General features: G+C 41.8%; 5 protein-coding genes across 13 annotated transcripts; 2 read left to right on the top strand and 3 right to left on the bottom strand.

Annotated features, from left to right (window-relative positions):
- Nucleotides 1-2,000: 2,000 nt before the first annotated feature.
- On the top strand, nucleotides 2,001-11,575 carry NOCT (nocturnin). The gene is made up of 3 exons (XM_072863481.1): nucleotides 2,001-2,320; nucleotides 8,071-8,340; nucleotides 9,431-11,575. The coding sequence occupies exons 1-3, from the start codon at nucleotides 2,137-2,139 to the stop codon at nucleotides 10,264-10,266; spliced, it is 1,290 nt and encodes a 429-aa protein (XP_072719582.1). The 5' UTR covers nucleotides 2,001-2,136; the 3' UTR covers nucleotides 10,267-11,575.
- A 6,163-nt stretch (nucleotides 11,576-17,738) lies between these two features.
- Nucleotides 17,739-57,526, bottom strand: ELF2 (E74 like ETS transcription factor 2). 6 transcript variants are annotated; one of them, XM_072863475.1, is made up of 9 exons: nucleotides 57,342-57,526; nucleotides 49,270-49,465; nucleotides 48,121-48,286; nucleotides 28,338-28,451; nucleotides 27,143-27,280; nucleotides 25,009-25,095; nucleotides 20,643-20,835; nucleotides 19,897-20,250; nucleotides 17,739-19,454 (listed from the first exon to the last, which is right to left on the bottom strand). In XM_072863475.1, the coding sequence occupies exons 2-9, from the start codon at nucleotides 49,339-49,341 to the stop codon at nucleotides 18,827-18,829; spliced, it is 1,752 nt and encodes a 583-aa protein (XP_072719576.1). In that variant the 5' UTR covers nucleotides 49,342-49,465; nucleotides 57,342-57,526; the 3' UTR covers nucleotides 17,739-18,826. The 6 variants fall into 6 exon arrangements, with proteins under 6 accessions (XP_072719576.1, XP_072719575.1, XP_072719580.1 ...); XM_072863474.1 differs by having other exon boundaries at nucleotides 27,143-27,316; nucleotides 57,342-57,525; XM_072863479.1 differs by lacking the exons at nucleotides 48,121-48,286; nucleotides 49,270-49,465 and having other exon boundaries at nucleotides 27,143-27,316; nucleotides 57,342-57,524.
- A 10,669-nt stretch (nucleotides 57,527-68,195) lies between these two features.
- MGARP (mitochondria localized glutamic acid rich protein) lies at nucleotides 68,196-96,471 on the bottom strand. Its single transcript, XM_072861803.1, has 7 exons — nucleotides 96,320-96,471; nucleotides 94,461-94,564; nucleotides 93,279-93,381; nucleotides 88,430-88,663; nucleotides 73,110-73,268; nucleotides 72,344-72,392; nucleotides 68,196-69,750 (listed from the first exon to the last, which is right to left on the bottom strand). The coding sequence occupies exons 1-6, from the start codon at nucleotides 96,402-96,404 to the stop codon at nucleotides 72,346-72,348; spliced, it is 732 nt and encodes a 243-aa protein (XP_072717904.1). The 5' UTR covers nucleotides 96,405-96,471; the 3' UTR covers nucleotides 68,196-69,750; nucleotides 72,344-72,345.
- A 1,475-nt stretch (nucleotides 96,472-97,946) lies between these two features.
- On the bottom strand, nucleotides 97,947-101,745 carry NDUFC1 (NADH:ubiquinone oxidoreductase subunit C1). Of its 3 annotated transcripts, XM_072861304.1 has the most exons (5): nucleotides 101,474-101,745; nucleotides 100,683-100,768; nucleotides 100,237-100,340; nucleotides 99,280-99,366; nucleotides 97,947-98,518 (listed from the first exon to the last, which is right to left on the bottom strand). In XM_072861304.1, the coding sequence occupies exons 1-4, from the start codon at nucleotides 101,728-101,730 to the stop codon at nucleotides 99,283-99,285; spliced, it is 531 nt and encodes a 176-aa protein (XP_072717405.1). In that variant the 5' UTR covers nucleotides 101,731-101,745; the 3' UTR covers nucleotides 97,947-98,518; nucleotides 99,280-99,282. The 3 variants fall into 3 exon arrangements, with proteins under 3 accessions (XP_072717405.1, XP_072717407.1, XP_072717406.1); XM_072861306.1 differs by lacking the exons at nucleotides 100,683-100,768; nucleotides 101,474-101,745 and adding an exon at nucleotides 101,089-101,346; XM_072861305.1 differs by lacking the exons at nucleotides 100,683-100,768; nucleotides 101,474-101,745 and adding an exon at nucleotides 101,089-101,346 and having other exon boundaries at nucleotides 99,284-99,366.
- A 54-nt stretch (nucleotides 101,746-101,799) lies between these two features.
- NAA15 (N-alpha-acetyltransferase 15, NatA auxiliary subunit) lies at nucleotides 101,800-142,243 on the top strand. 2 transcript variants are annotated; one of them, XM_072861302.1, is made up of 21 exons: nucleotides 101,800-102,098; nucleotides 115,806-115,890; nucleotides 116,783-116,887; nucleotides 117,604-117,761; nucleotides 120,280-120,414; nucleotides 120,585-120,738; nucleotides 123,085-123,204; nucleotides 123,877-123,972; nucleotides 124,109-124,215; nucleotides 124,636-124,708; nucleotides 126,509-126,678; nucleotides 127,349-127,501; nucleotides 129,535-129,663; nucleotides 131,277-131,490; nucleotides 132,680-132,873; nucleotides 133,178-133,213; nucleotides 135,041-135,149; nucleotides 135,734-135,832; nucleotides 136,568-136,711; nucleotides 137,786-137,883; nucleotides 140,798-142,243. In XM_072861302.1, the coding sequence occupies exons 1-21, from the start codon at nucleotides 102,045-102,047 to the stop codon at nucleotides 140,996-140,998; spliced, it is 2,634 nt and encodes an 877-aa protein (XP_072717403.1). In that variant the 5' UTR covers nucleotides 101,800-102,044; the 3' UTR covers nucleotides 140,999-142,243. The 2 variants fall into 2 exon arrangements, with proteins under 2 accessions (XP_072717403.1, XP_072717404.1); XM_072861303.1 differs by lacking the exon at nucleotides 133,178-133,213.
- The last annotated feature ends 703 nt before the right edge of the window (nucleotides 142,244-142,946 follow it).

Raw genomic sequence — 142,946 nt, 5'->3', positions numbered from 1 at the left:
CTGAGCCGCCCCAGGCAGCAATGCTGTAGGGAAGGACCTGGCACATACACAGGTCTGTGACTGGAATGGAGAACATGGCCGCAGAAGAGACAAGGGGAAGTTCGTGGTGGGATGAGCGCCGGGAGGGCTGCGCGCAGGACGCAGTGGGGAAGCGCGGCACCTCGCTTCTGGGCTGGGGCAGGCAAGGAGAGGCTCGAGGAGAGAGCAATAAGAAAAAGAGATTTATAAGACAGGATCTGAAGGAATTTTCTTTTTTTCTAAGGGAAAAAAAGCAAGACCAAGAGGCCCATGACAAACAGTCTTCAAGTAGATTAAAAAGGCTGCTAGAACAAGGGCAGCGATTAACCGCTCTGTGTGTCTCCCAGAGCCAAGACAAGACGCAATCCCCTTCCTGCGCCGGGGAAAGCTGGGCAGGCTACCAGCACCTACGTTGTCCTGGAAAGTCAGAGCTCTCATCACATCGGAGCACCAACCCGCTGGAAAAGAGGAGTCCCAACTTTCTGATGACACCTGCTATTTGCTTTCAGCCCCGGAAAGCCAGTTCAGTCCCCAGAGAGGTGCAAACTCCCTTCCCCGTGTACCCCGAGGCGCGCCTGCACGCGTGCCCAAGGACAAAAGCAGCGGCAGCTTCCTGGGAGCTCTGAGGGGCTGCGAACCCTCCTTCGCTGGCAGCTCAGAGAGGGCTTGCACATCAAGGTTGCACATCATCACCCATCAAGGCAGCCTGCAAGTCGCTCATCCCGGCGGCGCAAAGAGAAAGAGCAAAGTTGAGATCGTCTCCCAAAACTGACTTCTGCTCGGCGGTGGAGCCCGGCCTGTGTTTCTCCCGAGCCGAGAGGGCTCCTGTCTCTCTTGCCCCTCGCCTCCGGGGGCTGCCCGTACCCCCCCTGCGCCGAGCGGGCGGCGAGCCGGGGGAAAGCACCGGGACAGCGGCACTGAGGCACCACAGCGCAGGGCCCGGCCGCTGTGCCGCGCTGCCCGCCCTCCCGGGGAGGGACAGCCCGAGGCACACCGCGGTGCGCAGGGGAGCTTCTCCGCCGCCCCGGCCCAAGGCCGCGCCGCCTGCCGGGCCCCGCTCCCGCAGCAGCGGCGTCTCTCACGGAAGGCGTCCGCCTCCCACGAGCGACCTCGGCGTTCTGTGGGACACGGTACGCGGCATTCCAGAAGCAGTCGTGCGCTCACAAGGAGAGCGCACGCCCAGCCCCTTCCGACCAGCCGCGGGCGCTGCGGGGATCCACGCCGAGGGGCCCGGCTCCCCGCGGCCCCTCCCGCCCCACGCAGGAGGACACGGTGGGGCGGGCACCCAGCCAAGGGCTGCCCAGCTGCCCGCTTTGGGGGCGAGACCCCCATTGTAAGGGGTCACTGCACCACCGCCACCCCCCACCCAGCGCCTCGCAGGCTGCCACGCGTGGGACAGCCGCGCCGGGGGCACGTCCTTCCCTTCCCGTGGTTCTGGGGACACGGCCGCGGCTGCCGGCGTGGAGAGAGGGGCGCGTGGGGCTCCGCGCTCAGGGCGTGACGCAACACCGCGCGCCCACGCGCTCGCCTTATATGGCAGCGTGCGGGAGCCCTGGGCGGCCCGGCCCGCGCTGCCCCGCGCGTGGGGGAACCCCGCCGCCCCCCGGCCCCATGGCTGACAGCCGCGGCTGAACCAGCCCGAGCGACCCCGGGAGGGGAGGGGAGGGGAGGGGAGGGGAGGGAGGCGACGGGGCCACCAACCCCCGCGCCGTGACGTGACGTCCGTGGGAACAGAACGCTCCCTTCGCTGACGTCACCAGCGGAAAACCTCCGCCGGGCGAGACCACTCCACGGCGGCGAGGGGGGGAAGGGGGATGCGCTGCCGCGGGGCGCGGCACCCCCCGGGGCCACGACCCCCCCCCGCGGCAGCGGGAGTGCGCGGAGCGGCCGCGGGAGACGCCGCCCCGCCGGTCCCCGCGGGCGAGCTCGGTGCGGGCGGCGGCGCCCGCGGTGCGTCCGTCCCCCCCCGGGTGCGGGTGGTAGGTGCCGGATGTACCGGCCGCGCGGGGCGCCGCCGCCGCCTCTATAAGCGCCGCCGCGGGGCGGGCGCGGGAGCCGCTGCTCGACTCGTCCCGACCCGTCCCGTCCCGACCCGACCCGACCCGCCTCGCCGGGAGCATGTACCAGAGCCCTGCGCGCTGCCTCTGCTCGGCGCTGCCCGCCCTCTGCTGCGCCCCCGCCTCGGCCTCTCTCCTGCCGCCGCCGCGGCCCCGCGCCCCCCCGCCGCCCCTCGGCCCCGCCGCCCCGCGGGCAGCAGCAGCAGCGGGCGGCCCGCCCGCCCCGGGGGCGCCGCCCCGCACAGGTGGGTACGGGGGGAGCGGGGTGCGGGACCGCCCCGGGGTGCGGCTGCAGGCAGCGGGCGGAGGGGCCGGCGGGGTTGCCGGCGGGTTTGCAGGCGGGGGGCTCCGGAGCGCTGGCTCCGGTTACCCAGGCCGCTGGGGCCGGGCTGCCGCAGTCGGAACGGAAACATCGCCGTTCTCCTCCCCGGATCACCCCCTGGCAGCGCGGGTAGCTGTCCCTTCGCGACGCACCTCTACCCCAAAACTTGGGCCGACCCTTTAGCTTTAAGGCAGTAGCCGTGGGTTGCGCTCACTAAGCGTGAGCAAGTGACATCCAGCCGCGAAAGGGCGGGCGCTGCCAGGCGACCCGCCTGTGCTGCAGGGCAGGAGGGTGTCGGCGGGCTGGCGACAGGGCCGGCCCTGCGCCCGGATGCGGGCTGGCTGCGCGGAGTACACCCGCGTGCTGCCGGGGTGGCTCTTCTGGTGTCCACCTGGGCCAGTGTCTTCATCCCGCTGCCGGACGCGTGCTGTCGGCTACCTGAGCCGCTCTCTTCTCCGGTCTTGTACTTTGGCTAGGATGGACTTGACGCGCAGTGGTTTTGTTTCTACTGGAGACGGTGTGTGGGAAGAGCCCAGCTTACCCTCGGGCAGGCAAAGGCAGTGATGCTAAGCCAGCAGGTTCCTGCTTGCCTGCACTGTTAGGTATCAATGATTACGCCCTGTTCTTCGTTCCCAAAGTGAGACTTGGTAAGCGTTCAAGGTCCCACGTGTCCTTGGGTGCACGCTCTGCCTGGAGTCCATGTGAGGACAACACCTGGGCATGCACCACGCTCCCTCCCCTCTGCCCGCTGACCTGCGGCGAGGCTCTGAGCGGAGCGGTGATGCACCCGCCGGGCCCCTGCAGTTGAGATACAGCCTTAAGCTGCGCCTGTCGACAAGCAGCTTGCCTCTGACAGGGGCTGAAAATGCACACCCGGAGGAGAGGCTCCCGGTGAAAGCTGGGGCAGCGGCCACCTTTGCTCCAGGCTGCTGCTGGTGGGAGAGGTGCTATGTCTGACACCCTTTATGCAATATCTGGGGCTGTATTACTTACTTGGCATGCAGGAGATCCACTTTTCCCCTACTGTCCTCAGCTGGGGTTGGGGTGAAATGTGTTTGTTCCCTGTTGGTGCTGTTACAGGAGGGGTCTACGAGCCGGGCTGGGGCAGGGTGCTTCCATTCCTCCTGTTGAAGCCAGGCCAGGATGCCAAACGGCAGGATTGAAGCTTCACGGAGCTACAGGGAAGAGGAGCATATGTGCCTGTGAGCTGGCAGAGTCGAGCTCATGATTAGAGCACTCATGAGGAAAAGGGTTTCCAGAGCTTGTGCCAAGAACTGATCCTGTGTATTACTCGGGGCAGGATTTGAGGTTCCCTCCTCTTTCTGGTGTTGCTTGTTGACTAGGCAGCACCTCCCTTGCTGTGACAAGCTCTCACAACTCCCCTGTGCGTAAGACTGGCCTAGGTGCCAAAATGAGGACTTGAACTCCAAGCGGCAGCGACTGCCGCTTTGCATGCGGGTGGCCTAGGGCTGCAATCCCATTTCTGGCCCAAACAAGGCTATACCTGTAGTATGATACCCTGTAGCGTAGGATTTGTCACGTGGGGATGGCGTCTGCCAAGTTTCTCCTAGAACTGGGGTTGCAGGGAGGGCATCTCTGGCTGCTGCTGGCCTCCTCGGCTGTGGAGGCTAATGCAACTACAGACCAGGCTGCAGGTGTGGTGGAGCCGTTCACCTGGCAGTGAAATCCCTGCAGCGAACAAGGTGGGGGCTCTCAGCCAAAAGCAGGGCTGGGAGGTAGGAGATGAAAGGAAGGGAAACCAGAATGCTGTTCACCTTACCCAAAAGGTAAGGGCCCTGGCTCTGATACCCCCTCTGCAGCCCCCTGGTCTGCCTGCACGCTGCAGCCCGCATCTTTGAAGCAAAGTCCTTAAAATAAAGTCTGTGACTGCTTGTTGCCTGAGATCCTAGGAGTTCATCTCTTCTCTGCTATTGCTGGCTGACACAAGAAACCTTGAACTTTGCACTCTATTCTTCTGAAGTTTAATGAACAGTTTAAACTCTTCCCCTGCCCCTACTGTGCTGAGGCACCACCCTTGCTGAGAGGAAGGCTTTTTTTTTTTTTTACTTTAAGCACCTTGAATAGTAATTGCTGAGCTGGCATTCCCGATTGCAACATCACGCCAAAAGAACCGCTTCTGTGTTCACCACCCACTGCTAAAGTGCAAGCTCAGGAGTCCGCTTGTTCCTCTGCATACACCAGCACTGCGGTGTCACAGCACTGGCAGCAGATGTTATCCCAGCAAGTCACAGGTCATTTAACTTGGACTGTAAGGATCTCAGAACGGTGACCTTGTACTTGCCTCACTGCCACAGACATGTTAAGCATTGCAAAAATAACAAATGGATTTTGTGTTTGGAGTTTCAATGTTCAGGTTGCTGGTCTGGCCCCTGTTCTGCAGAACAATTCTGTCTGTGCTGTGATGGTTTCAGCGCTTTGGGGACAAAGAACTTGTGCAGTTCATCAGTCATCTTAAGCTGGAGTCTTCCCGCAGGAGTCCCCCTTCAGCCAAGGACTCCCAAGCCACCTACAACAGGCCTGGAAGTGTTTGATTACAGCCCAGGCCCTCTTTCACCCAACCTTCCCTGGGCTCTCAAAAGAAGACAGAAGCTCTTTTTCCTTCCTGAGACATTACTGACTTTAAAAGCTGTCAGATCTGTGCTGCAGCTGAGCCGTAGCACAGCCTGTGCGGGTTAGGCTATGCCTGACTCCCCATAAAGAGCTGGATATACCCCATGACCCCAGGGACGATGAGATTTAGACAGTACTCTGGCTTTGTGTGCAGCTTGGCAGGTGCACGACTGCAGTTGGACTTCATCCTGCTGTAACAGATGTAAGCTGCTCAGAGCTTCAGGGTAGAGTTTTGGCTCCAGATGCATTGCACCTAGCTTGTCCCATTCAACATCCTCCCTCTCATTCAGGTCAAGCAATGAGCAGCCGAGGCTCTTGCTAATGGCTGCTTGGAGCGGATTACCTTCCCGTTATTCCTTTGGAGAGCCCTGCATGAGCCATGTTCATCCACAGCAGGGGCTGTGCAGAAGGCACTGCCTCTGCATGGGCTTCCCACTGCCTGGCTAGTGCTGTGCCAGGGGGCAAGGGCAGGGGCGTGCATTTGGGGCCAGAGCTGTGCAGGGCTCGTGGCTGTACTCAGCTGCTGACGGCATCCCTGAGGTAGCAGAAAGCACCATGTACTTCTCTCCAGTTGTAGCACTTAACTATGGGTTGTACCTACCCCAAAAATAGGCAAGGAGCTCCCTGTGGAGCTTTCATTAAAAGCTCTATTGATTTCTTTGGGTTTCTGCATGGCTGTCTGGCAGCTCTGGTCACATGTGAGCTGGACCCTTCTGTAACCAGTACAGAGCATGCTTTCGTTCCTGTTCCCCATCCCCTCGCAGCCGTGTCAGCGTCCTGCTTAGGGATTTCATATCGCTTCCCTCAGTATTAAATGGCATTTCTTCTACTTCAGCAGTACTTGGCTTCTTTACGAGAACTGTAAACTAAGAAAGACTGCAGAAACTGAAACGCTTTAAATGCAGTTCCCCTAGAAAGACATTCATGCTTGTGAGCCCAAGCTCACACCTCAGTTTGAGGAACTCCTGGTACTTTAACTAAAAGGGTGGAGGTGGGGAGAGATGTTCTACATCCAATTTAAATTCCCAGTTTACGACTTTCTTAGAACTGTTCAGAGGCACTATTCCACTGGCTTACACATACAAAACATACATTAAAGCAAGTATTTTTTAGTGTCTTTAGGAAAATGGGTACTTCTGAAGACAAGGATGTGAGGCTTCTGCTGCGGGGTCTTTCTTCTCTCTTTTACTCCTTCTGTTTAGTGAACTGTTAGGGCTTCCATCTTCCTGCCTTCCCCTCTAGCCAGGTCTGTCACTATCATATGTCTGTCACCAGCTCTTACGATTGGTAATGCTGTAGCTCAGGCTAGCAAAGGCTGAACATGCAAGTGTTGGGTAGCACCCCACATCTGCTGCAAGATGTGAGTGTGAGATGACAAGTCTCTTCCGTTTTTAAGTAACTCAAAGATACAAATAAACTTACTTAAAAACTGCTGTGGGCCAACAGCAATGCAACACTGCAGTTCTTTTGCTCAATATTACCTTTGGAAAATGCATTCAGAGTAAGTTGAGACAACCACAAAACTCTGTCAGTGTTGCCTCACGTGCAAGTTGCTGTGGTGCAAGCGCTGCTCCTGCTGCCCATATTTGAAGAGGAACCAAGTGTCCAGGCACCGCTACTCGAGCAGAGCGCCGAGCATGGGAAAGTGCAAACACAGCCTCTTCCCACGTATTCCCCGCGCGTTGCGGCAAGGTGGGCACTTCAGAGCAAAGCCGTCCCCCTGAGGAAGTGTTGGAAGAGATCTAGGGGCAGGCATGGCCGTGCCAAGGACTTGCTGCGGAGATGTGCAGGAATATCATGAATTCTGCAAACTCCTCCACAGCTACCCTGAAGCCGGGCCCTTGACACTAACTCCTCTCCTGTGTGTTGGCAGTAAGCGAGCCTAAGGGCATTTGCAGCTGCAGGGTGGTACTGGTTGTGCTCTTGTGAAGTGGGAGAAGGAGGTATTTTATGGCACAGTAGTCATGAGGGCTGCAGTCTGAAAGGGATGGCCCTGCTGCTTGTCCCCTGAGGGAAGAGGGCTGCAGCAACCTTCTGCATGTAAGCCAAAGGGCAAAACAGAGCGGGGGACACACAGACCCCCCCGTGGCAGCTGTGGCCCTATGTGGGATGGGGGGACCTCCCTGCAGGAGACACGGGGCTGGGGGGTTCTAACTGCTAGCAGGCACTAACAGGGAGAGCTGGGGCACAGCTGCTTATTTACAGGATGCATGCTTAAGATGGCCAAAGGAGCAGGAGGTCCTGGGGAGCACTGCAGGACCGCAGGGCGTGCTGGAAGCTGCCGAGCTGGGGCACAGCGCAAAGGAGCGAGGGGCCGAAGGGAGAAAGGAGGGTGAGGGGAATGAGCACAGGGGCGTGAAGGGGAGCTGGCGGGACCCCCTCTCCACTCTACGTCCCGAGGTCTAAGCCAGCAGAAGCATCTGGCCGCTCTGCACTCATGAAAACGTTGCTGCTTTTGGAGCAAATGAAGCTGTGATCGAGATTCCTGTTAAATATTAACCTGAGGGAATGAGTCACCCTGCTTGCTGCTCTGCAGGCAGGAGGCCCGCAGCCCGGCAGCATCCCAAATAGGCACAGGGTAGCCAGCCGTGCAGAGTGCTGTCTCCGTTAGAGACAAATGCTGCACATGAAATAAGGAGCAGACAGTATTTGTCTACCTGCAGGGCTCTCCTCTGTGAGGAGGGAAAAAGTACACTCTATTCTGTTTCCTACAACACGTGCAGAAGTTAATCTTAGCCCTGCTATTCTGGATGAAAGACTCCTTTCTTCCCTTAGGAGACACCTGCACGATGTCCTAAACCAGACCATTTGCATGCTGCAGAGGTTAGCAAGCCCTGATAATAAGCAAAACGCGATGAGACTGTGGACAGAACTAACCCTATCTCTGCGTCCTTCTTATTTTATCTCAGATTCAGGAACAGGCTCCTGCACGAACCACAAATTGCTGGCACTGTAACCAGGTTATCTGTAAGGCACCGAAGTGGTGAGAAGAGTCAAGTGGTGAGAAGGTGGGCATCTCTAACACCATTTTTTCCTTTCCAGTGTGTTCCATGGGAAACAGCACCAGCCGGCTCTACAGCGCACTCGCCAAGACGCTGAGCAGCAGTGCCGTGTCCCAGCACCAGGACTGCCTGGAGCAGCTGGATTCAGCACGGCTGGATCCTATAGACCCCAAGGATTTGCTGGAGGAATGTCAGCTCGTTCTGCAGAAACGGCCACCCCGGTTTCAGAGGGACTTTGTGGACCTGAAGAAGAACGCTGCCAGTAACCACCGCCCCATTCGGGTCATGCAGTGGAACATCCTTGCCCAAGGTAGGAGCTGCCTCTAAGCTCAAGGTGTGACCTTGAGATCAAATGCAGCAATGAAAACCTTTAAATGCCTACAACTATGTCTACATAGTTAGGCATGCCTGGGACTGGCAGAGTGGTGAATTACGTGAGGCACAACTGACTGAGGGCCGGGGGAGATTTTCAGCACTTGAAACAGTGGTTTGCCTTCTGTTGTACAGGAAAGGAAAAAAAAAAGTCTCTCCTTGCAACTGTGATGCCAAAGGTAGCTCTGAATGCCTGTCTTAATTGAACACAGTATACTCAAAAAGCTGTGACCCATCACTTTTAGATAGTTGTTAACCCCCAGAAAAGACCCATCCTTCCCTGAGTTTTATTCTTTGCAAAGCTTCTCTACAGTTTTCTAATTAGTTTATCAGTGAACTATTCAGGGATTTAGATCTGTTACGAGAATTCCTAATTCTTCAAAATAATTTTAACTGATTTTTTTCTCGGACCCCTAAAATCAAGGCTGTAAATTGACTTATGCAACAGCCTCATCTTAAAGTCTTTTGGAGTGGGAAATCCTCCACGTAGGGACTGCCTTAATGTTCTGCAGTTAAGTCACTCCTGTCCCACTGCATTTTTTCTTAGGCTTAAGCTGTGGCAGCCCCATGCGGAAGCACTTGCCACAGTGTACTGACTTTTGGGAAGAGGGGGAAGAAGTCTTTAGTCTAACTTGTATCTGTAAAGGGAACTTAATTTTTTTTGGAGAGACTTCAGTGTTTTGAGAAGGGGTTCTCACACCCATTGGCAAGCCTGGCACCCTTAAAGTCAGCAGCTACTCCTGAAAAACCCATCACCTGCACGTAAACTGATGTACATGCATTTTACAGAGAAAGCAAAGTGTTGCGAAAGCCTCATGCCATTTCCCATTGCCTCGTGCCCTCTTGCACTGTGGCAGACTGCCTGCTCTCGTGCGGGGCTGCAAGCAGCCGCTGGCTGCTGCAAGGTGGCAGCTGGCTCCCGACAGCAGAGCCTTGCCTCTGGCCTCCGCAAAACCTGGAGGAAGACAGCCCCTTTCAGCTATCGGTAACTTTTTTTTTTTTCCCCTCCTCTTGCCTGCTAATTTCAGCTCTCGGAGAAGGCAAAGACAACTTTGTTCAGTGCCCCATGGAAGCTCTGAAATGGGAAGAGAGGAAGTGCCTCATCCTGGAGGAAATCCTCGCGTACAAGCCCGACATCTTGTGCCTGCAAGAAGTCGACCACTACTTTGACACCTTTGAGCCACTCCTCAGCCGACTCGGCTACCAGTGTACTTTCTTCCCGAAGCCGTGGTCCCCGTGCCTAGATGTGGAGCAGAACAACGGGCCGGATGGCTGCGCCTTGTTTTTCCTCAAAGACCGCTTTGAGCTCATCAACAGTGCTAACATCCGGCTAACTGCCATGAAGCTGAAGACCAACCAAGTGGCCATAGCTCAGACGCTGAAGTGCAATGAAACTGGAAGACTGTTCTGCATTGCTGTCACTCACCTGAAAGCCCGTACTGGCTGGGAGAGGTTTCGGTCTGCGCAAGGCTGCGATCTCCTCCAGAACCTGAAGACTATTACCCAAGGTGCGAAGATCCCTCTGATCATCTGCGGAGACTTCAACGCAGAGCCAACTGAGGAGGTCTACAGAGAATTTTCCAACTCCAGCCTCAACTTAAACAGTGCGTACAAGCTGCTGAGCCCTGACGGGCAGTCAGAGCCGCCGTACACCACCTGGAAGATCCGGCCCTCAGGAGAGTGCCGGCACACGCTGGATTATATCTGGTATTCCCAGCATGCCTTGAATGTGAACTCAGCCCTGGGCTTGCTGACTGAAGAGCAAATTGGGCCCAACAGGCTGCCATCATTCAATTACCCTTCTGATCACCTGTCTCTGGTGTGTGACTTTAGTTTTAATCAAGATCCCGACAGACTGCTGTAATGTGTTGGAATGTCACCTGGTATTGCAGTGTCTTAACTCACCACTATTTTATTTTAGAGAAAACTTTTGAAGCTGGAAGCTACTGAAGGATGAGGAAATACTGTTGACTAAACATTCTTTTGGGCGGCACTTGTTTGGAGTTACACTTGCTGTTCAGCACTTGTTAAATCTGGGGCCTCCAAGGGAGGAAGAAAGGAGTCAGTGTTCTCGTGGTGTTCTTGCCACATTGGGGTTTGAAAACCGGAAGGCAAATAAGCTTTATCCTTTCACTAACCCCTGTGTTTAAGGATTTAATCCTCTAATGAATGTGGAAGCCTTAGTATTTAAATCAAAACACTTGTGTTTGTAAAACAACTTGCCCTGACAGCATGCTAATTTTATTTATTTCATTTCAAGCTTGTGGAAGTACCAAAGGGAATGAGGCTCAACTACTCAGTGAGATTATCTTAAATCTTTTTCTGCTGCAATACAAAGGAAGTTTAATGCAGTTTAGACATGAACAAATCTAAGCTCATACTAGTGTTGTCTTCTCATTTTTACATGACTTGAGATGACAATTTCATTAAAAGTGAATGGATAATAGCGCAGTGTGAGGAAGGCCCTTCCAGTAAGAGCAGGTGAGGAAATAGAGGCTAACTACGTCATATAGTAATACCCTCACTTTTCCAGATGAATGTGCATGTGTCCATTACACGCATATGGCCTGTAGGTATGTACACACAGTGACTGGTACCTTTGTCTCTTCTGTGCTTCCCTCCAGAGGACACACCTAAACAGGGAGTATTTCCTCCTCTGCTTCAAGTATTACTTTTCTAAATGGTTTAAATTGTAGTCTTGTCAATCTTGCTGTTTCAGTAAAGGGCCAGTCTTCATGTTGACAGACTTTTATTTATCTTCAGAATCTAAAGCTACACTGGAACCTGTTAGAAGATAAAATTTATTTATTGAGAGAAGTTGGTGATCCTGCATCTGACTTGAAATCATACAGCAACAGTGTTCAGGAGCCTCTTTCCGTGGCCCAGTGAACTCTGGCTAAGCACCTAGGCTACAACAGAGCTGTTAGTATAGTAACTCTTGCGTATGGAGTGGTGCTCATTGGAATGACATAGGTATTGCATATATGGATTGTAAACATGCCACTATGCCAGAAAATGAGGTGGGGAGAGAGGAGGGAAGAGAGACAACAGCTGGAGCTGGGCTGACACTTAGATAGTGGGGAAAGATGAGGCAGAGCAAATAAAGCAGCATTTCCATGTAAAGTAAGGCCCATAGTAACTCTTAAATGTTCCAGGTGTTTATTAATAAAAGTCTTTGGAAAAAAAAGTTATGTCTCTGCTGCCATCTTTTTTCCTTTCCCTATCATAAGTAGGTGATCTGTCTCAACTAGTGACTCTTCAAGCTTCAAGTGAGTGGTGATGCTAACCCATTCCAGACCTCTTTCCCCTGACCCTGCAGTCCTAATCTTACAAGTTGGCACGGCTACTTTGCTTTCATGGCAAGTGCTCCTTCACAAACTTGAAATGCCAGAATTCCACAGGAAGTCTGTAGGGAAGGGAGTTACCTTTAGCGATGTTAAGCTGCTATCTCTCCTAGCTAAAGATGAAGCCTAGGCTCTATAGTACTGTAAAGATGACTCTTTCTGACAGTTGTGTGGAGCTACAAACCTGGCCAGTACTGCAAAGCAGGGTGCAAGTATTCCTCCCTGAGGGCTGCTAAGCATGCCTAGCAGAGGTGGCTCCTCACAAGAGGCAGCTCTATTTGTCACTTTCTTTTAAAACATGTGAAGAGCAAAAAATGCCACAGGTATGTAAACACACCCAGACCGTAAATTTTTGTACTTGTGTTGCTGGTAAGTGAAATAGAGAGTCTGGCAACTGGAAGTCCCAAATTTGCACAAAAACATGCTCCCTTTCAGGCTAACAAATGAAGTACTGTGTTGCACAGCCATAACACACTCTGCATGTGTTCCTGACCCTTGCAGGATGAGGGCAATCATCTGCTTCCAAGCAAAGGAGCTGACGTCCCTCTAACCAGCCTGGGATGCAGGACTCTTCTAGCAAGTGTGGATTTGAAATTCCCCAGGCAGAAGGGATTTTACAACCAAGGAGCCAACTTCCTTGGTGAATACTCATACCAGGCAGATGTGACATATCAACTACTGCCAGCCAGGGCCTCCTTCAGCTGAAATTTCAGAAAGAACAAATTGTGTCCCTGGAAAGCTCCTTTGGGGGAGATGCTGGGACAGAGATGCAACACTCCTAACGCTCCACAGAAAGGCAGACCTTTGAGCACCCCTGCCATAAGCATTTCATACCAGCTAGACTGAGACAGCTTCCTTTTCATGGTGCTGGCTGCCCTCACTTGCTCTCTGAGAGGGCTTCTCCTTTAGGAGAAGTGCTTCTCCTTTAGGGTTATCTTCTCTTAGGATCTTCCCTCAAATGGTCTTTGCAAGGAGGAGAAATAATACAATTGCCCATTAATGGAGGTATCGTCATCTGTAGCTAAACACTTCTAAAAGCAACACCACAATGCAGACCTATAAGATGGTACCTTTAGTAAGTCAACTCCTTGCTCATCTACCACAAAAAGTCACACCAGAAGCTGGAGTTTCCATTCAGACCCTTTTGGCAGCTTCTAGAAGAAACTACACTTGTGGTAGAAAGCTGTGACTTGAGAGCAAGGCTAATACTCTACTCAGATCTGTATTTAAAAAAAAAAAAAAAAATCAAAACCCAAAAAAAACCAAACCAAACAAAAAAACAACAAACAACTCCCCCACCACCAAAAAGCCTTTAATTTCCATTTTACTTTTGCATAAGCAGCTCTGTTTTCCTAAGGACAGCCGAGGGCGTCCATCAATGTGGTACTGTTTCACCACTGCCAGGGCACAGAGCCATAGCACCGATGATGGTAGGCTTTGTTTACCAGCAGGAGCTAAGCTATCGCAGCTACAAAACTCCCACCATCACTCTCGCAGGGTGATACTTGGTATCTGGACAATTCTTAGGCCATTTTACTCAGCCCCTTGCTTTCAACACTAACTCTCCTACAAAAGAAACCGAACTGCAGGGAAACAGCATAATTTGTATGATACTGCCATCACTGCAGAGCTCTTCTGAAGTGGAAAGGGCTAGGATTCTTACTTCACCCGGGACACGTGACAGTAGATGTTCACTGCTTCATGTCCTTAAAGGGCAATTTTGAAGGCGAGGGGAGGGTGGAATAACTGTGAAAAGGCTGGGGACTCTCCCCATCACAAGGCAATTCTTAATATTCTCATAGGAAATCACACATTCCTGCTACAGCACAACGGTGAACCCTTTCTGCTGTATTTTAATAAAAGGTAGACAAGACGCAGAAATTAACTGGTAACTTCCCAGTCAGCTTCACCCTTTTATTCCAGTACTTGCTATAAAATACATTTTGCAGACAGACTCTTTCGGAAAACTTAAGTGAAATATTGCTCTTGCTTTGTTTTATTCAGCAAGAGGCAGGCCTGCAGCACTGAAATGCTTTCGCCCGCTATAAATATCAGTAAATATTTTTCATAGGAAGAAGCAGGAAGGCTTTTAATTTTTTTTCCTGTGTAGCAGTATGACTCGTACAGTAAAAATGTCTTCAAAGGTCGTCTTGTGGCTGTCTGCCTTATAAGCACACCAAGGCTAAAAAAGGTCTCAACAGATCCCTTGCTCTAATCTTGAATAAAAGCTGCATTAGCTTTAGCAGCGACAGGTTTCCCTCACCCTCAAGCTAGCTGAAGGAAGAAATGACCCACTTACTTAATTTGCTGAAAGGCAGAAGCTGTTGCAAGCTTATTAAAACACTCTCTCTCTTGGAGAACAATTACATCAGAAGTAGGTAGTGTCACTTGGATCTTCTTCACTTAATAAGCTTAATACCTGCTATTTGAACTGTCTCTGAGGCAGAAATTGAATTTAGCTTGTTCTGGCTGTGACAATCTGCATACGTAACCGAGATCCCTGCTGCACCTGTCACAGTGAGTAAGAACTGAAGCTTCAGGCAACTTTCAGGCACTTTCTCATCAACTCTTGACTGCCCCTGGCTCCATGATCCTCGATCAGCTCAGATGTAATTCTCTGAAGTCCTCAAGTTGATGAAATCAATTAGCAGAGGATCCCAAGAGCTCAGCCTTCCCTGCAGCACACTTTACCCGGACTGCTTGAGTTGTGTCAAGGCACAGAATGCTTTGCTAAGCAAGATGGACTTTGTCCAAGAGAGAGTAACAAAAACAGTGGTCTCCGGGACGGGATTCCCCTTTCAACTTTTCTTGCCACAACCCAGAAATTCTGATATTCAGATCTTTATTCTGAGTTGCAACTCACAGTTAATTTTTTTCCTGTGGATTACACAGCATTACCCTGTCCCTCCTCTAACTTACCACAGTAGTTATTTGAAAAATAAAAATGTTTGTACTTATATCTGTAAAATCAGTGATACCATGGCTGTATATGTCTCAATGCCTTCTGTATAAAGCATGCTCATTTCACACTGGAGTTTCATTCCACTCATACATCTAGGAAAGTTACTACTTGCCAAGGATGAGTTAAGCCTGGACTCTTCTACATGAGCCACCAGCTTCACATGTAAAAGCTAGTCCCGCTTTCACACGTGGACAAAATAACAGGTTTTTCAACAGGATTGCAGAAGTCTAGGAGTATAGCTAGATACTAACTTCTTCAGTGTTTTAGCATCCCTTTGTCCGTTTCACGTTACAAACCTGACCAAAGCTCCCTCATCCTGAGGTCATGTCCTCCAACACCACCAGTAAAAACATTTCTTGCCCACACAGTAATGAATTATGTCGGCATAAAGCAGCGTGTTGAACAGCGAGCTTGCACAGACCCAGAGAATGATCTGGGACTTTCAGTTACAGGTGGGGAATCTTGCCCCTCTGACATTTGTCTGTAGAAATCCCCAGGGAGAGGCTGCCTCTTGTAAGAAGCATGGCTTTGTTACCTAGATTGCACACCACTTCTGAAGAACAACCGGATCTCAGAACAACTCAGAGGAACCACGTGCACACAAAACAATGCTGAAGAGCTGTGCTTAAGCAGATACGCTGAAATCACTACCTGACTGTGACAAAAAGCCTGTCTGTCCTTACAGCTTGCAGCTAAATTAGAAAAAAAAGTGAGAAGTACAAAGGCATACAAGGAAAGGTTAACAAAAAGGGGCTTCACTGTTTGAAGCTGGGTTAAGTACCCTTTCCATTTCAGTTACAGCACATCCTTATACAGATTGAGATTCTCGCAGCGCTTAACAAACTTCTGATAAAAGTCCTCTGTCAGCCGGTAGCGTATGTGCCACTCGCCAGGTGGCCAGGGGAGAGAGCCAAAGGACCATCACCAGTTCTGTGGCAAGATGCAGCACCAACAGCAACAGCAGTGTCTCAGAGCACAGCTGCGAGCTGCCTATCTCACCAGTAGCAGAGATGTGTGCCTTCATTCCTTTCATTTTTACCATGACATGATGAAGTGTTGGCTCTAACTTAAGAGAAGGAGGTGATCAGCTGGAGATCCTTATCTATTTCCAGGAAGATAGTTTGTCCCCATTTGACTTCCAGTGTGTCTAAATTAGGTGTTGGAAAGGTCTTAACTACAAATACTCCAGAGACAGACATTTCATGCTCTGAGACGCAGCATCTCTCTCTCATATACAATCAAATAACAGCCATTTAGAAAAGGATTTCTTACACAAAAGACTTACAAATGTGGATTTTAAAATGCTATTACTTTCCTCTCTTCTTGTCTTCTAGCTCCAATTTGTTCTACCTGCCTCTCTTCACACTGCTCCATTTCCCTGTACCCAGAACATTAGTGCCTCTCAGATTACCAAATTGGTCAATCCTTTGCCCAGCTTCCCCCTACTTCCCTTTCTGTCCTACCTGTTTCCTGGCGACATAAATCCTCTTCCTTCTCCTACATTTCCTCTTGTGAAGGAGTCTTTGTCCTCTGCCCGAGGCCAGAAACACAGCTTATCTGCAAGAACCTTTGCTTCTTTGGGTTAACTGCTGGTGGAAGGGATTGCTGCCTTCTACACCACACTTTTTTACCTGCTTCAGCTTGTTCATTCATTTGTTCTTAAACTCTGCTTCCCTGTTTAGACTATGAAAAAGAATCTCTTTCTGAAAAGACTTTTGAAGTTCCTATGCTGGCCTGGCTGCATGGAGCTATTCCCACATTTCTTACCAGTCAAAGGGAAGAACGGGGCTTACTGCTAGGACTCTAGAGGTAACTTGTTTTTTCAGTATTAAAAGTTAAAGGGAAAAAATAAGTTCCAATATAAGTATTTAATTCTGGTCTCCTTTATCGTTACTGAAGACCTCAGTTCCAGATTTCTGGTAAAATTGCTCCTCCAGGCATGAAGTACTTAGATGGTCATTTAGACTTAAATTATTTCAAGATTACCTGAGTTCCTGCTCTGAAGACATACCAGGGCATCTCAGTAGGAACTGGGGGTGATGCTGGGCACCTGCCTACCCACAAGCTGATGTGCTGCTTCTCTAGTTAACTGTTGTAGTGCCAGTGTGGTTCCCACAAAAACAGGGCAAGCTACCCTGCATCTATTTTAAGCCAAACTCTTGCACGTGGACTGCAACTATGGAGCAATTTGTGTACTGCGTGTTCTCACCCGAGCCTTACCCTGTAGTAATGTATCATGATACCCATAACTTCAGTACAATTATAAATGGAAAACCTGTTTAGATATTTACTTCATTCAGAAAAAAAGAATCTACCTAAAGTCATGTATTTGTGCTGAAGCCAAAATATTAACAGTTGGAAATGTCAATGGCAACAACATCAAAAGGACCAGCAGTATACCTTAGTATTTCTCTTTTTTTTCCACAGTTTCTACCTACTGGTACTTTCTACTTGCCTCTATGAGGTCATCAGAGAGATTAGTACACTAGAGTAGCGAAGTCTGCTCATTTCTGCCTTTCCTTTGCAGTGCCGTCTTAGGAAATTAAGGTGTAGCTGAAGGAACAGTTAGGTAGTTCACAAAGCTCTAGAAGTTATTGACTCACAGAGTCATTTAAGCAAACCCTGTCTTCTTTGCATTAAAACAATTGAGAGTGCACACAAAGTTATCACCTGTCAGCTGGAGGGCAATAACTTCTTAAGGTACTCAAGTTATTCCACAAGCACTCATGATTAGCCACAATGCAAGAACACTGCATATGCTCACCATCCTGAAAAAGCATAAGAGAACTAGACCCCTGTCAGACGTTACCTCACCAACTACCGCAAGCTTCTCAGATACTTCAATGAAAAATATTTCAGTATACTGTGTGGCAGAGTTGGTCAGCCGTTCGGAGTACCACAGTAGGGAGGAGTTCCAAACTTCCACACTGTATCAGCTATCTTAGGCTGAATGCCTGGAAGATTTCAAATAAGCAGAAAAGAAGGTTAATAGGTTGAAAGGAAAAAATAAAAAATAAAAAGCAGACCAAACACGATTAAATTTCGTTTCTATATTTCAGTAAAACCTACTTGAATACACTTTGAAACAAGAGTACAACAAAATAGAATATACTTCAAATGTTGAATATACAAACTATTATAGTTCATTCTGAACACTGGTACTTCCCTCTTAACTTCAACTAAAAAAAATTTACAGGTTTAGAACTACCTGACAAAAGCTCATGCTGGGCGTGACCTTTCAAGTGACAGAGTAGAGCTGAAACTGAAATGTATGCACGGATGTCAAGGCTAAGTGAGAGACACAGGCATGTTACAGCAGAAGGCGGAAAGCCTGCTGCTATTTTGTCCACAATTAAGAAATTTAGACAGACTTTTAACTACCATACAAAATATGTTACATATAATTCTATAACAATACTGTGCTAGGTACAAGATTTTTAAAAAATTTGTTTTAATAAAAAAGCTTTACACAAACAAGCCATTAGCTTATTTCAAGAAAGATAACTGAAAATCAGTCTAAGGCTTTCATTTTGAATCTGCTTAAGCTGTATGATACAAAAATCCCTCTAGGTCTCTGTCTTCTTTTAGAAGCTCTTTAATCTTCTCCTTTATTTCACATTCTACAATACCTAGTAGCAGAGTTTTTCACATAGCACCAGTTGAGTACTGTGGGCACACAGTAGTAATTGCTGGTATGCATATAAAATGCATCAAATTTGCCATTTGTAACAATGAGACTTTCCTCTCCCCCTGAAAGCTAAAAACCAAGGCAAACCTCTCACACAACTCTCTTTTAGTGTTCCAGGTCTTAGTGTAACTCTGTAACGGGTAACGTAGTGAACTGTTTGGTCCCTTTTCAGTCCCTCTATCTTTCCTTCTCCATAGGTTCAGCTGTTTCCCAACTGGAAGAGGCAGTTTTTGTCAATGTGGTTCAATTCCCACTGAAACACGGGAAAACAATTTTTTTTTTCCAGTAAGTCTTCAACATATGCATGTTTATTAACATTTCAAAACTCTCCTTTCCGACTTGGTGATCGCATCCACTTCCCTCCCCCAATTATGTCAGTATATTCAAAACCGTAACAGTCTAGAAGTCCATGCTGGAAGCAACCTACTCTTCATTTCTCGCACGTTATGATTCCTTCTGTTTTCATTGTTACAGGAAGGGCAATAGCTGAGGGCGTGCTAACTACTACTACATGGGTCACAGTCTTGCTTCCATCTGCCGGCTTCTCTTCTTTTACCAGCTGCAGTGTTTTCACTTCACGTTCCTGTTTTAAAGCCGCTGTGTCTGATTTAACTTCTGGACTTTTTATAACTGCACTAATCACCCTGGGAGGAGTCTGGCCAGACGCCTGCTGAGCAGGCACTGATAGTCTCATTACTGGTGTCCCATGAGCTATAGACACTGGGGTTAGTGCTCTAACAGCCAACGGGGTTCCCACGATGTTAATACTTCCTGACCCAGACAGGCCTGTTTTTGTTTGTAACTGACACTGCGTAAGTTGCGTAGCAGGGATCGTAATGATTTTGGCAGGCTGCATCGTGATTTTGTCTCCGTTTTCCGCAGAGGTTGGCATCACAGTAGGGATTGTCTGGATTACTACCTTTGGAGTTGTTGCTGTTGTTGGACTGCTGTTGGTTATTAACGGTGACCCGGCGTTTACTGACTGCACTGCCACGGTTGAGATTTTCTGTCCCAGAGAGGTCATTACAACAGGCACTTGCATTGCCACGCGTACAGTCCTGCAAAACAAAGATGTGTGTGTTTAAGCCAAAACACAGGGCACCATTAGAGATGACAACAGGGATAGACAAATCTAGGATTTACAGATTTTTAAATGGTTCTTTAAAAAAAAAAAACCAACAAAAAAACCCCCACCAAAATAAAAACCCAAACCTTTTGCACATCTAGCCATAGGACTCTGGAAATTTAGCAGCATTCATCTCTCTCTTTTCCCCTCCTTCTCTCTAATTTTAAAATACGTGCGAGGGCAAGCGTATGGACAGTTGGCTCTGATTTCATAAACTAGACTTTCATAGTATTCTACCATGTTATACTGCTGCTTGCAAATCAGAAACGATTTCCAACATTTAAAACATAAACCAAAAAACTAAATGACAGCTTCCTAACCAAAAAATTGCTTGTCATTAGCAAATAACAAGGCCAAGCCACATTAATACAAACCTGGGGGCTGTCGTTGCTGGGACAGTAGTAGTGGTAGTTGAGGGACGAGATGATGATGTATCATGCGCTGGTGAGGCAATATTCACAACTCTGGTGACTGCTTTTTCTGTTCTGGTACAGCTTAACTGAGAGGAATTTTTTCCTCCACGTGCAGAAGTTGCTGCTTTTAAAAGGTTTTCTGCAGATAATGACACTCTTTCCAATGACTTTTCATCTGTAGGCATTGACAAATCTTCATTGCAGGACTCACTTTTGTCATCATCTATGACAACTATATTTTTTGGCATCTCCTTAAACTGATATACAAGCCTCTGCCCCTCAACTTTTGCAAGGATTCCTCTTTGATAGTAATACCTGCAAGAAAAGTACAATTAAGTAGTGACCAACATTGTGACAGATTTTAAAGGAAAAACCTCATTCTATGCTAACAAGAAAATCTGAAGTAACCACAGTAAAACTTACAATGTGAGAAGGTATGGAAAGAAGCTGGCAGAGCATACTGGCAAAGTATCTGAAGGATCTAGCTGAGAAAAAATCTGAACTTTTAAATACATACGTCAGGAATTAAATTGCAAATTAACCTGTAACATAAAAAGCAATAGGAACTGCAAGACTCTGATGCTTTTTAAACAGCTAAGCGAGAGGGCAAAGCTTTTAAAATTTCAGAACTCTTGTATTTCTATAGGCAAAATTAAGAATCAGATTTAAAATTATAGTAGATAACTTAAGGATATAAGAGATTTTACCTCAGAGCTCTTCCCATAGTCTCATAGTTCATGTCAGGTTTGTTTTTGTGTTTTCCCCATAGTTTGGAGACAGCTTTCGAGTCCACAAGTTTAAAGATTCCCTTTTCTCGCTGAGTCCATTTAATATATCGAGGACAAGTATTTTTGTCCTGGAGAAGGTCCAGAAGAAACTCCCATAAGTACGTTGTATTTCCTATAATCAGAAAGCATTTAAATATTAGAAACCCACTTTTAAAGATAACAAAGTTCTCCATATATAGGTAACTCTGAATGACCTGCATTATGAGCAAATGTTACACAGAGGATGGTATGTAATGTAACCTGCACATATTCATTCATTGTTAAGTTTAATAAAGCTTCCATAAATATTTACATTCTGAAAGGAGCTAATCCAAGTGATCTGCTATATAGCACAGGAGCCTGTGCAATCCAGCGCCCATTCTCAGTTCTTGAAAAGAAGTGTGGGAGGGCGTTCCAAGTCACTACAACCTACATCTGTTCAGCAGAGGCGGGACGAGAGCTCAGAATTTTCTTCTCATATTTGCTTAAACAGGGAATGGAAATGCCAGTGCATTTTATGCCACCAAAGGACAAGAGGATATAAGTAAGTAGTTTTTTAAAGGCATACAACCTTCAATAACAAACCATCTCAACTAGGGTAAATTTGTAACGTAACCTCTTGTCCAGGATCTGGGGCTCTCACACTGATTAGTGACAGCCCCATGTTCTGACCCTTCCCAAATATCCGTTTCAGAGCGACCGACGTCCTTCTAGGTGCAAAGCCAGTCCAAGCTCTTGCTACAAGTATTCATATGGAAGAAATCCCATGTACCTTTCTGTAATTCGGGGGATACAGAATGAAGTCAGCCTACAGAAGAATTTAATGTACTTCTCAGGTATTCAAGAGGTGTACCATTTCCACTGGAGGAGCCCCAAGACGGGGTTTATGGAAAAGGGGAAGAGAAGCAGAAGAAAAAAACTAGATCACATTCCAATTTGTACAGCTGGAGAAGATTCCTCAAGTTATCTGAGAAGGGAGAACTAAGAGCTACAAGAATAATAAACTCAGAATGTTGATCCCAATTCTTCACTTGATCACGCTTCCAGGAGGTGACATGGGCCAAATAAAAATATATTAAATTTTTTTTTGTGAAAAAAGGTCATTAATTCCTGAGATTTAGTGGCCCAGCATACCGTTTGTTATGCCATGCTGAAGACAATTAAAATACATTAAGGCAGGTTAAAGACCACTGTTGCAGTCTCCAAGAAGTTAGCTATCTTTGAAAAACCTCAAAGGGTAAAAAAAATTATCGTTTCCATCTTCTGGAAGACCACTTCATAGACAGAGAATAAATGCATTTCACCGCGTGCTCTAATAAACAGCACTGACTGTTTATTAAAAAGTACTGACTCAACAGCTACCAAAACCCAGCTTCTACTGGATTTCACAGACATTTGAATAGGTCCTATATGAGGAAAGAGTCCACAAGAGAACTCAGGAATCCTGCAATCATCCTAGATTTTAGGGAATTAATGCCTTTTTTTTTTTCTCCTTAGCTCCTCAGAAATAGAATTTCTGGGTCCACTGCCAAATGCTGTAGGTCTGCAACAGGTTCTTTGCAAAAATGAGTGGGCTTCAGTATTAGGAAGTAAACAGGAACTTCAAGAGAAATCATTCCTGAAAGTGCCTAGTTTTTCTGCAGGAACAGTGCTGCCAACTCAGCAGTTTTCTTCTCTTCCCTCGTACTCTATATTGACCTAAATAACAACTTTTTTCCACAGGAGGACCATGCAATACCTATACTACTCAGAAGCCATCTACTATTACCAGTAAGACCCAGTGATACTTCAGGTGGGCTGCTGTGTCAGCTATAGCTGCTATGCATTTAACATAAAAAGCTTCTTTTAGAAATGTTTAATACAATTTTGAACCATTTTTAAACCCTTTCTCCTTAGAACCAGACTTTCCTAATACTATGAATCCAAGCTCACAGACTCCTGAGGAAGAGAAAGACATGGCTGTAAAACGTATTATCCAAACAGGTTTACATTCTTGCCACTCAAGCATCCCTAAGTCCAGCCTGGTAGACAAACATGTACTGCACCTTGCTAGGAAGACAGAAGCCTTATTTAATAGCATACAGCTCTCATCTCCACTCCTGAAAGGTCTCACGCTAACCAGTACTGTAAGCGGCCACTGAGCTAGACATTATTATTACCTATCTTAACTTCAACACAGAGTAGATTTTGCACAATGAAAGAAATTTTTGTGGCTAGCCGATTATTACAGCTGCCAGCTACTGAAGAATGTTAGCTGTCATCTCAAAATAGAAGGATTAATGGCCAGAAAGTACGTGAATGACACAAGGCATCATGTGTATCAATGAACTGTCGCATTGGTACCAGCATCTACGTGGATAGGCTCAAAGCCAGTTTGCTCCCTCCAACTGCCTACACTGTAAAAAGAGTATTTATGCAAGTGAAAAACAAAATACAGAAAGAGAAACCATGCCTAAACTGCCAATCCACTATGTGAGGCCAAAAAATACTACTATCTCACTTTAAGAAAAAAAATATTGAGACATCTCCAGTTTCTCCTGTATAATAAACTGAAGGGCACAATTAAATCAGATTTACAGCTGCTTCACTTTGCACCAGAAAGTATCAGGAATGCACAAAGGAAGGAGTACCTTAATGGACAACAAGCGATCCCCTTTCCAAATGTGCACAACCAGCTGTCCTCCTCCTCCATGACTTAACTCTGCTGACAGTACTGAGCTCTAGGAATTATTCCTGGTTTTCCAAAAACACGCTGCATGTAAAATAGCCTATATTTGCAAGTAATTTTTTAAAACAAGTAACAAAAAATAAATCCAGTAACAAAATATTCTGCAGGACATCAAGTTAGCCTACATTAAGAAAAAAAAAAAATGTATTTTATGACAGTTGTAGTGTAAAATATGGAATGAGATACCTTGTGAGAACAAGAGACGTAAGTAGATCATTATGAGGGTCCACAGAAATAAAAAAAAAAAAAAAAACCCAAAAACCAAAGCAGTACCATCTCCCACTTCATAAAGCAAACAGTTGTAGAGTGAAATCACCAGTACAGACAAAAACTAGAGGAGACAGAAATACAGGCCTTCTTTCTCAAAGTTATTTGTGCAGCAAACTAGGAACTCAGACACTTTACAAGTACTATTCAGATAATGGAAAGCTGTAATAGCAAAATCAGAATTAGAAAGAAAGCTAAGAAGGCTTTAAGAATACTCAAAAGAGAAAGAAAATTAAACAAGGTGTACTTTTAAGTACAGCAGATGCAAAATCTGTGATCTTCATTGAGGTCCGCTGCTACACTCAAATCCGAAGACAGCACCACTGGCCAGGGAAGTTTAATTACTGTTTGCGCTGGTTTTCACGAGCTAACATCTGCACGACGTCAGTCCCGTTCTTCCTTGCCCTACTGACAAATGTGACGACTCAGGAGCTGAACCCAGATAAGGAATTATGTAAACAGTGGAGATCTTGCTTTCAAACAAATCCCAAAATAATAGTGGAGCTGAACCCTGCACACTCTTTCAGCTAGTATGCTGCCACTGAAGTCACTAAACTGTGTTTCTCCTAGCCATAGCAACATCTCCAAACAACTCTCAGTGCAGTAAGTGGGGAAGAGATCCACATTTTTCACCTATAACCAGGGGAAGGGCTGATACACTGTACACCAACTCAAAGGTAACCTGTGAGCAAATGCCCTAGTCTGTCTCCCTGCTGGGTGAATAGCAGGGGCTTGGAGTCCAAGAAAGGACCTACTATTTATCAGGAGAAACATTAGGATTGTATGACTCTCCTGCACAAAATCCCTCACTCAACCAGTAAAGAAATGTATCACCATTTGTTTTTTCCCCTTAAGCCAAACTGAATCTCTTAGTCCAGCAACATATTCCCACTGAAGTTTGTCAATCAACTAAGAAAACATATTTTCAGCCATCACCATTACAAACACCCATACGCTGCTTCTACTTGAGCACAAGCCTTTCAGCAGTAGCTTAACAAATCATGTGTCTAGCAGTAAGTTAACACACAACACAAAAGACAGCATGAGTCAATAAACACAAAGCAAAGCAAATTAACAATCAGAAAGCCTATTAACTGCAGAGTTTATTACAGGGCACTTCTAGAGCAGTTCCACACATTCTTGTGCTAGATCTTGTACAAACAAGTTTGAAGACATTAAACAAAATTAAAACTCTAATGAAGTCAGTGCAAACTCGTCCACCAAACTTTTAAAGATCTGTGTATTTCCTGTGACAGATACAATACATATACACCGCATAATTTTAAAGACTCGATAAATGGAAAAATATACCTTTGCCTTCTCTAGGTTTCTTCTTTATACCTAGATCTGGAGACCCATCAGATATAGCCGATTGTTGGGTCTTCGGTTTACGGCCAGCTGCACATAAAACATGGGGGGAAAAAAAAGCATTCATCATATGCAGAATAAAAGTGTTTTATAGTTTGTCTTTGCTGAAAGAAGTAGTTCATGCATTTTTTCTCCCTGCCATTTCCTTGCTACAGCTATGGATAAACTTAAATTCTTAGATTACTACTACTGCACATCCAGTTTAATTCATCATTTGGTTGCTTAATTCAAAGGCAGATTTCGCTCAATTTCAGGCAAGTTAATGGCAGGTGAGGTAAGCACCAAACGGATAAAGTAAAACTTCAATTTATTTGCATTCTTTTAATCCAGTGTCTGTTTTACTACGAAATATATAATTTCTTCTTCTGCTTTGTTTTTGGTATTCTACTATGCATGTTGATCAAAGCACCAGTTTTCCTAAGAAATTCTACTACCGAAATCGTAAACATTCATTTCCACTTTGCACCTGTCCGTTAAAAGCTATAGATAAAAGCTTCCACTCAGCATGCAAGTGGTGCCGCACTGGATTCACATCCAGCAGAGCATTAAGACGGCTACAATCAGCACCCGCAGCCTCAGCGATGCAGGACAGCTCTGGGCGGTGCTGGAAGCCTACCTGCGCCGCAGCCCCCAGCTGCCTGCTGCCCGCGCATGGGGCTGCCCTGCCCCGGCTCGCTGGGCTCCCACCTGCCTCCTCCTACCCTCCGCCTGCCCCTGCAAGGACACTTAGGAGGGGACTCCTCAGCAGGCAGCAGGCTTAGAGCTGACTACGTTCCTGTGCCAGGGAAATCCTCTCCCAGCAAGACCTGAAGCTTCTTCATCCTTTCACACTTCAGTGACCTTTTTACTCAAGGTAAACAGGCCCAAGCAGGGAAGAGGATCATACCCCACGGCAGCAGGCTGTCAACAGTCCACGCTTCTGCCTTCAGTTGAAGGCAAGCAGCAACAATTAACTCTCCTACCTCAGGCACAAGAGCATTAATTTTTGCTGATTAACAATGTTCTTCATTAAACACTGAATTTCAAAAGGCATTAACTAAGAAGGCCAAAGTTATGGCTCCATAACTGTGGTTGAATGACCTTACACACTTAAGAGCAGGGATTTGGACTCTGTAATAGGAAAAAAATGTTTACAAAATAACCTTCATAAAATTTCAGAACTTCCTGAGCACAGCCCTGTAACACAATCTGCCCAGTAATGACCATTCAAACAGACAGTGGAACATAAAGAAATAGTTTCAATACAGTGTATTACTACAGCTACAGGAAAGCTTTAATCATGCTTTTCTTGCTTATTTAATTTACAGTAGAGTTACAGTTATCTGTTATGTGTGTGTTTTTATTAAATCTAAAACTCATGGATCCTAGATTACATCACTTTATCACTACATTGCACTTTTTTTTCCTCTAAATTGCAAGTAAATATTCCATCTTAGCATGTCTGGAAGCTCTAATAAAACAATATTCCTATAGTTATGTGAATTGTATTGATGCCTGCAAGAAAACTGTGAGACCAGAGAGAAACCTCACCAGGTGCGAATCTCTCATTCAGTAGCTGAATGATTAGAACTCAAACACTGTTCTGAATAGTTTCTCCTCCAAGAAATGCCGATCAGACAAACAAGATACTTCTCTCACAAGGAAGATCTCGTACTGATTTTGTGAACTGATTTATGGTTTTGTAAGTTAGTATTTACCCTGCCGTTTCATTGGAAGAACCCCGAGTCCACCCGCTTTCCAAATATATCCGTATTTCAGATCCCAATGGTTACCCACACAAGTCCTCTTTGAATCCTTCTCTACCCTTCCTCCACTTCGTAAACTGTGCTTAAAAAACACAATGAAGACATCATTTTCCTTTATGGCTTGGCGAAGCCCATTCTCTTGGTACTTTTTTCTTTTTTCTTGTCGCAGACTCATTTTCTAAGAACTCACATTTCAGACTCCAATCAGTCTGATTACATGAGCAGACAAATCAGATCATCTAACCTATCTGCACCAGTATCAACTGCACTACCTGCAGCAGTGCACATCAGAAATAAATTTTGAGATTGCTCCTATGGAGCACCACACCTACCTTTTTTCTTTTTCATTGGTTCATGGATATCAGGGGAAGTTGGAACAGGAGATGCATCCATTGGTTCAGATTCCTCCGTTGATACCTCCACTACAGTTTCTGTGATCACATCAGGTCTCATGGCCGCATGGATAAATTCTGGGGTTGACACACAAGGAGGGACAAAAACTTCCACTATGAGGGAAGAAGGAAAAAAAAAAAAAACAAAAAAAAAACAAACAAAAGAGTATCTGATGAAGTTTCTACCTGATTATTTTAATGTCTCTTACATTAAATTACTTTTTAAAAAGCATATGCAATAGTATAGCAAGATTCTGCTCCAACAACCTGTCACCTAGAAAATCAATCCAATTCCCAAAAACATGCACACTTGCCAGTATGGTTAGGCATAAGACAAATACCACACCAATATTCTTTAGAACTAAACTCAACTTTAAATGAAACAAGTTAGAGCTTAATCTGTGATCCTTATTCTAATCTCCATTTCCTCTTTTGTACCTTTTGGGTTTCAGTTTGACCATTATTTCATCCAACATATATTAAGTAACTTCAGAAGGAACATCAAGTTAAAGTGATCATCAACATTAAGTTTTGTTTTTTTAAACTGATAAAACTTTGCAACACAGTGTATTCAGATATTCTTTCTAAAATAGAAAAACAGATAAAAATACTTTTGCCTTAAAATAACTATTTGAGCAATTTAAAAAGTCAAATTCACAGAACCACAGAATGGTTGAGATTAGAAGTGACCTTTGGAGGGCACCTGGTCCAAGCCCCCTGCTCAAGCAGGGCCACCTAGAACCGGCTGCCCAGGACCATGTCCAGACAGCTTTTAAGTATCTCCAAGGATGGAGACTCCACAGCCTCTCTGGGCAACCCGTGCCAGTGCTCGGTCACCCACACAGTGAAAAAGTGTTTCCTGACGTTCAGACAGAAAAGTTCATTTCAAATGTGTAGCTACTCAAGGATCTCTACCCAACAACCTCTCTCAGATAAATTATTTAATCTATAAGTATGCTTGTTACAGGGTGGAGAAATCACGTAAAAACTCAAACAAATCAGTAGTTTTGAAATAAGCAAGAAAATGTTTTAAATGGCATACAGTTCTCCACAGAAGCAGGTTTCCCAGTTTGCTTGTTTTACTAATTAGTGGAAGGAGAAATGGCTCACGGAGCAGAAACTGTGGCTGACATACCGGGACTCCTGGCATCTCTCAGGCAGGTAGGAGACTCCATATGAAGCAAGGCCTCTGCAGCTTCAATTGTCTTATCCGTGCAGTGCACATTACTTCCATGAACTGATGCTTCCACTGTAGAGGGAGAAAAAAAAATAATGAGAACAGATTACTTACAAAAGTCTGCGTGTATCGCTGTACAACTGCACTACTCAATCTTAAACATGAAAACCCCAAAATTGCCAGGTGTCTTCACACCTTTTATATCTTCCTGTCAACAGAAACGTTTAGGGAAGACACGAGACAAGCGGAACCAATGCTGTCACTTCTTAGATCAGATTTCTGGTTCACAACCAAGCTTCTCATTGCTATGAGGTGTTCAAGAGCTTACAGAAGCAGACTTTTGGGATTTGTCTTCTGCCTTCAAGTTAACTGGAACAAACCAGACTGTAGTGAGGATAGTTACAAACTAACACAGCAGAGCAGGGAAGTAGTAACCATCTCCAACTATTACCCCATTAAAATCTAAAGGTCACCTCTCTTCAGACATTAAGTCTATTTGGAGATATATATATATATATATATATATATAAAATAAAAGATTAGTTTGCCAAACAGATATATCCAGTTTCGTTTTCTGACATTAAAAATATCTGTGAGTTGGGTTTAGCAGGCTTGGTTGTTAAAAAAAACAAAACACAAAGAATAACAAACAGTACGCAGGGGATTTTTTTTTAAGCTATAACTAAGGGAAGAAGGTAAAAACATTTTTTTTCAAGTTCTGAAAGTTTATGAAAACTAAGTAATTAATAAAAAATAATTTAAAGTAACTTCAAGAGAGCACATTTAAGTTTGACACAGTGCAGATCACAGCAACTTGAACACAGCAGCAACACTAAAAAAACCCCCAACTTACAATTAAAACTACAATCCTATTCACAGCCAACTCTATATTCCTCACCCTTGCAAAGGTTTTTAAAAGCGGCGACTGCAGAAACACCTGTTGCACATGATCCACGCTCTCACTAAGGTACGCCGGCTCTCTCCAGTTGCTCTTTCCATTTACGGCCATCTGCTCAAAGCTGAACCCCTCCAGCGAGGCAGCCAGCAGCCCAGGAAATCTATCTTTAGCATAAGCAGGGTCACCAATCTCCAGCGTCAGAGAACTAAAGAGGATTCAGTAATAATTCTCTACAAGAACTTCAAGGCACTATCCTGTTACTGAAAACATCTAAAAAACAACTTGAGGTTTGTTTATTGAAAAGCAGGGAAAATACTGCTAGCGTTGTTTCTGACTTAGGAAAACACTAGATACAGATTCATGCGGGCACACATGGGGGAAAAAAACCTTCCAGCATACTGCAGTTTATTTAAACGTAAGGATTAAAAACTTGAAAAACCTACTAGTCAGCAGACTAAACATATAAACCAGAAGCTGAAAGTGCACAAAATCTGGAAGATGCGCAAATGCAAAATTCTGGGAGACTGAAACGTCTCGCTGAACCAGCCTGACTGCCCACCCGCTGGCTGGCTGCTGGGATTCCCACCACAGCCCTCTCCTGGGATGCTATTTAAGGGGCTTTATCTTTTGGAATAGCAGATGCCTGATAAAGCTGACATTCCACCACCGCTTCACCCCAGGCTGGGAACAATAAAGGCCTACCTAAGAGCACAGGAAAATCACACTAAAGGAAAGGGTCTCTATCGCACATTCTGTCCCTTGGGTAATCAGTGGCAATCAGCAAGAGTTTTGCACTGTGAGCCATTTCCCCAGCTGCAGGTCCTGGGTGCTCCCCATGCCTGGGCAGCTGCTGTTTCTTTCCCAAGCAGCAGTTTGGGGGTGTCCCGAGCTGGAGGCTGAACACCTGCACTGAAACTGAGTGGCCCTGCAGGAAACCCTCTACCTAAATATTCTTCTTTCTGAAGAGAGGCTTCAGTTGCACAGAAATTGGTGACTAAGTTTCCCCTCATCTACCGGATAAAACTTTCCACTGATCATCAGAATACAGGACCAATATTCAGTTAGTCATTATATATGTAGCAATCCTACATCAATATTGAAATTATAAAGTCCAAATCAGCATTTAATATATTATTATTCTAAAGCATGAAAAAAGATTTAAAGCAGGTCAGCAAACCTTTTCCACCAACCCCTCTGCCTCCCCTGCAGCAAAGAGCTGTACAATTTTCCTTTCTGTTTCTGCAGGTTACCATTTTTGGGACAACTAGTTAGCTTGCTTCTGTGCAGGTATCAGGTTCAGTATATAAAGGACTCCTACAAAGGAACTCAAACAACAGTTGCCAAATTTCAATTGTAAGAGAGTACTGAAATTAGCTTATTGAAGTTATCATCTACTCCTAAATGCTTAAAAGCATACAAAATTTTCCTGCTTTTGTATCCGAAGTATTTCCTATAGGGAATAGTTTCGATGCTTCACCACAAGTAAGAGGTACTTAGCAGAGAGCAGGAACAAGGCAAAAAAGATAGCTGAAAGTCGTCTTTGTACTCTTCCGGTATTATGGCATTCTGCTGAGGGGCTAGAGTGGAGGGAAAGGAGACGCAACCCCCCCCAGCATCAGGGACTAAGGCTGCAATACCGTAACAGCAGAGCGAAGGAGCAAAGGAGGCACCCAACCTCTGCCCTAAGTAACCCTTCCATTTCCAATAAAAATAGCACTATTGACTGCTCAAAAGCCTCTGACATTTCAAAATACACACTTCACAAATGCTTTTCCAACATGAGTTACTGAGGACTCCACTAAAATTGCCACCTAAAAAACGTCAAGCAAAAAATAGTAACACTTCGGGCTTTGGCTGGAACACACATGCTGTCTGTCTATCATGACAGTTAACAAACTAACCTAACATTGCCAAAAAGACACCTCTTAAAATACTTACTAAAATGAGTACTATTACCAAGCTTGAAGTCTTCTCAGCTAGCTACATTCTCCTTTAGCCAGTCCATGGTTTTAGCCTCCGAAGCGTCTGTCTACCCAGTGAGCATTAGGAGTTTTCAGTTGTGCTCAGGCAATGTTATTGCGCCAACACATTTGGAAGAGAAAAGCGCAAATTTGTATCTCAACACAAATTTTACATAAAACATCTTTTTGCCATGCTAGAAAATGTCTAACAGAAGAGAGCAACTCAAGAGTGCTCAGTCAGGAGACACGATACTGATGAAAAATACAGCTAGAAAAGATATCCCAAACGATGAAGTGAGGGAACAGCTTCTCTCAGAGAGGGGATGGGACAAGGAAAAACCAGGTGGCTGTTCTTGCGGGTGCCTAGATCAAGTGTCATCAACTAAACTACACGTGTATCACAACGCTTGGTAGCCCTTCTCACAACAAAGGCGGGGGGGGGGGGGGGCGGGGGCAAACCAAAGAAGTAGGATTCTGCAATAAAAAAAAGCCAACTTCAGTCAAAAGCCATCACCACAGAAAATCACTGGCAGTTATTTACTGTGCAGTACCTTTCAGGCTCGTATAGCTTGTGCCATACAAACACACATCATCACAGCAACCTTAATCTTCTCTCAGTACATCCAAGGTGACGATGCACAAGTGCAGTATCACCGCGGACGGAAAAATTTCTAACCAAAAGAATGATGTGTATGAGCCGTTTCTTTAAAAATGCCTGATTTGCAAATTTTCTATTATATTTATGCTATCAACTATGGCACCTCTGTGCACATATACAAGACTCCCAACGCTAAAATAGACTGTACTGCTTGAGTAAACAACTTAAGATGTAGCTCTGTTACCTTATATACCCATTTCAGGGAGAATATCACTTGCCCAAACGAAGCAAAGTAGTCTACGCGGATGGAAGTAAATTTTCCAGACTTTGGTAACTGAGTAACATGAGAAATGCCATTTACCGATCTAGGACACATCAGAGCTAACAGCACCACTTATCTTTCATTCTTTTAAACCAAATCTCATCTTACTGCTTTTCTGAAGAAATCTGCTTCCTTGGCACTTTATTTTAAAATAGGTCATTAGAAAAGTTTCTGGTCTGTTTTCAGGAAAAAAATCCTCTTAGAAAATCATTTCAATTTTTAAAATGTAGCCTAGTTAACTAGACTAGTTGATGTATCTCTTCACTGTTGACCTAATGTCTTCTAGCTCCACTTTCTAAACAAATAGTGTGTACAGCAGATTATTCAAGGCTCTCAACAGCTTTTACAAAACACCAAACTTGGTAATTAAGTCTGACAGGGCTGTACTTCAGCTTTACAGAAGAGAATACTGGCAACATATCCATTTTGTAACAACGCCCCCAGTTTTAACATAAAACAAGAGTAACAAATTGAATTAAAGCAAGTGATGAGAGGAGAAAAATGGACTGAAATTTTCAAAATGGTACTTTCTGAAACTGCGATAGAGCTCCCCCCTCTTTATCTGAAGGGCTATCAATGTCTGCATTTACAAGGTCAACACTTAACTGTAGCACCTGATTTACAATAGCTTATCCTTTAATACTATCAGGCAACCAGAGCAATACTTTAATGAAGAATTCACAATTCCAAGCATGGAACTCAGTCAAGAGTGACCACACATAGGCTAACAGACCTCATTAAAGTTTATTGGCGTTCACATGCTTGTTTTATCTCAGCATTTAAAAGACCACAGTAAACAGCAGTGGAAGGTAGTAACAGTGCTTAAGCCACATTTTAATTAAAAACAGTTGAATTGCCTGTATCGGTAATACCCAGAAATCTTTCTGTATGCAACACTTGACTGGAAAAGAGGGCATTTTCAGCTTACTGCTTGTTTTATGGCAGACATTTGTTCAGAAACTGAAGAACAATTCCTTGGTTTTTTTAGTATTTCCCTAAGCCTGGCTCTGTTCGTTCAGAAGACTTTCAGCTGCATACAATTTAAGGATGACACATAACCCACCGCATATCAGCAATCAATAACAAAGACGAGAGCAATAATCTCAAAACACTTGTTTCCCTGTGAGCCGTATGTTATCAGCCCAATATTGAGAGAAATATTAGCTACAAAGCCAAAACATATGTTTGTAAAGTCATTTAGGAGTTGCTCTTACAACCAGCAATTAAGATAACCTTAAGCAGTAACAATTTTGGTCCAGCTTCCTCCCCACAGTTATCAAACACTCTGAAGTTTTGTCAACACTGAGGCTAGCAGCCACAGGAAAAGGCAAGGCATAATTAATACAATCCCTCAGGATAAAGGATTCCTCTCTTAAATCCACTTGATACCATCTACATACATAAATAAGTAAACAGATACGGTATCCTGATAGTATGATGATGGGAATACTAGACGTGCATAGGTATCTGTATCCCTCACTGCAATGCAAATATAAAAAAAAAAAAACAAACCCCACACTACGTTGGCTGGGCTAAGGACATCTGAAAGAGCAATACAAAGGTCATTTGTTATTTATCTAAGGGTTGGATCACAAGCAATCTAGTTACAGTGACTTAAAAAGCTGTTGACACAGTAATCAACTACTTAAACGTTCTCTATTCATCGACAATCAGAAGTAAAAAACAACCACCTGAAGTCTGCAGGAGCGAGCCCTGCAGAAAGCAGAGATGCGTTCCACTGGCAAAGCAAGGCTGTCTTCTCCTTCGTACACAGGAGAGTGTCTATGTGCGTATGGCACGCTCCACTTTTTCTGTTCTGCAGCAGAACAGTTCGGGGGAGGGGGGGCGGTGTCTGTGTGTGTTTGGGGTTTGTTCCCCCCCCCCCTCCAAAAAACCCTGGGTGTTTTTCCATATTAAATAAAATAAACCATTATGAAGATTAGGTGAGTTGCCCTCTTTTTTTTAAAAAGGGTATCTTAATACATTGGTAAATGACAGAGCATTACCTTGAGCACGCGTTCATGCTCGTACAAACCCACTGCCACGTCAAGGCACAACCAGTGTTAAGGCATGCTCTCCATCAGTTCATGCCCAGGCACTGACCGCACAGTTCATCACCTATAGGTACCATATGCCGTACCGCTGCCTACGATTTCCAAGGACTACTTTAAAAAGTTGAGCTCCACGTTGTAAAGACAAAGATAAAAATCACAGCTGGTCCGACTTCTGTGGAGAACCGAAGGTTTGACATCATAGTTGTGGTTTTGAGCAGTGTCACCTCACTCATGCTTTCTGCAGGGCTGTACCGCACTTAAAGACACATCCCGGGATCACCGGAGCGTCCTGTCGTTACAAGCGGCAGATGTAACAAAACCGAGAGGGGCCAAACCGTGCCCGGTTCTGGACACGTCTCCGAGAGGTGCCAGAGCTCGGGTCAACAGCCCTTGTCCCGGCAGCGGCCGGGGCTGGGCAGGGGGCTTCGGCACCCGATCGTGCAGAGGGGCGGCCAGGAGGTGCGCGGCACCGGCACGGGCCGGCGGCAGTGAACGGCGTTCCCGCGCCCTGCCTCCTCCCACCGCTCCGGCCGCGGGGCTGCCTGGAGAGCCCCGCTCCGGCGCACCTCTCCGCCTCCTCGCGGGGTCGGGGCGGAACGGCGCTGCCGCCGCCCCGCCGGGGACGGAAGCCCGGTCCCCCGCCCGCCGGGAGGGGCGGCCACGTGCGGCCCGGCGGCGGCGGCGCCCCCACTTCCGTGTTTACACTCCGCTTCCCTCCAATTCCGTGCGCGCCCCGTCAGCGCCGCGGGGAGCCGCCGCTCCGGCGCCCGCCGCGCGCCCATTGGCGGCCGCCGCGCCCCGCCCCGCCCCGCCGCCCTCCGGCCGCCAACGGCGGCGGCCCCCATTGGCGCGCGGCGCCCGCCACTCCCCCCGCGCTCGGGGGGCCCCGGGGGAACGCGCCGCTTCCGCTACGCAGCGCGCGTGGGGGAGGGGGCGCCGCCCCCCGCGCCGTTCCCCCCGCCCCGCACACGTGGGCCGCGGCCCCCGCCCGCCCCCTCCCGCCCCGCGGCCGAGTTTAAAAGGGCACGGGCGGGGGGCAGGCGGCGGGGGGGGGTGGGAACGCGCGGGTGCGCAGCGCCCGGGGAGGCCGGGCCGCGGCCCTACGCGCGGCGGCGGCGCTCGGCCTGCCCGCTCAGACAGCGTGGCGGCGGCGGCGGGAGGAGGGCAGGGCAGGGCCGGGCCGGGGGAGGCGGGAGGACAACAATCTCGCACACTTCCTGGTTCTCGCCCCGGCCGCGCAAACCCCGCAAAACTCCGCCGCCCGCCCCGCCACAACTTCCGCCGCGCTGGCGGCGGTAGCGGGGCCGCCCGCGCCGGGGGCAGGTGCCGCCGCCGGCCGCCCGTCGGGCCGGGCCGGGCGCTGCCAAGGTGATCACTTCCTGATTGCCCTCCATTGCCTCCCCGCCCGCCGCCGGAGCGCAGCGTGCGCCGCGGCTCCCCCCCCCGCGCCCCGCTCCGGCGCCCCCGCCGTCCCGGCGCCCCCGCCGGCGCGGCGCAGCCGCGCGGGGCAGCTTACCGGCCCGGATGAGGAGGTCGAGCTGGTTGGTGGGCCCCTCATGCAGGGACGTCGCCATGTTTACGCTGCCGGAGCGGCTTCACATTGACCGCCGGGCGGGCGCGCGCCGGGCACGCGCGGGGGGCCGGCGGCGAGGGCGGCGGGGCGCGCTCCCGCGGGGCGGCGGGCAGGGCGGGCGGCGCGGGCACCGCCACGGCGCGGCGGCGGCGGCGGCAGCGCTTCCTGCGGGGCGGCGCGGCGCACGCGATCCTTCCGCCGCCGGCCTCAGACAGGAAGTGCCGCGCCGGCACTCGCCGCCGCCGCAGCGCGGGGCCGCCCGCGGGCGGGGGAAGCCGCCGGGGCCCCGCCGGCCGCCCCGCCCCGGGGCGCGGGTAGGTGGGGGCGCGGCGGGGCGCGGGCAGCGCCGCCCCGCCCCGCCGCCTCGCACGGCCCGAGCGGCGACCGCAGCCGCAGGCAGCCGCAGCCGGCCAGGCGCGGAGGCAGGCGAGGACGCGCGCAGCTCCGAGCGCAGCCCCCAGCCGGGCCCGCCGCCTTCGCCATCTCCCCCCGGCCCCTCGCAGCTCCGTGCCCCGCTGCCGCTGCCTGACCGCTGCAGCCGGGGCACCCCGCCTACCAACGGAGCCCCTTCTCAGGGCGGCGCTTCTCTGGGGATAAGCCCGACGGTCCTCACCGAGGCAACCATTAACACATCAACAAGTTTGCTCCTTGGCAAATTCCTGGGCTACCTACTCTGGTAATATTTTGCCAGAAAACCAGTCTTTCTTGAACACGATCCACCTCGTCTCCTCGGCAGTAGCAGGGCTGACTCCGAGGGAACTTTAGATGCCTCTCCCAGTTAGCCAGAGGCCCCATCCTTCACCAGCTCTAGCCTCCGAGCAGGGTTGTGGGGAAAAAAAGGTTGCATTGGTTTCTTAATTAAAAAACCACTACCACCACTTTTCAGGGTTGCATCCTCTCCCATCTGAAGAACCACCTGCTTTAATGACACTGCAGCCCTCCCTGCCAGCCCCCTGGCACGCTGCAGCTGGACAGAAGCAAGAGCCACAAGAAGGTGTTCTCCAAGCCTCGCCCTTGAGTCCCTGTGCTGCTTATTCTCAGGGTAAAGCTTCAGAGCTGCATGCGAGGAGCAGCTATGCAAAGAAAAGCAAAGTCTATCCTACCCAGAGCTATGCATGGAGATCACGCATAGGAACTCCTTCATTAATGCCACACACACCTGACTAGGCCTATATTGTTAAGCCATCATTAGAAGGATCAAGCAACCACTTATTGCCCAAAGAGACTGCCCTTTACACAACAGCTTCACAGCTCCATTAGAAAAAGGTGAAAGGCACCAGCTGCATCAATCTGACAATAAAGAATCTCTCTCCCCCTCTCAAGTTTTAGTAGTCCTAGGATCTGGATCACAAGCAAGAATTTGGAAGCATGTTTTCCCAGCACAGAAATCACAAAATAGTATCCAGCATACATCACCTCCAACTGGGTAACTTCAGTATCGCAAACTTTTGACAGATCATACTCCTACCACAACTCTCAAGGCTTTTAAGGAATACAACTTAATGACCATATTTACGCACACAAATCAAAATTCAGGCATTTTGTAGGCTTCACTCCTCTGTTCCTGGCTGTAAGGAATTAAATTTGTTCATCATCTCATCAGATAATGAGCAAGACCTCTGCAAGCGAGATCATTCATTCTCACATTCAAGCCACGATATCTATGGGTAGCTCTGTGCTAAAGTTTTGCCAGCCGAGCTCTTTCCAGCCAGAAGCATGGACAAAAAAGGCACTCTCTAGCCAGCTGTGATGGCAAAAAGCTCTCATGCAGATACAGCTTTGCCAACAGCAGAGTGCTCCTGTCAGCTTATGTTATTCAGAGAGGTGGAACAGCAGTGTTCACAAGAATTCCTTCTGTCAGCGCATTTCCACTAGAGGACTCTGCTGTGTTCTCCAGCAGAAATTTTTCTAGTGGAGACAAGCCCAAGGACAAGTAAAGGCATTTTAAGTGGGTGCACACTTAAATGTGCAATAAAACTTCATAGCCCTTCATTAAAACATCCTCAAATTGAAGTGGAAACCTCATGCAGTGTAGTTTAGCAACACCATAGATTCAGCTTACGTACCGAGCACTGAAATAACTGTGTAGTCACATTACTTTGTCCTGTGTACCTATTGTTGTTAAAAATCATAATTTACCCACACTTTTCTTCAAGCAGTTAGGTCCACAGCAACAAAATACAGTTAAAAATTATTTGTCAGTTTATATCCAAATCAAAAGTTGCACCGAGACACTACCTTTGAAGATCCAGACCTGTGTCAATAGGAGTTCACACTTACATACTTTGGAAAAGATGCATTCATAGTTTGTTGCCTTCCTGTTCGCTATGTAATTCAGTGAGGATTGTTTACTGATTGCAACTTCCAGTCACAAACTGAAGTGCTTGACTTATATCCAAGTTGTTCTCTCTACCCCCTACGGGTAGAATGAATTCTTGCCTAAGATATGTGGACTCCTTGAATAAGTGCATTCAAGTAATGTGCGTGTGTAATTTTCAACACCATGCGTCCAAAATGAATACAAAAAGAGTATAAAACATCAAGCTCTTGGTTTAATACCAGTTTCCTAAACGGCATTTATTTACTACTGTGAGCACAGACTTAGCACAGTGTTTGCCAATTCGCATGAAATGGACTCGAACAGCTGCACACATTGTTTTGATTCTTTGCTCTCTCTGATCCTACATACAGAGTATCACTGAGTGCCCAAGGGATTCCAGTCAGTTGAAAAAAGGCCAAGCCTATGCACTTTGAAGATTATAATGTAAGCAACTACAATAAATCTATGAAGTGATCATTTTGACCTGTGCCCAACTTATTCATACAAGTATATTATTAAAGCGTAACACTTTCTTTAAGGAGGAATACAGTTTTCCCCAAAAGTTCTGCGGTTCCATCTGTTTAAACTACATGATTTCCAGTATTTTATGCTGAACACTAATTGATTTGTCATGCTAATAAGATCTTACTATTTCGGGGAAAAAAGACAGTCAACAAGGAAAAATGTAAACATGCACTTAACTTTTTAATCTCTTTTAAAACCTCCTTTCCAGGCAGAAGAGTAACAAAGAGGGATGCAGGATCCACTCAAAGAGTAGTGGGCAACTGCCCAGTGAGGCAAGAAATATTTACTGTAATGTAACAGGACCACATGAAATTGCATATTAGCTTGTGTTTCTCTGGCATGAAAAAAGTAGAAAAAAATATATAGAAACAGATCCCCAAACAGCATCATTCTTTGTCAGACAGAAATATATTTATTAGCCTATCTTTTTTTTTTTTTACTGTTTTGTTTTGGTTTTTTTTACTGTAGAGTGTACAGAGACTAAGCTTTACTGTAATTTTTTAAACCACAAGCTCAGCTGTCAAAAGAGCCAGGTAGACCTACATGCTCATATGCTACATCTACCAACTACCATAAAAAAAAAAAGTCAACATGTTCTAATATGCAGGAAAGCTACCATTCAAAACTATGCTTATGACACACAGGAATGTAGTAAGTCTTAAGTAATTTCAAGACAATAACAAGTAATCGTATTTTTAGCTGACAGCACCTCCATCCCTGTGCACTTGGTAGATAAGGAACTTGGGACAACAGGAACACCCAAGTGAATTGTATCCCCCTACTTGTATAAACACAGGAGTAAAATATCTATCAACTCATGCTTTCTTGTTAAGGGATATGGACAACTTTGTTCACATTAAAGGAAACAAGCTTCACTACTTCTTTGCAATATACACCAGTTAAACTTCATCCTGATTATTTTGAAAAAGTGAAAGACAACTCAAGAGAAGAAACTGGATGCGATTAATTGCATGCAAGACAGCGGATGTAGAAATTCAAGATATGAAAACCTGGAAGGTTTCAGCAGATCTGCAGAAGTGGATGAGAGTAGGATCATGAATTATCTTAAGCATTTCCTTGAACAGTCCTCAAAACTAATACAGCATTCAGTGGCTACAGAGAAATTGTCAGTCTCCTCTCCCATAGTCTCCTATGGAAAGTTGCCTTTCCCACAATTCTGACAAATACGTTGAAAACATTCTCCAGTAACAGACTGCATAGTTTCTCTTTGAAAACTATTTCACAGGCTTTGTAACTTGAAACACTAAAAGTACAACCTTCCAATGGCACCTTTTTCCTTCACTGACAGCAAATGATGAACCAGAAAGAAAAAAAACACGTATTTAACTACTTTTAGCCACAGAGGGTTCCAGTTGTATTCTAGTATGACAAAGCTACCCTGGGAAAAAGCAATTATCATATAGCAGTTACTTATTCTTACAGAGGCAATTTGTTTGACTTCATTTAAGTAAGTAGTCAAGGGTAGATGGCACTCTGTCTGAGGGTAGTATTTGCAGTCTACATAAGAAATTGGAAATTATAACAGAGGAACAATACTGAAATGCCAACCAAGCTAAAAAGCTTCAAGTAACTTCAGAAGTCCAGGCATGTCCTGTCCCAACTGCCAAAACCACCTACAAATTTTAAATAATTACAGAAAGGTCAGTTTTGCCGAGGATCCTGAAGAAATTCACATCTAATAATTACAGAAGTAGTTGCTGTCCTCAACAGCAGGCTATCAAACTGTTGATAATTATTACTGCACTGCAAGGGTAACAATACAAAGAAACACTTTTAACAGTTAGATTCCAGAAACATGCAAGAAGATGCAGCAGTCTCCTTTATCAGCACATCAGCATAATCATTACCATTCACAGTGGAAAGCATGGTAGAAAATTGCAAAAGTAACAGCAAAATAACCATGAAGTTTCCCTGGAGGAACCAGGGAAACACTGAGGGAAGTGGTCAGTGACCATGCCAAGCTTATCTTCTTGACTACACCATGTGAAGTCTAATAATACCAAAGCCACGAGTCTGTCGCAATCTGCACCTTTAAGTGGACTCAGGATCCTGGTGTCACTATTCATACAGCAATTAGTGATTCCACACAGAAAAGCAAGTGTATTCTCAGTAATTGGTACTACCTTTGATGAACAGAAAAGGAGTTACTCAAAATAGCAAGGGTCTACATTCCAGCATTACTACTTGTGAATGTGGACTAAGAAAGACTTGGCTGTCTCAAAATAGAAAAAAACTGATATATGCACTTCCCTTATAATGAAATTCTTTAATTTCAGGGCAGTCTAGCAGACAATTGTAAATCAGGTATTTGCATAGCACATTACATGATTTTACAAAATTGACAGTATTTGAGATTGGTAATAGGCTGGCATACGAACTATGTCACCGTTGAGCAATTTCTCTGTTCAAGACCTAGCATTTACAATTCCTTAAGACTTCTCTGATAACAACAAATGTCTATTCTATAAGCCCACTAAATCTTCATAAGGACTAAATGTCCTGCTCAAACACATATGGCTTTACTGTGATCCTAGAATTTGTTGTCAACTACAACCTCCCTTTTAATATGCAGATCACCTTTAAAAATTATTACTTTCAAGTCTGTCACTGTATTTTTGATCAATAAAGACCACTAACTCTTGTGAGCTCATACCACGATGGTTTTGGTATGCCATACTGCATTCTAATTTCAAGACACAAACCACAAAATTTTTCAGCTTACATTAGTAAAATGCTGTGGCTGAGCCTTCATAGTAACATCCTACAATTTCTCAATCCAAGTTGAAACTGGAGTTGGGAGTTTAGAGGAGAGTGCATCTGTACATCTACAGTCCAACCCATAATGCGCCACACTAGCAAGCCATTCAATTAGCCTCACATAAGCCTCACATAAGCCCAGAAATATGCCCAAAATGTGTAGTTAAATTAGGCTTTATTACAAAGTATTTAGCCTTGCAGTGTTCCTTCAGTATGAATGGAGCACTGAATGCAGTAAGGCAGAAACCTGAAATCTAGAAAGAACTGGACACCACAACCAGGCTGTTACTGTTACGTAAAAATATTATCATCCACAGAGCAGCTGCACAGCTCTCTTCATTAATTTCTCAGAAAAGGAAACACCAGCAAAGATGACATAAAATTTAAGTTGCAGTTGAATTTTGTTTCTGAATTAAGAATGTTACTGAAAACAGATGTATACGCCCTTGGCATAACTGCTCTAAGTGCTATACAATAGCACATGCAATGAGAGGGGGATCATTTTGTTTCACTGTCATCAATATTTAACTAGCAAAAATGCAATGGGTTTCTTGGCAGAGTGAGAACTCACACTGATGTAGCAGCAGCATGGTGTCAAAAATAAAATTAGCTCACATTCAAAGGATAAATTCTTAACCCATGAATGTGTTAGAGACATCTAATTCTTGCAGTAGAGCAAGTACTGCACGCAAAGTTTTATCTTGCTTTTAACTAGCTAATGGCCTTCATCTTAAGCTCTTCGATGAAGGCAGTACCAACTTAAGCTGAGAGTTTCATCAAGTTGTTAGAATGTCCAAACTCTTGTTTGAACTCATCACAGTCTTCTAAAGCAAACTGCTCTCCACTTTGAAAATTCTCATCAAGCTGTCAGCGTAAGGAAATGAAGTTCAATCAATAGGATGTGTCAGCACTACCAAAACATATACCAGACGTTTGCATTAACTAATTTTTTGTAAGAGGCAGTTAAATCAAATAATGTCTGGACAGAATGAATGATAACATTGTTTTGTTTATCCCTTACATACACATGCCATAATCAAAGGTAAGATTCTAACCAGATCTAAACCTGAGTTCTTAGTATATGATATTTAACAACTGATAAAAACTTATCTGAAATAAACGAAAGAGTTCACAGGCTCAAATTCACATAAAAGAAGTCAGAAGGAAGCAGTTTTAACCATAATGAGGGAAGACATATAGAGGCAGAAGGAAGAACAGGTAATAACTAAAGACTTTACATAGGTATACAAAGGTGGTTCCTATGGTGATAACAGTGTAAATAGTAACCTGAAATTTCTTCTGTAAAAGAAGATTTGCCTTAAAGTATATCTTTTCTTCATGCATTTGTTTAAATTAGGGGAGGAGTTAACCCTAAACTCACTGTTTATTCAGCCTCCTCCCTCCTTAAGGATGGCTATCAATCTAAATGATAGTTTCAACTGAACTTCCTGGTGGGAAAAAAAAATTTAAGAGATTATAGACAAACATACCATCGTTGTTGTCTTTGTAGCTCAATATTTTTCCATCAGATCATAATCCTGGAGGGGCTCATTTTCAGATCCCCATTTGTTCATGCAGATCTTCTACCCCCCTGTGGCAATAACATTTTTAGAATTAAAACAGACTTCCAACTTGCACCACAGGGAGGATTTCTGATGGAACATTGAATTAAAAAATGTGGTGACAGTTCACAAGTCAAATGATATATCAACTTCTCAAAAGCAGTTCTGTTTCCTCTTTAATCTTAAAGTTGTGAGAAAAAAAAAATCCCAAACCTGTACTTGCAGCTTTGATGATCAATAAAAAAATAAGGGGAAAAATACTATTGATACGAGAAGTTAGATTCACTGAATCAATTAAATCAGGGTCTATATTGGCAATATGATGTTGGTATACCTCTCATAGGGATCCAGCTTTACTGTACTTACAGCAACATTTACTTAATAACTGCCTACTGTTCAACAAGATTTGTAAACAACAAACAACACTGGTTTTGCAAATTCATCATAAGTGAGGTAACACAGAAGAAAAGTAGTACCGGTGCAGGCATAAGATCAGTACAAAAGGAGTTCAGAAAGTACTAATGAATTTTAATGACAACATTCCAGATAACCCGGCATTTTTAAAACAGCATTATCCTACTTAAATACTCAACTCATGCCTTATTTGACTAAAAGGCTAGGCATCATCCATGTATAAGATCTGCAGATCATGACTGTGGTACCTTCAGCACTGCATATATGGTAAATCCAAAGATTAGATTACCCCATTAACACACCTACACATCCACGTTATGGGTTCTGTGTCGTGACAGACAAACAGAACTATAGCAACTGATAATTTGAGACTGACTGCTTCTTTAAAGACAGCAGCTTCTACTGTTATGTAAACTGCAAAGGTTTTGCTGAATAAATCCTAAAATTGAAGGGCTAATTACTTTAAGGACAGATAACTACTCAGGAAATGGAAGCCAACAAATTTTGAGTATTATTAAAAAATTGTTAAGAAGGATGTATTGTTTATGATACGAAGACTTTCACTGTTGCAGTAAACAAAATCTTAAGACTGTAACTCAGTCCCCAATAGTCTAAAGGTACTGCTCCTAAGAATTATATCATACACATAGGAAAAGAAATTTAAACACTATGTCAATCTAAAGCTTATACTTTCCCTTTCAAACATTACAAAAGGCACTCACTAATTCCACTGAGAATGTCATAAGGTCACCTGAAAAGATCAAAATTCCTACATTTTGTTTTTCCTAGAAAACTTCTTTGTCAACATTTTTTTCTATTCCAAGCAGACAGGCAGTTTTTTCTGGAATAGGACAAAAAAACATAACTTGAAGCATTAAGTCTTTCTTGTTTGTTAAAAGACTCTTGGGTTTTACTTTTATCATTAATGGATTAATTTTATAGTTAAAGGATTAATTATAATTAATGATCCTTGATTAACGAATCAAGATAGATTAGTGGGAAACAGGCTGGAAGGAGTCTGACAGGCGAAAAAACCCATACTCCACTATAATTAACTAAAAATTCATCAGTATTTACAGATAAGGCTACTTATAATGACTCTATAGCCTATTTTATTTGAATTGTGGTTTCATAAATGCAAGTTTTTTAATATAAACCAACATTACGGGTCCTGATTCTGCCCTTGGATCAGCACTGACAGTCCTTACAGTCCACACAGCCTCAAATCCAATCACAGAACAGCAAACCACAAATAGAACCATTGAATGCACAGCACAAATCATCTCTTTAGTGTCCTAAGTAAGTTTTACCACACCAGCTACCCCACTACATTTATCACAAAGGGTACTGATCCCTATCTCTGAAGGCTAGAATAATGCTACATTTTACTAAATTACACAGCTTTAGATTAACTACAAAGTAGCTCAAGGCTCTTGGAATATGTATATTGTAACGTTGTAAAGCGTGTAAATCAGTAGTCTTTGGAATTGCCAATAAACTGTCACAAGAAGGAAAAAAAAAAAAACAGGTCCATGGCCAACAGTAGAGATACTGAAATTGGGCATGTACTATGTTATGTGGATACGTATCATTTCAAATACTGCCAAGACTTCTTTAAGATGGGGTTTTAGTATTTACCATGCTCTCTGTAGAGTCTAGAACCACAAAAGGTATTACATCTACTCATTCCTGGTGCAACAACTATACATTTATCAAATAATGCGAAATTTTTTGTAGCAATTAATTCTGACATTTATGAAGTAGCATCAAGACTAATTTAGCAACAATGGATTTTTCGTCTAAGATGCACAGAAATCAAACTGTTGCACCTATCTAAATTAGGATCATTAGCATAATAAAGGTATGTACTTCAGAAAATTAGCATCTAAAATGCTCTTTAAACAAACATTATTACATCTTGTTTACTTGTTTCTGCCTTAGCCTGCTTTCTCATTAACATTTACTATGGCACCTTTTACCACCTCTCCAACATCAAATTGCTTCCTACCCACAGCCCAGTATCTCTTCCCTTCCCCTACAAAAACAAAAATTGGAAAACGCATTCAGGTTCACTCTCCTGCAACTCATTGCTAATAATGGCACATTACCAAAATGAATGTTTCTTGGGGCCTTTATACTTTCTCTCCACCCATTTTATCTCTCTGTATGAGGAATGAATTCAGAAAGACTCGGCTGTACCAAAACGTCTTGGTCAAAACACATGCCCCACAAGACTGCCTCCCTCAGAACAATCTAAACCCAGCACTTCTTTCACCAACACTAGATACAAGTTCTGTGCAAGAACGTTTACTCACTGTCATGTATAATTACACCATAAAAACTGCACTGGATTAATTAATTACTTAATTAATAATTACTATAATTAATTATTTAATTACTTACTATATAAATAATAATGAAAAGTTGGAATATGGGAACGAGCGTGCAAGAGGAGATCACCTCTCTCCGCAAAGACCTTTTGGAATCATGAATTATAATATTCATTAATAGTTTTTTAAATCTTCATTAGATTTTAATTTCTCCTCTACACTACTTTCAATTGGCTTTTTAGTGCACATTATCTTTAATTTTTATATCAAATCTATTAAAACAAAGTTTAAATATTTGAACTGATTTTAATATTTTATTACATTACACTAAATTTTTAAGGACATATTAACGTCAAAGTTATTGTGAAATTAAAAAAACACAAAAAAACACCACCAAACTATCTGCAGTCAAGACACATCCCTTAACATCTCCAGCCACAAACTCACCAAATTATCATATCAACTGCCCTATAAATTTTAAGACTACTTTCAAATATCAAGATTTGGAAGCTTCCACATGTCTCTTCCTTTGAACAGTAGCTTAAAAAAAAAAATCCCTATAGAAGAGCTACAAGTTTTTAATTGTCATTTCAACCAATTTACTGTGGCCAGAAAATAACACTTAAAAACATACAGAGTTCATCTGCAGTAGCTCTTTATCCTAAAAGAACTGTTCTGTTAGCCATTAATCTACCAAAAGCTTACAAGAAACAGCATATTTAATGTTTAAAAAAAAACAACACTTCTGAATGCAAAATCATTCAAAGTATACGCTCTTAAAGGTTTTCAAATACAAGTTTAGTTTATAAAACCCAGCTTCTTTGGAAGAACACCCTCACTTCTCACTTACCTTAACCTTAAAAGTTTTATTACCATAGTCAAAAATAAAAATATACATATTTCATATTCTTTCTTTACATGAATTTGTTGAACTTGTAATTAGCATATTTAATTCAAATCACATTTGAGTAAACTGGAATTGCAAGTATTCTCCCAAAACCTGAACCATTAGCTCATGCACAACTTACGAAGTTGACGCATGTGATTTTTGATGCAGTGCTACAGGAGATTAACATCCAGATTCAGAAAGATGTATGAGCAATTGCATCCACTGTTTAGGGAAAAAACTGAACTGAAACCTACCCAATCTGACAGGAATGCACATATACTTCCTGGGCTGCAAAGTTAAGCAACTGAGAGAAGGGTGTCTCAGCTTTGTTTTGCTTGCCTGACATAGTGAATTTAAACTCCACCTCTAAATTAGGCAGCCCAAGGATAGGAACATACGCTACCCATGTTCTAGTCAAGTGGTCTCACCGGTTCAGTATGGAGTGCCCAAGAGGACCTGTCCTCCCTTTGGTTGCAGTACTATGTAATCCCAACCCCAGCACTCATCAGGCCCTTGGCTGAGCCACATCAGCATGCTAATCCAGCAGAAAGTTAACCCAACAAAAATACAGAACAGTTGAGGGCTTCCCTGCTATTTTTTCTTGCAAAATTCGCATACTGAAATGGCTGAAAAAGGTTCAACAAGTATGAGAAGTAGCACAAGAAAGCAAACGGGAAGGACAACAGGAACTGCAGCACAGCAGCGGCCTGGCAGTCAGATGTAATTAGGCTCCCATAGGAGCACAACTTTTGTTCCTTCAGACAGTTTAAATAGACTTTGGTCCCCCTCAAAAAGTTCAAAGCTCCTGATCATGTTCTTTGGAGAGAGGTGTACAGAAAGATACATGCTTATTGCTAAACAGGTCAGCTGCTTTAACACCAAAGCTCTACTCCTTTCTTCATTCGTAACTTGTCATTTTACCACATAGCTGAGTTAATTTCAATCTATTAGGCTTTTTGCCCATAAAAGGACAGTCCAACTCCATTCCCCCCAGCCATGCACTCCTGCCACTAAACCAGCAATAAAACCACTCTTGGACCAAAAAGGCAGGATAGCAAGGGACAGAGGATAGAGCTCATGGGAAGGGGGAAGAATTGGAATATAGGGTAAATAGAGCCGTACAGTCCATATTGCCACCTGCCCTGCAGTTATTTGGCTCAGACACATTGTGAAACTAAATTCTAACCAGCTTCGTGGCTCAGCTGATTTTTAAAAACTCCAAGTTTAGTTGCCTAGTTAACCCCCTGCATAAATAGGTAACAAAGACATAAATGAAGATCCACCTACTTATGAGGGTACACGGTGTTACAATGCAGCACCTTGAACCTAAGGTGACATTTTTACCTGCCAAGCCCCAATCCTGTCACCACTGAAGCTACGTAAAACTAAGTTTAGAGTGAAGAGATTGTGAACCCAGATCAGGATCTCCACCCTGTGGGTAAATACAAAGTCACATTCCTCAGGGACTTCTAAAAGTAAGAAAAATCTCATGGAAAAAAATATTATAATAAGTCTACCTGTTTCCACAGTTTCAGTCTCAATTTCTTGTTCCTCTGCTACATCTTGCATCAGGTAAGTCTCGTCATCATAAACCAGGACCTGAGCAGCATAACCCTGTTCTAGTCTGGCACTAGGAACTGGCTCCACAATCACTGCTGGGAATTCAGAGACTGGCTCATTTTCCTACAGAATGGAGAAAAAAAAAAAAAAGGCAAAACATGCTCTAAATACTGCACTGTTGAACTCTACATCAATATTTTCCTCTTATGCTCTTACATATTTTATGGAATAATGATAATAATTTTAAAGACTTTTAAAGGAAATTTTCTTTTAAAGCAAGAGATTAAAAAAAATAAAAGATAGCTTATCACCCACCAAAGGGACCTTCCTGAATCTCAAAGATATTTTCCTGGCTTTAAGCACTTAAAATTTAAACCATCAGATAGCTTTAAGACATTGAAAAAGAGCAAGGTTTCTAATTAAGACATTCAGCTGTGGGAAGTGTTTCTTCTCCCTCTGCTCCACAAAACGTAATGAAGGCTTTGCATGTGTACTGCAACATACCTACATCTGACCTGTATCTTATGAACACTCATGTTTTGGATTAAGTGCATAAACTATCACAAAAGAACTGGCTACTTCAAAGCCCGTATGCCTATCTCTACTTATTTAAGGATCAAAATGTCTGCAACAGCACATTTAATCTGTTAAAGTGTTGCAGAAGTGGAACCCTGCCAGATTTAATTTACTATGAGCTACAGAATAGCAGAATATATTTATTATTTGTTGATAAGAATGCAGAATACAAGCAAATATGTCATGTTGGCTAACTTTGAAAAAGGTCCTTATATTGTTCTGCTCATCTCATTCTACACCTCAAGACACATCTGAGATCTTTAAAGAAATGCTCAGTATAGAATTTAATTTTGTAAACCCAGTCTACAGTTGTATTGCAGACTTCAAAACTTACTGCTTCCACTTCTCTGTGATAATAAAATCTTCTAATAAAAGACATTTGAAAAACGGGCTGCTCTCTTCCTCCTCACATAACAATCTCTAATCTATTTCACTTGCTTTCACAGCAAGTTTACAGTGAATTTTTTCTTTCAAATTAAGATAAAAGGTGTAAAGTTTGTTAGTAAGTAAATGCTATTTATTTTTCTAACCTCTTGATTTTTTATTCCATTGCTGTCGAACTCCAGGCCAGGGCCTCCAGTGTCAATCACTGCTGATGTCATGATGCATGCCCTGAAGACGCTTTGAGAGCTGTTATCTATCCTGAAGACAGTAATGCTGATAGCCTGAGGTTATCAAAGGCTTAAATTCACAATCCACTTCTGTCAAACAGCTAGGCAGAGGTGGCTGAAACACAAAATAATTTTAAGTAAGTTATTGGCATAGTTTATATTCAAAAGTCTTTCAACATTTATGAAAGCTATTGCATGCTACATCTCTACATCAAAAGAGGGCATCAGTGAACACAACAGATGTGACAATGTGCCGACCTTGGTAAAGTTAATACTGAATACTGCCATACAACACAAGTTTCACACTAACTTTTAATACCAAGGTAACACAATTTCAGGTTGGTTCTTTGCAACTTGTTAAACTTCATGCAATTCTAAAAACAAATAATATCCTTAGATATTTTCCACTGGCCAAAATCCTGAATTTCTCACTGAGGTCAAACATCAACTAGGTTTTTGAGACATACATACGTTTGAGTTAGTGCAGCTTTTCTAAAGTTACTGTTTTCCTATTAAATTAGGATTTATTTTTTTTAATTACACTTTCTTCTTTGTTCTACTAGCTTCACAGTCATTTCATAAAGCTATAGTTTCATAAAGCTTCATAACTGGTTTCATAAAGCTTTCAAACATATTGCCTTTTTAAAGCAATGCATATAATACACATATCTCTCAAATAGATATCTAATTTCTAATCTACAGTTTTCTTTGAAATAAGTATTACAGCAGTTCCTCTTTTTTTCCTATAGAAGAAATTCTTATGAGTCCAAAAAAAGCAGTTCCACATCATAATGCTTTAATTTGGGTATACCATGGACTCATTGAACTTACAAAGATACATAACCTCCATCTTCGTGATTTTCTTTAAAACTAGATTAACAGCAGTGCTTTGTTTCTAAACAACTGCTATTTATTTATTCTGAATAAATATTATTACTCATATCCTGTCTTTGGAAGAGACAAATAATCTGTGTTCATAAACCTTGGGCTGTGAGGCAGTTTACTACTTCAAGATGCAAACTACGAAGTTTGGCTTCTTAGTTGTACACAGAAAGCACATATTCCACGTGAGACATAAGAACCCAATCTGATATCAATTACCCTTGCAAGTAACTCCACTGAGATCAATGCTTTATAACAGAAGCCAGAATTTAGCCCAACATTTTTAATAAAATCCATCCATTTAGAAAGCTAGCACAGTCACCGAGGTCTGCAAGAAAGCAGGATCTTCCAACACATACTGAATAAAAAAAATTACAATTAATACTCCAATGGGTAAACTCAATAAGCCTGCTTTTCAATAGCAGGCAGCCAGCTTAAACTAAATTAATCTTGCACGTATAGGGAAAAGCTAGCTCAGATTCATGCAGAGTAACTGGGCTTCCTGCAGGCATGGAAATCTTTATAGGCATAATAGCTTAGGTATCCCAGTAAAAATTACAATTACTGATCTCCCCAACCAGATGTCAACTAAGCAAGAAAGTCAACAAAAAAATACTATGCAAAAACTGTTTTAAAACTTTCATTTATCAAGGTATTAAGGATCCTTCAGCACGCCATAAAAATATGCTCAGAAAGGCATCATTTATGTTGTCATACCAACTTAGCACAAAAAGTCATTAGCCACACAGTGGATGGCAGGTCACTACAAAAACATAACAAACAAACAAACAACAAAAAAAAAACCAATAACACACCAAACAAAAAAACACACCTGACACAACAGAATAAGATATTCATATTTTTCACCCTTACATAAAAAAAGGAGAATAAATTCTGCTATTGGCTTTCTAGGCAATTAATCCTCATGAAATAAAACTGAAGAACAGGAGATCATCTTAAGTCACTGACATAGTAGCAGTAGAATAAGCACAAGATATATTCCAAAAGAAAGGAAAAAATATATGCAATTTACAAAAACAATTAAGGCATTTTTTGCTTACATAGACAGTCAAGTTGACATGAGAAAGCATGATTCATACCTAAAAATATTTCATTCGTAATAGCACAAAAGAAACAATACAGTAATACTTCATTTTCCATTGTTTCATTTGTAAAGCTAGCACCACCTTTTGATTATCAATATTTTCCTTGATGAAAAAGAAAGCAAAGACCTCCTCTGCTCCCCAAACAAGATTCAAGCTGGAAAGTCTTTAACAAGCATCCCTGGAGCCATATACACCTGTCACCCTCCAGGCTTTTAGCACAAAAAGCCTACTCCTTACCTGCCTATCAATTACCACATTATTTCAAAAGTCTTTAAATTCAGAAATATGTATAGTAGAAAAACAGCTATGAATACACTAAAATAATCAATTAGGAGGAAAAATAATTTAAAAAACAAACAAAAAAAACCCCTTTTATAGTAAAAGACTTTTTCCTCTTCTAGTTTTCCATCTACATCCACACTAGAAATACTGCCAAGCAATCATAACCCAAAAGAGAAATTCAAAGAACGGAAATTGTATTTTAATTTGGAAGCACAGCCTCCAACCAATTTCAAACATCAGCATCATTCCTGCAACTCAGAACAGTATCTATGTAAGAACATATAGCGCTTTATGTAGTCCCTTTGCATAGCTTAAGCATGTCACAAAGCTAATTTGGTTCTCATGTAGTATATTAATGCCAATAACCAATCATATACTAGACCACGTGTACTGTATATTCATATTTTATGTACTATAATCCCACACAGGTGGCCAAACAGCTGCCAAACTGTAGCAACTGAAAACACTTAATACTGTATACTAGATCAGATTATGTCAAAAAACTACTATTTCTGTCTCCTAGGTTACAAAGAGTTTAGATTACTTTTGCGCCGATTTATCTCTACATGAATTACCAATTACCTACAGAAGTGAAGATAGGGCAATGCAGGAACACAAATGATAATCCTCATTTTCCAGTTCCAGCAGAAATTCACAGTAAGAACCTTACAAGGGAAAATATACAGAAGAATGAATGAGATGCTAGATCTCAGCATTCATTAAAAGGACGGTATCTTTAGACTGATGGCACAGAACAGTCCAGACAAGGAATAAATGAAAGACCCAGAGTCTTTATATAACAGGATTTGAACTTCGTACTAAGAGCCTTGCTATTCAGTAGCCTTTTCGAAAACCTGACAGGGTGGGGAAAAAGGCAAGCCCACTGGCCAGCAAGTGGGAAGTTAAAAGAGTTTCAGTTCAGTCTGGTTTAGAAGTTCTAAGTTAAAACAAAGGCATAAACACGCCCCACACACCTAAGTGTATGTTAGATTCCTGCAGACGCACCCCATTTTGAATGGACCAGCTAAGCGTTTGCCCTCTTCCCTCTCCCTAAGCGATATGTCCTTGTGGAAGCCTTTTCGCTTCTCCCTCGAATTTCAGTAGAATACTGAATCTATTTCCCACCCTCTCCCTAGCAAGTCACAACTAATTTGACTCCTGTAAAAGACTGCCTAGCCACTTTCAGAAATCAGTTCCAAAATTCACATTTCCCAAGGCTAACTGAGACAAAAAGGCCAAAAGACAATTAGACTCAGATTCTTAAAGTAAGAAACGATTCGGGTTTGTAAGAAACCAGGTCATCCCCAGTGATACAATTAGCCAGCACAGAAGATGCTGGTTCACATTATGACTATTTTTGAATTACAGAAGAACATGCAGAAAGATTACAAAAACAACAACAAAAAAACCCCAACCCACAACAAAAGACCATACACTACAAATTTAATTCCTCTCTGGACAGGTACTTACAACAAAGCAAAAAAAAAAATCTAACATTTCCAAAAGAGATGACCAAATCGTTTTGTTACAGATCTGACATCCACTCCAGTTCTTCCTGGTCATGGAAAATGCAGAGAGAAACTCGTTCTGAAACATTTGGAATATCCCTTACAACAGGGAAAACAGCTTTACTGCATCATCCGTTATTTTTATACATGTCTCATGGGAAAACAAAAATAGGTCTAGGTGCTCCCACCCTCAAAAAAAACAAAACCAAAAATCCAAATGTTGAAGCCACATTCTTTGTCTCAACAGCAAGAATTTTCTAACTGTTTACCACTACAAAAGACACAACAAAGACTCAAGTTTTTTATGGTTTTCACTCATCAAGACAATAAATTACAGCTTGTACATCTTCAGAGGCTACAGGGCACTTGTCATAAAGGCTGCAAAACACCAGTTTATTCACATGTTTACCAGTACATTTGTATGGCCTACATTACGTATCCGAGTGTCTGCCTACAAGAAATCAAAACGGTCCTCTTATGTTTTCAGCAGCTACCAGAGAAGCTTGAAAACACTTCAAATCACAACTTTGATGAACGTGTAGTAGCCCCACAAAAAACAGAATCTTAAGTCGATCCCCCTGTGCATAACCACCTATCAAGTTAATAGAGAAGCAAACATACAGCCCAACAGAATTTAAAATAATTGACAAAACAGTGTGGAAAGGATGGTAGTGTGTCACCTCTACTAGGCCAGACTTGAAGTGAAGTTATTTAGGACTGGCTTCAAAACAAAATTGTAAATATAAGTCTGCAAATAGTTTTAGTACACTTTTATCTCAATTATAAAACAAACAAACAAAAAAAAAATCAATGATTGAAAAAAGATGCACACACTCGTACCCACACCTGAAAACAAGACAAACATGCAGAAGACTGGGCAGCAGTGACCAGAGGCAGCTGCTCCCGCAGCACTCAGAAGAAACATAAGAGTACTTGGAACAATGTCCCCCTTTTATTCAGCTGGCATCCCAAATCCTGAGGAGAGATTTATGCAGATACCTACACAGATGCAACCGCAAGAGCAGGACTGCAGCCAGCAGTAGCATCACACACAACTTTTTTCAAAAGGGCCTTCCTTTGGTTTAATCAAAAAAAAGCTAAGGAAGTCGGCTAGAAAACGAAATTAGTTATACGTACAGAAATACACCAGCCAAGATCACTGCAGAATCCCACTAACTGTAACAAGGCTTCCAAGGGTACAAAGGTGGTCTTTCATAGGCAGCACCTCAAATATACCAGTAAATGTCACTATCACTCCAATACATATAAACCATAGCGCACACTGTAAAATTTTTTTTATGTTGACTGAAAGGTTTGGTGGTTGTTTTTTTTTTAAGACATTTTCCAGATAATTTTTGCAGCTCTGGCTAACTGATTCACACTGACATTTGTAGAAGAAATGGTGAATTAATTTTTTTTTTTAAACCCAGAACAAGCCTAAAAATTAAAAAATTAAGTTTCTGTAAAAGTTGACAGCGAAAAAAAATTAAACTTGTAAATAGCTAAAGAATCAGGGAGTATGCTCAAAAAGAGGATACAAAGATTTCCTTTGTATCCACAATATCAGGGGAACAAAACAGACAATCCATGCAATTTATAGTACCTTATAAATTACATCAATCACTAAAAGTTATAGAAAAGGAAATCAAAATATGAGGAATCGACGAAGCAAGTAGTCCTAGCCACATCATACTTCAGAAGTTTCCATTCAACAAGGCAATAATTTTACTGCTGAATGCACAGAAATTATTACACTGGATCAAATTAATGATGTCCCAAATCCAGTAAGAAACTAGAGGAACTCCTTCCATGCATATTTAATTTGATAATCTGACCATCCAAAGTTTGCTCTGAAACCTCAATAGCTAAAGCTGATGAGCCCCAAAACATGTAAGCTTATAATCACTTAAAAACTATTAATGTTCTGCAAAAAGCTTTGTGGCTTCAGCAGGCTTCTTCTGAACCTTCCCGTATTTCATCCTATTAGCAGGCTCTCTTCCCACTGCTCTGTATTTAGAAACCTTCTCTTCCCTCTGACAGAAGTCTCATACATGTACCCCTACTTTGTACCAGCACTTCTCTTTCCAGCGTGTCAGTTGTTGGTCCTTAAAATCCATTTCCACTCCCCCACGAGCCAGAGTAGGGAGCAATTATTCATCGTTTTACATAATAAAAGAGCAGAGATGGATGAAATTAAATGGTGAGGATGCAGGTTTAAAAAAAAAAAGCCTACATACACACAAAAGGAAGTAGTGCACACAAACTATGTAATTAATTTTCATAGGATATTCTAGAGGTCAAAAGGGTAAGCTGCAAGATTTAAGTTAGACAGCTTTATGGAGGTAAAGCCCCCAAATGTCTTACGCAACTATTAAACACAAAGATGCACATACAGTCTGAAGTTTAGGGATCTTCTCAACCAGGTATTACTGAAACCTGAGGGATGGAAAGAGTATGTCACTGAAGGTACCACACAAAATAACCATCCTGTTCCCAGAACCGTTCCTAAAGCAACTGATCCTGTCTACTATCAGAGATGGAGTGAAGGGAACAGGGAGGAAGAGGATCTTGGATCAGACCCATTACATACAGTTTTGTAGACTCATATTTAATTTCCTTCAGATTCTTGAAACACAGTTAAGTTTTGTGGTAACGGTCACTGACCCAGCTCTCTCCTGCACTACTCAATACAATAGATGGCTTCATGACATCCCCTCTCAATGACATGGGGTTTTCAACATACCCTAGTAACAGACATTTCTATGAAGTCATCCGAAACTCTTACATTCTCTGAGCTTTCCCCAAATCACCAATGTTCACAGTTTTGCCTCATTTCAAAGTTACAGCACGGAACATGCAAACATGCTACTTCTGCACTTTTTAGGCCACACAAATACCTGAACTGCTTTGAATTTTATTGTTAGAGCACTGTTTTTACGAGTCTGGAGACTTCTGTAATGCTTATATTCCTATATCCCTGGGTTCAACTTCATTTCATGCTATTTGTTCTTGACAAACGAGGAAGCTCTCAAAGTTTGGTGCATATATACACTAGTCAGAAAGTGCCAAAAAGCTTTATGATTAATTTGCAGCGAAGGTGAATAATTATCAGCACATGGAAGACAGACAACTTCAAAGCATGACAAGAGATGACCCCAGCAGAGGGGGAACCCTCCTCACAAATTGATTGTTTTTAAACTGGCAGTTGGTAAGGTTTAGCCATCTTTGATAAAGAAGTTAAATGGTTAAAAAAAAGGTCACAAGGAACAGGACAGTGACTGGCCATAAGGGAGAGAACACGCAGAATGAAGAACTGAATGATTTCAGTGGGGAAAAAGAGACATGAGAGACCACATCCGAAAAGGTAACAGATAAACACGAACACCAGCGCTGACCCAGTACGACGCCGCAGGGGCACGGTAAGGTATAATTAAAAATACGCCAGACTTCAGCCGTTCAGCCAGGGTGCACGCAGAGCAGGGCGCACAGCGATTTCAGGGGCGAGGGGAGGGTGCGCAGCCGAAGCCGGGGCGGGAGGCTGCAGGCCCGGCGGGGCTATCCCACCGCCCGCTCGGGAGGAGCGAGCACGCATGACAGCGAGTGACCAGCACGCCGGGGCTGCCATGTTCTCCCGACGCCCTGTGTAAACAAGGCGCTGCCCCCGCAGCGCTGCCCCGGCCGCCTCCCCGCTCCCGCCACCGCCCCGGCCCGGCCCAGGAGGGGCCCCGGGGCCCGGCCCGGCAGGCCGCGGCCGCCCCGGGGCCGTGTTTACACTGACAGCCGCCGGGAACCGCCCGCCGCCCCCAACGCCCCCTCCGCCGGCGGGGCGGCAGCCCGGGCGCGGACCCCCGCGGGGCCGGGGGGAGCCGCGGGGCAGCCGGCGGCGGGGGGGCGGAGGGGCCCCGGCCCAACGGCCGCTCCGCGGCGCCCAGCCCCGCGCCCCACGCGAAACCGAAAGTGCAGCTGGGGAGGGGGGCGGGAGGGTGCCGCCGGCGCAACCCCCGGCCCCGCCACCCCGGGGCCGCCCGCCACACCTCGGCGGCCGCCCCCGGGACGGGCCGGTCCCGCGCCCCGCGGCCCCCTCGCAGGGGGGGCGGCCGCCCGCTCGCCCCCTCTCTCCTTCCTTCCTTCCTTCCTTCCCTCCCTCCCAGGGCCGCCTGTCAGCGCCCGTCCCGCCCGCCGCGGTCGGCAGGAGCCGGCGCCGCGCCCTTACCGTGCCCGTACGCCCGGAGGCCGCGTCCGTCGCCCGCCTGGGCCGGGAGCAGGAGGCGGTGGGCGCCGCCCGGGCAGAGCCAGAGCCAGGGCCAGAGCCAGGGCCAGGGCCGCCCCGCGGCGGGAGGGGCGGGCGCAACCTGCCCGGCCCCGGCCCCAGCCCCCCCGCGCCGCGCCGCCGCCTCTGCACATGCTCGCGCCGCCCGGCGCGCGGGGGCGCTGCGGGCATGCGCGGCCGCCCCGCGCCTGCGCAGGGGCCCGCCGGAGCCGTTGCCCTGGCCCGGGCGCGAGGCTCCTCTCAGGGAGCGGCTGTCAGCCTTCCCGATGGCTTCCTTCCCTCCTTCTCCTGGGGGGTAGTTCGGGTCTTCCTGTTCAGAGCTGAAGGGAGCCGACGCAGAGAGCGGGGCTGAGGGGAGAACCTGTGGCCGACGGCGTCTCGGCCGACCCTCAGCCGCAGCCCTGCGTCGGAAAGGGGCGAACAGCTGCCTGCTTTCAAAAATCCCTCCCAGCGTTTGCATACAGCCCCAGATGTGTAATTACTTTCTGCAGCTGATTTTGGTACGTAAGGGAACGAGCTGTCCGTGTGTCTGAGCAGCTGTGGCGTACAGAACTGATTTCAGCCAGTGGCTTGTAGGGGCAATGTTGAAATGTCAGTTTCAAGTTTTCTTCAATCACAGCCATCTCTTTTAGAGCGCATAGTTTTTGAAATTAGCCAAATTTGTAATGCAGCATTTGTTATTCCCTTGTCAATATGAGATACATCATTGTCAGAGTCTGCTCACAAACCAAGTGCATATCGAGACTGTCTTGATCTGGCATGGTCTGAGGTTTCAGACAGAACTGGTCTTCTTTACAGATACTGGGCTTTAACCATTATACCTTTCTTTGCATTTCACGGTAATAAACAGAAGAGCTTTAGCTGAATAGGAGGCGTTACATTTTCATTACAGACAAAAAAAACCCCATTGCCAAGGGGGCTTTGAACATTGCAAAGCCACTTGTTCAAAAGGAACTCACGACTGAAGGTTTTCTGTTCAAACTGATTTGGGCCCCTTGTGCCTGTACGTTGTAAAAGCCTGACATACTCCTTTTAACAGGAGCCCTCTGAGCACTGAGCAGCAGTACACAGGCGGTACACAATCACACGAACATGCTCCTCACCTTCATCGCTGTGCAAAAGCACTGCTCTGCTACTTCTCCGTTTCCATCTGACCATCCATGTCTACTGCTCCTTTGGCACTACTGTTCATCTCCTTCTCCACCAAGTCTGATTTCCAGTCCTCAGTTTCTGCCTTAGGCATACTACCACCCACTGCTCTACAGGTCTGGCTCCTGTTCCTCATGCATTTGGACTGGATATTTCTTTCCTCTGCATCTTCGGGGCATCGGCTTCCTTTCCTAAGGAAATAAGGTCTTTCAGGGGTCTTTAGTCTCTAGCATCTGACTGGCTTTTATAGGTTGCATACAAATTGCACTTTTCCAGGATATATAACATGGACAGTTATTTTCCCCAGGGATGGCACAAACATCTCCCTGACAATAAAGGTAGCCCTAAAAATATCAGGCCTGTGCCCTGAAGCATGGAAACATTGGGGATTCTTTCCTTCCAAAAACATGTCAGGCAATATTAATAATAGATGGTGCTACCAGCAGCCTCTTATATAAGTGGCCACTACTGAGGTATAAACTTAAACTTAGCCATCACTTTGTAATAAAGCACACGTCATAGCAAAACTGAGGTCTTACCACAGGCTAAGCTTGCCAGACATTTAATAAGGCATACACTTGGATGTCGTTAATGACAGAATTTGCTACTAGTTTACATTAAGCAATATGAAATTTCAGTTGCCTGTCTGCTCTTTAAAAGATGAGAGATATCACTTTTAGATCTTTTGTTTATCTTTAAAAGGAAGTATCAAACTACATGGGGGAAAAATTATCATTTATTAACAATATAGCTGACATCCACGTTGCTGCTAGAAATTATAGAATAGTGCTCAGTGCTTGCATATTAGAAAATGTAATTATTTTAATATTCTAATATAGAAGCATGCAAATTGTATCAACAAAGGTGTAAAGTTAAATTCTCATAGGCAGTGGATGATGGAAGTTCACATTTTATAGGCCTTGGGGTTAGATAGGAGATAGCAGTTGACAATAAAAAATAAATAAAGACTACCTGTAACAAAGAAAAGAGCAAGTCAAGAAAAGGGTAGGATATTGGGAGGAAAAGATTAAAGGGTTCCTGGCAAAAATTGCCTTGTTATAGACTGGAAATAAGTCTAGCTGGGTGGGAGTTTCAGCCCTCCATTCCAGTTCTTTTGCAGCCTGGCAGACCTAAGTGCTGTCAGCTTTATCTTTAGTGCTTAATTAGTCTTGACTTGACGTGTTCAGTCTTTTAGTTACTTTTCTTCTTCTTCTTCTTCTTTCCATGGGCCCAATTTTAACAAATTCAGAAAAAGAAGAAAACCTCTTGCCATGATCCTTTTCACAGAGAAGAAGAGCAGACAGCTTCTTTCAAAACACAGGCCCACTGCCAGCTGAACGAAAGCCATATAAACCAAAGCTGCTTTGCATATCTCAGTAGCTCCTTCATGGAGTCACTGGGCATGAGGTGACATGGACACCACTTAGAGGTCCTCTAAAGATAGACTTTCAGTGGTCCCTTCTGTAATGCTGATGTTTGTTTTCCTGCCACCTGGCCTATGCAGTCCTCTGTTTATTCCGTTTTTCTCCACTCTCTGTTTGGGTGCCACAGGACAAATGTTTCTGCATCCCTTAATCTAGTTTATTTATGTGACTCCCACTTCTCACTTTTTCTTCTAACGAGCTGAGCTGTGCAGCCGTTTTCAGTGGAAGTTCAGCAGCACCTCTCTGGGAGGGAGTCGTAGCAAGTGCTCTGAGTGTAGAGACCTGTGCTTAGAGACCTGTGCTTCTCTGCAGAGAAAAACAGCACTGGTTTGAGATAATAACAATGGCATCTTCATTTCTTTCTCTGCTGCTGTTTCTTTTTGTTTGTTTTGGTTTTTTTAAATGAAACTAGATTAAGTCTTCATATGGAAAATTGTATTTCTCTTAGGAATAGCTCTTTTTGGTTTACCTTAAGCTAGTTGGAAAGCTATGCTGAAAAATATTAAACTTCAAAGTGAAAAAAGCAGGGCCACCAAGAGATTTGGATCAGTTCAGCTGAATGATTTTTGAAGTTATATAAGTGATGCAGCTATCAAAAAAAAAAAAAGAAAAAAAGAATAGTGGCCCTTTTCACCCACTTATGAGGTAGACCTGCAATCAATTTGAAACTGCTATTGCTGGGACACTGCTGTGCGATAACTGCGATAACTCGGGGTCAGCAGTTCAACAGATGCTTCTCTGCCCCTTTTGCCTATAGAAAGCTGCAGTCCACATTGCTTTTTAAATGTTGGTCCTCAAAAGACTGTAGCCTATCTAATTCTATATGCTAAGCTTACTGCTTTTGGTTGTTCAGATGAAAGGGGAAAGTTAGACTGATTCAGACTCAGAAGTATGACCCAGAAGAAATGACCAAGAAATGACCCAGAAGAAATAAGGGAGTGAGGGTCCCACGACCCTTCTGTCAGTCAGTCCATTCTGTAAATCATTATTAATGAAGTAGCAGTAACTTCACAGGTGTAATTGGGTTTTTATTTCCTTCCTAGGACAGACTCGCAGAACATACAATTCTGTGAAAACTCTAGAGATAGAGCAACGGTAAAAACTATGGCTAATTTCTAAAATGAAAATGTCAATATTTGGGGGGGGTGTTGTTTGGGTTTTCTTTTTTTTTTTTTTCTCATTTTTTCATGAACTTTTAATAGACTCCATATGGTGCTTATAGAGCCATAGAAAAGCATCCCATTTTTGCTGTGCAGTATTCCAACATCACTAAATTAAGCTACATTTTAGCCTAAGGAAACAAGCTTTATTGAGACCCAGCTATCTGTGTGTCCATCCAATCTCTAGCATTCCTTTCCCTTTGATGGTATTTGCTAGTTTCAGCTCAATTTTATAAAAGGGTAGAGATCTCAAAGATAAGTTCCTACAAGTTTCAAGAATGCAAGTATCAGAGCCGAGGAGACTGACACCAGCGTGTGTGCACACCAGAAAACAGCTATTTTTTATGCTGATCCACAGCAGCCAGTTGATGTATCGATATGCATATCGCTGTGTAACAGCTACAGCAATGCTATTTCTTAGCCAACTTGCTTTCTCCCCTGTTAAAAAAGGCGGCATTTGAGGTATATGGAGATGTAGTGGAAAACCGGTGGCACTATGGGATTAGAAGATATGAGGAAGGCCTGATGGGGCAGCAGCAAAAGGATCACACGGACCACAGAGGATACAGCTGGGATTACAGGGATAAAGACGGCAAGGGAACTTCCATGTAGACCACAAATCCATGGTAAACCAAGCGTTGCAGTGGAGCTTGCTTTGTACATAGCTATGTGTGGGGGTGTGCTCCCCGCCCCCCGCATAAGCAGTGACCCCAGTGGGAGTGGTCCTGATGGCTGCGTCCAGCTTATGCTGGACTTTGGGGATGGATGGCAATACAGCAGCCAAGGGCTGTCTGGAGCAGTGGTCAAAACGTCTTGCTGGTATGCAAATATGACTATAAGTCAATCATCTTACTCCTTAAATAGTGGACAGCCCAGGGCCCCTTGAGCATTCCTGCACAGCAGCGGGCTGCGCGCTACGATCTTCCCTTGAGTAGGGACGCCTTATTCCTCGAGGTTGAGAGATTCCTTGCCGCAACAGATCCTCGGTAAGTGACTAATAGCATGCTAAACTTTGAAATCTTAGCTAAGTGATATAAAGGATTGATTGCGCATATATAATCCTTTAGATGTAAACCATTGACCAAGTCTGGGACTAGGATTGGATCCAGCTGCACCACGACTCCTCTGTGAGAAGGAGTTTAGAAAGCAAGGGGATCCTTTCTGAACCTCATGACTCAAGGGGAGGGTCTCCCCAGCGGTTTTGTCTGACCCTGTCCTCTATGCAGTAAATAATCGTGTACCTTGTCCTCGAATCTTGTTAAACCACTGTCACATTGAACCTTGTTAACTCCCTGTTCTAGATCAATAAAGTATATTGTTGCTTCTCTCTTACGAGTGAAGTGCACTCTCACTCCATCCAGGACACTATGGGAAATGTGAAGCTGTGGGATACGCATTAAAAGCGCTTAAAAGGCATCCTAATGGAAGCCCTGCTTTGTCTGGGATACATACCATGTTACCATTTAATTGTAAACCTATAAACTCAGCATTTTCAAGGAAGCTCTAAGCATAAAACTATCCAAAATAAAGATAGTCTGTAGAAATCAAACCCAAAGTCCAGTCCCTGTGCTTGTTAAAACTAACAGTTGGATTCTAGGATATTCATTGTCAGCCTGCTACAAGGGATGTTACTGGCTGCTGCTTTACACATTACTGAAGCTGTCTCTGCCAGTAGGAAGGAAATTCCTGATGGGCTGTTTGGGATGGATATTCTGTTGTATGTATTTGTCCCAAAAGCGATCACTTCACTAGCACAACTCCGAAATATTTGAATGGTCTTGCTTTTATATAAGATGACCTTACCAAGACCTTACTAAGACCTTACCAAGCCCTCACAGGAAAAAAAGTATTACATTGTGAGTTGAGAGCTCAAAGATTATTGCTGGTGGGAAAATACCACTCAGAATGGTGAGAAGCAGTAGTGTGGACAGCGTCATATCCTTGAGGCGCTGTACCCCAGTGCAGAGCAGACACACAAGTCAGGAGAGCAGTTCTTCATCTATCCGGCCAACGGAGTTTTATGCAGTGGACCAACCTGGACAGATCCAAAATGGAGAAGGCTATTTTGACATGCTGCTGCTAACTGTAACAGATCTTTAGTATGAGTCCCAGGCAACTGCAGGTAACAACACCGCAAATGCTGAGTCCAGAAGGGCCACTGGATATCTAAGTCATATATGACAAAATGACAAATGTTTCCCCAAGTCCTATAATACTTCGTACAAAAGCTACAAGAACATGACAAACAAGTAGTGGGGGATGGCACCAGTGCTTTAAAGCCCTGCCACTGCAAGGTGCTGGTCAAAAAACCAGTTGATCCTAGAAAGCAAATCGGTATTCACACTTTACCGGGGCAGGCATCCCACCTCCCGCAGCCACTCCGGCCTGCAGGGCAGGGGAGAATACACCTTCCTGACCCAAGGCTGGGGATCAGGTTTACTTGGCACGCACAAGCAAGGGTCACCAGCTTTTGGAGTTATTTTTGCAGGGGTATGGAACCTAATTTGAGGTTCTATAGATCTGATGATTCACATATTTATATTGCCAAGCATAAATACCAGATAAATAAAGGTTCCATCTGTGAAGAATTCCAGATCTGACAGCTTTAAGGCAAAGTTTCAGACTTCTTGTTGCTCCCGAATGCAAGGTTTCTGTGCTATGAAGACACATGGCGAGTGTCAGTTTAACTTACGTAAACTTCCTATCTACCCCTTGATTATATTCATGCTGTAGGCTACTAAAGCAGCTTATATTTTACAGTAAAGTCCTTTAAATTGCATGTCTAATCCTAATCTTTTCTGAATTCATTCTATCTCCTTTATAATTTCCCCTTAATGGCATATGAGTTAGAATAAAATAAAATAAAATCTCAAACCAAAAAAAAACAAACACACACCCTCCTTTCCTTAAAACTACAGTGCTACTTTGCTTGTAAAGTAGGTAAGCACAAGCAGCTTCTGATCCTTGGCATTGCAGGGCTTGTAATGCCACTAATTACGTGGGAGTCAGACGATTAGAGCAGGGGAGCAATGCAATGCTGAAACAGGCCTGTCAGGGGCAGGATTTTCCCCTTGAATAAATTTGCGTTTCTTTTAAGAAAGAAGGAATTACAGAGACATAAAGGAGGAAGGTCTGTAGCAGTTTGTTGCTGTGTGCTAGATATATTTTAAAACATAGCAGTTGCAATATTTTAGAAAAAAGAATCCAAGAGTAAGTGTAAAAGAGGACTTTACCTCATTTTCACTCAAAAAATACATGGGGTGTACACGGCGTGTTAATTTTCTTAATTTAGACACAGCAGAAAACAGAATGCTCACACGGGACCCTTCTGATACAGGAAAACCCTTTGGAAACTGGTGTTTTGTGAGCAGAAATTTCTTATGGAGACTATGTAGTTTGTTTTCAACTGTTTTGCTTTAAAGGAAAACAAAACAACAATTGTCCTCAAAGACAAATTTATCTTTCATAGCATATTATTTCAGCATTGGAAACTACTTTTCATTTAGGAACATCCAAGCTCTGCAATTAGTAAATGTCTTCATGTGGATGGTGCCCGAGTGAGGATATCTCAGAACTGGTGTAGAAGACAAGATTGTAAGAAGAGACATGCTGAAAGCAAACAGGCAGGGGGTGGAAATCAAGCCATTAAGGTTTTTCTCATAAAGTAGCAACTTCAAACACTTCAAAGTCGTCCTCTCTTTGTTTATAACCAGGACTGAATACTTTGTGTAACCTCCTTCTACTGCTGATACTTGTAGTAAGTGAAAAGGGGCAAGACTGCCGTGATTTTGATTTTATAGAACTTCATTAATCATTTAAATAGAAACAAAGACATTCACATCCAGCCTCATTGTGTTCCCATTGGCAAGAACTGACAAGCCTTGAACAGTTACTCCAGGTTTGGCTCCTCTCGTATTATAACGGCCTCGGCACCAAATACTTTGCATTGGAAATTAGTCACTTACTACAACAGTGGAATGAAAAGGATCTGTATGATTTGGATTTTCTCCAAACCACAATTAAACTTCAAAAAAATCCAGCCAATTTTCTCCAGTGAAAAAAAAAGCATACATTATTCATTTCTTCCTGTATTGTTCAGCTCCAGGTTTTGGGAATGGGGGATTCTTTCTCTGTTCTAGGTTTTAGTAATCATACTGCTTTTGATTTAGTGCCCTCTCCTGCTTGATAATGTGAGTGCATGTTGCCCAATGGTTAATTATTCTCAATTAGCCCTCACTGGAGAATAACATTTCCCAGTAACTACTGAGAAAGAAAATAGCCTTATGCAGGAAGAAAGAAGCCAGAGGGAAAAAAAAAAATCACATTATGGGAAGGTGATCAATGAATCTCCACAGACCTCAGTTATTTAATTTAATTACTGAGACGGAAAGAGAAAGAGGAAATATGATCTTGATACATATTACTGTCTCTCCTCTTCCACTTATTCTCTTTATTTTCCCCTTTAATTTAATTGGTTTGCACACTGCAGTCAATGCAGAACGGAGAAGACAAAGTACAGGCAGCCAAACTTCCCGAGACGAAGCACGGAAACTATAGCAATGTATAACACTTTTCCTAGGGCACAAGCAGCGTTCACACATACATCTTTTGAAAGATCATTAAGTCATGAAGGTTTAAAATAAGGAAAACTATCACTAAACAAGCAAGATTTTTAGGTAATTAAGAGACACTGAATCTGCACATGAAGCTGATACAAATAATTAACAGACCACATGAAGAAAAGTCTTCTACTCCACGGAAGCTTCCCATTTGTTTCTTATACAGGAGCTGTTGAACATCAATCACAAACCGCCTTTCAGAGCTTGCTAAAGCCATCATCTGAGTTTGGTAACATGCGAAGAGGAAGTGGAGAACATTTGCAGATAGCTAAACCACTAAGCAAATCATGCCGTTTCAACAACCCGTTTAATTACCTGTAGTTCAAGCAAATGGCAGGAACAACTCCAGCACAGAAACCTCCAGTTTTAGCCCTTCTTCCCATCCCAAAAAAGTTAGAGGAGACAACATCTCCCACAGCATCCCAAACAAAGGAGTAAAGACCAGAATGCAGGAGAATCCTGCTACCCACGATGACATTTGATGCCTGTCACTCTGGCATAGACCTTATTTCCATCATCCTGCACACCTTCCATTTTCTGCAGCAGATGAACAGGGCAAGAGCAAAGTGTACAACCAAGAAATACCTTTCCTAAGAGCAGAACTGTCTGTGTGGCAACAGGGGCAGCACTCTGTGGAAGTGAGCTAATCCATGGGCAGCAGACCAAGTGACACTAGCTCCTATGTCCTTTCACACAAAATGCCTTCTGTCCTTGCATGTCTCCCCCCACCCCACACATGCCTGTGCCCTCTGAGGTCTCCTCCTGCAGCGCTGCTGGCTCAGCCTTTCACCCCCTAACCACCAGCAGAGAGAAAACAGCATCTGCAGTAGCTGATTATGGCCACCAAAGTGCTACTCAGCTGCATCATGTATGTGCAGTTGCTCATCTGCCGGCAAACTCCACAAAATAAGCTACTGATCTCCTCAGTTATCACTCATCTGGTAGGAACTTTGTGTCCCTCCCACCTCTCTGGTAAAACAGAAATTGGGGTTGGCTAGTTGGCTCAAAATTTTTGAGGGAGAGGAAAGGAGAGAGACCAACAGGTGGGGAAAAAAGCACAGCCTCAGTTCTTGGCTTGGTAGGGGTTCATTGAGTTTTTGTGGGTTGTTTTTTTCCCAGAAAAACAGACCAAAAAAATAGTATTTTATCACATCATCAAAGCTTGCCACACAAGCACAAGAAGCCTTGGTTAAAGTATTTCACTCTCAGATTTTCCAAATTTTGAGTACCAAATTGCAGTTTGAATGATATTCTTAAGTAATTGTTTTATGCTTTTAAGAAGCAAATGAAAATAAAATTTAAATTCTATATTGGCATCAACATGGGCAAAGAGCAAAACTGAAACTGTTAGATGGACTTCATCTGTCTGTCTCCAGCATTGCAGCTAAGTGAACTGCTGCTAGCAGCAACAGGCTGTCATCCTTCACGTGAACTAGCGCTAGAGGGAGGTGAAATGCTTTGCCAGCTGGTTTCACAGATACTTGCTGACTGCAGAGGAGCAGTTTGTAGTTGGGACAAATTCAGGAATCTCAAGTTTTACTCTGAGCTTTGAAGTGTATTGTCAAGAACAAACCTTTTCCCCCCATCTCCTTTAGTCTTGCATTATGTCTGCTCTCTGCTGTGATCTTGTTCTCCTTAATGAGCCAATACTCTTTCACCATTTTCCATGGTTCAGCACAGCCTTTGTGCAGCAACTCAAAAATTCACTTTTCTGGAGGTGAAGGACAGAAAAATATTCATCTATGTGGTAATTAGACTCCATACTAACATGACTGATAAAAGTGATCAATGATGGCTAGGGACCACCTAAACCAGTAAGACAAAGAATTTCTGATTAAGCTACAAGGCATTCTGTAAGCAGTTATTGGCTATTTATTTTGGAGAGCAGCCCTCTGCGAATTCCAAAATATCTCTGTTGTTAATCTAGGATAATCAAGTGCTGAAGCAGACCGTGCTGTGCTACATGTCATCACAGCTAGAGTTTATAATATATTCCTAGTTCCATTGGCTTTCAAGAGTGGTGTCTTTTTTAAAAAAAAAAAAAAGGGGGGGACACCTCTGACGTGAAGCATATGTACAGGCTATCCTGGGACTCTTACATTTTCTGAAATCAGAAAGATTAAAAGCTTTGGAAAGCAAACCATAGTTGTGCTTCAGTTCTTCAAGCATCCGTTCCCAAGGGCTAATATATTTTGCCATGTACCAGAGCAGTTCCAGAGATAGACGGACATTCAGCAAAGCCTACAATTTCAGAAACCCTACTGCCAGCTGCAGAAATCAGAAACAGTTTCTTTCACTGGGAATTAGTGAAAATGAGGAAATAGAACATGTAAGAGTATGCATCCACCATAGGATGTTTAATCTACCAGTTAAATAAAGATACTCTCATCCAACAAAATATCAGTCTAAGACTTTTATTCCAGTAGCCTTGTCTACAAAAATTGCTTTTGATCACAGTGGCTTTATCCTTTAAGCAGAAGACTGTGGTATGGCTTCTTGAAGCTCAGGAGCCTGATTTTGCCTCTGCATTATTCCAGTTATTCCTAAGCAGGTGCAGGGGCAATAGGCTGTATTTTTGTTGGAACACTATTATAATTTGCTTTACGATGGGGGAAGGAGCGCGTGTCGCTTTGCACCATGGGTAGGTATGTCATAATGCTATAATTTCCCTTTCAACATTTTACCAAAGTTCTGCTTGAAGAGAAAGCAGTCAGATACACCTTATAATTCACACTGTCTGTATAAATTGTGTATAATACCCCTTATTTGGCCCTGGTTTAGAAATATCACCATTTTGTGATGGCTGTAATGCTTTTTAGCAGGTGGAGGTCTCAGTAAAAATTTTGTAGTAGACGCACACTCATGCACATGCCCATAGCACAATGGAGGGTTAGGAGAACGGTGTCATGCAAACCCATTATCCATTACAGAATTTTTTATTATTAAGATAATACTAGCAAGACAAGATTATTTAGCTATTCTGTTCTTTATTAGTCCCTAAGAATCCTTGTCCATTTGAACACCTGTGGCATAGCCTGCCACGGGGATTTTGCTGGCCATCTGCGAGCGCTCGGAGGGGAGCTTTACCATAGCCTAAATTGCTCGTGATTTGTGTAAGAGTGTTCTCTCAAGCATCTGTGTTGTTATGCCACTGCTGCATGTCATTGCTAAGACAGAACAACACAGAAAGACTACAGCAAGCTGAATAAGGTTTGGTAGAAACGGGGCCCAGCACCCCCAAGGTAGGAGCCACCACTTCAATCAATGATGATAGCTTCCACCGGTGTTATTTTGATTTTCATGCTATAAAGTACCTATTGCTACTACTTGCAAACTGGTTTTGTTCTCATAGCAGGAGCCTTAAAAATGTTTACTCCTGGATATTATTGTGCAAGGAAGGGTAGCATCTAAAATGTTTATGCAGGAGGAAAATTGGATCTTGTACATCCAAATGTCCTATGCTTACAATTGCAAATCCAAACCTGGGAGCAAACAAGGTTGTTATTTTCCCCGTGACCCACTTTAAAAATACTCACAGGTAATTTTTATAAGATTTAAACTTAGTTAAAACTTTTTACTTACGTTTTAGCACAGAATGTTACAATGGTATAAGTACGCATCACAGTTTGGGCCAAAAGTAAGAAATCAATGTACATAATGAGACAACAAAGACCTAGAATGAGTTCACCTGACATGGGTTCAGTTAAGTCTACCGCTTCTCTTAACATTTATTACATGCTGGGTGGTGCTTTGACAGTTATTACTGGATGCTACTTTCTAAAGCAGAGATGTTAATCACAGAAGCGTCTCTCTACCCAACTTAAATTGTATTAGGTTGTCTGTTGCAGCAATGAACACTGGTCCTAATGAGCGGTGTGTGGTATGACAAACTGCACAATTTCTTTCATGTCTCCAAGGAAGAGTATGAGGTTTCACACAGGAATCAGCTGGTTGATTGCCACAAATATTTCCATTAAACTTTTCAAAGGCTTCATCATAGCTTAGTGAGAAAAAGAAAAAAGAATCTGGTTTAGAGGAAGCAACAATAAACAATGTTTAACAACAGACTTGATTCATCAGGTCTTTTTCTTTGCAAACATTCAAAGCACACTGTAAATTTGACTGTGGGTTATCAGTTAAGTGAATTACAGCATACAAACACTACTGCTGCGTAAATCATGCTGATCTGATGGCTTGTGAAAACTTGCTCTGCTACCACCACCAAAGCCCAATTTCAAGGAATCCCTCATCTATACCCGAGCTGTGTTGCTCAGGTATAAATGAATTCCCCTGCATGCTGGACACATTAAGGCTTACTTCTACAAATAGTTACTTGCTTAACTTTAAGCACGAGGTAAACCAATTGTGCTTGCTGAGATTACTGATATAAGTAGCTTCATAGCTGTGTGAATTTGAGGCCAACAGCCACACGCAGTAGAACTGCTGTACTCCGAAAAGAAAGGGGAACAATAGTATATTCTTACTCACGCATGCTCTCAGCATCAAGTCAAGGCTTTATCTGAGGATTTCATCCACTACTACTACTTCTATCCCTTCACCAAATAATTAGTATTTTTTCTTAAAGTTAACTGGATACTGATTTGATTCTCACATCAACATTCTTTTGATTTTTTTTTTGCTTTGAATTCCTTAAAAAGTATAATGTGTTCTAATGCAAACTTAAAGTTAAGGTCCATACCATAAAGTGCTCACAATCAAAACATACACTAAAAAAAAAAAAAATAATTCTTTCCTGACTAGGAATGCATTGTGGCCCTTGACTTGTACATTGGAAAAAGTCAGCCAGCAATCTGGAAGCACTGAGTAGTAAAATGTTTTATAAACCTTTTTCCCCCCCCAGCAAGATCAAATTGGAACTCAGTAAGAGACCCTTTTTGTAACCTCGTGATGCTATATTCATAAAAAGGATTTTTTTTGTCAAAAAGAGCCCGAGCAGTTTAAGCAGAATTCAGTGGACCTGTATTCTGATAGCAGATTCATCTATTTTTCACCTATTTTCAATTTGTTCCATCAAAGATGCTTCCTACAGCTTGTCTTCCCTCCCACTCCCACCCCTTTCACTTACTGTCTCGGCCTTCATTAATTGAATTGGCTATACTGGGTGTTTGTTTAAATCAAAATCTGGAATAACAATGCAACAATTTTTAGGGTTGCAAGATGTTTACAGGGGAAAAAAAAGATTCCTAACTCTACTGCTTTCTCTATATCACTGCATTTATGTGTCCCAGAGTGGAGAGAATTTCTTGGTAATTTATTTTTCTGATGTGATATCCTCAGGTGCCCTTAGCTTTCACTTTGAGCAAAAATAACAGCTTTGAAAGGCACACACTTGCAACTTTTCTGCACATCTCACCCACATTCATTAAATATCTGTTCCCCTTCATGCCATTATTCCCAGTAAAGCACAAAAATTCTATTTGGTACAGGAACGTATGCTACACTAGCATTTTGTAAATTATTTTATAATTGTGGGGTTGGCTTTGCTTTGATATTTTTTTTCTTAGTTTTGAATGCTAAAACAACATGGAAAAAGACCATGCAGTTGAAGAACAATATTTACCTTTTATCACAAGAAGATAAGAGGCATTACCTTATTTTATATTGCAGTGGGTGATGGAATAAGCAAACATGCATTTGCAAAGGACTCAGAACATAACGATAAGGTTGTATAAGTGTGTTTAGTACGTACATTTTGAGGATGCAATGAAAAATAACTTTATTTGCTCCGTTTCCTTCTCCTCTTGCACCGGTGCTCCAAGAATTAGTGTATTAATTGTTAACTAGCAGCAAAAATAATTTAGAGAATTCCTGACCTGGGAGGTTTATTTGCTCAACTTTCAGTTGTTTCTATTTTAGTTAATATCTTTCCTACCAAGATTCATGTTCATATTTCAGCCAAACTTGTTATGCCCTCAGGTTTCTATCACCATCTTACAGTCCATTTTGGAAAGGGAAGTCACAGGGAGTAGCAAAGTAGTAAGAATATTGTGGACAAGGTTTTTTATTCTATAAAGTAATAAAGCCAACTGAGCAAGATACTAGCAAAATAGTAAGAATAATCTATTCAATATTTTTCATTAGCACAAACTAAAAGTGCAGAGAGACTAATTGTGAAAAAATATCTTCAAAAATTAGTCCAGAAGATTACAACTTCACCGTGTTTACACTGAGGATGACAAGAGAAGAGTTCACTTGTATGAGGCAATATCCAGAAGTCCGGTATCTATATAACTTAAATCAATGTCCAAAGAACACTTTTTGCCCAGAAGAAAGTTACAGCTCTTGGGTCCTTATTCAGTTTGCATGGGACTAAGATAAAGCCATAAATAAATACCCAGTGCGACAATTGATTTAGAGAAGTTTTGCTCCCTAGCCTCTAAAAGATGCCAGCAATGGTTCATAAACAGTAAGAAATGCTTCTGTTATTTTTTGCGGTGTACTTGTTGGGAGCAAAAATAAAAATTAACCATCAGAGCGCATGTGCAGACTTACCACATGCTGCAATTGCCACTAACTGAGAAAAAAAGAAAGGTGAAGAGCAGGAAACCACACGCTGCAATTGTACTGTGTACCTTTAGGGTTCCTTAGCAACTTCTTCAGGTGTCTTCTCCTCCACAGAAACTGAAAATGGAGACAAAACACCAATGAGAAACACTGGAAACAACTTATTTGACAACAAATAGTCGAGTAAGTTGTTTCCTTTGGTCCAAAGGATCCTTTGGACTAAAGGGATACAATTTACAAATGCATATTAGGTATACAGACATTTTTCCTTTTAGCTTTTTAATTCTAATTGCAAAAGAGTTTAGAGGCCAAACTTCTAAACTCCTTTGAAAATCTCCTCAGTGATGATTTTAACACACATTTTTCTTTGTATTTAATTCTACAGTTCAACTTCAATAGCAATATAAGATCATACATAGCTTCATTGAAACACTGTAAGGTTTATAAATATCACATACTCTATGTTTTTCTTTACAGTAATGTAATTCAAGAAAATGCTATCTTTCAAATTAAGTCAGATGTTAAAAAAGTGTGTTACATCACATGCAGCACAAGGGAGAATTTCTTGTTCTTAATCAACTTTACATCTAGTCACTTAGCAGGGCACTGAGCTCAAAACACCCCTGCGATCCAACTTAGCAACACCTATTTCTACTGCATGGCATATAATTTCAAAGCTAAATTTTCTGCTAACACTATGATGCCAAACACAGCCATCGCTAGCAGCCACACTGCATCACTTGAGTTCTGCATGCTCTTGCAGCTCGTTCAGTGCAAACAGCCATTAGCGCTTTCCAGAGACAAAACATTTCAGACCCAGCTGTACTCTTGCACCTTCTGAAGTTTGGTCCGACTCCTCAGCATCAATGTCCTGGCTCCTTGAGGATGCGTCAGAAATCTCTTGAGCTGCTGAGGCTGCTCCTTCCTTGACACTGTCTAAGTTTTCCTCATGGGCAGAAGAAGCTGCAACATCCAAGACTTCACTCACCGTTTCTATGAATCAAATTAGAGAGATAATTGTCTTGTCTTTCCATTCACCGGCATAAATGAGGGCGAGCGGTCAAGGCTCACAAAGCATGAAGTACCTGCCTAACATACATGTCTGAAGTAACTGAAGACAACTGGATCTATCAGATGATTACATTTTATCATGCAAATAAAAGTTTGCAAATGGAATTCCAGGGAAAGTCTGATGCTTCCCAACCCTGGGGCAGAAAACTATGAACATGAGCTATTTTCGCATCATTAGACAAAGGTAAGTATTCTCTAACATGTATATTCTCTTGCAGATACCCTCATTTTATTTTCTGATTTCTGTCAAACTATTAATGATGTGCAAGATACTAATGGTAAAGTTTCCATGGAAATAATCCTAGTCTGATCAACAGCATAGGACATCACACATACACTCCACATGACCTTGCAAAGATGTCACAGGAAGTTTTAATGTAGAAAAATCCTAACATCAGGCTGAAGGTTCAGGCTGCGATTCCAGGGTAGCGTGATTGCCAACTAGCCATTTTTCAATACTCCTTAAGGATAAAGCAATCTATCTGTATAAAAAGTCTGTAATAGGTAATATGTCTATATACAGATACACTCTGCAGGGAGACTGAACACATCATCCAGCAGTTACATGTTAAATTTTACTTGAGTAAATTCTCTCTTACCATGTTCTTCTAACCTTCCTGTTGGAGGTCTCCATCATCACACACCTTAACTGCTCGGCAGGATAAGGTTTGTAGGGACTTCGTTGTTACAAATTGTGTCCTATACTAAACTACATGTATATGAAATGCAGCTAACTAAACAGCTTCACTAGAAGTTCAATAAATGCAGTAAATAGGAGTTTTGTAGAGCTAGCATCCCATACCTTTTCCCAAATATCAGCTTGCAGCTATTTAAATACAGCATATTCTGAATATCAACTATTTCACTTTATTTTGCAGAATACTGACTGAATTTTGAAGAAGCAACAGAAAATAGAATTCAGAAATTGCTACCTTTGTCTTTATAGGGAACAGCTATGCAATAAAAATAGTACATTTGAAGTTCAGAACGTTAGATATTTTATAGCTAGCATCACTTGATGTAATGCAATATATTTGCTATGGTAACAAGCTGCTGGGTTTGAGTTTGTAACATCAAACATTGTTTATATTACCAAAAACTTGCTCTCTGGCTTACAGTATTTAATCTTGCTAATTTTTTATTTCCTGTGGTGTTTCAGTGTTTTAATCACTGAAAGAGTAGATCAGTAAGCAAGTAGAGGGAGCAACATGGACTTTCCTGCTTTTTAATAAAACCTCATCTCCTTTGAATGGGAATTGAGTTTATTTGTCACCTACAGGAATACCTGCCTTGAAAACAAACGTTAACACTTATACCACTTGTACTGAACGATTTGTTTCTGGTCTGAAGTATTCTTTAAGGCCATCAAAAGGCAATCTACTGCAACAAAACATGGATTCCTCCCAATGTGTCCACCCAGGTCTCTGCAGAGTAGCTGTCATTCCCTAAAATACCAAGGGCCTTGTTGTGACCGGCATTGCGTTTTTGAAAACCTATGTCTGCACATATGAGTAATTGTCCTTGGTTACTGCAGAATACTCCAGCTGGTACTTTTATTCAAATGGCTTTCACATCCGTTCCTTGGGCACACGTGGCTAGAGTTTTGAAGGAGCCACCTTCCTGGTGCCACGGCTGAAGTGCTCTTTCGAGAAGAGAAAGCTGGCAGCAGCTGGCGGTCCAAGCGCACTTGCTCACAGCAGCACCAGACACGGCAGCTTCACTGGGTGACTGCCCATGCCTTAAGGCATTATCTCCAGTAAAGATTCAGACTGGCCCATGAAGATCATTTTGGCATCATTTCTTTGGCCTACTGCAACTACAGCAAGTGTCTTTTGGTGCTTTGAGCACCATGAAAATAAGAACCAGTCTATAACCATGAAGGCTATTTTGAGCATTAATCTGACATACTGAAACAAATCTCGGTGTATTTTTTGGCGGTTTGCACATGGCTCGGTCTTGGAACAAATGCTCTGTATCCCACTCACAAGGTCAACACGTTTTTCTCTGTCCCAGGGAATTGCTGTGATCCCAGGGCAACGCCAGATAAATGATGACCCGGTGAGCAGAACGAGTCCCCCGCCTCTTTCAGAATCGGGACTGCCACATGGCCCCTTCTCTGCAGGGAACATCAGGCATACTGCCCACGTCCCTCATGTCCTCTCCTACTGATCAGCTGGTAGCACAAACCATTACCAAGTTTACAAACTTCTCCTTTTTGTTTCCCTGGATGTTAAATTTAATCTCAGTGCTATTTCCCCCCCCCCCCTTTTTTTTTTAATCTGCATGCATTTCATATTTTTTCAGTCCAGCTTAATCTCTCACAATTGTTCCATGTAAAACCCTGCAGTAACACCCTATTTCATAAAAGATATTTTAATCTATGCCTGGTACAATGACGACTCATTTTCCATAATCCTTGGAAGAAGGATTTTACTTTTCTGTATGTTCAATTATTGCACAGCTGTTAATAAACCTGTCATGAAACTCTACAGCAATTAATAGATGTAACTGAAATAACTTCTAACTTTTGTTAGTTCAAATACTAAAAAATTTAAGCTTCTTTATTTTTTCAAAATAGAGTTGTTACTTCAGCTCCTTAACATCTTTAACAAAACACCTACTTGCAGCATTCCAGTCAAATTGGTCTCAGTCAACTGATGATTCACTCTGACCCATACAATTTAAAATCTGCCAAAAATGGGAATGTTCTTGATTTTTTTAGTTTCTTCTTATAATCACAAAAGTGGGGTTGGTTGGGTTTTTTCTTAATTCTGTAGGTGGGGGAAAAACCCCCACATCATTCAACAATGGCACTGGAGTTAAACGGTTTCATAATTTTACTGTTTCATTGAGTGTTTGGTGTCTCGTGTCTCCCCCGATCTTAGCAGGATATATAACTCTACAGAAGCTATACACTTCACAGTTCCATACAAGGTATTATACTGGTAGCAAAATCTCAGCCTTTGCATATAATATTAGCTATTTTTTCTGAAAAATTAGTATTTATTTTTCTTATGCTTCTTCACCAGGCATTTGTCAATTTTAAGTTTTCCCCTGGGATAAGTAGCTAAGTCCCAGTATTAGTGGCTACAGTTTTCTTCAATTTTGCTAGGCATTTGTATATACTATTGCACTTATAGATCTGAATTAGGAGCTTAACTTTCTTGTTATTTCAACAAAAGCTAATATAAAAGAACTTCAAGCCTCACAGAAATCAAACTAATCACATTTACTAACTGTAGGCAAGTGGTTAGGCTTTGCATATTGCATCAACAGCTGTTCTGAAAGCATTCAAAGGGATTTTAACCAAACATCCTCAGGCTAGTTAGACCTCCGACGTATTTCCACTACGCAACCATCAGTACATAACTCAATATCTTTGCAATATCCATTGCTTACATGTAACACTGAACCCTAACAAAAATATTGCCTCCTTCTGCCCAGGATAGCTATATGCACTCTCAAGTGGTCTTTAGCTCCTCTGCTTTACGAGATAACCATTTTGAGCAGAAACACGTCCTTCCAAATTGCACATGCAGGAACAGAACATGACTGGGCACGCACCAGCAGCACATTACATATGCACCAAACACAATAGCAAACCATTTGTGTTATGCAAACACATCTGGTTTGAGTTGAGTAAATACAGAAAAGGAAATTGATTTTACAGACAAAAGGAAATTAGGTTTTTGTTTTTAAACATTTTTTTTTTTTAAATAAGGCAGGAGCATTAGGAAGCTCCAATACAGTAACTTATTAGCATGATATCCAACATCTAGTTCCACCTAGAAATATAATTTTTAGGAAACTATCCCTGTCATTTCAGTGGACAAAAAAAAAGCTGCTTCCTGTATAAAGTACTTATTCCTGCAGCCTTTAAAGGCACAATTTTTACTCTTACAAGTGCTAAAGTTGCAGCACTGAGAGTGCAGAACTCTGCATTTCTGTGCATTCACAGTAGAACAGAAAACAAATCCAGGGCGCTTCTGCATCCTCATGATCGTCAATTGAATTGTCTGAATATTAGCGAGCTCAGCATTCCTCCAGCAGAACAGAGAAGCATGATAAGCAGAGAATTACACGCCCTGTGTGACTAACTCATCTTTGCTCCAGCTAATAATAAAAAATAAAAAAACCCCACACACAGACTGACTTTCTCCTGCTAATAATAATAAAAAAACCCAACACAAAGCCCCATGCACAGGGAGTGACTTTCAGAACCCAGATCCTACTGCTTGCATGGCCTCTTCCCCCAGTGCTTTCAAGCATTTAAAACAAGCTTTGCAACTTTCCTGAGGGAGTTTTTATGCAGAATCAGCCTGGATTTTTGTCTGGGATGCAAAGCTCTAGTCTGAAATTAAACAGGCTCATTCTGGCAGTCACATCCTACCACCTGGGAAACGACACACTATAGAATGATCTTGAAGCAGGCAGGTGAAAGGGAGGTATGAGGCGAATTGAGTTGGCACTGATCATGATAAGCAGAATCTGAAATCTGCCAAGAACTTCGGTTCTTGCAAGAATTTTTGCAGAAGATACTGTTTCTGATAGCGTTTCTACAGGGCATATGTTGTCAGGCTTTAGCATTCAGTGTTCATAAAGCTGGATTTTCCAAGCTGTGTTTCATACCACATACCATGTGTAAAAGCTAACAAAGCAAACTACCAATTGTCCAATACGTATGTATTATTTCATATGTCATGTGTTTCATTGCCCACAATTCCTGAAGAAAGCAATAGGATATATGAGATCAAGGAGAAGAAGAAACAAATAGTTGACTTCTTTACTTACTCTACATGTCTACAGTCATGTCAGCATTGCCAACAGGAGTAAGCAGACAAGTCGGGAGTGAGAAGCTCTGCTCCTCTGTCTAAGCAAGCTTGGACTACTCTGGGAGCAAGGTACACCTTCCTTTGTTACAACACTGAGGTTTCTTTAGTGCTAATTTAAACTATTGCTTTAAAGCTTAGAGCAGCCTTTCAAAAAAAATCAACCGTGTTAATGTGAGGGTTAGGTCTTCGGCTTCCACTGAAGTAGCAGCTAGTTAGCAACTAATTGTTAAGAAAACAAACAAACAAAACTCATTTTACATATAGAAATAAATTATTCTAAAAAGGAAAGAACTGCTTTCCTCCTTCCTCATACAGGTGAAGCACTTTACCTTGTGAAAGAAATACATCTTTCTCTTAACACGGAAGAATAGAGGAAGCTGTCTCTCATGGAGCAGCGTTAGAAGAAGGAAAAGTCCAAATTTTTGAAAAAACATGGGGGCACTCGTGGAATTCAGAATTTCACTCCTACAGCAGAAGTTTTACCCCCTTTGGCCAGTCAACTCAGCACTGCTGCAAACGCTCTCCTTGTTCAGAGTGCTTCTGTGTTGAAACTTCTGTATTATTTTTAATATCTATTGATACCAATGTATAGGTGACTGATACAAATAGCCTGTAGGCATAATTAAACTAACTTATAGATCATATTTTTAAATCTTACTGGACTTTAAGCTTTTACCTTGTATTTTTAAGTGGCTTTGTAAGTGTGTTTTCCTTATTTACAATACATACGGAGAAGATAGCTCTTCCGGACTTTAAAATGAAAGCTATATTCAATTTGTTCCTTGCCTGGGGAGAGGTGGGGACATTTTCTCCCCCAGGATGGAAGTTTCATAACAAGATCATACAACATAACCACAGCCTTCTCAGGAGTACAGCCTATATTTCTCCCCCAGTTTTGCATTTCCTTACTAATATATTTAAAACTACCATATTTTTATTCTAAACCTAATCCTTTGATTCATTTTAAAAGCAGTATTTCTGGTTAGAAACAACAACAAAAAAAATCTGAACAGGCACTGGTTTTCTGCAATTTTTAAAGATATTTAAATACACTTTTCCGAGCAAAGCTTGTCACTTAAAGCAGTATCCTTCATATAATGAATTAATTTTTTTTAAACAGTCAAGATGAGGCTGGTATCTGTAATGCAGAACGTCAGGTTCAATTACTTTTAAAAATATTATTTGCAGAAGAATTTGGCTTTATAAAGCTAAAATAATACAAGTTAGCCAGCATAATACAAATGGAATCTGCCTGGAGCGCACAAACCAAAGCTGGAGTACAAAAAAAGGCTTTGATATTTCAGGCTGCCTATCACATAACCAATGTCACACACTAATTCCAAAGGGGGGAAAAAAAAGTCAAATTTAATTGTGAAAATATAAACAACATTTCATTTACAGTCTTTTAGAGAACTACTCGTACTAGAATGTGATGCCTTTGTTTACATAAAGCTTCTCCTCAGTAAGGTCCACTGAGGGTCTCAGGATGTCCCCTGAAACTTTAGGATAGGCAGAGCAAAAAATTCCCCATTCCTTTTCATAGTTTAAAGACCCGCCAATGGAAAACTGACAGTGGAGCAGAATTCACTTTTAAAAAGTCAGATTCTGCCATGTTTGAAAAGTAATTCAAGAATGTATTTGAGAGAGACTGCAAAATAGAGCACAAGAGGTGGGGGTACCTGGCTCCCTCAGATCTAATCCAGAGAACACAGCAATAGCAGCAAGAAACTGTGATTCCCTTCAAGACCAACTTAACATACTTTGGTTCCATCATCTGCTTTAAGGAAAATGGAAGATAAGTTCCTTCAACAATGGCTTTTGTTCTAAATCCTGAGGTGGTGGTGACAGCTAAGGTCCCCTTCCCCCCTTTCATCAGAAGCCACCTGCCACCCCAGGTACGGCTGACTTGGGTTCAGCACCTCCTCCCTCTGCTTACAGGGGCTCAAACCACCATCAGCCACATCAGCAATAGGAAGAGGGGGAAATAACAACCACCGAGTCAGGTGGGGGCAAAACAGGCAAAACTGTGCATATGTCCCTGTAAAGCGAGCAAGTGCATCAGGTTTCACTGGCTAGGAAGACACAGGGAGCTCAGCACGGAGGGCTTGCAGATACCCACCGGGAACATCCCAAGCACCAGCAACGTCACTCAAGACTACTTTAAATGCTCGCTGTCTGCTCACTGGCCTTTTATTCAGTGACCATTTAAGATTATAACCAGCTAGAGTAAGTTATCCATCTCTTCAGAAAGGAAAAACACTTAACAAACATTTGGCTTAAAAAGGAAAAAAAAATCTACTGGATGGTTAACCACAGACCAATGCCTCCTCTGACACTGCGAATTCAGCACTTGAGCTTCAGACAGGAAAAAATAAACCTCTCAGCTCTACATGCTAAACCGAAGCAGGGAACTACCAATTATTTAGAAAAGCACTGATTATTTTTCCAGTCCGATCAGTTCCTTGAGTGCACAGGACAGGAACTAGTGGCTGGCAACTGCAGAAGCCCACATTGCTCTCAAGAAACTGTTTGCGGAACTGCCCTGGCCCGACCACCCTGTTGTTTGGGCATGGTACGAAGGCAGCCTCAGCCTTCCCTACCTAACAATACCTCGCTAGAGCCCACGGGCGTCAGGAGTTTTGTCCCTTTGGCATTTCAGCTATTCCGTAAGTTAAACCCGAACCAGAGGCTCAGAGCCCAAGGTCTTTGAGAAACTGACAAACAAAGGAAGGCTGGGATTTCTAATAATCCTGCCACTATAAAAACAGGACAGCTTTTTCTTTTTGCAAGCCATCCATAAGAAATCCAGATAAAAATCCATGAGGTCCAGCCGAGAGCCTAAACCATGGCGTTAGGAAGCACATTTTTAAGAGAAAAAATTTTTTCTTCACTCCATACAGCAAGAAAAGAAACAACTTAATTCAAGCAAACATTTCACATGTTGTTTGTGCCTAATGCAGGTCACTAGTTCCTAAGAAAAGCCTCATACTAATGACCAGAAGACTCCCTTCAAGAGAGCTTATTCTACAATGGATGATTAAAAAAAGATTCAGAGATGCCTGTAATGGTCAGAATAAAAGCATAACAGTGCATTAATCCAAAACAGTGTATCACACCTCATATAATTTCAAGTACATCGTTTTATATTCTGTAACAAGGATTTGTAGCAATGAGAAGGAATTCACATTGTGTTTGGTTGGTTGGTTGTTTTAAACATCTAGCCACTGATTGGAATGGATCACGAAGAAAACTAGTGCAAGTTAACATAAACAGCATACAAGAAAATGCACTAATAATTTGATGTATTAAATCCTTCAGAAGTTCTAAAAAACTTTTAATTAAAGTTAGGCATTTTCTTTAACACTGTTCATACAAAGTAATGCACTGAGTTTTACCCACCTACATTGTTTTCAAAGGAGCAAAGTTCAGCATGTTGTTTTTTGAAAAGGATGCTTCTCTCTGCAATAAGAAACGCTGCCCAAAAATTAATATAAAAAAATCCATCATTACTATGCTGGTTTGAACGGCCACCGCAGGAGAACAGAAAGGGGTCCCTGTTGCCATTTTCTCTAAAGCAGGACGCTAATAGTATTCCTCTGCATGCTGTATTTACAGAAAATTTTCACAGATAATACTACTTAAGGTAAAGTAAATGCTAACAGTTTTTCTTGACCAAAGCTTTCCAATTTAAAGAAATAACGTTATTTTAAGGGGGTTTTTTTTGCGTCTTGACAATGAGCTATAATATTTTATTAATAAAAAGCAGTAAGTCCATTTTCTCCTCAATAGTGACAATCATTTAGGCATTATTCACTTTATGTCCTTTTACCAGCTTTGATCTTTTTTTAGAAGCTACTTGTCCCCTTGTTCTACAATAGACAAATGGGAAGACAGTTATTTTATGTATTTCTCCCCCACTTACTTGTTTGCACTCTTAGCTGAGAAGTTCTAGGGTTTTTTTCCATTTTACTGGAATCTTCCTCCCCAGCCCAGTGCATGCTGTAAAATTCTCTTTTCAGGTAAGGTGTTCAATACTGAACAGTCTCTCCATTTACCAACTTGTGTCTTCAGATGCTCACAACTTTTACAGAAGTCTTTTCTAAATATTGTTCACATTCTTCCTACAGAGATTTTCCAGTTATGCTATGACAGGTCATCTACAAGCTCAGTTTCACGAAGGAAAAACAGAAGGAAGAAAGAAAAGACTAGTGGCCAGTGTATGGCACCCAGAGAGATGCAAAATAAATGCAGCAGCCCAAGGGACATATAAAAGAAAGGGATAAATATGAAGCAGAAATACTCGACAGACGTTCCACAGTTACGGATACTTCCCCAGTAGGATAATATTCACCTAATTCAACTTCCTAGAGCCTAATTTAGCTAGCTCAGTCCACCATAACCAATGAAGGGGAAAAAAATTCCTCTAAAAGGAGATTCAGAATAGAAAACCTTTATTAGTTGGTAATTAAGCACAGATTTCATCAGATGATATGAATACTTTCCCTGATTCTATCTATCTTCTGTTACATCAATCGACACCTAGAGACTCATTTCATGCAATGACGTTATATGTATGAAAACAGCCTGTTATGAGATGCTTCTGATCTATACAAGCGAGGTTGAGAAGAGGAAAAAAAAAAGAGTGTAGTTATTTTTACAAGGTCCAACTGTGAACAAGTGGTACAATCGTAAGGGATAATGTCTGTCCGGCCCTACGCACGCTCCATCTTACCCCAACGCCTAAGGCTGTAAAGAGCTGCAGGTTGCACAGATTCTCCTCCTTCCTCCATCTTGCACAAACAAATGCCTGGAAGGATGTGTTTGCTCTACTGAGCAACGTCATTCCGAAAGCCTCTGAATAAGTATGAGCAATTGTAAATTACATGGAGGACTTTTCAACACTCTTCAAAATACTCCCAGTGTCAGAGCATTTGGATACGCATCCTGAGTTTGGTAACCTACCAAGCAAAATCAGCATACACTGATCATGTTGGGTGTTTTTGTCTGCTTGGCATCACCGTGCGATCGGGTCAGCAAAAGTCCTGTCCAGAAAGCAATAACTCCTGTCCAGTGCAGCCTATATTTGTTTCTCTAGGCTGCAGACAACTGGCATTGTAATGCCATTCGAAGCTCAACATGGAAAACACTGGCACATTCACACACTAACCCTCCCCAAACCTAGTTACTCACTCCAACAGTGTATGAAATACAGAGAGAGACCACGTCCTTCAATACTTACAAAATTAGAAAAGAACCTACCCTACAGAAGTCAGGAGTCCAAGAAAGCACAGTTTGGGCTAATTGCTTTTGCTATTCCAGTTGACAATGCCAAAACCTCAAGCCTCAATACTTAAGAGTTGGAAAAAATTTTATAGCGGCAATCCAAGAACTAAAAGTCACAGATGCAACAACACTGCCTAAACCAAATAGCAGCTTGCCAGTCTGTGCATTTTATAGCATTTGTTCTATCTGAAGAAAAATTGATCTTAATTTATGGTCCCCAGACACAGAGTAGACTGGAAGGAGAACAGCAGGAAACTTACCAGCATCGGGCAGTAACCAACAGTGACAGCGCAACAGCTCAAGTAATTAAAAGGTACAGAAAACTAGAACTTAGAGGAAGCTAAAACCTTGGGAACAGAGTTACATGGCACAGTACTTTTTTGGGCAACAGCATTTCACAGAATCCCAGATACCACTAGTGGGTTGTAAATTGCTTAAATTGAGGCAAGGAGAAAATTCCAGCCAGGTACAATTGTAACTAACTTTCTAAAACTGAAATTACCCTGATTAGATATAAAGTACCTACCTCCAAGGCTGGAGTTTTTTGTTTGGTTTGGGGTTTTTTTTGCACATCCATGTATAACCACACATTCATGTTATCTGTATACATACATATGTATGTATGGAGACATACATCCATTGGCACCTTGCACTTCCAAACATATTACAGAAAGCCTTATAGATTAAAAGAAACAATTGCATTTGAAAAAGCAGAGGTTTGCTGGTAACAATAAAAATACTTGCACCTTCATCTGCAGAAGTAACATCAAGCTACCAACAAAACTAATAGAAGTTATTTAAATAAGTATTCTTTTTCAAAGTAAGCCTGCATTTCCCTTGGCAGTTCTGAAAGAAAAATAATCCTCTCAGTAAAAACATAGATACACTTTTTTTTCCTCTAAATGGAGCCAACACCAGCGATGAAGATGGTTAAATACAAAACTGAAAGGTATTTCCAGAAGGATTTTAATTATAAAATTATTTTTTTAAAAAACACAAATAGCTGTTGACTGCAGGTAAACACCGAACAAAGTGGCACATAGAGAGCAGAGAACTTTTGAATCAAAATACCATCTTCTTATATTTTAAGTATTATGCCAATGGAAAATAGCTTTTACTAGCTTAAAGGAAAGGGATACTGGTTTAAGCCTGTGCATGTAAGACCACGTGCTGCTTGTTAAACCCTTCACGTGGGCAAGAGCCAGAGGCCCCTGTCAATTCCTCGGAGATCCGAGGGAAGAACTGCTTCAGTGGTCACGCAGACAGGGCCTGGACGAGAGGAGCAGCCGAACACTAAGGTGACCTGGCGGCAGGAGTCTCTGCAGCCTCCCAGGGCAGGACTCAGGTTACATGGCAGTCCCAGCAAGACTTAGCCCCCGTGGGGAACCTCAGGTGAACTGCTTACGAGATCCATAGGGCTCACCCTTGAGTTAGGCACACCTGTTACACACAGTTGTTTACAGTAGCCTTCCCTGGTGACCAGCGGCATGAGAGAACTGTTCTCAGAAGCAAGTTTTAACATCCCCGAAACGTCAAAGAGAACAGGCAATGCTACACCAGGGAGAACGCTCCCTTGCTTTAGAAACTAGTAATTACAACTTCTGCAGCTTGATATGAAATGCTTTAGCTAACGTGATACCCTGATTAGAGGTTGGAAGGAAGATGGCTGAAACATGCAGAAGTTTCTCAACAATATATCCCACAGGTTCGTTTCTGCCAGCTTTACCGCACAGCAGATAACAACCACTGCAGCAAGTTTTGACAGAGGACACCTGCAAGGACCCTCAGAATCCCTTATAAATATCAACATAGCAGAATTGTTGTTCTAGGGCTGTTTTCTTCAGTATGTTGCCAGAGAAAATAGATCTAAGAAATCAGTAATTTCTAAATAGCACATCCACTTCCAGTCAACACCAGCAGTAACTAACAGTTACAAGACATATTTCCTCTTATCAAATAGTGACCACTAACTACATGAAGTCACCGTGTCTAGAATTAGATCCTCAGGCTTAATCCACTTACGCACAACGTTTCTCAGGGAAGATCCTAGCTGCTTCCTCTTCAATAGAGTGGCAGGAATATTTACCATATGGAAGATCCTACCCTATCCAACAACTAACAAATATTCCTAGATAAGCATTGTGAAAGGAATATTCAGCCACTTCTAGATACAAGCAAGTGCCCATGCCTTGAAGTGAAATTTTGCAATTGCTCTGTAGAGCAACAGAGGTAAACACTGTAAGACATTTAAAAATATCTTATATCTCTTAACAGCTCTAATTCACCAATTTTAACATAAACCGGACTACTTCCTTTCTAAATGAAATGGTCTAAATATTCATAGAGTCACAGAATGGTTTGGGTTGGAAGGGACCTTAAAGATCATCCAGTTCCAACCCCCCTGCCATGGGCAGGGACACCTTCCACTAGACCAGGTTGCTCAAAGCCCCATCCAGCCTGGCCTTGAACACTTCCAGGGTTGGGGCATCCACAACTTCTTTGGGCAACCTGTTCCAGCATCTCACCACCTCACAGTGGAGAATTTCTTCCTTATATCTAATCTAAATCTACCTTCTTTCAGTTTAGAGCCATTACCCCTTGTCCTATCACTACATGCCCTTGTAGAAAGTCCCTCTCCAGCTTTCTTGTAGGCTCATCAGGTACTGGAAGGCTGCTGTAAGGTCTCCCCGCAGCCTTCTCTTCTCCAGGCTGAACAGCCCCAACTCTCTCAGCCTGTCTTCATAGGAGAGGTGCTCCAGCCTTTGGATCATCTTCGTGGCCCTCCTCTGGACTCGCTCCAACAGGTCCATGTCCTTCTTATGTTGGGGGTCCCAAAGCCGAACACAGTACTCCAGGTGGGGTCTCACGAGAGCGGAGTAGAGGGGCAGAATCCCCTCCCTCAACCTGCTGGTCACGCTGCTTTTGATGCAGCCCAGGATACGGTTGGCTTTCTGGGCTACAAGCGCACATTGCCGGGTCATGTTGAGCTTCTCATCAACCAACACCCCCAAGTCCTTCTCCTCAGGGCTGCTCTCAATCCATTCTCTGCCCAGCCCATATTTGTGCATGGGATTGCCCCGACCCATGTGCAGGACCTTGCACTTGGCCTTGTTGAACTTCATGAGGTTCACACGGGCCCACCTCTCCAGCCTGTCAAGGTCTCTCTGGCTGGCATCCCTTCCCTCCAGCGTGTTGACTGCACCACACAGCTTGGTGTCACTGGCAAACTTGCTGAGGATGCACTTAATCCCACTGTCCATGTCGCCGACAAAGATGTTAAACAGTGCCAGTCCCAATACCGACCCCTGAGGAACACCACTTGTCACTGGTCTCCACTTGGACATCAAGCCGTTGACCGCAACTCTTTGAGTGCGACCATCCAGCCAATTCCTTATCCACCGAGTGGTCCATCTGTCAAATCCATGTCTCTCCAATTTACAGACAAGGATGTAATGTGGGACAGCGTCAAATGCTTTGCACAAGTCCAGGCAGATGACATCAGTTGCTCTTCCCTTATCCACCAATGCTGTAACCCCGTCATGGAAGGCCACCAAATTCGTGATAGAAATCAAAATTTTTAAGACTCTAGGTATTTTAACTACTACCTTATATTTTTTAAGTCAACAGTAATAGTCACTACAAATACACTTACTTGTACCTTTTATTAGCTATATTACTTTTAGCAGATTGGACCAAGTATTGTTTTAAGATGTTATTTGTAATGGATTGTTTTGCAGACAAGCACAGGAGGTATTCACACATGAATTAAAATCCCATTCATACCTAGACCTTTCACAAAAGTCAGCCATTTGAAGCGCTGCACCATTTCTCAAGTTCATTTGTTAAAAAGGCAGTTAAGATGCATCCATCCCTCACCGGAGTCAGCAAGGAAAAAGGCAAAAGCAATTCCGGAATCTGCCAATACCATTCAAGGCACTATGATAACCTCCCATGGACTAGCAGTCAAAATACTTTTAATCTCAGTTTGACCTGTGTTTTAGACAGATCCTCTCAAGTAGATGTTTGTTTTCTCAAAGGAAGTCAAACATAGGCATGCAGTAAAGATTCCATGTTTATGTCAAGCTGAAAACCACTTCAGTGAAGAGACCAGATGCAAATGTTTGCTGCTTTCCTAACAACCAAGAAACTGCAATTGCTTTACGTGTTTCCCTTCCAACTTTAGCTGAACAAATCAAGAGGTACGACGATAAGCCATTGCTTTACCCTTACAGGTTAGCAAGGGTAACCTGTTAAAAAAAAAGCTAAAAAAATCAAGTTAAATTATAATCCTGTATTTTGTGCAACTTACGGATAGGTTTGTATTTGTATTATTGTGATTTTTTTAAACGTTCAGTAAACCAAAATATTTCAAACGCCCTGACAGTTCAAAATACTGAATATGTAGCCACTAATTGACTTAAGTGTTTAATACCAATTTGACATTTTATTGAATTTTGAAATTTTTAGCCTAGTATATCCTTAACACTGAGATCACGGCAATGTTTTGGTTGCTATGCAAGATTCTGTTGAAGTTACGTTGACAGAACAGCTGTAATTATTTAGTGCGAGTATCTTAGGAATGGCCAGTGAAATAAAGTGTTTAGATTCCTTAACAAACCCTTAAGAACCAGGTCACTGAAACAACTGTTTAACTGATGATATTACATGCTCACCTTAATATAAGATCTTAAAGAAGATAAATAGAATGGGGTAGTAAAATAAACTTTTCATTCCACTAGTTTTAGACAGTAACTCTGGTGCCACAGGCAGCATGCTTTCAGAGACACTGATTTAATAAACTGAATTACCTTATGCTCATGATATGTCAAGGTAACTCCTGAATTAGTTTTCACTGCAGGACAAACTCCACTAGGAGTACTGACATTTGCTCTTAATGTTCTGTAGTAAGAGGCAGAGTTTTAGAACCCACAAAACACAAACATGCAAAAACCGCATTGGTAAGTTAACCTTGCACTGCAGCAGCTTCTGAATTAGCAGCAACTTCCAAATTAGCAGCAGCTTCCTGCTGTGCTTCCTCCACAGCAGGGGATGCCTCTGGAGCCGGTAAGTCACTCTCCCCTCCAGTTTCTGGGGATACCCCAGCACTCTCATCCTGTGCTGCAGGTCCAGCAGCAGCTACTGCATCAGCCTCTTCCGTGACTGTCTCTGCTTCAGTGACTTCAGCCGTCTCTTCTTCATCACCTTTTAAGGATTTATTTAATACAATAAAGAGAGTAAAGTGCATGCATGCAACACAAATTCACCAACTACTTTTTACCATCATCCTCATTTAAATTTAAAAAGGGGAGCTAAGCTTTGGGAGCAGAATTTACAAACAAAGTCAAGAAATCAATAATTAATCCCCCCCCATATTGTCTGATGTGGCACCAAAAAGAGGTTTACAAGATGAGGAAACCATATTCTTCATTACCGAGTTTCATAACTGCTTCAGTGTGATAGAAAAAGAAACTTAAAGTGGCTTAAAGCAAGTGACTGCAAGAGGTGGGAGCGCAGAGAAGGATAAAAAAGGACCACACCAAGTGTTGCTTCAAACCCACTCTGCTGAAAGGGCCACTGATAACGCGCTCAGGGGCATCACACGGAGCAGATGCTTGTCCAGTTTGCACCCAGCAGTGGAGTTACCGCACTGGGAATAAGACATTTGCTACTGTACTTAGAAGCTCTTACAGAGTTGATTATGATCAGGCTCACAGCTTAGAAGCACTGCAACCCAAGGTGTGGCTTCAGCTTACGCAGGGCTATTTTCAAGGTGGCTAACTTGGCTGGCAACAGCTACAATAATGCCGAGCCCAACAAGTGATTAGTTTTCAGATGGGTTTTGTGCCATCTCTTAGCTCTGCGCTGCCACTGGTACTCTGCTATCCCTATTCACTCTGCTTCCTTTAAAGCTATATTGAATACACTGTGACCACTGCAAGAGCCATAGCACTCAAGTAAGAAAGGCAAGGTCTGCGGGGCAGAATAAAACAAGGGACCCTTACTGAAACTAGGTGTATATAAGTATGAAAATAACTTGCTAAGTTTAAATGGTCAGCATTCACTTTACTGGAGATAGGACCACTTATGACTGACCATTTTCTTTTTACAAGTCCCAGCTGTCTTTTAAAGACTTGTCTACACTGCTGTGGGCCAGGCTCTTCAGAATCTGAAAAACCCCGTGTTTCCCAATCATGCACTACTTCAAACTCAGCTGAGACAAGTCATTAAAAACTAACAGCACAAAGCAACAAAGATGCACAATCACCATGCAAACATGCACTAAGATCAAGTTAACAACAGAAAGTTATATACCAAGTGTTCACCACAAGTGTACCACTAGAATCAACTCACCATGTGAAAAAATAGAACTGGAAATAAAGTTTGTAATACAGTGTAAACTAAGTGAGAATAGAAAGGAAAAGAAAGACCTTAAAGAGACATAGTCAGAATTTATTTTATTCTTTTATATCTGTTTAAAAACTAAACAGATCAATTTTAATTCTTGGTTTTCTTACGCTAGTGCAAGCCTGTCTTTTTGTGTTCAGGTTTAAACACAAGCCTATTCATTGCTCAGCAAAAATCAAAGCTTCGTATTATGCAACCTGATCATGTCCCTTTAAGAGAATACTGTTATTTCAAAAAAACTAAATTGATTACACAAAGAACAGACTAACAGCCAAGCTCAGCATTCAGTACACTTTATTGGACAGTCAAATATAGAGTGCATTCATTCAGAACAGCCAGCTTCTCAATCTCAGAACTGCCTTCCACAAAGCAGATTCAGTAATAAGCTCAATATGGTTTGGCCTTGCAAACATAGGTAGTTCTTTTAAAGTCTCACAAGTATGGAGTTTTACAATAGAAGGTATAAAGTCATCCCAAGGTAGGCTGCAAGGTACGCAATGGTGAACGACTGTCCTTTGTTTGTATTTAACTTCCTCGGGTTTGGAAAGAGATTTCCCTTGTATTTTAGTCTGGAAAGTGTAAAAGCAGAGGATAGATTAGAAAGATTGAATCAGCTTGCATCAAGTTAAAAAGAAAAGTCATTGCTGAAAAAGAAGGAAATCAGGAACAAGTTTAAAGGAGACACATGCAAATGGAAGACAAAACTCAGTATTTGCTAAATAAGCAAGTAGAATGTTCTGCAAGGAAAACATCATTTTACAGCTCAAATGATGTCCCACATTTCCTACTGCTACTTCAAGTCAGGCTGCCGCCAGGGGCTTTTTTAAATCCCTCCCTACATTTGAGAGTAGCTTTCAGTTAAGAAGAGCTACAGAAAATTTGCTATTAGATCTTTTTTAAAATGTCTAATATCATTAATTAAAATACCATTAAATATAATTTCAACCCACTAATAAACAAACAAGCCTAGAGTAGCATTTGATTCATTCTCTTGTTTTGACAGCCTTGTTTGATACATGTAGTTCTTTATAATAGACATTTTGAGTTTGGGCACAAGGGGAGAATTTTCCTCGGGATGAAAAACCACGAAAATCAGTGGGATCAGGAGAGCCTCTCTCTGATCAGCTGCTCCCTAGTATTAAGTTCTTCCAGCTAGAAAGTTGTTCTCTTACCATAGGGCACATAGCAAATATGCCATGAATGTGCTGTTTGGCATGCTGCCTTTCTATCCACCACTTCATATTGTTACCAGCACTGTTTTATAGCTTATTTTAAGCTTGATTCTATGTGACCCTAAAAAAATATTAGACTACTTTGAGAACAGAATTTTTAATTGCTCTTACCAGCAACGCTTACTGTGAAAAAGTGTAAGGACTAACTGAATCTAAAGAATGTGTGGGGAAAAGAAGCTGCAGTCGCACTTCTGGGAAAAACAATACTATGGTAACACTCTGTGACAAGATACACACAAAAATATGACTATGCAGGGAACAGGAAAAAAAGGGGAGGAAGAGAGATGTTAATTCTTTTGAGAAAGCACACAGAGGATTCCATAGGAAAAGTAAGAACAGAAACCTCTTTTGGGAGGATACAGTTGGGAATGAAGGAGGATTTTAAAAAGAGCTGATTCAACAGTAGTTTTGTATCGTGAATTGGAATTAGCTACTCAGAAGTCCAATTAAAAACTCTGGGTTGAGCATTTATTCAGAAGTCCAATACTGAAAATAATATAGGAAACAAGTTTCAACTGTGTTCACTGTATGGCCTCAGAAATGTTTTGGACTTCTTACTATCAATAATAAGGGAGGCAGCAATCATCTGCCATTGGTTGTGACATTTATGTAAATTACTAAGCAGCGCAAGGCATCAGATTATGGCATCTCTGGAGAGTACCCGAAGTCAGAATTAAGTAAATTACAGAGCACTGAGTACTCTTACCCGTCTCGGGCAACAGAGGTATAGCCTTCAGTGGGTCAACAGCACCACTGACTCTGCGGGTATCCCACTCAAACATTTTGGTAGACTAGGGTTAAAACTCAGTACCTTGCAGAAGTAAACCTTAAGAAAAGAGGGAATACACTGACATCACTTTGAGTGCCCTGGAAGGTTTGCTTAATGCTTTCACACCTACCATGTTCTTCCGACTATGTTAGTCAAAACGTAACGAGTGTAACCCTCCTCTCTTCCCTGAACAGCAGACGACTAGGTCACTAGGAGAAAACATCCACTTTGGTCCTCGTTAGTTTTTTTATTTTAGGGACAAGGAAGGATTGCATTAACATTGTGGCCAAATTCTCAGCATTTAAAGAATTAAGTTTAAAAACTGTATTGCTTCCAGCTGCTTAAGAGAAAGGAAATTAAGGTGTTTTGCCATTTTAAATCTCAAAATCTGTAATTGTAAAGTTCTAAAACTAAAGGATGTGTTGTGGAACTTCAAGACTAACAACTTCAAAGAAATAATTTTAGAGGCAGACAATTCAAAGCATTGTCACATTGAAAATAAAATTTAAACTCAGCATACTTTATTCAAATCTATTATTTGTGTGCATGCAAATATATTAAATCAATTCTCTAGATGTCAGCATCAGAAAAAATAAGGAACAGCTTCAAGTGCTATGGCTTCATTAATTTATTTATTTTTTAAATAATAACTAAATAAAAATATAAAGATCCTTAAGAAGTCCTTTTTTCTAATTGCTTTTCCTAGCAAGGCCATGCTTGCCAAAGTTCTATCTTTTATATTAATGCCACCGTAACACTAACTGATGTAGACAGAGACAACATTCCATTACAAGTATTTGAACTAACATGGTCTAATTATTTAAGCATGAAGAGCTAAGTAAGGATTTGCCACACATTTAGGTGGTGTCTGCTTTTCATTTAATTCTAAATTAAAAAGGACAAAATCAAAGTTGTGGGACAAGAAATAAATCCAATTTACAATCTTTTTGAAAAACATACTTTTTTTTCCTATTGAACTGTCCTGATGGCATGTGGCCTGGAACCAAACTGTTGACTGAGAAAAAGATATTATCTCCTTCCCCCTCAACAAACAAGAGAACAAAACTGATTTTGACAGCATCATGCATTTAGTCAAGTTTCATTAAGCTTCCAGTAAATCAAATGCAAATACCCAATATACAATTAACGGTTCACACATCAACTCTTTCCACCCAAAGAGACTCCTGCAGGTTGATCACAGGCCAGATTCACTGCCTAAACATTAAGTCCATTCCCAAAATTTGTGCAGAAGTAGCTTTGTAACAGAACACTGCACAACCACCTTTGTCTTTACTCCCAGTCACAGAGCTCAGACAAGGACTTGGACAGGGTTAAGGCCTGATTAGACAATCTAGAAATCTGTTCCAGATCCTCATGTACCCGGGGAACAAGAGAGAAGAGCTCAACTCACCCTTGCTTGACCAAGGTTTGTTTTTCCGCCCCTCAGCTCTCTCATGAAGAATATTCATATGTTCAATATACTTGCTGCGGGATGAAGTGACTATTCTGTAGGCCTGAAAGGAAATTATACCCAAACTTATTGGTATATCCCTACAAAGTTACCAAACAAAAAGACGGGAGAGGGAGAGAAAGGTTTTTAAGCAAGTGCTACTGCTCATCTTAAAAGGCACATCAAATTATGCTAAGCAAGTTAAAAAAAAGAAAAATCTATTTTGCTATACTAACATTTTTATACATTTCATATTTCCCCATTGTGGGAAAGCAAATACAATATACCATGCAGCTCTTGAAGTGCTGCAGTGTTGCAGGAATTGAAAACAGTATTTTAAAAGACAATTACAGTCAGATTATTTAAAAAAAAAAAAAAAAACTATGGTAAAAAGGTGACAGCAAGAGAATTTATTATTCCTCCAGATATGCAATCACACAAGTTTGATATTTTGAACAAGTAGAAGCTACTTACCATTCAAGAGGATTATTTTGTGGGAGAGGGAAATGTGTACCTCTCTGGGATGTGCTAGTCACTATCGCAAATCTTGGGGGGGTGGAAGGAAGCTATGAAATGGAGGCTTTAGGGATGTTAAGCACAGAGTCTGATATATTTAGATGCAGGGAAGAGAATGATTACCAAAAAGCTTGATGAGAGTAGATGTTTACAAAACTTTAACATGTTTTTTCTAAGTAATTAATATTCTTATCTTTCTTTGTGCCCAAATTAACGAGGTTCATAATCTTCCCCTTGTGGCTTCAGACAGCTTACTTCACATCTGTCTTGCCCGCTTTGATATATTCTTAATGTTTGCGGTTGACAAGAACAGGCAAGAGGTTAGAGGCAGGTGCCTTACTCCATCTTTGGACACATTCATTTCACATAGTTTTAAATATGTTTTCCACTAAGAATGACAACAGCACGAGATATCAAGGTTAACAGTAAAACAGGCAAGCAACAGGCATTCAGTTTCACTAGTTGTCTTGAACTGATTTTTAAGTCAGACTGTATTTAATTACATCCACATCTACAACATCCACATTCTATCGACGGTTTGCATCTTGACCATATTCTTTAACCCAGAACACACCTTATACTGTGCCAACTCAGAAACCACAAACAGCTCCATTCCCAAACACTTACATAAAATAAACCACCAAAAGCAGCAACACCAGCAAGGAGATAGTAAATGATGCTCTCTCCAGAAGAGCCAGGAACACTCCCAGATGACATCTGGCGAAGAGGTGCTATAAAAACCATTATTGAAATTGATGTAAAGTGCTGCTAAAATACAATCACAAAATATGACAGAATCCGAACTTCGTATGGGAAGGGATGATTTAAAAAGCTGTAAGAAAATGGAGAGGTACAGCTTAGCTATGTTTAGTACAACTGAGTAAAATAGGGCGTGGTGCCTAACTGAACGAGGTACGTGGCTGAGCTCTTCCTAAGAGTGTAAGACCTTCTGTGAACTACGCTGTTCTGCCTGTTAGCTTCCAAGTACTGGATGCAGTCTATAGAGACTAAGGAACTGCCTAAGGAATGTTAAAAAAAAAAAAAAGGAATGCAAAAAAGTTCCTGCCTTAAGGTATGTAAAAGAATTAATCTGTCCTTATTCAGTCTTGCAGCAGTCATGATCAACAAAGGTAACAAATCCTCTTCAGTTTAATAGCAGAGCACTTTAAGAAAAAACCTTTTCCTTTGAATTCACATTCTTTAATTCCCAAGCAGCCTGCTGGCATTTAGATACATGCCCATAACCCAAAATCTCACGTATTGGCCAACAGGGCAGACAGGCAGGATTACACAATTTTATCCCCGATCAAGTACATATTCATTATAATAGCAGCGTTAGCCATTTATTTTTGTTCACCGTTTCTGTAGTTTTGATGCTTGCTATAGGCTTGGATTCTTCTGTACATCTCTAAAAGAGACCCACAAAACACACACGTAATTCTGTTCATCAACAAAGCTTTCAGCTGAATTTCGTGACTTCATCCCAGATGAGTAGCACAGATGAAAAACGCCTCATTGAAAGGGTGCTCATTAAACATAAAATGGCTCTGAGCATTGCAATTGGTAGCTGCAAAAATAGCCTCAATCTCAAAATATTGCCATCGTGTGCCAGATTATGTCTCGCACGATCTGTCTCATGACACACACTTTTCAGACTCCTCTTCAATCGTCAGGCATCCTAATGGATCTTCTTACATTTACATATGTGTTCTGTAGTAGCTTCTCATGAGTACCTTCTTCTCAAAGGCTGCACATTATAGGCAGGAGAGTGCTCCGTCAGCCTGCAATCATCCAACGCGGCTGGAAGGTTTTTTTGCTACTGGTTACACAATTCCCGATGCGCCAAAAGCCATGGCTGCAGCACACCGGGCTGATTCACGCTCCCTCCCGGTGCTAACAGACCGCTAAGGAAACCACTGCCTTGACTACCCACCTAAGGGGTTTTTCGACCCCTTTATTTTTCAGTTACGAGGTGGAAGTTAAGACAACGGCGGCCGGCTCGCTGCAGGAGCGGGGTTACACCTGCCCGCCACCGAGCCTGCTTCCATGGAACGGGAGGGGGGGCACGGCCCCACCGCAGCCGCTTCTCCCAAAGGGCGAGCCGCCCAGCGGAGCGCGATCCCGCTCCGCGGAGGCAGGGGCTGCCCGCCCGAAGGCGGGAGAGGTTTCAAGGCAGCCGGTTCCCGCCGGCGGCGGGGACGACCGAGCAGCCGCGCCCGGCTCCCGCCCGCCCCCTCACACGGCGGGGAGCCGCAGCTGAACGCGGTAACGGACCGGACCAACGGCCGCGCCGCGCGCCCGCCGCACCTGCTCCTGCCCCGGCCCCGCGCGCCCCCCGCCTCAGCCCCCGGCCTGCGACCTTCGCGCGTCCCCCCCGCCGCGTCACCGTCACCCTCCCCGTCCCGTCCCGCCCCGCGCGTCCCCCCCCGCTGTCCCGTTGACCTCTACCGGGCCGCGGGTCGAGCTCCCGGGCGGCCCCCGCGTACCGCGCTGCTTGAGGCGGCTCGCAGCAGAGGGAGCCCTGCTCAGGCGGGAGGCGAGCGCCTGCGAGGCGGCCCTGCAGAGATACATGGCGGCGGGAGCCGGGGAGCGGAGCGGAGCGGAGCGGAGCGAGCACCACGGACTGCCGGACAGCGCGGGGCTGCGGCGGCGGCAGACGACACCGATCCCCCGCCTCCCTCCCCTGCACGGCGGGGCGGGGCCACCGCGGGGAGGGCGGGGCCGGCGCCCGCCCCGCCCCCGGGCCACTTCCTGGCGCACCTGGGCACCCGGGGGCGCGGAGCGGCGGGGCCAGCGCGGCTTCGTCGGGGAGCAGAGCCTGCGCTGCCGGGGGAGGGTCGGGTCCTTCCCGGCCCGCGGGGGTGACAGGGCCGCGCCTCGAGCGCTGCCATACCAGGTACCGCCGCTGAAACGTTGGCTGGGAAGTTAAATACAGCCACTGGCGCTCAGCGCTCACAGAGGCTGCGATAGCAGGGATTGCTGAAAGCTCAGAAGAGCCAGAGCAGGAGGGAGGACACCAGGGATTACATTCACTAAGGAGGGGGGAAAAGCGAGGAACACATTACTGTTTTACTAGAATCGGAAGTTCTCCAAGAGTGTTCCTTTGCCAACAGCTCCTGGAAAGAGATCTGGAGAAGTCAACTAAATTAACAGCAAAGGGCACTCGGGTTAAACACTAGGAGGAAGGAGTTCAACATTGGTAGGAAAACGCTAGAGGAAGTAAACCACCACTGTGGGATGGAGTGAGCTGTTAAAGTCATGGGCACCTCAGGGTCAGAGCTGTGCAGCTGTCCTTCTCCTCCCCACATCGTTAGATGGTTGCCCTATTACTTGTCCCTTCTCTATAGGTAGCTTTGATGATCCCTCAATGATTATTTAATGCCATATTCTGCCCATTGTCATGATCCCCTTTTTCCATTCTTTGTCCTTGACTGACCTTGACATATGACAAGAAGGTGAAAGTGTAAGCCTTTAGAAGGCAGCGCTCACACTGGAGACCAACATGGGCTATGCACTCTCACCACCAAGGTTGTGGGCACCTTTCAGGCAGTGAGCAACTCCAAAACTGCAGCCAGGGGAAGGCCGGCCTCTCCTCCATGACACATGCACAAGCCCAGGGTAAGGCACCGCACACACTCCCCCTCTACTGCCCTGAACAACCACCACAGAGCTGGCACTATCCCCTCCCTATCCCTAACTACTGCCCTTCCGAGGAATAAATCCTCAGGGAATAGCAGGGTACATCTATGACCAGCCTCAGAGAGCTGCAAGACAGAAAAGATGTGCCTGAGAGAACCTGCGTAATAGCCATTGAGGAAGGGACAGACTAACAAGCTGCAGGTCAGTTAAACAGTCTCCAAGATTCAAGACCAAGCTTTCATCAGAGCTTTCTGAAAATACAGGCTACATTTCAACTTTGCATGTGGTAGCAAAAGCAAAGCAAACTTCCTGGCAAGGAAAAAATAATAGAGACTCACACAGAATTTAAAGGTTGGCCACCTCTGATTGTTGTCTCTGACGAAACTTCATTTCTGCTCTGGGGGGGGGGGTGGGGTGGGGGGGATCAATCCAGACCACAAAGGACTGAAGAACGACAGCACTCAAGGAACTATATCAAGCTTGCAAACAGATGTGTAACTTTAATTATGGCATCTCTAAATCCCTAGGTCAAACTTTGAAAGTCTACCTGGTCAAGGCTGAGTTGAAAGCTTCTTCTTTGATGCGTGAAGTAGCAAATGCACATTCTGGCATTTGTACAGATTAATTTTTAGTTTTTCAATAAATCCTATTCTTATATTTGCTTATCGCTTATTTTATAAATCTAGCAATGAAAATGATGGCAGGGCAAGAATACACTTAGCTTCTGGAATATTTGCTGAACTTTCTCTGAACTGATGTCTAATTTTGTAGTATACCTTCCAAGATAGTAAAGCGAGTTTTGAAAGCAACATTGATAAACTATGAAACAGTAATGCCGCATAAAACAATTTCAAGACCAGTACAATGACATATAAACAGTAAGAAAAGTCTTCATAAGTTTCTTCCAGACTTTATAATTTATTTCATAATTCTGCACATGAAATGTATGAACATGTAAGTATTTAGATACTTGGTACTTCTGCTGTGCTCATTTATTTGTAGGTCAAGTGGTGATCATGCTACATCTCACCAAGTATACCGTCAACCTAAGAAAGAGGAAAAAGAGTCTCAGCAACAAGGAAAATAGAGACAATGAATATGATTAGAAACATCTCACAACATACTGTATTTTTAGCTGGAGAGGAATATTTATGGGAAAAATAACTACAGCACTACAAGTTTTTCTATACCTAGTTTATTGAATTCTTTCATGTGGCATAATAACTGCTCTGAGACCATAATCCCCAACAGAATTTTTAGCTGGCAGAAACACAGTTATGTTTTTTACATTGAAAAGGACAATGACCACATACGATTTGCACTATAAGGCAAGGCTACGGACATTGACTTTATATCATTCTTATGTGCATTATACAACTGAAACTGAGAAAAAAAAATATTTCCCACTGTAGACCTGTTAAAATAATAAAAAAAAAAAGGCAAAGATAAGCTATTTTTAGTGACCTTGATCTCTCTGCCACTAAAGCACTTGTAAAGTATTCTCTTTGTGACCTAGATTTATTATGGGCACCGTAAGAGATGTGTTATTTTCCAAACGTTTGCATGTTCAAGACAGAAAGCTGGCAGTGAATATGCACACAAAATGAATATATGAAAATATAAATCAGTCACCTTATCACATTAAAACTGGGAAGGAGTTAGAAGAATAGCAAAAGCCAAGATGTAAAGTATTAAGGAAAACAGTAAGGGAAGAAAATAAGTCAGTCCAAAATCTTGATTGCTAACAGAAGTCAAAGATCTGCAGAATTTGTGTTCAGCTAAGTCAAAAGCATCTGTATGTACATACTTACTATGAACATTCTGTACACTTATGTTGTCGCTCTTCTTTTCTTTTTTCATATTCCATTACATCTTCATTATGCTGCTTGACAAGCTATAAAATATCAGTATATGATAAACAGCTATGCAATGCACAGCTGGAACCAGAGAACAAAAAGATTTCTACAGAATATAAAATTGCTATTACTGGAATGTAAAACAATACATAATTATTGAGAATTGGGACAACACGGAGTAATTTATCTATAAATTATCACTTGTGCAGTGAGGCATTTTTTCCACACCTTTCTCAAGCATTTTCTGCTGGTTGATTGAGGGGGGGTGGTTCCTACTGTCAATCAATCCACCACCCCCCCAAAACTGGGGAAAACCCCAAAGGGAATCCACCTCACCCTGCAAGGTGTTGTCATCATGGGAGTGCTGCTTATCCTGCACATTTCTTTGCGAGAGCTACTATTACACCCGGCTTGCTTTATCAACAACATCTAGCCTGTGACTTCTCTGAAACAGGGAACATCTTACATTTGCACTTTGCTCAGGAAAAGGGGGTCTTAATCAATTGACTACAGCTGAAAAATGAGAAGAGAATGTATCAGTAGCCTGATAAACACAATGTTATTGAGGCACATCCCTAGGTTTTTGGTTTTGTGGGTTGTTTTTTTTTTAAGATCCATCACAGAAAATAATGTTAAAGCCTTAAACCTACTGGCTTGAAGAATTAATTCTTCTGTTGTGGCTGTTTTCAGTTTGCAACAGAAAGAAGCTTAATAAGTTGTTCAGTTTTATACAGAAAAGTGCAACATAGATTTGGGAAAACATAACTAATCAACATATCATGCTTCAGTCTTGACAGCTGCTATGACTGTCCATCACCCCAATCAACTAACTAGGTTGTAATCATCATCTTCAGATCACTGTGGTTTGGGAATAGTTAAGTTCAACAAAACCAAATAAAAACACTTACAAGAGCCCACAAGGCAGCACTGGTGCTAAAAGCCAAGCCAACTCCAAACCAGTTTGGTTGGTCATAATTACGTCTTTTTGCAACAAATGCAGAACGAGTAAAAGCTAAAAAGGCAGAAGATTACAAACGTGTTAACGCTTCTCAGGTTTAGACTACGAAGTCAATTACTGACACATACAATCAGGGGAAAAAACCCAAACAAAGCTAATCATCATGTATAAACGGCCCCATAACATTGTTATAGCTCACCCATCTGTCGGCATACCGCAGCACGCACTCCCTGATCCGAGGGAGAGGCGAGAGGGGACGGGGCGCTGCCAACAGCTCCGAGCAGCGCCTCTCCCCTGCCCGCACACCCCGCACCCTACCGCGCCTCCTGCTTGCGACGCCTCTCACCGTCCCCCGCAGAAGGCTCCCACCCGCGGCCCTTCCCCACCTGCCCGCACCCCGGCACAGCCGTCCTGAGGAGGGCCGGCACCACAGCCGCGATGAGGAACGGCGGGTCCTCCCTCCGGCCTGGAAGCAGCACCAACTTAATGTCGACAAAAAAAAAAAAAACATGACTAATTGGTTTGTATTAAAAAAATTAAAAGAGGAAAACTGCCACCGCAGCTTGCTTTAACTCCAGCCGTGAAGCGAGGAGCGCTACAGCTAACGGGCACGACGCCGGCCCCCCCGCAAGCAGCCGAGCTCCCACGGTCAACAGACAGGCCCCGGGGCACGGTCGCAGCCCGCTAACGCACAACGCTCTCGGGGCAGAGGGGGGCAGACTCCCGCTCGCCTAAACCCAAACGGGCTCCCCGCTACCCCGAGTCACGGCGAGCCAGGCCCCGCTCTACCGCCACCGCTCACCGAGGCTCGGCGCTCCCGTCACCAGCCGCAAGCGCTTCGCCACCCTCAGTGCCGTCGCCATCTTGTCGGCTCGGCCCGGCTCCGCCCACGGGGGCGGGACCGCCCCGCCCCGCCTCGCCTCTCCCTCGGGCGCCGCGAGCGGAGGCGCTCCCCTGCACGAGGCCGGGCGGGCCGCGCGCCTGCTGCGCAACACCCGCCCCTCACTGCGTTTGCTGACGGTACAGAGCGGCAGCGAGAGCGGGTTGCTCGTCCCCTCCGCGCGTGGAACCGGCTCTGCGAGGCCGGGCGGCCGCTGCGGGCGTGGGCAGAGCTACGCCCGCCACCCGCCCCCTTCTCCTTCAGCCCACGCGCGTGGAGAAAAGGCTTCCCGTCCCTCAGGGCTAACCCGTGACCGCCCCGCGCGGGCGACAGCCTGAAGCACAAGCACCTGGCCGCGGGCAGGGGCCCGCAGGGTCTGCTCGGCGGGGAGCGCCGCGCCGCCCCGGGGCCGGGCCCTGACTCAGCGGGGGGCCGCGGCGTCCCTCCCCTCCCCGGCCCGGCACACCTGGCGGGGGCGGGGGCGGGGCCGGCGCCGGCGCGGGGTCGCGGCGCATGCGCGCGGGCCGTCGTGACCCGGCTGGGGAAGCCCTCCGCGGTGGCCATTTTGGCGGCGCCTCTCTCCGGCCTGCTCAGTTACCACGTGAGCCGCCGCCCGGGGCTCGGCGCGGCGCGGGGCAGCCCGGCGCGCAGACGGCGGCCGGGAGGGGCCGGGCCCGCGGCCGGCGAGAGCGCGGCGATTTGAGGGCGGGCGGGCGGGGGGGGTGGGGAGGCGGCGGTAGCAGCCAGACTCCGGCGGGGAGGCTCCCGGCAGCGGCGACCGAACAGCGGGGACGGGACGCAGCCCGTCCGCCCACCCCCCTCCCCGGAGTTCCTCGGCGGCGCCGGAGCCAGCGGCGGGAGCGGGAGCGGCGGGGAGGATGCCGTCGGTGAGCCTGCCGCCCAAGGAGAACGCGCTCTTCAAGCGCATCCTGGTGAGTGGCGGGGCGGGAGGCCCAGGCTCGGCTGCGGCGGGCCGCGGGGGGGGGAGGCGGCGGCGGCCCCTGCCCCGGCTCGTTCCTCGGGGTGGCGGGGAGCGGAGCCCCGGCGCCGCCCCACGGGCCCGGCGCCACCGCCCCGGCCCTCGCGGCGCCCCGGCCGCCGGCTCCTTCCTGCCGGGGCAGGCCGGGCCGAGGGGCGCCTGTCACCCGCGCCCTGTCCCGCCCGGGCGCGGCCCTGTCCCCCCGCTCGCCCACCGGAGCCGGTGCCCGCTGCCGGGCAGAGCCGCGGGGCCGTGGCCGGGCCCCAGGGGCTGCCCCGTGCCCCAGCGCTGGCCGCGGCCAGGCACTCCCGCGGCTCCGTGAAGATACCCCTGTGGCCGCTTCATTCGTCGGCTCGCTGTCCGCAGCCGCTCTGCTGAACCGCCCTACCTGGCTTTTCTTTTTTTTTTTTAATTTTTTTTTACGACTCAGATGTTTGCCGTAGACTGTAACCCGATTTGTTGGTCGGTGGGGAAGATGGCTTTCAAAGGAGGAAGTGGAGAAGGATGAAGGTTTTGAAGTCTTTCCGAAGTTTAGCTTACAGCTAACTCTTGTTAAAGTTTTGACAATCGATTTTTCTGGGCGGCACCTGGCATATGGATGAAAGAAACTGCAGTGGAATTTAGGCAATAAACCTGGTTTTTAGAATGAGGTTAAGATAGCGTACAGTCCAACTACCACCAAAGTGTGCACAGTTCAGTTAACATCTTAAGGAACTTGTTTCAGCTTTGATAAAGTGTTGCAGGAACGTTGTGTTTCTAAGGACTTGGGGTGAATAGAAAATGACAGAATGATGTTAGTGAGCAATTTCAGTGGATTTATTTACAAGATTCTGTTATATGGGTCAAGCACTGTATTGTTTTCTCTCAAAAAAGTCAGTTTTGTCTAAAAATCTTATGTCTTCTTTCAGAGAGGCTTAGACTACTACTTTGGATCCTTTCAGAGATCAGACATAAGATGAGTACTGTAGTCCTCTTGGAGTAACAGCACTCTTACGGCTCTGTAAACTTCTGCCACTTAAGTGGGGGGGGGGGGGGGTGCGTGTAATCTTCTGTCCCTTCTTTTTTCAAAATATTTTGTGGAGATAAATCTGTAGAACTAGAAATCCCTGTGTACAGGCACCTCATCATGAGACATGCAGCTTCAGTTAAGGTTAAAAAGTAAATACAATGAACTGTAAAGCTTATTTCGTCTTTGAAAGATTCAGTCCTGCTTGGGAGTTGGTATGGCCTTGCTCTCAGTGTGTAATTTTTGATGTGTTATGAACTGGGAAAGTAGTAGCCTTGTTGCTCGCTCACCCACCTTCCTTTGCATTGAGGATGGTTTGTGTGGTTACAAGACAAACTGAATCAAGGAGCCTTTCTGTGTTTAAAACTGACTGGTTTGGTTTCTTGGTTTTTTGTTTTTTTCCCCTGGGCTTGGTGCATGGCTGTCTGAGTATTTGTGTGGAGGGCAGGAACAAGGGAAGAAAAAGAGTTTATTTGGAGAAAATGCTGGCTCAGCACATGTGAGTTGGATAAAGCTTCACAATTTGGTTCAGGTCAGAAAAGAAAGGTGTGCTCCAGTCCACACAGATTTCTGTAGACTGAGGCAATTTTAATTTTGTCCTTTTTTTAAACTGAAAATCTTTAATAAAAATACAAGAGTTTCAGGTACTGGGTACGCTAGAAGTTATTCTGGTATTTTGATGTTCTCCTGTATCTTGCAGGGATGAGCTTGTGACGTGTAGTCTAGTATTAAGACTGCCCTGTCATTAGTTGTCTTTGTAATGTACGGTGAATAGAAAAGGCTTGAAGTTGGTTTTTATCACACTGAAAATTTGGGTAATGAGCTACGTGTCTTCCTTGTTATGGACAATGACCCTACTTTGTGAAGTTTTGATTATGTGTTTGACTTGAATTAGTGAGACATCTTTTAGAAAGTCCCATTTATCAATGCAAGTCCAAAGAAACATTACTTCCCTACTCCTGTGGCTTAACTCCACCTCTCTGTTCCTGCAGCCTCTCCTCGGTCTACGCTTTCTTTTCAGGAGACTGTAACCCTTCATTATGCCATATCCTCTGCCGCCTCTTCCTCTGACCCATGGGTGGCTGAAGAGCAGGTCACTAGAACAGGCTCCCCAGGGAAGCGGTCATGGCACCAAGCCTGTCAGAGTTCAAGGAGCGCCTGGACGACGCTCTTAGTCATACGGTTTAGTTTTAGGTAGTCCTGCAAGGAGCAGGGTGTTGGACTCGATGATCCTTATGGGTCCCTTCCAACTTGAGATATTGGTTCTACGGTTCTAAGCCCCTGCCTGGGCAGCTGGCTCCCCGACAGGACCTCTGAGCCCCCAGCCAGCTAACAAGGTGGTCTGATTGTCTGGCCTTGGCTCAGCACATGCTGTCTCCTGGCCTGGGTGGACCACGGAGTTGTTCTGTTGAGCATGCCTGGATGAGACTTTTTTCAGCAGATGCTTTGGGAACCAGCCCAAGTGGTATTGAAAGGATGCGTTACCCTTCAAATAGGTAATTACTGGTGCACAGGCTGTGTACAGAAATACAAAATCATTCACATTCTGATTTTAATGGAGGTAGTAAACACAGGAGTTAAGTAGGTAGCAGTCTTGTATTTCTGTAAGTGAAGCATAAAATGCAAAAAAGCAAACGGATTTTGTGTGTGTTTTTAAGTTCTTGAGGCCTCATTTCTTCTCCATTTTAAAGAAATATGCCTGTAACACAAATGTTGTATATTAAGGTCTTGTGAAAGCTGCCCAGCTTTCCATACTGAAAGGCAATAATTAGCTTTCAGAGTTTGTTTTTTTGTTTGTTTGTTTTGTAGTAAACATCTTATGTGATCAGTAAATTTCTTTTGCGTATGGATTTGCTTGCAAGCTAGCATTTCCACTTAACTGACAAATTCTGAGTTCAGAAGCATGCGTGCTTTGCCTTTGCATGTTGCAACACACTAACTAGACTAACCTCTTCTAGTCACTTTACAGGTATGTGGAGGTTCTAATGGAAAAATGTTTCTATTTGAAAGGCATTTTACAGTTTAGTGTTCTTGTAGTACAAAGGGAAAGGAATCTGCATTATTAGTTTGAAAAAAAAAAAAAACACCCACAGGATCATCGATCACCGTTCTGCTTAAAATTGCACTTCCATTAAAAAGAAAGTTTCTAACTCATATTGTTCTGATAGTTTTAACTATTTGCTGTTAAGCCGGCAGGTAGATATTCCTGTTCTGCTCAAAGGTTCTGTGGAATTTAGAAGAAAAGTGGATCTCTACGTTTTTCTCTTTTTGTTTTTGATCCATTTGAACATTTAAAATTAATTGAGTCCTTATCAGTCTCTTGGACACGTGTAATCTCTGAGCAGCCCAGAGATTACTCGAGAAGATTTCAGGTGGAGGCAGAGGAAGGGGTAGAATAGCAAACACAGGAGTCGAAGGAATGGAGAAGTTGCCTTTTTGGTACCCGGAAGGCCGGATGCACAATGAAGTAATGGAAAAAGCAGTTTACTCCATTTTTTCCCCCTCTTACTAGCAAGTATAAAACCAGTAGTTGTAAGAAGTAGGATTGACTGGTTTTTTTTTTTTATTAAATATAACCAATGAACGTTCCTGGTATTTTGCCAAATTATTCAGCCACTGTATCTGGTCAGGTACGATTCATCAAATACGTTCAGTTTTATTTCACAAATCCCAAAGACAATATTCAATTAACTTTTATTTGGATGTAGAAGTTAAATATATTGAAAATTTATTGAAGAAATGTTAAATACAAAGCTATTAGAGATGCTATATGTTACGTGGAAGAGTTTTTCAGTTCCCTTAAGCAGCAGAGGATAAGGTTCTTGGAGTTACGATGTTCTGGCAGAGTAAGGTGGTGCAAATATTTCTCACCATAGCTAGTGCTCTTAGCCTCTAGTTGAATACGGTTTGAGCAGGGAGAAAAAAAGTCCAAGTATTTAAGAAGTGAAACATCATTGTATTTTATGATGCAGACAAACAATTCAAGGGAGGACCCATGTGTTCAGGCCTTGTTTAAATAGTTTTACTGATTTATAACTCCAGTATGTACTGCAGAAGTAGCATACTGAAGAAGCAAGATGCCATGCTGGTCTGGGCTTGTGTATATTACATTGTATGCAGATCAGACTTTCTCAGTTTGTTCAGGACTGGTCTTCGTGTGGTCTTCGTGATGTCTGGAGAGCCATACATCTTTCATCTCTGTATCGGTTACTTTATCTGCTAGGTAGGCAGGCTTGATTAGTCATGGCCAGAAACTGTGTCCCCCAGTGGAGCATTACAATACCCAAGGTGTCTGCTGCAAGAGAGGGGGGTTTGAATTTCACCTTTAGTTGGTCATTTCTATGGTAATGCTGCTGTGCTTGAGGGAATTTATCTTTGAGCTGGTCGTCTTCCTTTCCATGCTGGCTTTGACAAGTGTTCTGTTAAAAGATATAGGAACTTCCTAATGATAAAAAAGCCCCTTGAACGACGTCTCTTCAGTGGCTCTGCTGTAAATATGCCAAGTCCCTCCTGCTGGGCCATCTTCCTGTTTCTTCATTCTGGAATCTGCTCCCTGTCCCTCCACTTTCAAACTAGACAGACCTGTGCTTCTCCTTCACTAGTACTTGCACTAGCACCAATCCTTTACAAATAATGTTCTGTCTTGTAGAAGTCCAGGTGCTGACTTTCAGGTTGCTGAGGTGGCAGACTTCGAAGTCTCTTAAGGGACCTTGATTCAAGAGTAAAGTCTGATTTCCAGAATTTCACTTTTATCAGTGACCAAATAAATTAGCACATTTTGTGTGCAATCATTGTTGCATTTGCATGACTGTACAGTAATCAAGTATGCTCACCACTGGAGTTTCATCACATACTATCTCATCTGAAACATGGAATTGCTAACAAGGCTTCTCCAGTATCTTGGCTGTTGAGATGTCAATCACTTGTTTTTTCCTTTGCCAAAAGGAATACCCCACTTGGCTTTGCCAGAAATAGTAGAAAAAATTATGTCTTGGTTGAAACATTGGAATGGAAGTAAAGAACAGACCTGGTGCTTTAAGCAGTCACTGTTCCTGTTTTTCAGAAATATTTCTCAAACTTACTAAAGAATTTAATTACTGTTTGAGACTCTAGGATACCATTAAGGAATCACTTGAGGAATACTGCTGTTACTAAAGCCTGTTCACCAAATTAGGCCATTGTTATCACTGGGGCTGTCAAACTGTAGAAACAGGATTCCCTGCTGTAAATTTCTGAGCAGCAGCATAATTTTGTTCCTTACCTGTTTCAGTTATGAAAATAAAAGACTTTATTAATAGAAATGCATTCTAATTTCTTCATGGTTGTAAGACCATAGCCAGTCTTACGTTGTTGTGGCTATAGATACTCTTAGCTGAACCCAAAGTGGTTTTTGTAATGATCTGAAACTAATCCTATTTGGGGCAGTGGGCTTGATCCAGCTTATATGGTACTGCACTTTATTTTGGTTAGAATTCGATCAAGTTGTGTTTATTCCTGTTTTTCAAAGGTTTTCTTAATGAATTTTTGCTAATTGCACTTTCTGGGCATCTCAAGTTTAAATCTCTTGTCCACAGCACCACTGTGTCAATGCAACAAGAGTGGTGATAAGGAGTTACATCTTTTCTGATTTTGCTGATAGGGGATTTAGAGAAGACGAACAGTTATTCATTGCCAGCCTTAAAACTGAGGTCAGTGAGATTTGTTACAAGGATTTCTGTTTGCTTCTATGATACCACACAATCAAGTTAACAAACCTTGTAATGTTGAAGAACAACCTTTCTTATCTTACTAACCACATATAACTATTTCGCAATGGCTCAATGCTACAAGACAACATCTCGCGTACCTCAGAGTGAAGAGCACTCTGGACATGGGTAGAAAATGTCAGTAAACATCACGTGTCTTGGGCTATGTTGTGAGATACAGCTGAGTTGAAATGCCCATTTATGTCCAGAACAACCTATTGTGGGGGCTTCTTTAGCCCTTTTCATGCCATATCTTGGCATTTTAATTGATTTACTTAGTTGTTTCAGATGATCATTAAAAACCAAATATATCCTATCATACTGGATCTTTCGGGAGGTACAGTCAGTTTCATGCTAAATTCAGAGGTGAAGCCTGAACGTAGGGAGTTCCAGGGCAATGGACAGAAGTCATCTGTTGACGTGGCCAAATTCATGGTAATTCTCCCCAAGAAAGAGAGATTAAAGCAAGTAGCAGCCAACAGAACTGGTGTTGAATAATGTATTTTTCAGCAAGAGTCACGCCTCAGTGAGTGAGGATTTCTAGTTTTACTTCTAGAAGAGCTGTAACTATTTGTCGGCAGCTGTTGCCAGCCGGATTTTGCCAAATACAGGAATGAGGCCAATTCAAAAGCATAGGCAATAGCATAGATTTTTTTTTTCCTGCCTCAGTATTAAATGAAAAGGTACACATATTTCTTTTTCCTAACTAATTTCAGTTTGAACTTGTTCTGTTCCTCTGGTTATAGTCTACCAAGCAATGCTAGTTATGAACGTATCGGTCACTTCCAAAAAGTAAGGCAAGCTGTGCAGGAGGAGGATTTCTTAGTCCCTTAAATTAGGCAATTGCTTGAAGCTTTTTCTTATGCAGAACAGTTCCATTCATTAACACCGCAAAGCAATGGAAGAGGATGATTGGTTTCAATTTCACAGCAAAAAATGATGCAAGTTTGCCACAGAGTTTTTCAGCATTAACATATCTGTAAGGCTTGTGTGGGTTTTTTTCAGTCCTTGGGTTTATACATCTTGTATTTGTCATGAAACTGAATCAGTGTGGTGGAAGCTTTCACCTAGAGCTGTTGAGCTGTTTGATATGGTTAGGGCTCAAAAGACCCACTAATTCATGGTGAGTAGTTGCTCCTAATGCTTCCAGCTTTCAGAATCTTCTTTACTACATTTAGCTTGAATTAGTGCACCTTGGTGACTTGGCCTGATCTAGTCTAGCTGTAGAGAGAGTAACTGTGCTGGAAAACAGCCTTGAGCTGCGCAGTGCCTGGGCTTACTATCTTTTAAGTTGCTGCATCTGAACTCTGCTGGAAGAAATAGATAGCATCTGAGTGGCAGACATGCATATCATGCATTGTAAGTGCACACCTTAGCTAATGCTAAGGCCAAGTATGCTAATGCTTTTTGCTGCCAAAGCTCTTAGGGCATTGTGGTTGCCAACGTTGCTATGTGATGCCACAAGTGTACGTGTTCATGGCTGCTACTGGGAGAAACTGTGGAGTCCCCTAAGGAGGGCGTTGCTGTAGTTGAAAGGATTTGTCCACCTTGGTTCTGCTCAAGCCTCCCAAGCCCTCAGGGAAGAGGGTAGCAGAGTGTCAAATCCCTGAATTGTTCTGGCAGAGCAGCCTGTTCTCCATCATACTTTCTCCTGGGGACTTTCAGATGCAAGTAAAAAATTTACCTGTGCCCATGTGCAGATCAGTCGTCCTATCTGGTAACTCTTGTATATGATGGAGAATAGTCTGCGATATGTTGCCTCTTACGATGACACAGGCTATGTCACCTGCTGAGGAAGAGAGGCTGAGTACAGTGGACTAGCGATGAGAAGTTAAGCATGCATCTCCACTGTCTCTTGGGGCTGAATCCAATTTTGGTACTCATTTGGAGAAGAAAATAATATTCCTTGGCTAGTCCATCATAGCATTGACTAAATTAGGATGCTTGCTTTAATGGAGTTACTGTCAGTGAGAAATGATTTCCTGTGGGGGTTTTGGTGGTGTTTTTGTGGTTGGGGTTTTTTTCAGTACTTGAGTTTGCATTTGTTTTAATTCAATTAATTTGCAGATATTGGAGTTTAAAAATATTGGTGTTAAGTTGGAGTTAAAAGTGTGACCTTGGAAAATACATAATCTTAGAAAACAGCTAAAAGTTCTTCATAATGTTTTTTGCAAAATCCTGTCTTTTTAATAGAAATGGTACACTATTGTTTTGTTACTGTTCCAGTTCAGAGGGCATAACGACTGGGAATGTGATCCCATCCCACACACTTGGGTGTGCTGTATCATTTTTACTCTTACCCCACTCTTTATTATAACCAGCTGTGCTGGTCCAAGTAAGAATAAAAAGAAAGCAGTCAGTAACACCCCAGTGCTCCCATTTGTGAGCTTGGGGAGCAAACGGTACCTTCTTTGCTTTGGTACTCATTCTTGAGGAAAAACCTCTAGTTTTGCTTGCTTCCAGGTAAGAAGACAAAAGGCAGCTTCTTCTTTATGTTGTTCTCCTATGACTATCTTCAGCTTGCTCATGAGACACTTTTGGGTCTGCTTCTCTCCTGTTTAGTCAGCTGCAAAATCCAGCCTGGATGGACTGTTACAAAACTTTTTTTTTTTTTACTACTGCAGAATGGTTTTAAAACACTCTTGAATCAGCTAGATTGGACATACGCATCTTCTCAAGTGCCCCTGATAGAAAGGCAGTTTTCTGCTTTCTGTGTTTTCATCTAGGTGATTCTTTGCTTAGGTTAAGTTGAGTCATACCTGGTGGCAGTGTATATTCACTGTGCTATGAAGCTTCTAGTAGAGATCCATGGTAACTCCTGGTGTTATACTGAGTTAGAGCTGTTGTTAACTATTGATGTCACTGAACATAGAGGACACTTTAATCTGCGGTGTAGTGATCATAAAATGTCTTACAAACAGCAAACTTAAGTTGGGATGGCTATTAAATTATTTACTTTAGTTATTAAATGGTTGCAGGTCATGAAGACTGCTTTGTGATAAAGAGGATTTGCACTTCTGGAAGTGAATATGTGCAAAGTATTTCATGTGTAATGGCAGAATCTGGTCTGCCACGTGCTGTGTATTTGATGTTAAGATACATACCTGCATGTCAAAATGCTGCACTTGACTTTTGTCCTTGCTTTTTAGTTGGAAACTTATGTACTTGACCATTAAAATCTCTATTTTGAGAGGGAAGGAATATATCAGAGGTAAAATGTGCAGCCTGCTTACAGGTAGCAAACAATTAGCCTACTTCTGTACATTTCAAACTTACAGCTGTAAAATTTCTAAAATGCACTTGTGAAAATGTATTTGTTTATACAATATGTAAAGAAAAGAGTGCTGAATTAAGCTTGGGTAAAAGTCATCTCTGCGTTATTGTCAGCAGCCCTTAGGAGTACAACTATAATCAGTAGCATGGCCCTTGTGTATGGCCTTGTGGGTAACCGGAGTAGTTGCTTACGAATCCAAGTCAGTCATATTCGCTAGCTGTAGGTTTGATAACAAGGTTTAGGAAGCAGATGCACTAGAGAGGGAGGATTCAAAACTGGAGAACTGGGGAGAGGAGGAAACAAACTCCATCTGGCAGCTAGCTGTCTAGATGTAGGTAAGCTGTAAATAGTGAAGTCTTTTCACCTTTCTTTATGGCAGCCATCAGGGAAGAAATGTGGAGGAATTCATTCACACTTGGCATGCTGAGCATGTGTATATGTAAGACACCTGCTGGCCAAAGACTGATTCTGCACAGATGCCCTAATACAGTTTAGGGATCTGAACACCAGAACATGAGTCCTCCCTCCACCTCAGACTTGGGATTCTAGAGAATATGGGCTAGCTCTGTTCCTTATAATTTCACTGTCAGTCTCTGTCTAGTAATCGCCATGCATTGAAATCCACTGAATAAAGACTTGATGGGGGGGGAGTGGTGCAAATGCAAATTCTCTCGTACCTGCTATGATCTTGAATGATTTTGAAGGAGTCATACTCTGTCTGCCTCATCTTATTAATGCTTTGTAGAATTGTATTAAAGCAGGTGCTATTTCCTTGCTATAAATATAGAAAATTAGTTAAAGGGTGTAAAAAGAATCTTGGTGTGTTTGGAGTAGGCTGTAATTCTGGCCACAGCATGTATAGAAAAGCTTGTTAGATATCTTAAAACATCTGGTAACTTATTAAAGGAAAAGCTTTGAAGGGCAGCAAATGTGTAATAGAGATTCAGTGCTGATGGACAGTCAGATTCTTTTCTTTTAAAGCATTAGCCTTAAACTTACTTTTTAGAAGTTTAGCTTTTATGTTTTCTCGTTGCATGATGTCACAAGCTATAGCTGGAGCACTTGTCTGTCAAGCATCACAAGCAGGCTCTGACTGCTGGCTTTGAAAGTGTATATGTGCAGGAGTTTAGCTTAGGAGAGGCAACTGCGCTTTTTTAGCGGGCTCTGTAACAGAGAAATATGTTAGTTCTGCAGAACAGCTGTCCCAAAGTAAGGGTCGGAGGCCTGGGAATGACTACTACAAGCTATTCATCTGGGAGGAAACAAACTACCCAGATGAACACCATTTCTGCTTCCAGCAAGCCTGTATCTTTGTGTCCCAAGAATACTTAAGATGTCACCATTCCTGCTTCTGTGATTTTTTTTTTTTAATTATTATTATTTTTATTACTGGTTAATTTTTCTCCTCTTTCTCAGAACCTACTGACTCCCTTAAGGATTTTCTCTCCCAGGCTATGTATTACTCACGCTCATCTTTCCTTGTGTTATTCTTTTTGTTCTTCCTTTCCCCTCTTCAATATTTGCTGTCTCCTTTTTCTTAAAAGATTTTTCTTTCATGTTTCTGTTCCTTGAAGCCACAGATTCACCAAGGTTTGTACCAGCCATGGTGGCATATGCTGCATTCCTGACTTCCTTCTCTCTCATTCACACCTTTATTTAAGCTTGTTAGTCCGTAACCTCTTTAGAGAAGGAGATAAGTATATGCATGGCTTCAAGTAGTGGAATCTCAGTGATGCTGTTGGACCCACTTAGATGAAACAATCTCTTCATTTCTGAAGAAGGACAAAACATGACCTCGATTTCATTGTTCCCTTCCTTCCATTGTTCAAAACATACAGTGTGTGCATAGAATACAGGCATAGAATAAGGAAACTCATAAAATGACACAATTTGAAACTTTCCATTAACAGAATGAAATAGGCTCAAAGTATTAACCTGAAAGGTTGGAGAAATTGTATATAGGAAATCACTCAAACTTGCCTTGATCTAGAAACACCTGAAAATGGAGACCTATGATACTTTGCTGGGGGATATACGCAGCTATGGCTAGTTCTTAATTTGGTACTTCAGGTGATACAAGTACATGATCGGTTCCTGATAATTTATTGGTCCTACCCAGTGTTCTCTGAGTTGATGGGAACCTTTCTATAGATGTAAGTGGATATCAACTTGTAAATTTTTCCTCCCTGCAGCCTAAAGGGAGAATTTATAACAGACTAAACTCACTGAGAATTGTAACAAAGTACCTTGTACTGTCAGTTCTGTATTAGCCTGAGAAAAATCTATGTGCAAATATTTCCTGTCTCTAGCATATATACCATCTTGGCTGACTTTCCTTAAACTTCAAGGTGAAAGACTCGTTGTTAGCGTATGTAAAATGGAACGGTTTAGAGATAAGATTTCACGTTCATAGCCAGCATCTGAGCAGCTGTACTTAAAGGCAAATTGCGAAACCCCAAAGTACCCCTTCTGCTTGTGACAGTGCCTTAGTTACACTGGAGACGTGTTAAGTTCCTGTGGCGGCACCACTTTTGTGACAGGTTTTGCTGCTTTCACGCCTACCTAGGTGGGAGCAAATGGTGGTTCTGTTTTCAGGGAGGAGGCCTGGGCGGTAACTTTTATGACTGATGATTTCAATTTAAAAAAAAAAAAAAAAGGCTTGATCCTGTTGTGTTGTCACCTCTAAGCTCTCTGTCAGCTCTGACCAGTGGCTGATTAAAGTGACTCAGCCAGCTACTTGAAAGCAGGTAATGACTAAAAGATGTAAATAATAACTAGTCAAGTTTTTTTTTTTTAAAAAAAAAGCCTACACAGATTTCCTCTTACCTAACCCTTAATCTTCCTTTCGTAGGTGGTTGCCCTGCTAACTTTTCCTGTCCTTTGTGATAGAGGGAGTTGTCTTTTGGAAGTGTTCAAAGTCAAGGTTGGACAGGACTTTGAGCAACCTGATGTAGTGAAAGATGTCCCTGCCCATGGCAGGGGCATTGTATGAGATGATGTTTGAAGGTCCCTCCCAGTCCAAACCATTCTATCATTCTTTTGTTGATATGTTCCTCTTTGAGTCCGTCTTGCTTTGGATGCTCTCTCTGAGCATCTTCCTCCTCCTCCTCCTCCACCTCTTTCCTTTCCTATGATTCTCTTCTCCAAATGGTGGCGACAGGGTAAGGGGGAGTAGGATCCTTGGTTTGTGATGCTTCTTGGTCTTCACCCTTGATATTTCAGCTGTATGACTTTAGTACCTAGAAAATAATATCTCCACGTAGTGGTATACTAGGTTTTTGGGGTTTTTTTACACCTTTGAAGTTTGTTGTTGGTGTTTCTATCCGTGCTTTGGAAGAGAAAACTGAACTCTAAACAGCACCTTTCATGATGCCAAAGCAACGTAAAGCAGAGATGTTGAGGTAGATATGTCATTTTCTTTTTTAAGCATTTCCATAACATTCATGTAACTTTTTCAAGTTTTATTTTTAGACCTTTCTGCTTGATGGGAAGACCTGTTGGGTCTGCCTCTCGTAACTTTTTTTGATGAGAGTGCTTAGAGGACAGATGGTGTCCATACATGCTTATGAATGCTCTTGCATAGTTAATTTGGAGCAGATGGAGGAAAATACAACTACGAACTACAACTTATTTAGGATGACTTGAAAACTGTTGACCGTTACCCAGTTTTACACTCCTGTCAGCCATCCTGCCACCAGAACTGGTCAAGTAGAGTCAGTGAGATCCTGACTTCTTAGTTACCATAGCATCTGGGTCTGTGCTCAAGCAACATGTGTTTCTTTACTCTTACACTCAAGTTGGGGCATTGCTATTACAGTAAAATGAAACCTAAGAAATTCTTAGCATTTGCTTAGGTGACTTAAAGTGTATGAATAGGTGTTTGCAACATTACTTCTTCCTCCTTTGGCTTCTATTTAAAGATTAGCACAGGGGGTGGATTGACAGAAGTAAAATACTAAAACTGATTTTAAAAGTTCATGCTGTGTGCCATTTTGCATTGCAGTTGCCTTGCGTAATGAAATGAGACTCATATACAAGCAAATTATTAGAGTTGGATTTAATGAAACCGTAGAGGAATATTTTAATTTGCAGTATGGCAAGGTGATGTTAGTGTATACCAGTTTTGAAAGTTTGTATGTATGAGGTATATGTGGTATTCAGATTGATCATAAGAAGTTGCTTCCAGAGATAGTTTAAGCTGAGTTCCAATGATTTAATTTCTTTCCTGCCTGTATGGTTGTTGGAGGTTGCATCGTGGTGTTTCTGTGAAAGGTAATTGAGCCAAAGTGAGTTGAATGCTTACCAAGTTATGTTATGATATAAGGTTTGCTTTTATGTTAAAGGAAAGTTGAGTCTCTGTAGGCACTTATGCTTCCTGTGATATCTTATCTGAGAAATTGCTGTGTGATAATGTGTCTTCAGTTATACATTTAAATTCGTATTCTTACTAACATATGCTATTTTTTTCTGGTGATGGAAAGAATTTTTAAGCACAGGAAGCTCATTAAACACAGTTCATTAAAGTGTTAGTACATTTTCTAAAAAACCTAGCTGCACTGATGCTTAATTTCCGGGGTGCAGAAATACTTTCACTCTAATTTTTTTGAATAAATGTACTCTGTTCTTCTTCAACAGAGGTGTTATGAACATAAGCAGTATAGAAATGGGCTGAAGTTCTGTAAACAGATCCTTTCTAACCCAAAGTTTGCAGAACATGGAGGTAAGTTTTCAAATGGCATGTGCTGGTTTTTTCCCTCTACTTTAAGACAGAGTAATAATTTCTAAGTTTCATAAGTATTTATAGCACTTTATTGTTAACCTTTCGCCCGTAAAGCAGCAAGAGTGTCCAGAAACCTGCACCATGTTAAGCACTTATTGTTGGTAAGATTTGTAATTTTAAAGACTGGTGTTACCAGTAGTTAGTAGTCATAGCTTGCCATTCTATGTCTTTATGCTGCAAGTCTAATAGTCATTATAGCACGGTGCAAGTTTCTTAATACAAGTATGTTGCTTAAATCACTTCTCAGGGAAAATTGTTATTCACTCATGTAGAAGTGCAAGACAAAAGGAAGAGATTGAATATTGTTCAGCACTGTATGTCAGCTCTGTGGTCTGCTACTTTTTCTGAAGGAATAGTCTTATCGTAAAAGTAGTAGTCCCTTGCTGTATTTTCAGTTGGTTCTTACTACTGAGTTGAGAGTTTCTTTCCACTGTCCAGAAATGTTTCATTTTCTTTGCCAACTAGTTCGGCATGGGTGGATGTGTGGAAGCCTCAGTGTTGTGAATAAATACTTGAATAGTTATAATGCCTCTTTACAGTAAAAAAAAAATACCTCCCTTCAAAATGTTTGTAGAGCAGACAGTTTTTAGTGCCTTTAAAATAAAATGCTGCTTCACTTTTTGGTGGAAGTAATGCATAAAGTTTATTGTCGTGTATGATATACTTAAGAGAATAATCTGCCAGTATAGTTTTCCATGTGAAAAAAGAATGCAAAACATTGATGCTGCTAACTGAGTCTAAATTTGCATTTATACTATATTTAGAGTTGCTATGTTAAGCTTAAAAACCTGTGAAAATGAATAACTGATACTTATTTAATTCTTTTTTTAAGAAACCTTGGCAATGAAAGGACTAACATTAAACTGTCTAGGGAAGAAAGAGGAAGCATATGAACTTGTGCGTAGAGGCCTAAGGAATGACTTGAAGAGTCATGTCTGTATCCTTTTTGAAATAGGGCTTTTGCTTATCAGTGGAAAAGGTTTATTTCTACAGCTGCTTGATTTACAGAATTGCAACAAAAGCCAATACCATTAGACTTCAAACTGTAAGTTCAGAATTTTAAATTTTGTTTCCAATACATAAGAATATTTTGTCTAAGCTATCCAAAGGGCAGATGCTTTGCAGCTATCCTTGCAGTCACAGCGCAAATATTATTCTGGCTTGCATTATTTGTTGTTGGTTTTTTATCATTAAGCTGCAACTACAAACTTGTGGTGGGCTGAACTAGGCATTTAAGCATGTGGTTTGCTTTAAAAACATTAGTAGTTGCCATTACATTGATAAGGACTTGTCATACACTTAATGCAGGAAGTGCAAGCACTTCTGTTGTCTAATATAAGCCCTTACTCAAAAATGTGTTTGAGTAAGCCTGATGGTCTTTTCAGAGATCCTATTGCTTGATTTCCTCCCCCAGTATGCGAAAAGTACAGTTTACAGTGTATTATATGCACCCTATACATATAACTGGCAAGCAGTTCTCTGTCTTCAGTTCACAAGCAGTTTCTTTGTGCAGCTGAGGAAAAGAATTGTAATAACGTTACTGTCCATTTATAAAACTGCCTAAGAGCTTTTTACCAACTGTTCTGTCACTAACATGTTGGATCTGTTTTCTCCCTGCTGAAATTCAGTAGAATCCTTAACAGAGTTTTCCAGGTTGGCATGTCTATGGCCTTCTTCAGAGGTCAGACAAGAAGTATGACGAAGCTATCAAATGCTATAGAAATGCACTGAAATGGGACAAAGACAATCTTCAAATCTTGAGAGATCTTTCTCTGCTACAGATTCAAATGAGGGATCTTGAAGGTTACAGGGTAAGTGTACATACTGCGTTTATTATCAGCTTCTAGGGAACTGCAGCAAAGGTGGCAAATTGTTTAATGACACTTTAAAAAAAATATACAGAGTTCGATCCAGAGTGTTAAAACTATGTGCTGCTCAATACTTTATGAAAGTAAAAGCAGACGTGCGACTGAGCAATCTTTATAAAGTATACAGATTTAATGGCATATTAAATGATTCTTTTTCAGCTCAGCGCAGAATTGTTTGCTCTTACTTTTTTTTTAATGCTGTATAATCCAGCTGTAGACAATCCCTGGTCTTTTTATTATTTTCTTGGAAGGATTCCTGCGGGTAAAAGACAGTGTGTTCAGAAGATGACTGTTATTCAGGGAAAGGAGTTTCTATTTTTTAATAACTTTTTACCATCTATCCCTCCTCCTTTAAATCAGTGGCCACCAGTTTTCTCTGGGCAGTGGGTAACAATACAAAGCAAGCACTATGCTGCATGAAACATCATATTTTGCTTCCCAGACAACCTGGGCACTAGTGACCTTTTGGGTCCAAATATTTCTTTACATTTCCTGTGAGCTGTATGATTGTGGGTCAGAACTCTTGAATATTCCTCTTCTTTCTTGATTTTTAATACTCAAAATGTTTAGATTACTATCTTGTTTTCTTCTATGTATTTTGTACTAAAGCTGAATGCAATTTGGTAACTTAAATTGGAACCCTCTTTCTGCCTGTTACTGCAGCACCCAGTTATTTGCTGCCTTGTGTCAGTAGTCTGTATTTGCTGTGTGAGATGTTGTTTCATGCTAACCAGCCATTACGAGGTGGTAGTGTCATGGCTGTGATACTTCTGTAAAGAGGAATACAAACTTTCTGTTGTCTTCTCTACAAATGCTACTCCTCATGTAGTTAGATTGGGTTTTTTCTGTCTTCTTGAATTGTGAGCTGATGTCTAGCTTGCCAATACCTTCATTTCTTAAAAAGTAGTCGCTTCTGTTTAGTATGCATATTGCAGAGATGTTTATGTGGTTCAAGCTAAGTCGTAGTTGCTGCCTGTGATCAATGTATGGCTCACTTAGGATTAGACAGAACAATGACTATAGAAGACTTGCTTGGTTTTTACTGTGCCATAATGGGAAAGACGACAGTGGTCACCCTAAGTATTTATAATTCAAACATTAATTAATTGGAAAAAAAACCCCAAACCCTTAGTTCCTCCTAAATTACATTTTTGTGCCTGGAAACTTGTCTGTTTTTCAGCTGATGCAGACTGGTGTAATAAGGTATTCCTTTTCTCTGCCAAAAAAAAAAAAAAATCTTTGAGATTTTTTTACCCGAGAGACTTCGGATAATATTTTATGTCAGGTTTTCATCTTTCCAGGGTTTCCTTGCACCTTTAAAGTTGTGGTTGTTAAAACACATTAGTTGGTCTCTTCGTAGATTATTTCCTTTTCAAATTAGGGTAATGTTAGTATGCTAAGAACAAGTTTTGTTCTCAGAGCCATGTGGAACCATCAGCTAACATAGGTCCTCAGTGAACTTATTGCTGAGTTAGGACATTTCTTAATCACTGTTTTTTTCATATTAGTAATTTAGAAATTTGACTCCTCTCTTGCTGAGACAAGGTAGCCAAAACTTAGCATAGGTGCCAAAATTAATTTGCAAATGTGTGTTCTCTTGGCCTCTGGGTAAATGTGAATACAAATGCATAATACTGATCATGTGGTAGTTTCTGAAGAATGTGAATTTACACTCAAAACTGGGAATAAGGTTATGGGTTTTTTGCTTTTTCGTTGGTTTTTTTTTTCCTTCACCTTAACTTCCACCCTCTCCTACTTTATAATATTTAGAGTGATCTTCATTCTAATCAAACTGCTGTAACTAGTTTTAGTTCTTTGTTAACCCTTTCTTCTGACTGTTTGGGCTTTTTTAGTAGGTAGTAACTTTTTTCCTTTATTTTAAATTACTTGAAGATGCCTTTCAGGAGTCTGTAACAAAACAAGTAATAACTTTTCCCTCAGATTAAAACAGCACAATACCAAGCAAATCTGTTGTATCTTCCAACTGTAATTATCTTCTTACCAAAGAATAGGGATGCACTTGCGTGACCTATTTTGCCTAACAACACTTGTAATGACTTAATACATATGTACTTCCAAGGTGGATTTGAAACACCAGTATATAGTAAATGTTCCTGCATCTCAAACCAAAGTATCCTTAATTGCATTCTGTTCATAAGCAGTAAGACAGGAAAAGCATGTGTGTCATACATTAACAAAGTTAGTCTGACTCATCAGTATTCAATTGGACATGATGTGTTATTTTGTGTGGGGGTCTTTTTTTCATTCAGTCAAGACCATCATAGTGTTTTAAAGTTTATTCTTTGTTTTGATTTAAAAAACAAACAAACAATTTGCATATAGAAAACTAATTTTTAGTTACATTCCTTAAATATTGGAATACTGAAGACAGAGTATTGCATAATGGATTCTACAGAGCATCAGAAGAAAGTCAGGAAAATTAGTAGCTACTTTTTTTCAGGAAACAAGATACCAGTTGCTTCAGCTCCGACCTGCACAGCGAGCATCGTGGATTGGTTATGCTATTGCTTACCATCTGCTGGAAGACTATGAAATGGCAGCAAAAATTTTAGAGGAATTTAGGAAGACACAGCAGGTAAGAGGAAAACATGAAATTCCTGTATGGATTGCTGCTTAAGCCAAAAATAAAATACCGCTTCCTTTCATGATGTGAAAACTTTATGCAGTTTCTTTAGTCAAATGAATTAAATCCCAAATGCATTCTAGAAGGCTGAACTTCCTCATGCATCTTGCTTTCCTATGTAGACATCACCTGATAAAGTGGACTATGAGTACAGCGAACTGCTGTTGTATCAAAATCAAGTCCTCCGGGAGGCAGGACTATATAAAGAAGCCTTGGAGCATCTTTGTACCTACGAAAAGCAGATCTGTGATAAACTGGCCGTTGAAGAAACGAAAGGTAATTGTTTTTTGAAGGTACATTTAAATGCATAGTGTACAATGGAATGCCTGTACTGACAGCTTTTCCCATCTTTTGGAACTTCATCTTTGATTTGGTTTTAGATTAATTTATTTAATTCTGCTGTGGTAAAGGACTGCTTGTCTTGCAGCTGTTTGGTGCCTATCATACTCTTCTCCCAGGTTGATACGAAGTCGATAGAGTACAGACGTACTGTTCTGAAACTTTTGAGCTGATCGGCATTTCAGACAGGTGATCCTGAATTGATGTACTGAAATCCTGTTTGGGTAGCGTACCCAGACCCATGCTATTATAGCTTTGATGGTGGTCCTGACAGGGAGACCACTTGCTGAAAGGGCAGAGTCATCTTTGTCAAAGTAGAAGGCTTTAAATTATTATACTCGGTCATTCTTGCAGTGTATGGAAATAGGCCCTTTAGCTGAGCAACCCAACGTAGGCTTCTGTTATTGTATTATTAGTGTGTAATATTATAAGAGCAATATAATACTGTATCTTATATTCCATAGCTGGAATTGCAGAGTGATAGAGGTTCATTCTTACAGCTCTATTAAGAGGTGCACTTTTTCAAAGCATGTTTCGTTCCTCTTCTGCTTGATGCTTGTAGAGTCCTTCTGTGAAACTTCCAATATATCGAAGGTACTCTTTGTTTGTGGCCCACACTGGAATCTCTTTGGATGATTGCTTGAAGCAAAGAGAATAAATCTTTTTACTCTATAATATTACTCATGTAGATGTTGTAGGTAGCTCCCTATTCCCACTAACGGTAATCTCGCTGTCTTGCAAAAAGAACCTAGGAATTGAGTAGTGACAGTGTTATGGAAGGTGTGTGGTACTTCCTCAAGGAGAATGATTGCAGGCGACTCTCCACTGTTGCTGAATATGTTACTTGGTTTGCATATAAATGGAAATGGATGTAGGGATTACACTGTCAGAGACCATTTTTCAGACATAGTAGCGGGAGTTTTGGTTTGGGGGGGGGTGTTTATGACTTACCTTTTATCTGAAAGATCTTTTGACATACTATGTGTTCTTGAGTTTTTGATGAAGGTCCGAGGCTGGTACTGAAATAGGATTTTCAAATAGGACTTCACACACACACAAAAAAACCCCAAACCCAAAACCTTCTAGCAAGTTACCAGAAAAAAGGATGGAAATACTCTTTGCAGTCTGTGCGCTTTCAACAGGGTGCAACTGATCAATTTTTTTGGGCACAGCTCCTGTTGTGTTGTTAGGCCTAGCGTAGCTGCTGTGCATACTACAGGAAAGCCTGCTAATAAATGAGTGTTGTCTACGAATTTTAAGTGCATGTGCAAAAGCCATTGTGGATGAAGTCCTACTGAGAAACACTGAAAATAGTATTGGCATTTGCCACCATTAGATAAAAATTATAACTTTCACCTCAGAGAAAGAATTTAGGTTTATTGCCCAGATTCTGTCATTCTCAGTGAGTGAACTATTGATGGCATTAGATACTGCATGTAGTCCTCAACTTATCCTATCTGTGGGAAGCAGCATCTCTTAACAAAATTACATGTCAGTTGCATGATGTAGGGAAGAAGAGAGGTAATGCTGACACATTTTCCTCTTGAAACCGGATGAGAAAATCTTACCTTAATCTAGAATGACACTGTATCACCTCTGATGTGTAATCTTTCAGTGCCTAACACTTGCCAATAGCAAAGCTTTGTAAAATACGGTTTCCCGTTGTGAAATGGGAAATTGACTTTTGCTCCAACTCCAACATCAGCAAAGATGCTCTATACAGTTGTTAGATCTAGACTTTACTTTTAACAGTTATATCTTGTAATGAAGTATCATTAAAAGGAAACTTGCTTGCAGAATCTTGAGAATTCATTAATCAGATCAATGGCTTGATTTAAAACATTGAAGTTAGTTTTATGAAATACCAGAATGAAGAACCAGTCTTTTATTTGCAGCTCAGCAATTTCAATTTGGTATTCAAGATGCTATATACATGAAATACTGTGTACTGCTTTTAATTGCCTTCTGTAGTAAAAACTGTGCTTAAAGTAACCAGTCACTTCAGTAAGTGAGGAAAAAAACCACATGCATCTTGCCTTTAACATTAAATTTTCAAGTAAGTTTCAAGAGTTACTGGCTGAGTTGTAGAATGTTATTGTAATTGCACCTATTGTCAAAGTAAAAGCATATCTGTCAGCTAGTTTGTGATGCCACTGTGATCATTTTTTTCTAAGAAATTGGAATCTACATGGTGTTAAGGATTGTCTAATCTTTTACAGTAGAGTGATTAATATTACACTGCTTCTTGTTACCTTAATTTAAAACTTCTTGGATTTCACACAGGAGAACTCCTGCTTCAGCTTGGCAGACTTGAAGAAGCAGTTGAAGTCTACAAAGGACTGCAAGAAAGAAATCCTGAAAACTGGGCCTACTACAAAGGCCTAGAAAAGGCACTTAAACCAGGTAATGATTTGATATGTTGTAGTAAATAAGCTGTTCTTGCACATTTGGAATTTAGATATTTGTCAAACTTGTATTGTTTTAAATAATAAAACTATTATTTAAAAATATCCTCATTTAAGTTTTGCTTTTTAGTCATAGTGTGTACATATTGTCCTAATGGGACTTTTTAAGAAAGGCTGGAAGTATTTCTTGTGCTGTTGTTAGCATGTCTTATTTAAAACCAAAATGACAAAAAAATGCAGTAATCTTTATGCATGGTTGAAAGAAGAGAGTTATTTCTTAGAAGACAGTTTTGATTTAGAATTTTTCTTTTACTGTCTCTGTTATCTTAATCTTATGTTGTAGGTAATACAGGTTTTAGAAAAACAGGGATGGTTCTCCTGAATGGTTTTCTTTGTTCAACGTTTTAGCAGGAACTCTTTTTAAGATGAGAGATAAGCAGTTAGTCTTCCACTGCTGGAAGAGGAATTTACAGGTACTGAGTACCTGAAATCATTTAGTACAGCAGTTTTTAAAAGAATAAAATGGAAATTAGTGTTCTTTAGGAAGTATATAGCCATTAGTTGCTCTATATTCTGATTCTTTTTTTAACCAGATACAAATCACTCCCTGCCCCCTCTTCCCTCCTTGCCAAAAAGGAAGGAAAAAGTAAACTGTAAAATTCTGTTCCAGCTAATATGATGGAGAGGCTAAAGATCTATGAAGAGGCCTGGACTAAATACCCAAGGGGACTAGTTCCAAGAAGATTACCATTAAACTTTTTGTCGGGTAAGTGCATTTTTGCTGAGCAGGTAGTGATCAACACTCATGTTTCTTAGATACTAATATTTTAACAGCATAAACAGTCTGCAATTGACAAGTAATGTGTGGTAAAACAAAATCAACAGGTCTTTTTCCTCTCAAGGTGAAAAGTTTAAGGAATGTCTGGACAAGTTTCTAAGGATGAATTTCAGCAAAGGTTGCCCACCGGTCTTCAATACTTTGAGGTCATTATATAAAGACAAGGAGAAGGTAGGTTTTTTCCCCCCACTTTTTACATGATCTACCTAGTAGCTGTGATGCGTTAAAGAGATGAAGAAACTTTTTTCTTCAGTGCTCACTCCATCAGCACTGTTTATTATGGCCTAGTATATCTAGAAAAAATCAAGTACAAGCATACATAGCCTTGTGCCAAGTTGGTAAATGTAGAAAACTAAGATTTACTTAAGTATAAGCTGCGTAAGTGTTAACCGAGGGAGGCTTGGCCTTAATTTGTTAAAAAGAGAGATGAGATTGAGTGCATTCCCATATGTATTGTAATTTAGGATATTGCAGAATTCTCTTACCAAAAATAACTAGTTTGGGTAACACCAAGTAGTTCAAGTTGAAATAAAATGCCATCTTGCCCACAGATTTTTTTTTTTTTTGTCTTGTCTTGTCTTGCATGTGTAGGTGGCAATCATAGAAGAGCTCGTGATAGGTTATGAAACCTCTCTAAGAAGCTGCAGGTTATTTAACCCAAATGGTGAGTGCTAAGACTGGCATACTTCATGGAAGCAGTGCCTGGTGTAAGCATTAGGTGACCATTCAGAGGCAGGGAATCAGTGGGGAGTGGAGAAATTGAGATGATGGGGTTCCCCCCCACCCCAACACAGAATGAACCATAGCCATCCTTAGAATGGATTTAAGCTGTCAAATATAAAGTCTCTACTCAAAATCTAGTCACATGTTCTACAAGTTTTGCTGATCCACAAATTCAATCATCTCTTTGCAGTTTTGAGTTCAAGTATTCTATTTTCAAGGCTTGAGTTTATAATTGTCCAGGAAACTGAAATTTGAAAGTTATGTTAAATCTTTAATTGCAGAAATGTCAAACAAAAAGGAACAGATACTGATAGCACAGTCTTCAGGGGGAGGGGGTTTTGGAGCTTTTGGTGGGGGCTACGTTTTGTGTTCTTGAGGGTTTCGTTTGAGAGTTAAACATTTTCCAGGTTTTGACTGACAATTGTTTTGTTGTGAGGTATGGTTCTACATGTATTGAATCCAGCCTTCATAGTTTCCTCTCTGGTAGCTTTATGATGTTTTTTTAGTCATTTGCCCAACAGCTTTGTAACAGAAAATCTCCAAGAAAAAACTTTTCTGCATAGAATATCAACAGAGAATAGTCTTGAAATTTTGGTGGATGGATTATAATGGTGTAATAATCAAGACAGTATGAATGACAATATACGCTAAAACTTTACAGGATAATCCTAATTATTAAAGACATTTTTATTGAAGTTATAACCTGTTATTTTCCTCCTTTTCAGAATGCAATACTTCATTATGAAATTCTCATCTAAGTTGCCTGTTACACTTTTCCCTTGAATTTAATGCTATAGGCTACAATATAGCCACTCAATACCTGTTTGAATTTGTTCAAGCCTTTCAAGCACAGTTGTGCTTTTCTGGTTTAAGGAAATGGCTTACTGTTATTTCAGTTCAATATTTGCTTTGATATTAAATTTCATTCAAATAAACAATTTTCCGCTACCTTAAAATGAACAAATGCATATAATTGCATGGTTAAGTTATACTATAAACTGAAGAACTAGAACATTTTGTCAGGACTAGAGCCCCCACACCCTTTTTCCCCCCCTGCAAGGTGCTATGCTTTGTAGTCAAAATTGAGTAGTGAGATGAGCTTTTAAGACTTCAGTAGTATTTTGGATTTCAAACAGAGCTCTCTAACTTTCGAAACTGACTTGTGTATAGGAATGTTTTCTAGGATACATTTAGGCGAACAGTGATGATACATTTGTCAAAGGTAGATACAGAAAATCTTTTTAAAGCTACGGTTTGGAACAGACAGCCTGTTTAAAAAAATATTCAATTTTGTGGGTTGAAAACATGTAAATGCTGAAGGTACTGAAATCCTTCTACATTGTTACTGTGCAACACTTGTGTTTAGCAGGACTCTTTGCTATACCCTTCATCTAAAACAGTTTTAAATAAGAACTCTGCATCATGCACTAAGCTGCATTAAGGGACTAGTTGGAACAAAATGCAACTCCCTTCTGACCCCTAACTCACTTTTCCTTTTCCTTTCCCTTAAAACCACACTATGAGAAGGGAACAAACAGTATATGCTCAGGTCTTGTCAAAACATAGACTTAAAAGTTAATGGACTTACCTGGCCCCAGATGTTTGAAAACACTCCCAGGTCTGTTTTGACAGCCTGATAGAGTCAGAATTAACTTCAGTGGCTATATTTGTAGCACTCTGCTTCTGGCATGTTGTTTTAATAAACTGAACAAAAGAACTCCCTCCATTTTTATCCCTCCAGATGATGGTAAAGAAGAACCTCCAACCACTTTACTCTGGGTCCAATATTATTTGGCTCAACATTATGATAAAATTGGACAGCCATCGCTGGCTCTAGAATATATAAATGCTGCTATAGAAAGTACTCCCACTTTGATAGAACTCTTCCTTGTGAAGGCAAAAATCTATAAGGTAAGTTTGACTTCTTCTTAGTGACCAGAGGTTATTTGTTTGTTATGATGGAAGAATTTTACATATGCTTATACTTCCCTGTAATGTTTTTGATGTGAACATTGAAGTGTTAAGATTGTATTAAGCAAGACACATGGATAATCCATGGAAAATGACTTAGTGGATTTTAGTGAGTTTCTAGATAAGGGTGGTGGTTGGCTACTCGGGTTTTTTACCACATGTGAATAAGCCCCTATGAAGATTTTTACGTCAATAAAGGACAAACATACTGCACAATGTGAATTCTCAGCTTACAATTATATTTTTCATATTAAAAATCACACTAATAAATTTAGTTGATGTTATAAATGTCTTTCGCCTGTTCTTACCCCCCGTTTTTTTAACTACTTAAAAATAATTTCTCAACTACGCTATGGTATTGTTATCAGAATGGCATTATCCAAAGTGTCCTTTAAGGATTTTCAGGAAAAACGTCTAGTGCCAAAAGACCTGTAATTCCATAATGAGGGGAAGTAATTTTTCTGCTTTTTTTCTTTAAAGGTATTTTGCTTTCCTGAAGAAAGTTATTTATTAAAAAATGTCTAAAAAACTAATTATATTAAACAGTGAGTAGATAAAACATGCGTGTTTTATAATTACTTAATCTAACTTGAATTTCTATCTCTTTAAGCATGCTGGAAATATTAAAGAAGCTGCAAGGTGGATGGATGAGGCTCAGGCTTTGGACACAGCAGACAGATTTATCAACTCCAAATGTGCAAAATATATGTTGAAAGCAAACTCCATTAAAGAAGCAGAAGAAATGTGTTCTAAGTTTACAAGGGTTTGTTGCTTTTAACTATAGCTCTTTTGAATAACGTGGGCCTAATCCCTTGTGGAATAACTTTTTGTGTTAACTTTCCACTCCCCTTTACTCTTTAAGTTCTGTTTCAGAGCAACTATGATTGCTTGCTTCACTAATGGTAGTCAATACCAGGGTTTGAATTAATCTTGGATAAGCATGATTCCATAGTATTAAGTGAAAACTCTAAAGCTTGGATTTTATCATTTTTGCCAGGTACGAAAAATACAGCATGTCAGTTTTAGAGAGAACTTCTCAGAAAATTATTTTTTCAAAGTAGTCTTTGGGTTTACTGTTGGTTCTATAGGATCCTTGAAAGATCTGATAAAGTTGCCTATGTCTCTTATTTTTTTCTAATGGTAGTAAGTTAGAGAATTCAGATGTCTCTTGGAACAAAATTTCTGTGTGGTGAGAGGCTTTCTGAGATGTCTTCCTTTTGTGAACAAGCTTTCATGGCCATGTTTAACAGTGATGAAGGGAAGCTGCATATTGGTCTCACAGCTTAGTTACTTTTTTTAATTGATTTCTCTTGCTGTTATTCTTTCATAACAAAGTCAAAACAGCTCAATGGAGTCTTTCCAGAATATTTGGCAAATGATAGTGTTAGAATACTGGCAATACCATTTATGTGTTGTCAGTGGGAGGCAGGCAACAAGCTATTGGAACCTACCTGCAGAAGTAAAGCCTTTTTTGTTTGTTGTCCCATTTTTCTCTTCTCTCTTGAAGAGCAGGAGAAACCTGGAGTAAGGTAGGTTGAACAGGGAGGGGGGTATTTGTAAGGGGAAAGTTGAAGGATTTTTGTGAAATGGAGGCTGTGTGCAGGCAAACACAGAGGGAGGGGAAGTTCTGTTTTATATAAGCTCAGTAGTTTTATGTTGAGTTTTTGATGCAAAACTGCTATGAATCTAGGTTAATTGACCTCTCTCAATGCCTTAAGCAGCTTTAAGATGAAGTCAAAAAAGCAAGCATACCAGTTGCCCAAAACTGAACTTTAAAAATATAATTGGATTATGTTTCTCTGTGTAATCTTTTTCATCTCCTTTTGATCTTATGTCTAGTGTTTATGTCTGTTTTAGCTCAAATACAAGCTTCTTAATTAAAAAACAATAATTAAAGAAGACCTAAATTAAGCATAATGAAAATGTAACTAACAATTTTTCTGATTTTAGCTGCCTAAATCAGACTGGTTTGAAGACTGCCTTTCTTTCTCATTTGGGGCATTCTCCTTACCCCTTCCATTTGAATATTACCGTAATTTTCTCAGTTTTGGCTCTTGGCTGATTGTTGAATAGCCTGTTTTTTGTAAGATCGGAGTAGAGTCGGAATGGTTGCATCCACCCCAAGACTTTGACCTTAAGCTTGAAAGGCATACGATAAGTTCTACAGATCTATATATAAATACCAGATTTGAAAGACAACTGTAATCTCCTTATCTGAATCAGAAGGTGTCAAAGCTAACAGTATTCCTTTTGCCTTGCCACTGCTCTTTAGTACTGATCACATAAGAAATAACCTATTACTATTGTCAGTTACTATGCTTAGCTCAATCAGCAGGTCTCTGGAAGACACGGATGGCAGTTTTAGTTAAAAAAAATCCTGCAGGTGTCAGTGTCATGCCACATGCTATAACTTTTCTGCCATTTTTCTTCATAGTGCAATGTGTTATTTGTGCAAACAATATTAAAAACACTGAATGAATGTCTCTCCTGTCCTAAAGATGAGGAACTGTCACAGTTAAATGGTCACTACCTGGCTATTCATTGTGTATTTCTGACTCTTCCAGTAACGGGAACATAGAGGTTTTGTTTGGTTTTTTTTTTAAATTAATGAACAAAGCAAGTCCATCTTAACTGTGGCATTTCTGACTTTCAGAAAATTTCTGACTCCAGTTTTGGAGTTTAGTGTTCTTTTGATAGCCTCTTTATTTGTGCTTTTAATTAGAACAAGATGAAAGAAATGGCAGGTAACAAATTGAATGAGACTTACTTTTTTTATAATGCTGTTTTTGCTTTTAGGAAGGAACCTCGGCAGTAGAGAACTTGAATGAAATGCAGTGCATGTGGTTTCAGACAGAATGTGCGCAAGCTTACAAAGCAATGAACAAATTCGGAGAAGCACTTAAGAAATGCCATGAAATTGAGAGAGTATGTATCTAGTTAAACTGTCTAGGTTGGAAAACACTAGCTTAAGTTAATGTGCTAATATGTTTTCTTTCTGAGCAGTGAGAGTATACTTCATGTAGCTTCAGGAGAGGTTTTGTTTCATGTTGGCTACTGGCAAGTTGATTAAATTACATTTCCTCCTAAAAATGCCATTGTAAACTGTGTATTATAAAGAGATTTTACAAAGTCCTTTGAAGATCCAGGAAAGAACAGAAAACTCTCAGAAATAATCTTATTTTTGGCGGGGTACATAAAAATAGGTATTTGGGTACAAACCAAGAGTATGTGTACTTTAAGTCCAAAAAGAACATGGCTGAGCTGACAAGCCCAGCCTTAAAATAAAGGAAAGATGTCACCTTGGTTATTGTTAAGCCACTGTGGTTTAGAGAGAGAGTGAAAAACTATCAAAAATATTAAGTATCTTCTCCTTTAAAAAAAAAAATATTAAGATACAGTTTAAAAGAAGCTATTAGAAATACAAAGACAGAGTTAGGAGCAAATAATCAGCTTTTACAAGAAAAGGAGTTTATCATGGAGATTACTAAGGTGTCTCTCTAGGGTCTCCATTGTTTGATATATCAATGAATGATCACAGAAAGGGAGCGAATAGTGCAAGGACAACACTTGCGCTGTCTCAATACTAAATGATAAAATGGCGCATGAAACATAATGTTCAACAGTGTGGTCGGTGAAGGAGGGACAAGAAGAATTCTTTGCCTGTGCATAACTAGTAAAAGGTCTTAAACGAATTATTGCTGCTCAGGAAATAAATCCTGGCACCATTATAGACAGTGCTTCAAAAACTTCTGTGTTGGTGTGGAGCAGCAGTCAAAAGGACAGTGTTGGAAATTAAGTGACTAGAGAAGTATTACTTTTCTTCCATTATATAAATCTGTTGTACTGTTCACATCTGAGTATCACACCTCCTTAAAAATGTGCTAGTAAGATACGTGCCATGGAGTAACTTCGATGTGAAGAGATTGCAATTAGCTTGTTATGATGATTATTTTATCCTCAGCTTTGACAAGCAACAACTGAGTTTACAATGAAGTTGTATGAGAGCATAAGTACATGAAGAAGTTGAAGAGGGCAATGACTTTTCACTGTTGCTCAAACAAAAACAAGGGGACATCAGGTAACAATGAGGAAAGCAGATCTTGAACAAAAGGAAGTACTTTCTCACACCATGTGTGATTTAAGCGTGGAATTCATTGCCACGGTATTTAACGGCAGTCAAAATTATACTTTTGACTGAAAAAATCAGAGGAGTTAATAGAAGAAAAATTCTTCAAGCGCTGTTTAAATACAATGAATGTAGAACCTTTGTCCCTTAAACTGCGAATTGTCAGAGAGTACTGTTAAGAGATTGTGAAATGGGTGAATTTTGGTTCTGACCTAAGATGTCTTCTGTTCTTTTCACCATGACTTTATTTTTGGAGGCTTTTGTTAACTCATGTTTCTATAAAAGTTAGGGTGTATTTGTCAAACAGCAGGCCTTTACTAAATTATTCCTTTGGGGAGACTATATTTAAAAAGTCAAGGTTAGTATCTGATTGTTAATACTTGCTAAATAATGTTATGTTATGTTGTGTTAGCATTTTGTAGAAATCACGGATGACCAGTTTGACTTTCACACTTACTGTATGAGGAAGATTACCCTTAGGTCTTATGTGGACTTGTTAAAACTAGAAGATGTACTTCGACAACATCCGTTCTACTTCAAAGCAGCACGAATTGCCATAGAGATATATTTGAAACTTCATGATAATCCTTTAACGGATGAAAATAAAGAACACGAGGCTGATACAGGTATTCAACCCTCAGGATCTGTTAAATATGCAGTTTCACTAATTAGTGGATATTTTATGAAGATCCAGCATTCTTATAGTTGTCAACTGTAGTAGCCAAAAATAAGAGTTTTGTCACAACTCAGAGTAGGTAAATTGTAACTTGGCCTGCATGTAAAAGTAGATGTTCTACTGAAAGTTAAACTAATGCATGTTTTTATTTAGATTATTATAAAACAATGATCGTTTTTGTAGTGACAATTGTAATTCTTAAGTAAAAACATGTTTGTGTTATGAAATGGCTGAGTAAACATGGAATTTTCATGGTGGTTGGTCCATGAAATAACAGATTGAAGCAGGTGTGCTTGGTGGTAGCTCTTTCTAAGCATTTTATCAGTATGCAAAAATTTGACTAGGTAGCAACTTAAATTTTATCATCTCTTGCTTCTGATGTAAAAATAATGTTTAAATCCATCAATTTCTTTTTTTTTTTTCCTCTCATCTGATTGGAGAGCAACTTAAGTGATTATGGCTTGGGGCATCTCAAATGGTATGAATAGAGGCTATTGAATCCTTCAAGGGGAATTTGTCAAGTTTTAATATTTCTCATCTCAGTTCATTTGTGTGGCTTGAGGTTCAAATTAAGACAAGTAGAAGTGTAATAATAGAATTTCTTGTAGCCACTTTCTGATATGTTTTAAATTAATTCTCTATGCTGTAATTGGAGGGAGGAGAGGATCTGAATATGAATCAAATGTAAGATCTCTGCAGGGCACTAAAAGCAAAGCTGGAACTGTCTATGCCAAAGTGCGACTATTTCACCTTATTTTTGTTAGACCATTTAATTACTACATTAAACATAACTTGTGTTGTGTAATGCCTAAGGAATAAATCAGTGTGTATTGGTGTGCACTTTTACTCCTGGAACTGGATTTGCGGAGTCATGTAGTAATTACTTTGTCCTGCCTTAAGCATGTTATGCTATTGTTCTAATTCCTGTTGCCATGATTTCACAAAGGAATTTGTGAATTATGAAGCAGCAGCATAGACTGTAAAATAATCTATCGATAGTAAATAAGCTTTACAAATGTAATGGCAGTATTACTAGTTAGTAGATATGGTTTAAAAAAGATGATGGTATCTGACAACTGATCGAGGCTGTTAATATTGGACATCAACATTGTCTGGTTTTGCCCTTTGCGTGTGTACAGCAAATATGTCTGACAAGGAGCTAAAGAAGCTACGAAATAAGCAGAGAAGAGCACAAAAGAAAGCACAGCTGGAGGAGGAGAAGAAGAATGCTGAGAAAGAGAAGCAACAGAGGAATCAGAAAAAGAAGAAAGATGATGATGATGAAGAAATCGGAGGACCGAAAGAAGAACTTATCCCTGAGAAATTGGCAAAGGTGCTTACTAATGTAGTAATAAAGTCATAGAAATTTCTAGAAAAGTTACAGTGAGCACACACACAATTTGCAAGCCGTTCAGATAACTTGTTTATTTTTTGTATGGCTTCTCTTCACAGGCGGCATTTTAAAAAGAATTGATTTCTAGGAATAGTTTGTTGGATATACTGTCAGTAATGTGATGAAATCACAGCTTTTGTGCCTAGTTCTCAAAGGCAGCAATTGAAGTCATAGACATTTGCTACAGGTGGAATTATCTTCATGTGTGTATTGCACTAACTTGTTGATTATACCCTATTTCTAGTTGATCGGATGGAAGTCTTTCTATTCTGTATGTAAGGTGATTATCATTCACTCTTTATGTCCCATAATATTTTTTTTTATTTATTAAGCATAGACAACCTGAGAAAGAGGAGACATTGAAACACTGAATGCTTTAACAGCATTTGTTTGCATTTGTTTTTAATGGGGGGGGGGGGAGGGGAGGATAAAGAAGCTGTTTGGAAAGAGTAGTAGACTAGACTGAGATGGATTTGGAGATCTGGATTAAGAACTGTATAGATATATATGTATAAGGGGGAGGTGACCCAGAAGACTATTCTTGTGCTAAAAGTTGTACCTGTAAGGAGCAGGAAAACACTTGAAAAGTGTGGGAAAAGATAATGAAAATATATATATAGACTAGAAAAATTCATTTATAGTCATAGTAGTATAGTATCCAAGTACTGATAGATATGGTATTCAGTATTTTCACATGACATGTAATGAATATTATTGGCTCTTTAGGGTGTGATATTTGAAAGCTGAGACAGTGAACTTCACTCTGTAGCCAGGAAGCAAGTGACTTAAAAAAACTTGACTAGTCATTTAAGAATACTGTCGCTATTCCCATTGTTAGGTCACTGGTTGCAAGAAGCAGCACTGTAATTGCAGTGCTAGTTAAGGTTGAAATGGTTGCAATGGCATGTATTGAAACTGAGTTCTGGAGTAGGGGGATGTCATAGGATATCCCAGGAAAATCTAGGCAGTCCCCAAGATTATAGGAAATAGTTGCAGCTGTATAATGCATTCCTTTGGCAAATCTTCCCTAATTATATTCCAAATTTAGTATCAGAATCATGATACAGACACCTCCAAATTCAGTTGGTTCCTAGTGCCAGAAGACCATTTCTGACATACATGGTCACTCACAAACAGTTTTCCTGAAACAGTTGCCCCTAGACTTCTTTGGATATGTAGCTTTGGCATTAAAGGCATAACTTTGAAATCTGTTTTATTATAGGTTCCAAATAGTTTAAGTGCACAGTTGTGACTGATCTATGCAAACTCATAACAGCACATATAAATGATGCAATGTTTTTATGAAAACTGCTGTAGTATATGGTTAGCAGGAACTCCATAAGGTATCCATCATTGTCTTCAACTCACTTATTTGCAATGAAACGTACTGCTTCCACATTACTAAGTTGTTATTGACAGGCAACAATTAAATTTTGTATCTGATTCTTGGAGAGTAGCTTACGTTCATGAAAATGTAAATATGAAGGACAACAGACAGTTGTTATTCAAATTATCCCTAACCTCTAGATGCAAGAGATCTGTCTGTAAAGAATCCTTGCACAGAATTAATCTGTATTAAAACTGTCTGTTTACTGGGTTACACTAGCTAACACCAGGAGACCATGATCAATATCTACTTTAAGCTTGCTGTTAGTATCTTGGCTGGGAATATTGCCATGACCCTGGCAGCTTTCAGGAACCTGTCTGAAGCTCACATGAACAGACTCTGTCATGGGCATAAAGTAGTCGTTTAGCAATGTCTTGGGCCCATGTGTGTAGATTAACATGGGAGCCATAGTGCCCATTACAATGCAGGTTCAGCTGCAGTTGTTTACTACGGATGTATGATAGCAGGCAAAGACTTGTATCTCTGTAGGAAGATGTGATTTGTAACAGTCACAAAGCAGTTTTTTAGACTTGACAGTCTGTGTTTAGACACTAATACTGAGTGAAATATGCAAAATTTGTAACAGAAGAGGTTCTAAGCATTTTATGTATTGCCTTGTGAGAGTAACTCTCTGATGTGACTCAAACAGCTAATTCTGTTGTAGAGTTACTAGGTTTAAACTTTGTGACTTAGTTGTGTGTCACTTCCTTGAATCTGTAGGTTGAAGCACCTTTGGAAGAAGCCATTAAATTTTTAACACCCCTGAAGAATTTAGTGAAGAACAAAATAGAGACGCATCTTTTTGCCTTTGAGATTTATTTTCGAAAAGGTAGGTGAGAAAACTAATGAAAGAAAGCAATTTGCAGGTTCGTAAAGATGTATATTAGAATGTAAGCAAAAATCATTGATGAGATATGAGGAGTCAGTCCCTGTCGAGACACACAACTTTTCATTGGACCGACACCCCAGCCACGAGTAGTCTGTGAAAAAACAAAGTTTGAACACTTGGTGATTATCCACTTTCTTTGCTGTGTTTAAATCTATAAGCAATGAGACTGTAGTTAATTCTCCCAGCTTGCACATTTGCCCTAGTTATTTGTTTGTATCTATAGTTCGCAGAACTGCATACTGTAAAGAAGTGGTGTACAGTTGCTAATGAGAACTGGTCTTTTGAAACACTTGACTTTTGAATTCTTGTATCAGTTAAATATTATGCTTTAAGAACTTATTATGTTCGGATTTACTTACTGGTTTAACAGGCTTAATTCACTGGTTAAATAAATGCATGTTAGAAAAAATGGCTGATTAATTTCTTCTGATCATTCTAATTTCAAACACTAAATACTCCTGCAACATAATGCAGTGAGATCCAACCACAGGTTTTTGAACATTTGCCAACACTTTCTTTTCCAGAGAAGTTCCTTCTGATGCTTCAGTCTGTGAAGAGAGCCTTTGCTATTGATTCTAGTCATCCTTGGCTTCATGAGTGTATGATACATCTCTTCAGCAGTGGTATGTTTCTGTTTGATAAGACTTTATCTGCACATGCTTCCAGATGATGCCTAACCCGCATACAGTCATTGATTTTTAGTTTATAGACTGTTAGCACAATTAATTCAAAATATTTAATACATGTATTAGAAAGCTTTTTAAACAACTGCTTCATGCTAAAATGAAGTATGTTTATTATGACTGCAGCTGGATTTAGTAGTTATTCCAACAAGTATTAGTAAGTCTTAAAAAGACTAAGTAGTATGGTGAACCCCTGAAAAGAGTGAGTGAATGAAGAAATGGAAACTGCAGGGTGAGGAATGTGGCTTTTCTGCTGGCAGCCTGTGTCAGCGTGTGAGGAGAAGGCTTAGAATTAGTCCTTCTTGTTTGGAAGGATTCTCTCCCTTCCCTTGCACCAAAGGTAGCCCTTCCTGTTGATGGCTACAGACTAGACACATTTAAGAACAGACTTGTATTACCTCAATCTTTGAGCCTAATAGATTTTAATCGGTGAGGGGAGAGTGTATTGGAGTAAAAAGGCTGGCTTTTTCTAAGCATCAGAAAACTGTCACAGTTAAGCTTTTTCCAACCAGATCCAGTTATTTACCTTTTCCAATTTCGTGCATCTTCCTTTGAGATTTTTTCCAATTATATTAATAATGTAAACATGACAAATATTAAAATAAATGCATAAAGTACATTTTACTGTGATTACCTGTGCTCGCCTCTATTAACCTCTTTTTTCCAATTCAATAGTATCTGAAAGTAAGGATCTGCCTGATGCAGTTAGGACAGTGTTAAACCAAGAAATGAATCGGCTTTTTGGAGCAACTAATCCAAAGAACTTCAATGAAGCTTTCCTTAAAAAGAACTATGACTCACTACCACATAGGTTATCAGGTATTTTGCCTTTATCCTTTTTCTGCCCTGCTTCTGTATTTTTTGTGCTTATCTAGCAGTGGCATCTCGGTATCAGCACCAGTGACATAAAAATTTCCATCAGGAATGCTTTTCTTCTCTCGGTTTGTGTTGTTCTGACAACATGACCACTAGGTTGTCTGTGGTTTTCTTTAATTTTTTCTATATGCTGCTAAAATACAAATTTTTGGACCTTTCTGCCCTGTTTTCATTTCTGATGCATGCTGAATGTATCATAAGACTGTAACTGTATTTAATGCATCTGTGAAATAGTTTGTATGAGCTATAGTATGTGAAGTAGTATTCCGAGTTGCAAAGGGTTTTTTTGATACACGTATTTGGAGAGGCTGACTGCCAAGAGAAATACGCTGAGTGCTCAGCAAGCCAGGTAATGCCCAGAGCTATTGGTATGCCTAACAAGAGGAGCTTAGATATGGTGCTGGTTACCTGTTATGAAAGGCTATCTATCTGTCAATAGTGACCACATATTACAGTGGGTACCACATGGGAAACAGGATGTAAACCACCCGGGGAGCAGCATTGCTGTTGTGGCTTAGACGTGGCCACAAAAAGCAGTGAGTTTACTCTTGCATCAAGTCCCTTCAACTACATCTGTGCCGTGGGACTCGAAGTGTGTCCCGGTTGTGTCCTGACACCATATTATAACAAGAGCTTTGTGTGCACATCTCTTCTGTGCCCTGGTTTCTGTGTGACGGAGATGTGAGCAGTGGTGCTGGAGGGAACTGTGGTGTGTTGCAGCAGGTCTGATTTGTTATCTTCACTGCCTGGGATTCCACGGTACACTGCAAAATGCTCCTACCCTGCAGTATAGGCAATGCCTCTTTGTTTTAATGCTTTGTCTAGCATTGAATAGTAGTCTTAAAGCTACCCTTCTACTTCCTCAGGTGTCAAGCTTTAATGCTCCAAGTGGTTCCATTTTGAACTACTACTGTAGAGTTCGGTATCTCCTCTTAGTCATATTATCTCTATTTTCTGTTTGTATATAAGACTTTTTGGTCATCCACTGGGTGATGAAGCTTATTTTTCCTCCTGTAGCTGCCAAAATGATGTACTATTTAGATCCTTCCAGTCAGAAAAGGGCAGTGGAGTTGGCAATGACGCTGGATGAATCCCTCATTAACAGAAATCTTCAGGTAACAGATATTTATAAATTGTAAACAACTTCTGGTATATCTATGGAAGCTTTATGCAAATTACAGAGGTAAGAGGAAGCTGAAACTATTGCTGTGCCTTATGGGAAGGAGGTTGGCTTGTCATGTGAGAGAAAAGGGTATCAGACTCATCTGAACTGAAATGTTTAATGTCCTCTTTGCACATTTAAATTAATTTAGTTTTGTCATAATATGAAAATAGCTAGCTAGCAGCAGAAACCAGGTTATTGCCACAGGTAATGGGAAAGCTTATTAAACACAAGAGAATTCACAAGGCAAAAGATGCTAAAGCTCCCCAATAAGAAAAGATTGTAGTCTGTCCGAGCTTTAGCTTTAGTTACGAGGCGACTGTAAAACGAGCTCTAGTTACGCAGGCAACTGTTCAAAAGAAAAAGATTGACTTAGGAGTGGCTCAGACTCCATGAAAGCTTTCCATATTCATCTCCCTGCAAGCTCTGTGAATTATCCTAGTTTTAATAAAAGGTGCATATACATATTTTGGCCTTAGTATGTAGTTAAGTATAAAGCTTACCAAATTTTGAAATTCTGCTCCATTCTGCTCCATTCTGCTGCTGGTCATGGAATAATCTCCCTGTGCCACCACCATCATGCCCCTTTCCCCACTCCCCCACCTTCATCTGGGAAGGCTATCAGGTCTGACTTCCAAAGTATTTGAGAGAAGGTAATTTTTTTTAGTATCTTCAAACGTTTCTTATACAGAATTAATAAACATGGTTTTTTTTATTCCGATGACTGCACACTGGCAGAACCTTACCTGACAAAGCAAAGAAGGAATAAAATGTCCTTTCTTTTTTCTAGTCTTTTCTAAACTATTTTTGTATCCCAGTCGTCAAACTGTTTCCTTTGGCATCACTATGCGAGTGTCCAGTACATTTAATTAAGTGTTAGAGAGATTCCTTGGCAGGCTGTGCAAACTTCAGGACATTTCATTTCTCTCAGTTCCCCTGGCACTTTATTTCTTTATTGTGCTCTTTATGTCTGGGGACTCAAGAATTTTCTAGATCTATTGCAAGTAAAATTGGTGAACTTCCTAGTAAAATTATTCTTTTGTGGGCAAAAATCAGCATTTTCCAAAAAACATCCCTTTGGAAATATACTGGGTTCAACAGAACTTTAATTGTGAAGGATTTTAAGTTCACAACAGAATTTTTGGACAAAACAGAGGGGAAAAAGAGACAAGAAAAGACAATTTGCCATTATTTATAAACCTGCTTAGGATGCTGAAGATTTAGATCATTTCTCTAGCTGATCTGGTTATGGGACACAAACTCATATCTTTTATATCCTAAGTACATATTTAGCAGTTTTCATAAACTGTTTTCTTGTTTGGGGGGTTTTTTGTGTGTATTACTGTTTGAGCAGTCTCAAAGAGCTTAAGATAGATTATCAATAGATTTAGAAAACAAAAATTAAGTTGCCTTCAACAGCATTCTTTTTGCCTCATAGCTGTGTTTTTTGTCTGAAAGTGGGATTCTGGGAATTGGACCGGGGAAAGATTAAAATGTAACCAAAAATGCTTGGTGGTTTTAGAGATGTTTTCTGGGTAGGGCTACAAGAAGCAGTTACTGACTCAGAGTGTATAAAGATGATATATGCAGCATTGTGATAAAACTGAAAAAGTTCAATTTAAGCATTCTCAGTGCCAACATAAAGTAAGAGTTGGAGTTCTACTGAACTTTTAGATGGGAAATTGAAAGTGCTCTAAAAAAAATGAGAATCTGAAGGAGTCTAGGCGTTCGTTGAAAAGCATTCTCATGTGCAAAGAGATCAAATTTATTACATTTCATTTTAGTAAAGACCAGCCATCTCAGGGTACATTGCAGGCATAAATCTAGATATACTTGACCTTCTGTGGATGCCAATGTCGCAAAGAGCTAATGTGAGGAAAAGGGGTTGTTGAAGAGAACTTCATAACCCCATAGCAGGAGGACAGAGCAGTTAATCTCAATATACAGAACAAATAAAAGCTATAGTAAATGTCAGAGGAGTGGAAAAAGACTAGCTTACTATGCTAATGCTAGCATACATGACATGGATGGATGTTAAATGCTGCCAGGCTTTAGTGAAGCTCAGTAGGTCATTTTCTCATGTTTGGAATGTAAGTTGGAAAAAACAAACAAACAAAAAACAAACAACAGGAAATCTCCTTTTTCTTTTCTAAATTATGAACAAAAATGGATATGAAACTACAGATGTATCTGAAGGTTGTGATAATAACTGAGTAATTTGGTTTGATTCACTAGTTATAGACACACTTCAGTAAGTCACATATCCTTAAATGTAAAAATGGGGTTGTTTTCCTACGAGAAATGTTTTCACATCTAATTATGGTTATTCAGCTGATGCTATTTTTACATTTTAATTATATTCCACAATTCTTCCAATTCTATCTGAAAGCACGTTCACAAAAGTCATTATTAGGAAGTTGTAGTATATATTTTGGATTCATTGTTTTTATTTGTGCGCTAAAATTCAAATGCATGTTATGTATTGCTGAAATGTTCAGTGTATCCCAAAATTGGGGCAGCGGAGGGAGGCACCACAAACCCAAAAACCACATTTAGTTGCAAGTAAGCCTGGTTCTTGGTTGCCAACTAGTAAGAATCAATTTTTTTTAGGAAAATAAGGAACAGGTGACAAATGAGTATTTTAATTTTCAGTCACGATTTCTAGCTGTTTAACTCCCTTTTTAAACTGCATTATTTCAAATCAGACTACACTGGTCTACACTTTAAAAAAAGTCATTTGATATTGATAGAAACCTGAACACAATCCTTGGAGTTTGTTTTCTTTGTAGTATTGTATTTCTGGTTTGACAGTGTTCAGATGAATATTTAAGAAACCATAACACTTCTTTATTTTTCTCTTTAATTAGACTTGTATGGAGGTATTAGAAGCTTTATGTGACGGTAGCCTTGGAGACTGTAAAGAAGCATCTGAAACTTACAGAGCAAATTGTCATAAGCTTTTCCCTTATGCTTTGGCTTTCATGCCCCCTGGATATGAAGAGGATATGAAGATCACAGTTAATGGAGATAGTTCTGCAGAACCTGAAGAACTGGCCAATGAAATATGAACAACTTTATTGGAAAAAAATGACATTGGACCATATCTGGTATATAATATTTTTGTCACGCACCTGCTGAATTGTTCTAACTTACACAGAGAACAGAAGGAAAAAAAATGTTGCCTTCAAATAGTTTTACTTTTTTTTATCCTGCTGACAAAGTATATATATAAAATATCTAACATATTACTGGATATAGGTTGTTCGGTTTCTTAAAAATTAAAAGCTGCTAAAATTGAAGAAAAAAAACCCTTCTCCTTACCTACCTACCCATGTTTTTAAACTAATTTATATGAAATCTGGAGGCGTCTAGCCCTCAGAGCAGGTGTGTGGCAGAAATATTACTTTAAATTTGTCTTGTGAGATTACTGTTATCTCAGACAGCAAAAATGCTGTTTTAGCACTGGATTCTTTCACTGAGCACAAAGAGTTGTTGGGGCTTTAGCATCTGACTGATTTTGATACGGGGGATGATTCTGTCCATAGGAAGTATGCAATGTGAATCAGAATATACAGAGAAACCTGCAACATACGTGTTATGTTGTGGATGCTGGGACATAAGGATATCAAGCAGAATTAGGAAACATAGTGTGTTCAATAAGCTTGTTGCGTCTCTGAAATTCACTGTACACGATCAGTTTGGTGTTCTTGCACCACAGTTTTTAACTGAAGGAACCAGTTAAAACTATCTCTCTTTGAATTAAACTTGGGGGGTGGGGTGGGGAGAATCAACATCACTGTTCTTGAGATGAACCTATCAGCATAGGTTGGCCAAACTTTTTAAAACTGTAATGCAAGAACCAAATAAAATTATGCACTGTGATGTGGCACCAACTAATTAGAAAGATAGCATGCGTTTTTCACATAGAGTGAAAACAAAATGAGAACATACTATGGCTTGAAGTTGCAAAGAGGAGAACTGACTACCATTTTGACTGATCAAGAGACTAATAGTTTAAAACCTCAGCAGGCCTTGTTCATGTTATGCAGAAAAAAAAAAAAAGTGCTGCAGTTTAGATACCTCTGGAACTTTTCCACAGTGTCACAGGTTTGTAATACTTGAAGCCCTACATTTCTAAGAATATATTTCTTGCTCAGTTGTTTCAGGCAAGCCCAAGACTTTGTAACTTTTAAGGGGCCCAAGATTTTTTTTTCAATAACAGACCAGCTTCTTATTCCTGCAGTTACGGATGTAATTTCCTTTGTCAAACATAAGGTACCAAATATAATGCAATAAAACGTTTTGAAAAACAATTGTGTGAATATTTAAACCAATCTCTGTTGTACTTTGAAAATGAATGGGTTCACTAGAGTGCAGCTCAGGGTTGGCTTACTGTGCTGTCCAGTTATGCTAATAATGTCACTGCTGATGGGTGGTTGTTGACTATAAAGTGCAAATGCATTATATGTAAATAGTGAATGTCTGGGAAGTCCTATAATACAGAATGCTTTACTACTTGGCTTCTAAGTTCCACCAATGTTACATTGAATTTTATTTTCCAAGTTAAGCTTCAGTCTACAAGTCTACTGTGTTAATAATATAGATAAGTGCTCAAATGTTTTTTTCTTTATAGGCTCATCATATAAAACAGAGCAGAAAATAAACTACAGCTTATAAAGTGAGTGCCTTCTTTGCTGCAGGAGTTCAGTTACAGAGTATCTGTCGGGTGGATACACAGCCTTCCTCTTCCATATCATGGAATTCAGTGATTGACACACACAGTTAAGAAATCCAGGAAGACTTATTGGGGTTTGTAGTTTTCTAACTGTCAGAAGAACAGGTTTTTGTTTCTTGTATATTCAGCACCACTTTCTTTTAATGGTTAGACTATCCTTGTGTATGTTTGCAGTGTAGTTCATGTCGGAAATGTAAGCTGTATTGCTATATTTGTATATTTAATCTGCTGGGCTTTTAGGGGCTGGAATACCTATAGAGCCTTTAATTGACTCTGGTATT

Source organism: Ciconia boyciana, chromosome 5 (genome assembly GCF_034638445.1).
Source record: "Ciconia boyciana chromosome 5, ASM3463844v1, whole genome shotgun sequence".
NCBI classification, from domain to species: domain Eukaryota; kingdom Metazoa; phylum Chordata; class Aves; order Ciconiiformes; family Ciconiidae; genus Ciconia; species Ciconia boyciana.
This window is presented reverse-complemented; position numbering and strand designations above follow the sequence as displayed.

What these genes read in the sequence shown, in the direction of transcription:
- MGARP (XM_072861803.1), bottom strand. Translation starts at nt 96,404, where the DNA reads ATGTATCTCTGCAGGGCCGCCTCGCAGGCGCTCGCCTCCCGCCTGAGC. An exon ending in CAAACCTTGGTCAAGCAAGG is followed by an intron (nt 88,664 to 93,278) that starts GTGAGTTGAGCT and finishes AATCCTTAAAAG; the next exon opens with GTGATGAAGAAGAGACGGCT. An exon ending in GTCGGACCAAACTTCAGAAG is followed by an intron (nt 72,393 to 73,109) that starts GTGCAAGAGTAC and finishes CTCCATTTTCAG; the next exon opens with TTTCTGTGGAGGAGAAGACA.
- NDUFC1 (XM_072861304.1), bottom strand. Translation starts at nt 101,730, where the DNA reads ATGGCCACCGCGGAGGGCTTCCCCAGCCGGGTCACGACGGCCCGCGCG. An exon ending in CTCAGGACGGCTGTGCCGGG is followed by an intron (nt 100,341 to 100,682) that starts GTGCGGGCAGGT and finishes CTGCCTTTTTAG; the next exon opens with CTTTTACTCGTTCTGCATTT. An exon ending in GTGCTGCCTTGTGGGCTCTT is followed by an intron (nt 99,367 to 100,236) that starts GTAAGTGTTTTT and finishes GATATTTTATAG; the next exon opens with CTTGTCAAGCAGCATAATGA.
- ELF2 (XM_072863474.1), bottom strand. Translation starts at nt 49,341, where the DNA reads ATGACATCAGCAGTGATTGACACTGGAGGCCCTGGCCTGGAGTTCGAC. An exon ending in ACCAATGAAAAAGAAAAAAG is followed by an intron (nt 25,096 to 27,142) that starts GTAGGTGTGGTG and finishes TTTTATGTGCAG; the next exon opens with CTGGCCGTAAACCGAAGACC. An exon ending in GAAACCTAGAGAAGGCAAAG is followed by an intron (nt 20,836 to 25,008) that starts GTATATTTTTCC and finishes TTCTGATTATAG; the next exon opens with GAAATACAACGTACTTATGG.
- NAA15 (XM_072861302.1), top strand. Translation starts at nt 102,045, where the DNA reads ATGCCGTCGGTGAGCCTGCCGCCCAAGGAGAACGCGCTCTTCAAGCGC. An exon ending in CAGGTTATTTAACCCAAATG is followed by an intron (nt 124,709 to 126,508) that starts GTGAGTGCTAAG and finishes TTATCCCTCCAG; the next exon opens with ATGATGGTAAAGAAGAACCT. An exon ending in GATACATCTCTTCAGCAGTG is followed by an intron (nt 135,833 to 136,567) that starts GTATGTTTCTGT and finishes CCAATTCAATAG; the next exon opens with TATCTGAAAGTAAGGATCTG.
- NOCT (XM_072863481.1), top strand. Translation starts at nt 2,137, where the DNA reads ATGTACCAGAGCCCTGCGCGCTGCCTCTGCTCGGCGCTGCCCGCCCTC. An exon ending in GGGGGCGCCGCCCCGCACAG is followed by an intron (nt 2,321 to 8,070) that starts GTGGGTACGGGG and finishes TTTCCTTTCCAG; the next exon opens with TGTGTTCCATGGGAAACAGC. An exon ending in GTGGAACATCCTTGCCCAAG is followed by an intron (nt 8,341 to 9,430) that starts GTAGGAGCTGCC and finishes TGCTAATTTCAG; the next exon opens with CTCTCGGAGAAGGCAAAGAC.